Source organism: Oncorhynchus mykiss, chromosome 19, assembly GCF_057628025.1.
Source record: "Oncorhynchus mykiss isolate SJ-2025 chromosome 19, ASM5762802v1, whole genome shotgun sequence".
Taxonomy (NCBI): Eukaryota; Metazoa; Chordata; class Actinopteri; order Salmoniformes; family Salmonidae; genus Oncorhynchus; species Oncorhynchus mykiss.
This window is the reverse complement of record NC_143040.1, coordinates 17,989,631-18,110,670: the sequence shown is the minus strand read 5'-3', so window position 1 is coordinate 18,110,670 and position 121,040 is coordinate 17,989,631. Positions and strand designations below refer to the sequence as shown.

General features: G+C 42.7%; 7 protein-coding genes across 32 annotated transcripts in view; 5 read left to right on the top strand and 2 right to left on the bottom strand.

The window, feature by feature from the left end:
* Positions 1–11,811: 11,811 nt before the first annotated feature.
* On the bottom strand, positions 11,812–24,397 carry LOC110498631 (putative E3 ubiquitin-protein ligase HERC3). Its single transcript, XM_090210345.1, has 23 exons — positions 24,066–24,397; positions 21,679–21,835; positions 21,446–21,528; positions 20,775–21,002; positions 20,527–20,618; positions 19,449–19,576; positions 19,171–19,328; positions 18,946–18,995; positions 18,733–18,824; positions 18,479–18,538; positions 18,269–18,371; positions 17,953–18,136; positions 17,614–17,765; positions 17,322–17,444; positions 17,046–17,144; positions 16,523–16,702; positions 16,283–16,423; positions 15,704–15,870; positions 15,533–15,602; positions 15,376–15,446; positions 14,799–14,982; positions 12,821–12,923; positions 11,812–12,447 (listed from the first exon to the last, which is right to left on the bottom strand). Exons 1-23 carry the CDS (start codon positions 24,283–24,285, stop codon positions 12,236–12,238), a joined length of 3,057 nt encoding a protein of 1,018 aa, XP_090066471.1. The 5' UTR covers positions 24,286–24,397; the 3' UTR covers positions 11,812–12,235.
* Positions 24,398–24,620: 223 nt separating this feature from the next.
* LOC110497358 (protein phosphatase Mn(2+)-dependent 1K) lies at positions 24,621–34,586 on the top strand. 2 transcript variants are annotated; one of them, XM_090210336.1, is made up of 7 exons: positions 24,621–24,776; positions 27,079–27,642; positions 27,867–27,967; positions 29,570–29,729; positions 29,961–30,105; positions 31,211–31,345; positions 31,799–34,586. In XM_090210336.1, exons 2-7 carry the CDS (start codon positions 27,185–27,187, stop codon positions 31,928–31,930), a joined length of 1,131 nt encoding a protein of 376 aa, XP_090066462.1. In that variant the 5' UTR covers positions 24,621–24,776; positions 27,079–27,184; the 3' UTR covers positions 31,931–34,586. The 2 variants fall into 2 exon arrangements, with proteins under 2 accessions (XP_090066462.1, XP_090066463.1); XM_090210337.1 differs by lacking the exons at positions 29,570–29,729; positions 29,961–30,105; positions 31,211–31,345; positions 31,799–34,586 and adding an exon at positions 28,661–28,843 and having other exon boundaries at positions 24,625–24,776.
* Positions 34,587–40,880: 6,294 nt separating this feature from the next.
* Positions 40,881–58,420, top strand: LOC110534550 (broad substrate specificity ATP-binding cassette transporter ABCG2). Of its 3 annotated transcripts, none has more exons than XM_090210333.1 (16): positions 40,881–41,018; positions 45,188–45,435; positions 48,324–48,383; positions 48,496–48,610; positions 48,809–48,961; positions 49,784–49,941; positions 50,170–50,321; positions 50,487–50,585; positions 51,237–51,487; positions 53,014–53,096; positions 54,564–54,653; positions 55,151–55,275; positions 55,602–55,756; positions 56,682–56,771; positions 56,972–57,099; positions 57,655–58,420. In XM_090210333.1, exons 2-16 carry the CDS (start codon positions 45,206–45,208, stop codon positions 57,800–57,802), a joined length of 2,037 nt encoding a protein of 678 aa, XP_090066459.1. In that variant the 5' UTR covers positions 40,881–41,018; positions 45,188–45,205; the 3' UTR covers positions 57,803–58,420. The 3 variants fall into 3 exon arrangements, with proteins under 3 accessions (XP_090066459.1, XP_090066461.1, XP_090066458.1); XM_090210335.1 differs by having other exon boundaries at positions 40,923–41,018; positions 45,203–45,435; XM_090210332.1 differs by lacking the exon at positions 40,881–41,018 and having other exon boundaries at positions 45,037–45,435.
* A 413-nt stretch (positions 58,421–58,833) lies between these two features.
* On the bottom strand, positions 58,834–75,448 carry LOC110534552 (polycystin-2). 2 transcript variants are annotated; one of them, XM_090210331.1, is made up of 15 exons: positions 74,398–75,448; positions 74,012–74,125; positions 65,938–66,071; positions 64,228–64,478; positions 63,722–63,946; positions 63,197–63,425; positions 62,791–62,961; positions 62,336–62,517; positions 62,012–62,132; positions 61,787–61,885; positions 61,351–61,472; positions 61,077–61,194; positions 60,821–60,984; positions 60,498–60,645; positions 58,834–60,203 (listed from the first exon to the last, which is right to left on the bottom strand). In XM_090210331.1, exons 1-15 carry the CDS (start codon positions 74,843–74,845, stop codon positions 59,982–59,984), a joined length of 2,748 nt encoding a protein of 915 aa, XP_090066457.1. In that variant the 5' UTR covers positions 74,846–75,448; the 3' UTR covers positions 58,834–59,981. The 2 variants fall into 2 exon arrangements, with proteins under 2 accessions (XP_090066457.1, XP_036810101.2); XM_036954206.2 differs by having other exon boundaries at positions 60,821–60,981.
* Positions 75,449–83,671: 8,223 nt separating this feature from the next.
* On the top strand, positions 83,672–93,643 carry LOC110534549 (ras GTPase-activating protein-binding protein 2). 4 transcript variants are annotated; one of them, XM_036954196.2, is made up of 13 exons: positions 83,672–83,934; positions 85,644–85,762; positions 85,874–85,955; positions 86,193–86,378; positions 86,715–86,805; positions 86,915–87,020; positions 88,174–88,354; positions 88,605–88,706; positions 88,802–88,907; positions 89,079–89,138; positions 89,234–89,362; positions 89,586–89,713; positions 90,370–93,643. In XM_036954196.2, the coding sequence occupies exons 2-13, from the start codon at positions 85,668–85,670 to the stop codon at positions 90,652–90,654; spliced, it is 1,551 nt and encodes a 516-aa protein (XP_036810091.1). In that variant the 5' UTR covers positions 83,672–83,934; positions 85,644–85,667; the 3' UTR covers positions 90,655–93,643. The 4 variants fall into 4 exon arrangements, with proteins under 4 accessions (XP_036810091.1, XP_036810098.1, XP_036810092.1 ...); XM_036954203.2 differs by having other exon boundaries at positions 83,675–83,934; positions 86,193–86,366; positions 89,586–89,704; XM_036954197.2 differs by having other exon boundaries at positions 83,694–83,934; positions 89,586–89,704.
* Positions 93,644–97,196: 3,553 nt separating this feature from the next.
* Positions 97,197–115,444, top strand: LOC110534546 (general vesicular transport factor p115). 18 transcript variants are annotated; one of them, XM_090210326.1, is made up of 28 exons: positions 97,197–97,470; positions 99,579–99,665; positions 100,917–100,981; positions 101,197–101,273; positions 101,626–101,637; positions 101,892–101,951; positions 102,570–102,670; positions 103,174–103,276; positions 103,569–103,624; positions 103,892–104,012; positions 104,277–104,455; positions 104,935–105,075; positions 105,221–105,309; positions 105,400–105,554; positions 105,783–105,988; positions 107,260–107,280; positions 107,807–107,821; positions 109,457–109,567; positions 109,909–110,027; positions 110,340–110,521; positions 110,761–110,882; positions 111,761–111,899; positions 112,159–112,325; positions 112,608–112,682; positions 112,777–112,875; positions 113,051–113,155; positions 113,942–114,157; positions 114,492–115,444. In XM_090210326.1, exons 1-28 carry the CDS (start codon positions 97,399–97,401, stop codon positions 114,582–114,584), a joined length of 2,988 nt encoding a protein of 995 aa, XP_090066452.1. In that variant the 5' UTR covers positions 97,197–97,398; the 3' UTR covers positions 114,585–115,444. The 18 variants fall into 18 exon arrangements, 15 of the variants coding, with proteins under 15 accessions (XP_090066452.1, XP_090066440.1, XP_090066447.1 ...); XR_016488805.1 differs by lacking the exon at positions 107,807–107,821 and having other exon boundaries at positions 97,198–97,470; positions 109,457–109,807; XM_090210314.1 differs by lacking the exon at positions 101,626–101,637 and having other exon boundaries at positions 97,198–97,470.
* Positions 115,445–119,782: 4,338 nt separating this feature from the next.
* The window catches only part of LOC110497355 (coronin-2A), a 71,484-nt gene continuing 70,226 nt past the window's right edge, over positions 119,783–121,040 (top strand). For both annotated transcript variants that reach the window (XM_090210312.1, XM_090210308.1), the window contains exon 1: positions 119,783–121,040. This exon is cut by the window's right edge and continues 169 nt beyond it. The gene's annotated coding sequence lies outside the window, so the exon portion shown is untranslated.

The window sequence follows — 121,040 nt, the reverse complement described above, 5'->3', positions numbered from 1 at the left end:
CCAATGACGTCACCAAACCCGGGCTTTGATTTTATCTCAGCCCAGAGTCTTTTGACCTGCTGCAATGAATACTCCAAACATGAGCCCTGGCCAGCCCTGCCTTTTTAGTGTTGCCTAAAACCAGCAGTTATGTGTACGGTGGCACTTTTAGGAGGCGGAGTCAAAGTGGTTAGCCAAAGTCATTTTGGAGTCGTACCTAAAAAGTATATTTCGGCGCGCTGGCGACTGTTCCTTCTCCGAGGGAGAGAGCGCAAACAAAGATTTGTCTAACTAAACCAAGATAGACCACAGCCTGCCGTTTCCAATGGTAACAAATGACCCAGAACAAGCAATGAGGGGGCCAAGCACGAGCTAGCGAGATCCTATTAGCGCGTTCTAGCATCATCTGCATATTTCCGTTAGAGAACAACTACTCTAAAGTGCGCGTGTGCAAATAACTCAATTCGCCTTTGCACTCCTAAACAACGCGATTTTTAAAATCTTTGGAAAGGTTCAAGTCTACAAACCTTAGTCCACTCGGTTCATAACATACTCTAATTTTGGAAACAGAAAACTGTATTGAGATCAAATGTTTCATCGATGAAATAATGTGCAGAATGTAGGCCAAAATCCATCTTGTTCCTTCTTCTCCCAATGCTCGCCAGTGGGCTTCCTCTCACTACCATATTTGATAGAGTAAAAACGCCAAGCGGATTCTTCACATTTAAAAATCCAGTGAAATATCTGTCTAATTTTTCTATCTGTGGTGCAAAGATTAGAAAAAACTTTGTTAGCTTGCTATTGCACATTTTGTTAGCCCATGATGATGTTGTTCAGAGTTATTGACCTCACAGTAAGCCAGATTTAAGTAAGGTATATTTCAACATGTTGACTCAAAAGCTGCATTGACAGATATGGGGGGTGATGTGTGCCAGAATTAAGCCTAGGCACCCGTACCACTGTTTGGCTGTTGACTGCTATTGAACGTCTGACTGACATGACCAGATACCAACCTCTGCATGACGCCTGCGTGTTAATGAAAGTCATAGGGTGCATAGTTTATATTTATATTGATTCAATCTCAACCATAACTGTTAGAAATTTACAGTTTTTCCCGTGCAAGCCGACATTCCGATATAGCCACCTTGTTATCAATAATGGCCTAGAAAAGATTACGTCCAATCTATAGGTAATCTGTCTTTGCCTCAACACCTGTTATCTTATCTCACTGTATACAGATCTAAATGTTGTTAGCCAATCACAGACAGTGTTTTTTATTTATTTATTTTTATTTCCCCTTTATTTAACCAGGTAGGCTAGTTGAGAACCAGTTCTCATTTGCAACTGTGACCTGGCCAAAATAATGCAAAGCAGTTTGACACATACAACAACATAGAGTTACACATGGAATAAACAAACATACAATCAATAATACAGTAGAAAAATATATATACAGCATGTGCAAATGAGGTAGGATAAGAGAGGTAAAGCAAAAAATAGGCTATGGTGACAAATTAATTACAATATAGTAATTAAACACTGGAATGGTAGGATGTGCAGAAGATGAATGTGCAAATTGAGATACTGGGGTACAAAGGAGCAAGATAAATAAATAAATACAGTGTGGGGATGAGGTAGATTGGATGGGCTATTTACAGTTGAGCTATGTACAGGTGCAGTGATTTGTGCTTAAAGCTAGTGAGGGAGGTAATAGTCTTGGCAGCAGAGAACTGGAAGGAGAGGCAGCCAAAGGAAGAATTGGCTTTGGGGGTGACCAGTGAGATATACCTGCTGGAGCCCGTGCTACTGGTGGGTGCTGCTATGGTGACCAGTAAGCTGAGATAAGGCGGGGCTTTACCTAGCAGAGACTTGTAGATGTTACCAGTTCCCAGCATCAAACAACCAATAGGAGTTGAGTCCATGGCTTTCAATCGAATAGAGGAGTTAATAAGCTTTCCCAGAGGGTCCGTGCTATTCAGATTCCTTGGGATGTCCCTCCCTCAATCAAGTATAAAAGTAAAATGGTTCAGTTTAGTGTTAGTTAAGGGTTATAGTTTAGGGTTCAGGGTAGTGACATCCCAAGGAATCCAGATAGCAGTGACTGTTCATAAAGTGAGAGACGGGCACGGTATTTGAGAGCTTGGTGGCGACACAGACATTCATTTGTTTGTTTTTCTACAAGCAGCAGAAGTGATTTTCCAGAGTGTATACCCTAGATAGTTTTCTTAGAGACGATGAAAATAATTACCAAGATGTCTTTGATCCGATTGTAAGTAGGCTATATTTAAGTTGTGATATTGTTGGCAAATATTTAGGTCTACTGTGTGAAAAAGGCAAATTGGGTTTATTTGAAAATAATGTATTTTTGTTGATAACGAGTTGAAAGCACATAGGCAATATTATTTACTGTGTCGAGTAGGCTAGTGTACAATTGTCACGCCCTGGTCAAAGTATTTTGTGTTTATCTTCATTTATTTGGTCAGGCCAGGGTGTGGCATGGGTTTTTGTATGTGGTGTGTTGGGATTGTAGCTTAGTGGGGTGTTCTTGTTAAGTCTATGGCTGTCTGAAGTGGTTCTTAATCAGAGGCAGGTGTTTATCGTTGTCTCTGATTGGGAACCATATTTAGGCAGCCATATTCTTTGAGTGTTTCGTGGGTGATTGTCCTTAGTGTCCTGATGTCCTTGTTCTGTGTTTATGTGCACCAGTATTAGGCTGTTTTGGTTTTCGTTACGTTTATTATTTTGTAGTGTTTGTATTTAGATTCGTGTTGCTTGTGTTTAATAAACATGGATCGCAATCTACACACCGCATTTTGGTCCGACTCTACTTCACACCTAGAAAACCGTTACAACAATAATGTAATTTGATGTGTTAGTATTATTTATCTAATTGATAAATTACATTGTAAATGGGGATGGGTAGGCTACTTCATTCAGTGAATACTGAATGTCTTGCTATCTCTGGGAGTATGTTAATGAAGGCTTTTCAGCTGTTGAACTATGGCAATGTCAACCTTATTTCTAAGTCTTTCTTTCTTTTAGTCAAGAAGTGATGAGCCAGAGAAACCAATCAGCGTCACTGCAGCTGTTCTACCCACCACCCACACTGCTCTCCCTCCACAAGCAACCACATCCTCCTGCTCAACTAATTTGCCACCACACTGAAAATGACTTTACATACATACCTCTGTGCCCATCTCATTGCAACCTGATCCATCCAAAGCCTCTGCTGGACACCTAAAATGTGAGAAATTTAAACAAGACGGTACAGTTGTGTGTATGGATGGAGTTCCAAGAAAATACATGAGAATATGGCAAAGGAGATAGTGATGAGAGAGATCATACAGTATGAAAATAAAGACACTTTGGGATCTAAAATGTGCGTGGGGTGCCCTCTTGTGTCTCCTTTTTGTCCGTTTGAGGACACTACAGTCACCTCTGGTGGAGGTTCTTGGAACACTGCTATTTAGTCTGAGCAGAGGTTGACGAAAACCTCCAAGGTGGTGCTATGTTGCATGTTATCATGATCCTTTTAGGTTGTAGATAGCACCTTTTTTTCTGAGTGTAGGCCAATATTGCAGTGGTGGTTTGTGGTTTTCTGTAAAAATGAATGCAACAGGCCCTGTGCTTCTCTGGAGGATCTAACAAGATAGTGAATCATTGCATCAATGACAGTACGACGATAATGAACATGTCTAACTTGCACTGTTATGCAATTATTAAGAGACTAGATACAAATAGCTAATCCTGGCGACCACTGTTCTAGCATTAATTAATTGAGGCAAGCAGGTCAGAGATGCCAAGGTGGTACCCAACAATATGCTACAGTACTGTAAGTGTATAGTGTAAATAACAACTACCAATAAACCTTCTAAATTATAAACATTTAGTCAATCAAATAATTACTCTGTAAAACGAGGATTGCATTTACTCTATTTAACTAATAGGATGAAATAATTGACACTCAAACAATTAGTGTACATGAAACATTATACATTACAGAATAACACAGAGTATTTGACTATCACCAAATAGGCTAAAACAACATGGTAACATGTGTCTTCAGTTCAGAATAGTCTCTATGAGAAAACACAATGTGTGTCTGATACACGGTAGCAAGTTCTCAAAGTATGAACACTGTCCTTTTAACCAAATTCAAGCAGAAACTCACGCCCAACCCGAATCAACATTTCTTTGCTAGTTAAAACAAGACAGGAAAACACAGCCAGATTCAAATCTTATCAACTCAATGTAAATGATAGGGGCGCATCCTTGTGTTGCTCCCTTTTTGAACTATACGCTGCCCGACCAACAAAATAACACTCCCTGTAACAATAAATCCACAGCACTTACAGCACAAAAAAAATATATACCAATTCGTAGCTCTGTGAATTCTTGAAAAATTCAAACATGACAATTTCATTCACACAGTAACATTCATTTCGCTGATTCACCTTTTCATCTGTCGTCACACCTCTCCTGCCATCAGTGACCCAAGGACTTCAATGAGAACGTCTCTTCTTAAAGATCGCCACACTCTTATCTACTGGGTGAAATACTGTGCCATCACAGCAGCAAGATTTGTGACCTGTTGCCACAAGAAAAGGGCAACCAGTGAAGAACAAACACCAATGTAAATACAACCTATATTTCTGTTTATTTATTTTCCCTTTTGTACTTGAACTATTTGCACATCATTACAACACTGTATATATACATAATATGACATTTGAAATGTCTTTATTCTTCTGGAACTTTTGTGAGTGAATGTTTACTGTTAACTTTTGATCGTTTATGGAAAACAAATGAAAAATCAAAGGGCCTATGCAGAGCATCGAAACCTTTTGTTGTGGTTGTTTTTTACCGATGCCTGTTTATTCATAAAAAGCAGAAGATAGTAAATATCATTAATCACAATGGTTAACTTATGCAAATTAAATAGGACAACATTTCAAGCTTATCAATAGGATTACATTTAGCTGAATTGGGTACACATATGGCTCAGGGAGAAATGATTACATTTAGCTGAATTGGGTACACATATGGCTCAGGGGGAAATGATTGCATTTAGCTGAATTGGGTACACATATGGCTCAGGGGAAAATGATTACATTTAGCTGAATTGGGTACACATATGGCTCAGGGGAAAATGATTACATTTAGCTGAATTGGGTACACATATGGCTCAGGGGAAAATGATTACATTTAGCTGAATTGGGTACACATATGGCTCAGGGGGAAATGATTACATTTAGCTGAATTGGGTACACATATGGCTCAGGGGGAAATGATTACATTTAGCTGAATTGGGTACACATATGGCTCAGGGGAAAATGTAAGATAGGAAAACACAGCCAGATTCTAATCTAATCAACTATATTTAAATGATAGGAGCGCACCCGTGTGTTGCTTCCTCTGAACTATCCACAGTTTCCCTGTAACTATAAATCCATAGCATCTGCAGTACAATTAAATATATCCAAATTCATAGCTCTTTACGAACTCTTGAACAATCCAAACATGACAATTTCATTCACACAGTAACATTCATTTTGTTGATTTACGTTTTCATCCGTCTTCACACTTCTCCTGGCATCAGTGACCCTCCATGGGGTCACTAACCTGTACCTCCACTCGGTACCGGTACCTCCTCTATATAGCCTCGTTATTGTTATTGTGTTACTTTTTATTTGACTATTTTTACTTTAGTTTATTTAGTAAACATTTTCTTAACTGTTTCTTGAACTGCATTGTTGGTTAAGGGCTTTGTAAGTAAGCATTTTACAGAAAGGTCTACCTGTTGGATTTGGAGCATGTGACAAATACAATTTGATTTGACATAATCTGACATTACAATATCTTCCATTGTCAATAGATATCCCTTTCCTACCTCCTCCTCCAGGTTTGGATGAACGAACCAACCACACCCTCAAGACTGCCATGGGCAAGTCCCTTGACGGGTTCCGGGAATGGTGGGAGGACAACCTGAAGGTCATTCTCTTTGCACACAACAACAGTGTCCAGGCCTCCAGAGGACTCACCCTATAGCCTGCTGTATGGACTGGAGCTGCTGCTGTATGGACTGGAGCTGCTGCTGTATGGACTGGAGCTACTGCTGTATGGACTGGAGCTGCTGCTGTATGGACTGGAGCTGCTGCTGTATGGACTGGAGCTGCAGCTGTATGGACTGGAGCTGCAGCTGTATGGACTGGAGCTGCAGCTGTATGGACTGGAGCTGCAGCTGTTGACTGTGGTAAACAATGCAATTGTATATACAATTATTGGATATACTGTAGTATTTCAAATTTGTGATAGACTAACACTAAGTCAATTGCTATTTTTGTATAACATATTTTCAGATCACTGAAACTCCACCTGATCTGGTGGAAGTTGTCGAACCAGATCAGAAGGCCTTCGAGGACCACCTCCAGGCACGGACTGAGAAGGATGTGGAGGTTTTTGACCAGGTAAAAATGTATTGTCCGCTGTTAATTTATTTTCTGTCCCTCCAAGAGATATGTAAGTGTATTTGGAATAATATGAAATATACATTTCATTTATTTATATTATCAATCAAGGTGACATTGAACATTGACAAGGCACAGCAGTAACAGAAGGAGAGCTACTGGAGGATAATCAAGGATGGGACCAAGAGCTTCTACATCCGGGTGAATGACTTGGTTTGGAAGAAGGACGAAAGGAAGGCGAGACCTGGAAAACCTTGCTGCTCTTTCTCTCCTAGCTGGGTTCACCATCCGTTAAGGTGAATATAAAAATCTCAGATGATACCTATTTGCATTTGCATCCTCATAGTGGGCTGCGTCACCATGCTGTCTGCAGTACCAACACTGGCCCAGAGGTTTTTCCAAATAGTCAATCTTAAGGCTAACCACTGGGACACAGTAAGTAACCTCCGCTGCCAGGTAGGTACTGTTAAGGTGTATGACTCCAGTGGTTATGACACCACCCCAGAGTTTCTCTGACAACTCACCTCTCTCATCTTTTCCAGGGACCATCCCTTACCTCCCTCATCAACCCCACTGACATAACAAATTACAGACGGGTATCCTTTCTTTCTGTCTGCAGTTAACAATATTGGATGTCTAATCAAACATTTAAATTAAACTATTAATTAACTGTATTTTTGCATACCTGATCAGCCTGTAACCTGTGTGTTTGCTTGTTTATGTCTCTGTCTCCTACCCTGTTCCCTGTTCTCCGGGACCTAGGGGCTCTGCCCAACACCCAGACATGGATCCACCTGATGTCGTCAATTACCAACCACCCTCCAACTTTTCATCACATCATCTACAGCTACTGTTATTGTCATGTTGTCATTATCTGCTAAGAAATGTTCTTGCTCTGTCATACTGGGCACATAGTGTTTTTAGTTCATCTGTGTATCTCACATTAACATTGCAAACACTAATTGCTCCGGTAAGTCACTCTGGATAAGGCAATCTGCTAAATTACTAAATTGTGTAAATGTAATAATCAAATGTATTTGCATATGAGTGAAGTAGAAATGAGCTGACTGTGATCTAAGGTAAGTAACATTCATGTGTGGGGAGGACATCGAAATTATGTATTTTTTGTTTTACCCCGATGCCTGTTTATTCATAAAAAAGCAGATGATAGTAAATATCATTAATCGCAATGGTTCGTCTATGCAAATTAATAGGAAAACATTCCAAGCAAATTAATAGGACTACATTTAGCCTAATTGGGAACAAATATAACGCGGGGGAAAGTCAAACGATCCTAGTCAATCTATTGTTGTGTTTATCTGTTAGGTGTATGGATAGACCCACACCGATTTTAAGATTTTGGTATTTTTCTGTAAGTATAGCCTACCACTAATATTCTACATTGCGGAGCATTTAATAAAACAACCATATTGTCCTGTGATTGTCCTTTCATTTAAAAGTGAATGTTTTCATAAGCCTCTAGGTCTACCAAGAAATTATGTTGAGGCTGTTCAAGACCTTCGATAGCCTACTAGCCTATGTGGAAATAATCGTGGAGTTATACCCTAGATCACTTTACATAATCTGGACGGTTGTTTTTCTAAGGCTAATTAAACAAGGGGTAGCATATGCTTTTTACCTGTCTCTATAACAAGGGTTAGGCCTATATCCTCACATACCCCCTCAATTCGAGCCCTGCTTTTAACCATAAGACATCTCCACAGAAATGTATAGCCTAAGGATTGCATGGTGTCAGTGATTGTGTTTATTAAACCGTTAAACTGGGAACTCTGGTGAAAAAGCGAGGTCAAATCATGACACCAGTGATTTTCAGGTCAGAGAAAGATGCCTGAATTGGAATTCCGAGTTGGATGACCGTTCAAAACTATTTTTCCCAGTCTGAGCTCATTTTTTTCAGAGTTCCCAGTTGTCTTGAATGCACTGAAGTCGGAAGAGGTGATATGCCTATTTTAGCTAAATCGACAAATTAAGTTGATTAGATTACTCTGGCAATGAAAAATGTTTTTTACAAAATCATGTAGATGTAGACGTTTGTAAGGTGTTCATGTTGAGATCTTTAATAATAAACTAGTCACTTAAACTGACGCTTGACACATGTAGACATTAATAAAGGCATTCGTGGTAAGATCGTTCATAATAAACTTACAAGCAAACTGACACGTGACGTGTCAGCGCCACATTGCACGACGTGAACACTACGTATACATGACGTGTACGTGTCACGTGGCGTGAACGTGCTGGCAGTTTGACACCTTAGGAAAAAAGTGGTCTCCGTTGACAGTCCATGTTAATTCATGCTGGTATTTTATGGCACTAGGAAGACGTTAGGTGATTTCCTGAGAGGTATCAGTAGCTTCACGAGGCTTAATTCCGGCACTTATCACCCCCCCATAGCCTACCCCATTCTCCCACCTGAAACCCTCTTCCCCAAAGCTAAAGTGTGTGTGTTTTTTTGTCTTACAGCCTGCTATGGTATTTAAGGGTCACAGTGAGGTCTGAAGTTGAAGCTCATTTACTGCATTTCGATACAATTTAAAACCTCAAAAATGGTTCTGAAATATTGTTGTGTAAAAAATGTCAGAACGGCAGTATGCTCCACTCCACAGGAAACAACAATGGTCTTCTTTAGATTCAGGCAATCAATAGGAGCAGGTCTGTCTGTAGAAAATAGATTTAACTGATTTTATTTTTAAAATCTTTTTGACTAAATAATGATTTGACATTAAATAATTAGATCTACTCATACTGTCTGCTTCAAACATATCAAATGTACTACTTTTCTTTAAAAGAAACTATTAACGACATAGATAACCAAACACATTAACATGAAAATCTTTGTGTATACAGAATTGGACCATTTTCCTGTCCTGCTAAGCATTCAAAACGTAACAAGTACTTTGGGTGCTAGGGTAAATGTATAAAGTACATTATTTTCTTGAGGAATGTAGTGAAGTAAAAGTCAAAAATATAAATAGTAAAGTACAGATAACCCCCCCAAAAAATACTTAAGTAGTACTTCAAAGTATTTTTATTTAAGTACTTTATGCCATTGGACACAACTGTAAAAGCAACACAGTATGATACGAAAACGAAACTTCAGTTGACATTTTCCTCCAAACAGAAACTTATGCCACAACGGGCATAGCCTGAGTAAACAAAAATATCAGGCTGACACATATGCAGAGGGAGAGGGGCCAGGTAAATAAAGTATTTTAAACAAACAAACACACCAGCTAGCACATTTGGTTCCTTGGCAGTTGAGGGAACGTACATTTTTGCTTACCCATTTTGAGCCTGTAATTGAAATCACAAATGCTGATTCTCCAGATACTCAACTAGTCTAAAGAAGGCCTCTTTTATTGCCTCTTTAATTAGGACAACAGTTTTCAGCTGTGCTAACATAATTGCAAAAGGGTTTTCTAATAATCAATTAGCCTTTTAAAATGATAAAAACTTGGATTAGCTAACACAATGTGCCATTTGAACACAGGAGTGATGGTTGCTGATAATGGGCCTCTGTACGCCTATGTAGATACTCCATTAAAACATCTGCCGTTTCCAGCTACAATAGTAATTTACAACATTAACAATGTCTACACTGTATTTCTGATCAATTTGATGTTATTTTAATGGACAAAAAAATGGGCATTTCTAAGTGACCCCAAACTTTTTGAACGGTAGTGTATATATAAAAAATAAAAAATATGAGCTCACTCAGTCTCAACTTACTGTAAGGAGTTAGAATAATAAAATACACAAAGTGCAACTTTAAAATTTGGTTTCGCATCAGCAGTCATGCACTTAGCCCATGTCAGCAACATCTCCTAGAGATGAACGTACTTTGGTGTGAAAAGTGCAAATCAATCCCAGAACAACAGCAAAGGACCTTGTGAAGATGCTGGAGGAAACAGGTACAAAAGTATCTATATCCACAGTAAAACGAGTCCTATATTGACATAACCTGAAAGGCCACTCAGCAAGGAAGAAGCCACTGCTCCAAAACCGCCATAAAAAAAGCCAGACTGCAACTGCACATGGGGACAAAGATCGTACTTTTTGGAGAAATATCCTCTGGTCTGATGAATCAAAAATATAACTGTTTGGCCATAATGACCATCATTATGTTTGGAGGAAAAAGGGGGAGGCTTGCAAGCCGAAGAACAACATTCCAACCGTGAAGCACGGGGGTGGCAGCATCATGTTGTGGGGGTGCTTTGCTGCAGGAAGGACTGGTGCACTTCACAAAATAGATGGCATCATGAGGAAAGAAAATTATGTGGATATATTGAAGCAACATCTCAAGACATCAGTCAGGAAGTTAAAGCTTGGTCGCAAATGGGTCTTCAAAATGGACAATGACCCCAAGCATACTTCCAAAGTTGTGGCAAAATGGCTGAAGGACAACAAAGTCAAGGTATTGGAGTGGCCATCACAAAGCCCTGACCTCAATCCTATAGAAAATGTGTGGGCAGAACTGAAAAAGCATGTGAGAGCAAGGAGGCCTGACTCAGTTACACCAGCTCTGTCAGGAGGAATGGGCCAAAATTCACCCAACTTATTGCGGGAAGCTTGTGGAAGGCTACCCGAAACGTTTGACCCAAGTTAAACAATTTAAAGGCAATTCTGCCAAATACTAATTGAGTGTATGTAAACTTCTGACCCACTGGGAATGTGATGAAAGAAATAAAAGCTGAAATAAATCATTCTCTCTACTATTATTCTGACATTTCACATTCTTAAAATAAAGTGGTGATCCTAACTGACCTACGACAGGGAATTTTTACTAGGATTAAATGTCAGGAATTGTGGAAAACTGAGTTTAAATGTATTTTGCTAAGGTGTATGTAAACTTCTGACTTCAACTGTATGGTCGAATTACCGACCGGGATGGGGCCCATTGATCAAAAAATGTATCTTCTCTCTGCCCCATGTCAAACTGTGTAGGATTGCAATAAATGTGCGTTAAAACGGCAACATTTTCTGTATGCCCAATGGCAAAATGTGCAGAATTGCCACCCCTCATGATGAGTTCTGTTTTTTTGAGGCCCCCACCCCATCAAAGTTGCCCATCCCTGATTTAAATAGAACCATGAGGAAAGCTGCAGAAAACATTATGCTGAAGTATGGAAATTCCCATAGAAGAACATTGTTTCTTAACGATCTCTGAACAATTTACTTTAAATAGAACCACAAGGAAATGTTAAGGGAAGGTTGTATGCAAAACGAAGAAGAAACATATAGTTCTCAGAACGTTATGTGCTAGCTGGGAAGGTTATGCAGGTTGTTGGAGAAACCACACCACTGCTCAGCATTTGAGGGAATACTCAATTATGAAAGAAAATACTTTAAGGTGAAACTAATATCTGTATTATTTAGATACATAAATAATTATTATGTTAAAAGAACACAAGATACAGACACGAATGTCAAAATATAATGCAGTCCAGAAAAAAGGATGTTCCCATACAGAATTACATAAAAAACGTTTTTTCATAACTCACATTCAAAATTAGTGGACTTTAAGTCAAGGATAGTTTTTTCCAATAACACGGTAAGCCTATACATAGCCTAAACATTTGCAAATTTAAAATGTTCACTTGAAAAAGCCAAGGTTTAAAAGTTGTTGTTTTTTAGTGTAAAATCTGAACCTAGATGAAGGCTATATCAACACAAAGAAAATCCTATGCTAAACTGAAGAGATATATTGACATGTAAGAAACACATTGAATGAAATGATGAACACAGCAGTAGCCTATATATAGTGTCCATTACTCCTTCCAGAAGCCTCTGTTGTGGGCCACCGCCTCTTTGAGCCTGGCCAGCAGCATCTCCTTGGAGGGGTAGATGGGCAGAAAGAGTAGGAAGTAGCAGGTATGGGATTCTGGGAAATGTAGTTCAGTAGAGTTCTGCAGGACTGCCACAGTAATCTGGATCTTGTCCATGCCCAGGATAGGAACGCGCTCACAGCCCGTCAGGAACACTGAGAAGGAGGGGATAGATCGTGAAAGGAAGACTGAATGGGAAGAAACATAGTGAATTTCTTTGTGTTGCAGGTAGCCTAGCCATTAAGAGTGTTGTGCCAGTAATCGAAAGGTAGCTGGTTTGAATCCCTGAACCGACTAGATGAAAAATATGTTGTTGTGCTTTTGAGTAATTGCTCCTGTAAGTCGCTCTGGATAAGAGCGTCTGCTAAATTACTAAAATGTCAAATGTGTTCAGACACATTTTTTTTGTAAAAGCTCTTGTGGAACAGGAAGTTCAAATATGCAGACAAAACCCTGAACCAGCATTATGAAAGACTGTATGGTTTCTCCAGTTTTACTCAACCGAGAGCAATTTAGTGCCATACTTACGGAGGAAAGCTTTCTTTTGGTCGTCTGTCAGTTCCTCAAAAGCCTCCCAGAATGTGATGATGTTGGGATGTCTGGCATGGTACTCTCCATCATACACAGTGTTCTGGATATACAAATCAAACAAATGGCAGCAATAATTAAACAATATTAAACTTGTACGCCATTTAAACGATTCACCACTCAAAGTCACACAGTATGTCACAAAGCACCATGTATAGCACATTATCTCCTAGCCCCAGTCCTAACTTGAGAAACGTACCCATAACTTGACATCAAAGCAAATCCCCCATTGATATACAGTGCCTTGCGAAAGTATTCGGCCCCCTTGAACTTTGCGACCTTTTGCCACATTTCAGGCTTCAAACATAAAGATATAAAACTGTATTTTTTTGTGAAGAATCAACAACAAGTGGGACACAATCATGAAGTGGAACGACATTTATTGGATATTTCAAACTTTTTTAACAAATCAAAAACTGAAAAATTGGCCGTGCAAAATTATTCAGCCCCTTTACTTTCAGTGCAGCAAACTCTCTCCAGAAGTTCAGTGAGGATCTCTGAATGATCCAATGTTGACCTAAATGACTAATGATGATAAATACAATCCACCTGTGTGTAATCAAGTCTCCGTATAAATGCACCTGCACTGTGATAGTCTCAGAGGTCCGTTAAAAGCGCAGAGAGCATCATGAAGAACAAGGAACACACCAGGCAGGTCCGAGATACTGTTGTGAAGAAGTTTAAAGCCGGATTTGGATACAAAAAGATTTCCCAAGCTTTAAACATCCCAAGGAGCACTGTGCCAGCGATAATATTGAAACTTTCAGCTCATACAAGGAGAAGACTGATCAGAGATGCAGCCAAGAGGCCCATGATCACTCTGGATGAACTGCAGAGATCTACAGCTGAGGTGGGAGACTCTGTCCATAGGACAACAATCAGTCGTATATTGCACAAATCTGGCCTTTATGGAAGAGTGGCAAGAAGAAAGCCATTTCTTAAAGATATCCATAAAAAGTGTCGGTTAAAGTTTGCCACAAGCCACCTGGGAGACACACCAAACATGTGGAAGAAGGTGCTGGAAGAAGGTCAGATGAAACCAAAATTGAACTTTTTGGCAACAATGCAAAACGTTATGTTTGGCGTAAAAGCAACACAGCTCATCACCCTGAACACACCATCCCCACTCTCAAACATGGTGGTGGCAGCATCATGGTTTGGGCCTGCTTTTCTTCAGCAGGGACAGGGAAGATGGTTAAAATTGATGGGAAGATGGATGGAGCCAAATACAGGACCATTCTGGAAGAAAACCTGATGGAGTCTGCAAAAGACCTGAGACTGGGACGGAGATTTGTCTTCCAACAAGACAATGATCCAAAACATAAAGCAAAATCTACAATGGAATGGTTCAAAAATAAACATATCCAGGTGTTAGAATGGCCAAGTCAAAGTCCAGACCTGAATCCAATCGAGAATCTGTGGAAAGAACTGAAAACTGCTGTTCACAAATGCTCTCCATCCAACCTCACTGAGCTCGAGCTGTTTTGCAAGGAGGAATGGGAAAAAAATTCAGTCTCTCGCTGTGCAAAACTGATAGAGACATACCCCAAGCAACTTACAGCTGTAATCGCAGGAAAAGGTGGCGCTACAAAGTATTAACTTAAGGGGGGAAGAAACTGAATAATTTTGCACGCCCAATATTTCCGTTTTTGATTTGTTAAACATTTTTGAAATATCCAAAAAAAGTTGTTCCACTTCATGATTATGTCCCACTTGTTGTTGATTCTTCATAAAAAAATACAGTTTTATATCTTTATGTTTGAAGCCTGAAATGTGGCAAAAGGTCGCAAAGTTCAAGGGGGCCGAATACTTTCGCAAGGCACTGTAAATGCATCAACACTGACTAATTTATGCCCTAATTTCTCAAATCAGCACCCAGACCCACACTGAGTAATGAATGATGGTTGTATATAGAGACCTGTTTGAGCGTGTCCCAGTCGTAGTCCTCTTTCCCCACCATGACTCCCCTGAGCTCCTCAGGCTGGAACAACTCCACCACGTCCCTGTCACACACCTTGAAGAAGCCTCTCCTGAACTCTTCAAACACCTTCTCCGCTGATTGGTTGAAGGCAAGGTTGACGTAGGCATCAACAAACTGCTTCCTGTAAAAATGGTATTTAATGGTATTTTAATATTTTCAAAAACAGAAAACAGAACAAGCAGAAAGCATGCTTGTTGTAACTTCTAACTTCTAAAATTGAAACCTTGTATTATGCATTACAGACAATAGAATGTAATGTGAGCCAGTTTGCTACAGCAGGAAAATAATCCTGCAGCAACAGGAAATGTGAATTATTATGTGGATTATAATTAATGGACATTTTTGTAGGGGTTGATACATTTTTTTGTAAGGGAAAATCAAGTCTGAAGCCTTTTTAAACCTCAAATATATTCTACACTTTTAAAATGTCCTGCATTGCAGGAAGGTTCTCCTGCAACAGAGTGATCAAATTAAGATCTTACATCTGTAGGAGTAAAAGTTGCTGAAGCCTTACTTGTTAAAACTTGTGACTGGTTTTCCTGTTTCTTTGGGATCCAACTCCACCTTCTGGTCATCCCAGATCACCTGATGAAAATAAACAGTTTTACCACTATGCACATACTGTATCTAGGGATATTTCATTGCTCAATCAGTTTCAATATTATACATACGGTGAAGGTCATGTCCAGGTTTTCTTCAACATCATCATCAGTGTAGTCCTCCAAGAGGTACCGCAAACTCCTTCAATTACAGCGAAAATAAATGTATGTTGAAACATTTTCATCTGTTTCTAAGGGACACTAATTCAATGCTAAAATGTACATTCTAAAATACAAACGTACCCTCCCACAACAGGGTCAAACTCTCTCAGGTCCTCCAGTGAGGGCTTGACCCCCACCATCTTCTTGAACAGGGCCAGAGGGAAGGGCAGGTGTACAATGTTGTGGTTGTACAGGGCCATGCCACACAAGACACCAAACAGGAAGTAGCTCTTCTCCTCCACTCTGGGCTGGTAGTAAGGGTAGGTGGCACATGAGCCAAGGCAGAGATCAAGAATAAACATGAACAGGCACCATTCTTCTTCAAATAACTTTTATCTCCTTTGTTGTATTATGTTGTTGTCTGTATACTGCAATTCAGCTTTTAGTTGTGAATGTGTACAACTATAAAACCTTGGTACATCAGGAGGAGAGTAGGGAGTGATGGTGATTATACTTGTAAACAATTCTGTATTGATTAATACAGTGTAGATAGTGGCACTGCTGTAATGGTTGAATCTCTTTATGTTGCTATTAACTGACTAAATGTATTTAGATTATTTTTAGAATATTATTCCATTACTCACCCATTTTAATTTGCTTGAGAGTGCAGTGATTTATTATACAGTAATGACATCATAATTCCCTAATTCTAATTCTTACCTTGGCAGGGAACCAGACCAGTGTCTTGGTGTCGTTGTACATGAACATCTCAGACTCTGGTGCCAACAGCTCTTCAAACACATGGAGGAAAAAGTCCCTTATGTTGACGAGCGACAGCTTGATGTCCTCCATAAACCGCACCTGAGGGATAAAGCATCAGAGGAACGTTTAGGTTGAGTTCTGACATTGTCTTGTAGTCTTACGAAAAGCATTTCTTAATTCAGGTTGTCATAATTTTACCACAAGTTCTCTCTGGAAGTAGTCATGATCTGCAGCACCCAGTTGTCTGAAGGTGTCTTCGATGAGTGACGGGCGCCTTAAGGTCAACTGGAAGACTGGAGCAGGGGGAGATTCTGGGTTGTCTCGGAACGTTCCAGAAGGATACATCACTGTTAGCCGGTGGGTGAGATGGTGAACCACCTGCAATATATAAATATACACTCGTTAAATTTTTTTTTATGTCACTTGCACAAGTTCCCGTGAAATTACTTTCCTGCTTGCATTTTCCCAACAATGCAGTATTCAATATCAGTAGTACTATATATACACATATATATATTTTTACTGTTAAGTAGAACATAAACACAAGAAATAGAAATAAGAACACGAGAAAGTAAGTAAGCTATATACAGGGTCAGCTCCAGGGTCTATTTAGAGTGATATACAGACTGGTCTTTGGAAACCACTGGGTAGGCTATGGTATACTTGAAAACAAAGATTCATTAAAAGGATTTAAAACAGCCAGTGGAATAACACAGTATACCTTAGTAAAAAGTGCATTGTTGTTGAAAATCGCCATCTTGTAGATCAGACTCAACACAAATGGGTAACGGCAAAAGATGACTGGTGTCACCTCTGTGTCCTAGAAGTGACACAAAAGAAAAATGAAAGTGCATCTCAATAGTCTACATGGGTTCCATCTCTGTCTCATTCCATCAATCTGCACTGAAACAACTGGACAAGTGAAACCAGATTGGCATCCACCACATTATAATTCTAACATTTGAGTAATTTAGAGATGATTTGGTTATTTTATTACCTCCCTTGTTGACCAAAAGCGCCAAAGCTTCACATCATCCATAGGAATTACCCTATCAATGATCTCTTCCACATAAAAGGTACTGGCGGGAACTTCCTGGGTTCTTCCGGCCCTTTTGTTTGCCTTTGAAATAACATAATGTCAGCATCAAAATACATTTGCACATGTCCCTTGCACATGAGGAAGTGAACAGTTCACAATATGAAGTATGTTAGGGCATGATCAACAATAATGACAGAGACGGCAGAAAATGGTCAGGAGGATTATAAAAATGATTGACACAAACACGGACTCTGTGGAGGTACTTGAGGGCTTCCAGCAGGAATTTGACTCCGGGGTTGTGGGTAGCCAGAAGACCGTTCCTCAGCATGAATGACAGGGCATTCTTCCATATCAGAATGTGCTTAGTCATGATGGAAGGCTCCAGTGACGACCACCAGTCTTCTATAACATATGATACATGAATACAAGTCCAAAATATGTTAATTATATTGCCTGTGCAAAAAAATATTATCTTATAATATATGGTCATGTGTCACAGTGTCAGCTATGCTTCTATTATAATGCAATTCTTCAAAATGATACTGATGCCAAATTTGCTGATAAACTGAAAAGGTCAGATGTTATTTACTTAAAATTTTCATGGCCGTTTCATTCAGATCCTCAGCGATAACTATTGCTAAAGCCATGACCATGTTCATGACATTCTGGTCATCGTGGAGAAGAGGGATTGTGGGTAGTAGCATAAAGATCTCTGGTGACTTGATGACAGCTGCTGAACTGCAAAGAGTGTCCACCAGTGGCAATATATTTACCTATATGGAGAATATATATAGACATAAAGAGAGTTACATTATGCTATCATGATCCTCCATTCAAAATATATATTGATATTTAATAGATTGTTGATATTTGTTTAAGTCTTTGAAGAGTGAGTTAGTCTTAGCTGATTTCCTGATCCATGGGATGTTGAAGAGCTGATCAAAAGCCTGGCTAGCAGCCTCTAGGTCCACTCTTAACGCTCCTGCAGCTTTAGTTGATGGAGACTCACTGGTAGAGGGTATAGCATGGGTATAGTATTACCATTGACACAACATACTGTACACACACAGTGTTCATTATAAACTATCCAAACATTCCATTTTAAAATAGCTTACCTGGCTTTGGTGAAACTGGCCACAAGACTTGAACTTGTTGAGAACATCAAGGATATTTCTCTGTTGGAACAAATGTGGACATATTTGATGTTTCAGTACAATTATACTACAAGAAATACAACTTTAAAATAAATGTTTTTTTATTTCATTTTGAGTTTGCTAGTTTTTTTTTTTTTTAACTAGCAAAGAACCTTTGTCTATGGTGGATTGTATGTTTTAATATTCAACGTAAATAAATATAATAATAAATTAACCTTTGCGCCTCTGAATTTCCTTGCTCCATCGACAGCCATTTTTGCAGCTTGGCTTTATCTAACCTCCCGATTGGCTGTTCTCTTTCAGAACTCTACAAAGGAAGATAAAGCAATATAAGAAATTCAAATATCTCAAACATGAATTAGCTGCTTGAGACATTTAGAATGTTCCAGTCTCCCTTTTACTGAGGTATACAAGGTCAGAAACATTACCTCAGTGGTGTAAATGAAGTTTGAATTCCATCCCACTGATATCTTCATGTCTGGTAAAAAAAAGAAAAGAAGAGGTTGTAGGGACGTCAAGTCTCGTTAAACAGTATGTGTTCTAATTCAGTCACCCAAAAACGTCATAGTCAGTACGTAGCTGCATTATATAATTGAATAGAATCAAATACAAAAGAGAATAAAAGACAATAAAATAGACATTGTATCTGGTACCGTTATGTATGACTGTTGCTGCCCCACCAGAAGCCCTTTCCAGCAGCACTGAGGTGGGTCGCAAGCAGCCCTCCGTAATGCCAGTCCCTAGCTGACCTTTGACCCCACTGCCAAAGGCCCAGAGTTGACCTGAGGACCCCAGCACCAGGGTGTGATGGCTGGCAGAGTTACAGTAAGACAAAAACACAGTCAGACTGAGAATGTTCAAGATTGGTTTCCTATCTGTTTATTATATGTGTATGTATGTGTATAAGTAGCATTATGGTATTGGTCATTACCTGCCACATGCTATCTGCGAGGCCAGTCCATCCATACCCTCTACCAGTTTGGGTAGGAGTTCGTTAGCTGATGCGTTGTGCCCAAGCTGGCCTCGGCTTCCCTCTCCAAAGGTGAACACCTGTCCACCCTAAAGACCACAAAGAACCAGAACCAGTTGTTGACATGTCAAGGCCCAGAGTTGTTCCTGGTCTGGCCAGGTCAGGGCCCTAATCACTTCTTAAAGAGACAGTATAATAGTATTGAAGGGTCGACCTTTACTCTGGTAGCCCTGAGGCTTGATCTGTAATAACAGCCATAATCAGGACATATTCTGTATAACCTGTGACTTTCTATTCTGTAATAAACTGTAACTTCTCATTTAGTGTGAGACTGTATTCATGCACTCAGATAACAACTTGTATGGTTCATTGTGTATCCAGGCGCTTGATCATTTGTTTTTCACCTCTGTTCAAGGTAATTTCATATAACTGGCTTTATTTACCAATATGTGATGAATTGTATCTTCGAGGCTGCTGACTTTGTGTTTAGAACTATCTCCCAGTGGGCCCACTGTTTAGGACATTAAATACTTTTATGAACGAATGAACTGCCGTAGTATTTGTTTCCTTTCACACCAACATCTCCCTTGGGGCCTTCAGTAAAAATACAGTAATAGTATAATACCTTGGTGAGAACAACAGTGTCCCTCTCCATAGTAATAGTATGATACCTTGGTGAGAACAGCAGTGTCCCTCTCCACATTAATAGTGACACCTTGGTGAGAACAACAGTGTCCCTCTCCACAGTAATAGTGTGATACCTTGGTGAGAACAGCAGTGTCCCTCTCCACAGTAATAGTATGATACCTTGGTGAGAACAACAGTGTCCCTCTCCACAGTAATAGTGTGATACCTTGGTGAGAACAACAGTGTCCCTCTCCACAGTAATAGTATAATACCTTGGTGAGAACAACAGTGTCCCTCTCCACAGTAATAGTGTGATACCTTGGTGAGAACAACAGTGTCCCTCTCCACAGTAATCGTATGATACCTTGGTGAGAACAACAGAATGTGCCTCTCCACAGTAATAGTATGATACCTTGGTGAGAACAGCAGAATGTGCCTCTCCACAGCTGATGAAGAAAACCTGCAAGACTCTGAGAGCAGGCACAGCACAGATGTTGAACCGGCCTGGCAGGGGGAACAAGCATCATACAAGCATCATGCAATATTCCCACTCTATATAATACATCTGTAAAACAACTTAGTGGTTATAACAAAGGAATCCAAGTTCAAATGAACTTTTTATACAAGTAGCGTACAAAGAGAGGTAGAGTGTCGTAGTACCTTTCTCATCCACACGGTTGAGTCCCAGCTGCCCAGCCCTGTTCGCCCCACAGCAGTAGACCAGGCCTGGGAGGGTGAGGGCCAGAGTGTGGGTTCCTCCGGCTGCTACCTGGGTCACTGGGACCCCTATGAGGGAGCACACCAGGGCAGGAATGGGCTGCAGAGGGACTCCCTTCCCCAGGCCCAGCTGTCCATGGCTGTTCAGACCCCATGAGAACACCTGTCCTCCTGTAGAAGACAAAGAATTGACATATTACATTACAATTACATTACAACAATTCCAGAGTTACATTCTTTCCTAATAAATATCATCTCACTGTCCTTTTGATGTTCACTCTTAGAAAAAATTGTTCCAAAAGAGTTATTTGGCTGTCCTCATAGGATAACCCTTTTAGGCTCCAGGTAGAGCCCTTTTTGGCTCCAGGTAGAATCCTTCTGGTTTTCATTTAGAACCCTCTGAAAAAAGGGTTCTACATGGAACACAAAAGGGTTCTACCTGGAACCAAAAAGGGTTCTCCAACGGGTTCTCGTATGGGGACTGCTGAATAACCCTTTTAGGTTTAAGACAGCACCTTTTTTTCTAAGTGTAGTCTAACTGATGCATGTGGTTGTCATAGTTTAGATGGAATGCAGCCTGTGTGAGAGACATCAGTAGGTACAGTATGTTATACCTTTAGTCAGGGCCAAAGAATGGGAATTTCCACAAGCAACCTGTATCACTGTTATCGGCAAGGGCGAAGGTATTGGAACTGGTCTGTGAAAAAAAAAAGGAGACATCTAGTACATTTTGTCTTTGTTAATGATCAGTGGAATCCAAGAGGGCTCTCATTACTTGACAATGTAAATCATGGATGATATTTAACTATCAATATCTATTTCATGTTTAAGTTAAAGGTTTCCTTGCCTTGGCCTGGGGGCTTTGGAGACAGTAGTAAGGGTGATGCCCAGCTGTCCCTCACCCCCTGCCCCCCAGGAGTACACCTGTCCTGACGCGCACACAGCAACAGAGTGGTCCTGACCACAAGCCACAGAGACCACTACCCCCAGACCCTCCACTGGGGCTGAAACGGGTAGAACACATGCAGTTTAATTTGGATGTTCAATGTCTTAGAAAGGGTTAAATGCCAGAAATGCCATGGAATTTAATGCATGAAGGAGTTAATCAACAATTTATCTGAGTCCAGTCACTTCATTGTTCCCTTTTTGTTAATAAATCCCTACTACACAAGCTTCTGACTTACTTAATTTCGTTGTTAAAGTATAAAAACATGAGATCCCAAACCCTTTCACAGGGTTGGTTGAGTTTCCTCGGGTCCCCACCAAACTAGGTACGGTTGAAGTCGGAAGTTTACATACACTTAGGTTGGAGTCATTAAAACTTGTTTTTCAACCACTCCACAAATTTCTTGTTGACAAACTATAGTTTATGCAAGTCGGTTAAGACATCAACTTTGTGCATGACACAAGTCATGTTTCCAACAATTGTTTAAAGACAGATTATTTCACTTACAATTCACTGTTTCACAATTCCAGTGGGTCAGAAGTGTACATACACTAAGTTGACTGTGCCTATAAACAGCTTGGAAAATTCCAGAAAATGTACATAATTTGAGTCAATTGGAGGTGTAACTGTGGATGTATTTCAAGGCCTATCTTCAAACTCAGTGCATCTTTGTTTGACATCATGGGAAAATCAAAAGAAATCAGCCAAGACCTCAGACAAAAAATTGTAGACCTCCACAATTCTGTATCATCCTTGGGAGCAATTTCCAAACGCCTGAAAGGTACCATGTTCATTCTGTCTCCTAGAGATGAACGTACCTTGGTGTGAAAAGTGCAAATCAGTCCCAGAACAACAGCAAAGGACCTTGTGAAGATGCTAGTATAAACCGGTACAAAAGTGTCTATATCCACAGTAAAACGAGTCCTATATTGACATAACCTGAAAGGCCATTCAGCAAGGAAGAAGCCACTGCTCCAAAACCGCAATAAAAAAGCCAGACTACGGTTTGCAACTGCACATGGGGACAAAGATCGTACTTTTGGAGAAATGTCCTCTGGTCTGATGAAACAAAAATAGAACTGTTTGCCCATAATGACCATCGTTATGTTTGGAGGAAAAAAGGGGGAGGCTTGCAAGCCGAAGAACAACATCCAAACCGTGAAGCACGGGGGTGGCAGAATCATGTTGTAGGGTTGCTTTGCTGCAGGAGGGACTGGTGCACTTAACAAAATAGATGGCATCATGAGGAAAGAAAATTATGTGGATATATTGAAGCACTATCTCAAGACATCAGTCAGAAAGTTAAAGCTTGGTTGCAAATGGGTCTTCCAAATGGACAATGACCCCAAACATACTTCCAAAGTTGTGGCAATCCTATAGAAAATTTGTGGGCAGAACTGAAAAAGCATGTGAGAGCAAGGAGGCCTAAAAACCTGACTCAGTTACACCAGCTCTGTCAGGAGGAATGGGCCAAAATTCACCCAACTTATTGTGGGAAGCTTGTGGAAGGCTACCTGAAACGTTTGACCCAAGTTAAACAATTTAAAGGAAATGCTACCAAATACTAATTGAGTGTATGTAAAGTTCTGACCCACTGGGAATGAGAGGAAATAAATACAAGCTGAAATAAATAATTCTCTCTACTATTATTCTGACATTTCACATTCTTAAAATAATTGGTGATCCTAACTGACCTAAAACAGGGATTTTTTACTAGGATTAAATGTCAGGAATTGTGAAAAACTGAGTTTAAATGTATTTGGCTAAGGTGTATGTAAACTTCCGACTTCATCTGTAAATCCGCTTGTATTTTTTTTAACGCTTCACATTTTTAAAATCACCTACAGAATTCCTTACATTTGGATTCCCTGGTGCCACTAGGGCAATTTAACACCCTGATGATAAATGAGTTCACCGAGGTGTGCAATTGTTTTGATTGACTTTAATAATTTGTTTATGATGTCTGTGAACATAGCAACAGTTCACCTTCGTTCTTCTGATTTGGATGGAGAAACGAAACTGAAACTGAGCCGATGTTGTAGTTTTATTGAGGGATAGTGTTCCAATTTCTGAAAGTTGTGGTAAAGTTCACTAAGCTAAATATCGGCTACTACACATTTTAATATCATCTGTAATTATGAAAAATAAAGTGAACAGAAATGTTAGCATAATTATAAAGAATAAAATAATTCAGAAGCAAGCATCCTTTTAGCAGCGCTTTAATTCGAAATAGCCTACATAGCGATCCTTACACCCAAATAGTCAGATATAATTAAATGATGTATTACCTGGTAGTTTTGAATCTCTTTTCTTCTGTCTACCAAGTTGTCCCTTTGAGTTGCGCCCACATGATAGGATCCTGCCATCTACGGTGAGAAATAAAGTGTGTTGTTCCCCACAAGCAATTTCTGTGACTTTATCAGAGAATATATTCCCTGCTATCGGAAGAGACACATTCTCAAAGTTTAGACCAAACTGTCCACTCGAACCGTCTCCCCAGCAGAACATGATGATGTGATGATTGACTGATGACTAAAGTGTGGTCCACATAGGTTGGCTATATTGGGCTCTACGTGTGTGTGTGTGTGTGTGTGAGAGAGAGAGAGCTACTAGTTACCACATCCATAAAGTCGTAATTATGTCTAAACCCCAACTATTTCTACAATTTATCTTCTTAAGATCTGACTTTAAATCTTACCCTAACCTTAACCTCACTGCTGACCTCATACCTAACCATAACCTTAAATTAAGACCAAAAAGCTATTTTCTGTTTTCATTCATTTTAGCCAATGATTTTGTGGCTGTGGTAACTAGTGACAACTGGGTGGGAGGGAGGCGTAAATGTTTCCAGCATGCTGATTCGTGCTGCGCGGGTGACAGGCGCAGTTCCTCTTCTTGTTTGATAGCGTTCCGCACTAAACACACGGACACTTTTGATGAATTTAACTGTACGCTGTGCAGCTTTTCACCATATACGAAGCCGTTGTAAAGAGTTAAAGGTAAAAATACGTTTTCTGCTGAGAGATACCGAAGAAATGTGATTGTTGTCCAAGTGCGGGAGATAGGCTGCACAAATCATTGATTATTTTGCTAGCTACTGTTAGCATAGCTCTACCTAGCAAATGAGCTAAAAATAGTGTCAAATTAGGAATACTTTGTCCTTACTATTTAACGTTAGTGTGATTAAATAAACAAGGGTCGTTGGCGAAACCATTAGTTAACATTATGCACAGCACTGCAGCTATCTAACTAGCCAAGCGGTAGCTTGTTTGGTTGCTAGTTAGCAAGCTAGCTTGTTGATTATGGGATATGGTGTTGCGTCATGCGGGTTTGTCAAGTTTGTGTTTACATTAGAAAAATACGCTTCAGTAATGGGCTAACGTTAACATTGTCAATCATTATTTTTTTTTAAAATCAGTCTATTTATACTTTTGTGCATGCCTGTTAAAGAGCCTAATGAAATATTTTGAATAATTAGATATTTATTCAGCTGTAGTAAAATAACAAGTGCTGTTGACTCCTGTCTAGTGTTCATGCTCTTTAGCTGCTCCAGTTAAAATAATGCAGTTATCACTTATCGTTATCAACTGATTCTGACAAAATGTTCAGAACGCTTCAGGACAGGTGTGACAAAGAAGAAATGTAGGCAACACAGCAAGTGACACTTACAGCTTGTCATGTTTTTTTATTTATTTTTATTTATTTTATTTAACCAGGTAGGCTAGTTGAGAACAAGTTCTCATTTACAATGCGACCTGGCCAAGATAAAGCATAGCAGTGTGAACAGACAACAACACATGGAGTAAACAATAAACAAGTCAATAACACAGTAGAAAAAAAATAGTCTATATACATTGTGTGCAAAAGGCACGAGGAGGTAGGCAATAAATAGGCCGTAGGAGTGAATAATTACAATTTAACAGATTAACACTGGAGTGATAAATTATCAGATGCTCATGTGCAGGTAGAGATACGGGTGTGCAAAAGAGCAGAAAAGTAAATCAATAAAAACAGTATGGGGACGAGGTAGGGCTATTGGTTGGGCTATTTACCGGGCTATTTACCGATGGACTATGTACAGCTGCAGCGATCGGTTAGCTGCTCAGATAGCAGATGTTTAAAGTTGGTGAGGGAGATAAGTCTCCAACTTCAATGATTTTTGCAATTCGTTCCAGTCATAGGCAGCAGAGAACTGGAAGGAAAGGCGGCCAAATGTGGTGTTGGCTTTAGGGATGATCAGTGAGATACACCTGCTGGAGCGCGTGCTACGGGTGGGTGTTGCCATCGTGACCAGTGAACTGAGATAAGGCGGAGCTTTACGTAGCATGGACTTGTAGATGACCTGGAGCCAGTGGGTCTGGCGACGAATATGTAGCGAGGGCTAGCCGACTAGAGCATACAGGTCGCAATGGTGGGTGGTATAAGGTGCTTTAGTAACAAAACGAATGGCACTGTGATAAACTGCATCCAGTTTGCTGAGTAGAGTATTGGAAGCTATTTTGTAGATGACATCGCCGAAGTCGAGGATCAGTAGGATAGTCAGTTTTACTAGGGTAAGTTTGGTGGCGTGAGTGAAGGAGGCTTTGTTGCGAAATAGAAAGCCGACTCTAGATTTGATTTTAGATTGGAGATGTTTGATATGAGTCTGGAAGGAGAGTTTACAGTCTAGCCAGACACCTAGGTACTTATAGATGTCCACATATTCTAGGTCGGAACCATCCAGGGTGGTGATGCTAGTCGGGCGTGCGGGTGCAGGCAGCGAACGGTTGAAAAGCATGCATTTGGTTTTACTAGCGTTTAAGAGCAGTTGGAGGCCACGGAAGGAGTGTTGTATGGCATTGAAGCTCGTTTGGAGGTTAGATAGCAGTGTCCAGTGAAGGACCATCATGTTAGACCAATGATGACCGAGGCATTAAAACTGCACTTTAAAGTTCCACATAACCTATCTTAAGATGTGGCTAGGCCTACATATGGAATAGAGAAGAACACTTGATTTAATTAAGTAGGCAATTTCACATGCATTTTCTGTTATATGGAGTCGAGAGACACAGAAAGACAGAGAGAGAGTGAGTATCCTGCATCAACAAACACAGAAATATCAATCCAGCCACCATCCATTCCTGTGACATCTATTGGAACTCAGCCGCTCTGCAGCTGGCAGAACACACCAGGCCTTAAGCTGGCTGACATTTCCAAGGCCTAGTCCAACTCTTCTATTGAATTTACAGCACCTATCTAGGAGCTCTTGTTGACTTGACATTCAATCTAATAGCTATCTTATCATTCTTCCCCAATTGTTAGCCTATTTGCTATCCAGAAGACTCTGCTCTAGGGTAACCTGTGTTGTTGGCCAGAGGATCTCTCTCCCCGCGAGGAGTCGTCTGCTGCTGTTGCTGGGTTGGTGATCATGTCAGCCTCCGCTCTCATCCACCTGGCCCGGTCGGGGGGGACTCAGGCCATGCGACAGAGGGGTTTCCTCCAGACAGCCCTAGTGAGTGTCCTACCCCTGCAGGATGACCTCCCCCTCCAACGGCCTCTCCACCTGGGCCTGCTGCGGGCCAGCAACACACGCTTCGACCCGGACAGCAGCGGCAAGCCCACCACCTGGGACTCGTTCGGCATCTGGGACAACCGCATAGATGAGCCCATCAACCTGTCGCCCTCCATCAAGTACGGCAAGCCCATCCCCAAGGTCAGCCTGTCCAAGGTGGGCTGCGCCTCGCTCATCGGCCACCGGCGGGAGAATGAGGACCGCTTCCAGGTCTCCCAGATGACAGACAATATCCTCTACTTTGCCGTGTTTGACGGCCACGGAGGGCCTGAGGCGGCAGACTTCTGCGACAAGTACATGGAGAAGTACATTAAGTAAGTCATCTGGCTGGGTTGTATTATCTGTGTTTAGTCAGGGCATTGGCCTGCAGGATCAGTTTATGGCCTAATGTGTATTGAATGGACTGGAGAAAAAAATGCACTTCAATTTAGTTTTTATCCTTTTTATACTTGCAAAATCTCTTAAGAGGTCAGGCTGAGACCATTGAGATGGCAGGAAATGAATCTGATTGATTTAATGTGTTTTGGTGTTATTTCAGGGATCTTGTAACAGAGGAGGACAATCTGGAAGTTGTTCTTACTAAAGCATTCCTTGAACTGGACAAAGCCTTGGCAAGACACCTCCACTTCTTCCCTCATGGTAGGTTCCGTCTGTGATGTTGCACGTCAGGGATTGTAGATAGACTGTCTCTGTACTGACAATGTATATAGACTGTCTCTGTACTGACAATGTATATAGACCGCACTGAGTTTTTGTTTTTATGTTAAACTTAACCTAGTTTTGAAGCTAAAGTCTTTAGATTAGCTTGTGTTGAAATATGAACGAATAGCCTAACTTATCAATGTGACTGCTCTGCCAAGAGCTATGATGACTTAACCGATCCTAAATGGAGCTAACGTGTATTTTCAGTCGCTGCCTCCAGTGCTGTGAAAGCTAAACATTAATACCCAGGGTCACCATTCTCAGACTGCAAAGCACAGGTTAGGACATGTATGTGGCAGACAAGCATTCTAAACAAATCCCTCCACTGGATGCCCTGCAGATAAGAATCAGGGTTGTCCTCTTGTAGTGCATGCACCCTTCCAAGCTACTGGATCAAGTTTACCTTCAGTTCCTTTGGCAGCCATTTTCTTTTGTGAAGGTCGCCTGGAGACCCAGATGTTAGCAATCATAGAATGTTGCCCGTTTTCTCTGAGAAAGACCTAGTTTAATTGCCAAGATGGTGACAGTCAATCAGTTTAGCTTGAGTGTGTGGCCAAAATGTCGGCCACAGACGGCGTGAAATGTCCCAATATGCCCTGTGTGTGTGTGTGTGCATGTTATTTACGACAGCAGCGGAGCCAGCTAAGAGCTGGAGGCACCAGGCACCTTTTTGGAAGGAGAAGGGGGGCTAGATAATGGAGAGTCCAGCGGGTCCTATCCTGGACTACTGGAAGGTTCCTCATCTTTCTCTCTCCTCTCTCCTTTTCTATTTCTCTCACACAAGTTGATTTGAACAGCTGTATAAGGGTCATTGTAAAGTCAGAAACTGTAGGATGTTACCATGCAAATGGTTGCTAAGGACACCCAAGAGGGAACAAAACACAAATCACCGTGTGTACAAAACATGACACATAGAAACTTAGTCGTGAAATTTGAGGTGTTATACACTTAATTATTGAAAGAGGCATTAGCTAGAGCTCTCACCTATAGATTTGATCACCATGATGATAGTCCTGAGAAGCGCTATCTGTCACTGCTGCTTCCTGTATTCTGCCATGGGCCAGTACACTGTATATAGGACTCTATATTAGTTCACTCATTGTAACTCTGACATTTTTGTATGACACCACTGGTCAGAGATCCAAAGTTCCACTGACTGTATTGTAGTTGCTCTCATTCTGTTTCTGTAACCCTAAAACAGTGTGACATGCATGTCTGTCTGACTCTCTGTCTCTCTTCAGCCATCCCTTTTGTTAGACTAGTAACCTCCCCCTCCATTATGTTCTCATGTTGTGGAGTATGACTCGTGAGTGTGTGTGAGTATGACACGTGCCACCTATGCTGTGAATGTGTGAGAATACATTTTGAGCATGTATCTGAATAATTCATTGTGTGTTTTGAGAAACAAGTTGACCATAATCAGCTCTGTGTGTTTCTTGTTATCTGTGTGTGTCTGGCCTTACAGTTGTGTAGAGTGTGTGTGGTCTTCAGATGTGTTTACCCCCCTGACTTGTTTCCCTCTACTTCCTGGTTTTGTAGTGGTGAGCGCTGGCTCCACGGCCACGGTGGCCCTGCTGAGGGACGGTATAGAGCTGGTGGTGGGCAGCGTGGGGGACAGCCGCGCCATGCTCTGCCGCAAGGCCAAGGCCCTCAAACTCACCTCGGACCACACCCCCGAGAGGAAAGACGAGAAGGAGAGGTACGGCAGATATCCAGGCTTGAGAAAGACTTGATCTGATATTCATTTGTTGGTAGCTGTAAGGTTGGGAGTCACAGGAGGCATGTTTTATCCATCACATTAGACACTAATAGAAATGTGTTAACTACTATGGATTAAGATTTTACTGTAAGTTTTAACAATTCTATGTAAGTCATTTAAGAGCCCTCTCCCGTGCTTTAAAACCACTTGTCTGTCTGTCTCTACCTCCAGAATAAAGAAGAGCGGTGGCTGGGTGACCTGGAACAGTCTGGGGCAGCCCCATGTCAACGGCAGGTTAGCCATGACACGCGCCATCGGGGACTTTGACCTCAAGAGCACCGGGGTGATTGCCGAGCCAGAGACCAAGAGAATATCAGTGAGTGTCTGCTGTCACCACCTCAGAGAAATGATCTACTGTGCAGTATCAGAGTGTATACATCTCAAATTACACTCTATTCCCTATGAAGTGCACTACTTTTGACCTGGACCTAGAGCTGGGAAGAAAAACGGACAATTATCGATACCGACCATTTCTGACATGTTACTGATATTGATAATAACGATAAGTAGCCGTTACTAGAGGAATATGACGTTTGAAATAAAATAACTCTGCTAATATGGGCTATTGCTAACGGGACAGTGATGGCCACAACATTGAAAGTAGTAGTTTTAAGGGTAATGTAAAAAAAAAAATAAATAACTGGTGCACATTGTTATAAACTTATCATCCAATTTATTGTTATTGTGAAAATTCGGTGCATTCATATGGATTTTTGTCCATATCGCCCAGCTCTACCAGAACCTAATTTAGTGCATTCATTTTGACCAGATCCACACAGGGCTGGACAAAAGTAGTCCACTGTATGAGGAATAGGTTGGAATTAGCCAGTGTCTGTCACTCAGTTTGGGTCATTTTTGCCCCTGAGGTGTTTGGGTCATTTTTGCCCCTGAGGTGTTTGGGTCATTTTTGCCCCTGAGGTGTTTGGGTCATTTTTGCCCCAGAGGTGTTTGGGTCATTTTTGCCCCTGAGGTGTTTGGGTCATTTTTGCCCCTGAGGTGTTTGGGTCATTTTTGCCCCTGAGGTGTTTGGGTCATTTTTGCCCCTGAGGTGTTTGGGTCATTTTTGCCCCTGAGGTGTTTGGGTCATTTTTGCCCCTGAGGTGTTTGGGTCATTTTTGCCCCTGAGGTGTTTGGGTCATTTTTGCCCCTGAGGTGTTTGGGTCATTTTTGCCCCTGAGGTGTTTGGGTCATTTTTGCCCCTGAGGTGTTTGGGTCATTTTTGCCCCTGAGGTGTTTGGGTCATCTTGTCAGGGTTGATCACGTCTTTAGCCTGCGGGTGCTCAGAACAGTGACATATTAAGCTCCGAAGGGCAAATGTGTTTCCTCTTTATCACTGGAGACTGTCTGGCTTAGTCTCTGGCTTGTGTCATGGTCTGTTTGTAGATGTCTGGCAATAAGGTATTAACTTAATTTGTTTCTAGCTGCATCACGTCCACGACTCGTTCCTGGCGCTGACCACAGATGGCATAAACTTCATCATGAACAGCCAGGAGATCTGTGATGTCATCAACCAGTGCCACGACCCCAAAGAGGCCGCCCAGAGGATCTCAGAGCAGGTAGAGTGGTCACTTTGAGCCACCACAGCCCCTAGGGCAGCTTTTCCCAAACTCAGTCCTCCGGATCCCAAGGGGTGCACGTTTTGTTTTTTTCCCACAGCTAATTGAAATGATCAAAACTTGATGATTAGTTGGTTATTTGAATCAGCTGTGTAGTGCTAGGGCAGAAACCAAAACGTGCACCCCTTTGCTGTCCCAAGGACTGAGTTTAGGAAACACTGACTTAGGGTGCAGGGGTAACATCTATCCCAAAGAGCAGCAGTGATTTTTGAAATTGTTGAAGCAGAGATATGTAATGTAAATTTAGCAAATGAATGAGTTCAAAGGAGCTATATGGAACTGTATAATAACCTCAATGGATTGTCAAATAAATATGTCCCCTGGTTATTTAAAGAAGCAGTTAAACATTGAGACAAATGTTCATTATTGGTGGCGGTGTCTCTTCTCTCCTAGGCGCTTCAGTATGGCTCAGAGGACAACAGCACCATTATCGTGGTTCCCTTCGGAGCCTGGGGGAAACAGAAGAACTCAGAGACCAGCTACTCCTTCAGCCGCAGCTTCGTGTCCAGCGGCCGCTGGGCCTAAACAGGTGGACCCGGGTAGTCATTAGTACGAAGTTACCCCTAGACACTAATCTAGTGTCAGTTTATGTTTTCCACCCCTACTGGTGAAGGTTAGGGCTGGGGGGGGCGTAATCTGATCTGAGCTCTGTGGTTATGGATAACTTTGATCGAAGCAGACTTAAAGGGAAAGGGGAGGGAGATTCCTGTGGACCTTATCGATGTGCAATAGTCTCCACACAGGGCGGGCCAGTTCAAGACATACAGGGGAAAAGCACAGCTAACCAAGAACCGATGCCTTAGGAACAATGACATGCCATTTTACAGATAATAATCCCGTAGTTTTGAGCCTGTTCTACAGAAAGGCTTTTGACTCATTATGTGCACTTCACAAGGAACACGTCCTTTTCACTTCCTCCAAAATCGCTGCCTATTCCCTATGTAGTGCACTACTTTTGACCGCCAAACGTAGTGCCCTACATAGGGAATTAGGTGCCATTTTGGACGCAAACAAGGTTGCAGTAGAAAGCCAACGACTTGGTGGGAGCTTGAAGCCTAAGAACTTACCTTATTCTTCATTGTGTGTAAGTGAGTTTGCATTGTGCCAAGTAAGGCAAACCAGACGTTAATTAGCTTTGTCTGTGAAAACTTGGGGGAAAGTGCTTCTTACTTGCATGTCATGGAGAATGTTTTTGGTAGGAAGTTATTCTGAGAAATCAACAACGCACTTTTTTTTAATTTCCTGGTGATGTTGAACTAATTTGTTTCAATGCGTCTAGTTCATCCGCTGTACTTGTTAGTGGATATCACTGTGCTGTGGTGCTGCTTTGTTTTGTTCTGAGCAACAGTTTTAGTCTGTCGTCTCTTCGCGTGAAGCACTTGTCAGTATTGAGTTCAGGACAAACTTCTCAGAATGGGGATTTTGGGTACAGTAAGGCGCTGCTTATAGTACAGGGTTATGATTGACCAATATGTACAAATTCATATCCGTCTAATAGGAAAACACTCACACGCACTGCAGTCAAGACGTGTTAAAGGACCACTATTTGAATCTCTGCGTTTCTATAATTTCAGCATGGTAGAAGGAAAAGCTGTGTGTAGATACTGTAATACACAGAAAGAGAGCCAGCCAAATGATGGCAAAAGCCCAAAGTCTTGTAATAGATGGGCACATGCAGTATGGAATGTAATGTGTTAGTTCTCCCTGTTCTACAATCATATTGGGCCCTCGGGAGCCACAGAATGCATTGATGCCCCAGTTGCACAAGCCTTAAAGATGCAGTCCTAGATCTTAAAGCACTTAGAAATTTGTAACATATTGTATGATGACTTTGTTCACAATTGTGAACAATCTTCAGTGATCCGTTTTGGCTCGTGATCACTTCTTTCAAAACTACTGGGTGAAATTATGCGAAGGCTTTGGAGCATCACTTTGAGGTAAAGCTATAGAGAATATATATTGAGCTGTGTTCTAATGGTACTTAGTAGTTTAGTGTAAACACAGTTCATGGTCGTTAGGCTCGAAAACGACTTCAACCCATAGCATTCCAAAAGAGTATCTTTATTGACAACAAACAGGTCGAACAACTTAACGCGGGAGAGCCTTTGTTTATTTTGGTGATAGGGACTTGGAACAACAGAAAAAAGTGTAAAATGGTGTATATCTGATAACCATACAGTCATTTAAGATGTTCTCAACTTGGGTACAGAAGTCATTTGTATTTTGTGAGTTTTGTACATAGTTATATTTATGTATATGTTTTGATTGCAGGAAAACCGTCAGTGTACTATTTTTAAGTGTTACAGTTGAAATATATTACATTTTTTAGAAGGAAATCTAAAATTGCTCACTTACTATTTTATAGTTTGTCCCTCTAGTTGTTGAAATGATTTGGCTAAAATATCACTTGTATTGCACTTGTAATCAAATATGCTTTTTCATAGGGAACCTTTATATGCAACAATGAACAAAGGAGACAGCTAACCAACAAATATGTGAAATGTGAATGTCTGTATTAAAATGCCGTCAGTGACTCAAATGCAAGAATTTGTAGAACAACTTGATGTAAAAATAGAGCACAAACAGGGATCCAAGCTAACCACAACTTGACTGTAATTCGCATGGATATCTCACTTATGGTGCTTCCAGGTTGTTATAAATAATGTAACGCTGCGTTGATGTACATTAAAGCCACAGTTGTATTTTGTTGCTGTCTATCCAAGTCAGGAATACTTATGTCCATGTAACAGCTATACTGTTAAATATTACCGTTAATGTGATCATCTACAATCCATGAATGTACCTATCCACCATTAGCTTTTCCTCGTAGACAGTTTATGTTTGTCCATTCTCTCACGATGTGAACATTTATTTATCCTCTGTTTGTAATGAGTATTAGTTTCCTCTGAGTTCTCATAACTAAAATCTTGAATACTAAGTATCTCACCAGCCTTCCTACATGTTTGTTGGTTTTATTAAGTCTGTATTTTACTTCAGATTGTTCATGTTGTATACTGTAGTGCAGGGATCATCAACTAGATTCAGCTGGGGGCTGATTGTTAACGTGGGGGGGGTGGAACATAATTACAAATAATTCATAGTCTGCAAATTGACCGCAAGAATATGTTTGACTAAAACATGATTGCAAACCTTTCTTAAATTAAAATCACTTGGAGCTGTTTTCATGTTGTTTGTACAGTCTATGTTCAACAATGACAATAACCCTGCTGTAGTGTATGAAACCATATTCAGCTGAACCTGTGTGTGCCTATTCCTATCAACTCTTCTGTCTAGCTCTAGTACATGTTGTACTGTCAACACTGACTTAATGGACTGTCACTCCTATTCTCGCATGCCGTTGATGTCCAGGTGGTCGACAGTTGAATATTTATCCAAATAAATAATGAAATAAAAAAATGTAATCTTCATTTGTGTACATTTTCCAACGTTATTGTCCAGTAGATGGCACTATTGTAGCAAGTGACATGAGTGTCGATTGGAACCATTGGAGGTAGGAATCTCTTGACGAGAAACTATGGGCGGTAGGAGAAACGAGCAGGTTGAAATCTATAGTCAAGAGCAGCTGCTGTACCTGGAAAAAGGAATCGGACAACCTCAACCATCAGTTTCTCAGAAGTTGTCTGAAATTGTATTACGTAATCTCATCCTACAAGTGTATCTTAATTTGATCACTTTTGTTGCTGAGAATTTTCCTACACCTTAGGAAATGCAGATGAACTTAGTGTGTATTTTCAGGGAATTTATGTAAATCACTAACACACTGTTATATTAACAGTATTGCACTTTTCATGTAGCCTACTTTTGGCCAGCTAATATCTACAGATATTTTTTTGCTCTGACCAATATAGTTCACATTAAGATCCTACATCTGTAGGTTATGGAAGTTCACATTCACCTGTGCCCTCATGCAGTCTTCAGATGTGTATCAAAGTTGATGTGGGTGGTAACGCTTCTAGCTATGGTGTACATTGGCGTGCGGGCTCGCCTCATGTATGCACGCATGCATCAGTCAGTCTCACGAATGCTCATGGAAATTCTGGTTTGTTTTGTCAGGGAGTGCCTCTTGCATATCCCTTGCACTTTGGACCAAATATAGAATATCTCCACTAAACAACTGTTTTCTACACCTGCTGTATCCTTTTGTCAATTAAATAGATTGTATCACCCCTCTTGCTATTTGTTGTGTTACCTTGCATTATTATTATTATCATTATAACTTTATGTAAACTACTTTTTTCTTTTTTTCACCTTTATTTAACCAGGTAAGCCAGTTGAGAACAAGTTCTAATTTACAACTGCGACCTGGCCAAGATAGAGCAAAGCAGTGTGACACAAACAACACAGAGTTACACATGGGATAAACAAACATACAGTCAATAACACAATAGACAAGTCTATACAGTGTGTGCAAATGTAGTAAGATTAGGGAGGTAATAGTGGTGAAATAATTACAATTTAGCAATTAAACACTGGAGTGATAGATGTGCAGAAGATGAATGTGCAAGTAGAGACACTGGGGTGCAAAGGAGCAACAACAACTAAAAATAACATGGGGATGAGATAGTTGGGTGGGCTATTTACAGATGGGTTATGTACAGGTATAGTGATCGGTAAGCTGCTCTGACAGCTGATGCTTAAAGTTAGTGAGGGAGATATGTCTCCAGCTTCAGTGATTTTTGCAATTAATTCCAGTCATTGGTAGCAGAGAACTGGCTTTGTTGCGAAATAGGAAGCCGATTCTAGATATCATTTTGGATTGTAGATGCTTAATGTGAGTCTGGAAGGAGAGTTTACAGTCTAACCAGACACCTAGGTATTTGTAGTTGTCCACATATTCTAAGTCAGAACCGTCCAGAGTAGTGATGCTGGACGGGCGGGCAGGTGCGGGCAGCGATCGATTGAAAGGCATGAATTTAGTTTTGCTTGCATTTAAGAGCAGTTGGAGGCCACGGAAGGAGAGTTGTATGGTATTGAAGCTCGTCTGCAGGTTAGTTAACACAGTGTCCAAAGAGGGGCCAGAAGTATACAGAATGGTGTCGTCTGCATAGAGGTGGATCAGAGAATCACCAGCAGCAAGAGCAACATCATTGATGTATACAGAGAAACCCAAGTCATGTCTCACTTTACTCTTGTATAACAGTCATCATAATTTGACATAGAATATTTTATAAATCCTACTGTATATAAAACATCTCAGAGTTTTTAACTGCTTTTTTCACCTTCAACTTTATTTACTACTTGTTATTTTTGACTTTTTATTTGGCATTTGATTCTTGATTGATATTGATATTGTACTTAATTGTCGAGGAGAGTTAGCGAGTAAGCGTTTCACTACTGTTTACACCTGTATCCAATAAATTTTGATACAATCATCAGAGTCTCTAGTAAAATATATATATTTTTACTTGATGAATTTGTTCCGAATTTAAATATCAACAACAATTTGATGGGGAAACAGATTTATTTTATTTTATTTGTCTTTTTTCAAAATGTTATGAAATGCTGATGGACTGTTTCATCATTTTCATAATCTGGCGTTATGAAACCAATTATGACTTGATTGATGATTTCCGACTGTAACTGGGAAGTATTTACTTTCTGATACCTTACCCTCCCTTTTCTCTTATCAGTTAAGCCCATGTTTACACAACCACATAAAAAGCAAACCAGAAATAAGTCACAAACACACACACACTACGGGTACAAATACGCACCCTGGGTCCCCCCTGGTCTTGGCTACTGAGATACGTGATGTCGTGAGAGAGCTGTCTGTTGAATCTGACAATTAATCTTAATGGTTGTATAGTCGTCTCAAATAAAACTGTGAAGGACCTTGACGTTACTCTGGTACCCTGATCTCTCTTTTGACGAACATATCAAGACTGTTTCAAGGACAGCTTTTTTCCATCTACATAACATTGCAAAAATCAGAAACGAGCTGTCCAAAAATTATGCAGAAATATTAATCCATGCTTTTGTTACTTCTAGGTTAGACTACTGCAATGCTCTACTTTCCGGCTACCCGGATAAAGCACTAAATAAACTTCAGTTAGTGCTAAATACGGCTGCTAGAATCATGACTAGAACCAAAATATTTGATCATATTACTCCAGTGCTAGCCTCCCTACACTGGCTTCCTGTCAAGGCAAGGGCTGATTTCAAGGTTTTACTGCTAACCTACAAAGCATTACATGGGCTTGCTCCTACCTATCCCTCTGATTTGGTCCTGCCGTACATACCTACACGTACGCTACGGTCACAAGACGCAGGCCTCCTAATTGTCCCTAGAATTTCTAAGCAAACAGCTGGAGGCAGAGCTTTCTCCTATAGAGCTCAATTTTTTTGGAACAGTCTGCCTACCCATGTAAGAGACGCAGACTCGGTCTCAACCTTTAAGTCTTTACTGAAGACTCATCTCTTCAGTGGGTCATATGATTGAGTGTAGTCTGGCCCAGGGGTGTGAAGGTGAACGGAAAGGCTCTGGAGCAACGAACCGCCCTTGCTGTCTCTGCCTGGCCGGTTCCCCTCTTTCCACTGGGATTATCTGCCTCTAACCCTATTACAAGGGTTGAGTCACTGGCTTACTGGTGCTCTTTCATGCCGTCCCTAGGAGGGGTGCGTCACTTGAGTGGGTTGAGTCACTGATGTGATCTTCCTGTCTGGGTTGGTGCCCCCCCTTGGGTTGTGCCGTGGCGGAGATCTTTGTGGACTATACTCGGCCTTGTCTCAGGATGGTAAGTTGGTGATTGAAGATGTCCCTCTAGTGATGTGGGGGCTGTGCTTTGGCAAAGTGAGTGGAGTTATATCCTTCCTGTTTGGCCCTGTCCGGGGGTATCATCGGATGGGGCCACAGTGTCTTCTGACCCCTCCTGTCTCAGCCTCCAGTATTTATGCTGCAGTAGTTTATGTGTCAGGGGGCTAGGGTCAGTTTGTTATATCTGGAGTACTTCTGTCTTGTCCTGTGTGAATTTATGTATGCTCTCTCTAATCCTCTCTTTTTTTCTCTCTCTCTCTCGGAGGACCTGAGCCCTAGGACCATGCCTCAGGTCTACCTGGCATGATGACTCCTTGCTGTCTCCAGTCCACCTGGCCGTGCTGCTGCTCCAATTTCAACTGTTCTGCCTGCGGCTATGGAATCCTGACCTGTTCACCGGACGTCCTACCTGTCCCAGACCTGCTGTTTTCAACTCTCTAGAGACAGCAGGAGTGGTAGAGATACTCTTAATGATCGGCTATGAAAAGCCAACTGACATTTACTCCTTTTCCTAGCCACCGTGCTTCTACACCTGCATTGCTTGCTGTTTGACGTTTTAGGCTGGGTTTCTGTACAGCACTTTGAGATATCAGCTGATGTACGAAGGGCTATATAAATACATTTGATTTGATTCATAATGCCGACAAACTGGTGACTCCAGCTCTCTCTGCTTGTTTTCTCAATGTGTATTAGCATGAATTGTCATCCGTCACCTTTCCTCTTCTCTAAAGAGACAGCTGTGGTCTGTCCTGAGCAAAGTATGAGGTGTTACCCTGAGTCAACATAGTTGGGCCTTTGCCATTACTAGTTTATGGTGTTGACTGTGAAGGACTGCGTTCCAGACATATTTTACGTATATTGGTATGTGATACTCTGGGTGTGTTTGTTTAGGAAGTGTAGAATAGAAATATGTTGTTTTGTTTTTATGAAAGATATAATTGAGTATGTGTGTGATTACTGAAATGTTTTGAAGTGATTGCTTCCCAGCAGCAAATGTTAGAGGGTGCAGGGAAATGCTTGTGTTACTATAGCGCCTAACAATGCAGCAAAAATGTCTAACAAGTAGGTCAACATAAATAATCATAAAAACAAGAAATCACGACCGTCAGAACGAATCCAGTTGACAACCCAAATAACACTGTATAAGTAATCCAAATGCAATCTTTGCCTATATACACCAACAATATATAGACTACTTAGAATGATATGTAGAGACCTACAGCAGTCAGGGGGACAGGAAAACTTGTGGCGAGGGGGAGGCGGTATTTATCACAGCATTTTTTAATCAAGTGTAGAAGCAACTGATTTAGTTTAATAAAATATATCGACGCTTAGCATTCAAACGATTTGTCAACTCACACACCATTTTTATGTCCTTCATATCGGAGTGCTGCTGCAGCGCTTTGCGTGTCTTGATTCACGAAAATCGCAGGTCGCGCGATAGCTCAAGGCGCGCTCTCTACTTTCCTCTGGTATTTAGCAAGCTTGATAACACATCACTCCCCCTACACAAGCAGAAACTGTTACATAAATGTCGACACAAGAAAAAACGGTTACAAAAATGTAGAATTCTTAATACCTAAACATTAGCGATCTGACATGACGTATTGCATGGAAACGATACTATTTTTCGGTCTGATCAACTCTAGATTGGGCTAACAGCAGCATCTGTTAGCCTACTATGCGCCCTGTCCCTCTTGGCCAGGGTAAACGAAGCAGTTTTAAACGTTGTATATGTATAGCCCATTTGTTTGTGAGAACGTGAATGGGATTACATTTGGTTTATATTAAAACCTGGGCTGACTAGGCTATCTATACTTTCTCGATCCAAAATGATTAACGGGAATGAATAAACACAATAGCTGTTATATAGACTGTTTATACATTTTTAATTAGGCCTGCAATTGGGCAGTACAACACGATGCAAACCTGCACAAAGCAAGCTCAGCCATGTGCGTTTTATTGTCCAATCATGTTGCTTTCTCTGTGTCTGGGAACCCCCCTAGTCCTTTAAAACGTAATTCATGTATAATTCATATGAACAAATACAAGATTGCTGTAGTTTGACAGGGTTTCCATCCTCGTCAAGGCCAGGAGTTAAAAAAACAACATTTGACATGATTAGGAAAACTCTGGTCCCATCATAGCCCATATGAAACCTTTTTACAACAGATTAATTACGTCATACCATTTAAGGTCCGGAGTTTTACCTGATTAGGTTAGGTTAGGAATTGTGTTATATTTTTATACAGTCCTTTCAATTTATTTAATTTTCTATTGAAATCCACTTAAATTAAATGTAATTCATAGTCCTGAAATATCAGTTTGGAGATGATCTCAATCATTGGGGTTGTGCTCTAGATACGAATGAGAGCAATTGAAAGATAGTTTTTTTATTTTTTTAAATGAGGCAATAATTAAGAATTGCTTATTTGCCCATGCTTATTTGCCAATGTCCTGGTTGAACCATTCATGCACACGCTTTGCACAATTTAACTGCATGGCTCGGTTTGGGAGGCGCCCATACTGTCATAGGAAAGATCTCAAGTATATATCCTCGCGTCCTCTCTCCTCGCCTCCTTCTTAAAACCCATTGGATGAGAAAGCCAGAGGTCCCGCCCCTCTGACCTTCTCCTCCAATGGGTTTTGAGAAGGAGACCGAGGAGAGATGACGCGAAGAGTATGTATTGAGATTTCTCCATAGCCGCTTCTCTTATTCAACACCGGTAGTATAAATTCATTGGCCAAAGCGGATCGTTGGTCACACGCGTGGTTTGGTTCGGTCTTTTCTAGTACAAGACTGGAGAGGACTGTAGAAATTTCAAAGTTTACAGGCGGGTATGTATCCGTTTTGCATGATATTTTCAGATGGGATATATTTTATTTTCGGCTAAATTTGCTACATCATTTGGAGGCTAAATGCCATGCATAACGGTGACGTGATCCTCCTGGTGAATTCTTTAGTAACATCCTGCTTATACATGCTAGTATTATATAAAAAATAGCGGGCGCCGATGATATTTTAGTTCCAGACAATGATTCAATTTTGTTCAAGTTTTTGTAAATGACGCACTCCAGTGCATGCGTGTTTGGTAAAATAAAACATTGAGTTATTTTAGCATTTTTGTACAATAAAATATTGTTGTTTACTTTACGTCTATGAAATGAAGGCTACATACTTTTTTTTCACGCAGAAACAACCTAACGTTACTTAGTCATCCATGCATTGCATTCCCAGTTGAACCGTTAGGGTCACCCATTCAAACCATTCAGAAATCATATTTCCAAGAAGGCCTACGATTATTCGTCTTCATGGGACTAATGTGTCCTGTCCTGCTTAATCTTTTTGTGACAGAAAAGTCAATAAAAAAGACTTGGCTTATAAATGTGCATGGCTATCTTCAGTCATGGTAAAACATGAATATATCATTTTTAATTAGTCTAGGCTATGATATACATTTGTAACAATTATGCTGAGAGTGTGGTAAAAAAGAAAAGAAAAGCACAATGAATGTACATGTGGAAAGTGGTTCAACTAACTAAATGTCAACGCAGGTCTGCTCACTGGACGAGTATACTGTTTTCCAGTGTCTATACATTCCTATAGGATTAAATAGATTCAATTATTCGGGTTAATTTGTCTTCAACAAGCCTATCCCAGAGCAGAGGTATTTAGAGTGGAATAATGTATTAATAACTGCATTTGAAAGCGATTGGGTGTCTCTCCTCACTCTAGCTTCTCTATTGCTTCTCTCTGGAGCGCTTCTCTCTCTTTCTCTCTCTTGAGCTTCTCTCTCCGTCTCTCGAGCCTCTCTCTCCTTCTCTCGAGCTTCTCTCTCCATCTCTCAAGCTTCTCTCTCCGTCTCTCGAGCTTCTCTCTCCGTCTCTCAAGCTTCTTTCTCTCTATGTACCAGTCCACCGCAAAGGTCGCATGACATTCATTTAGACGGATCCTAATTAAATGTGCTCAGATATGCAGACAATGTGTCCAATGTTTCCACTTCTCCACATCTAAATGTATTGCGTAATGATAAATGCACATCACTCTTCCTAGAAGTCTGAAGTTTGTCTCTACAGTATATCCCTCCCTTACTTGAAGCTCTCAGATTCATACACCAAAGTATGTCCTAAATGCATCAATAAAACACATTAAAAGTCCTTCTATTTATCCACTAAATCTCAAATTAAGTGACACCCTATTTATTCTCCATACAGTAGTGCACTTCTTTTGACCAGAATCACTTTGCTCAGAAGTAACTCAATCATCAAGTTTGCAGATGCCACAACAGTGGTGTGCCTGATTTACCAACAACGATGAGACAACCTACAGGGAGGAGGTGAGGGGAGTGGTGCCAGGGAAATAACCCCTCCCTCAACGTCAACAAAACGAAGGAGCTGATCGTGGACTTCAGGAGACAGCAGAGAGAGCACACCCCCATCCACCCCGACAGGGCAGCAGTGGAGAGGGTGGAAGGCATCAAGTTCCTCGGTGTGCACATCACTGACAACCTGAAATGGTTCATCCACACAGAGAGTGTGGGGAAGAAGACGCAACAGCCCCTAAGACCCAACGGCTTGGACCTTAAGACCCTCACAAACTTCTACAGATGCACCATTGAGAGCATCCTGTCAGGCTGTATCACCTCCTGGTACAGCAATTGCACCGTCCGCAACCGCAGGGCTCTCTACACTGCCTACCCTACAAGACATCTACAGCGCCCGGTGTCACAGGAAGGCCAAGAAGATCATAAAGGACCTCAGCCACCCGAGACAGTACAGGTGCATCAAAGCTGGGACCAAGAGACTGAAAAATAGCTTCTATCTCCATGCCATCAGACTATTAAATAGTCACCACTAGCCGGCCTCTGTCCAGCACCCTGCCCTGAACCTTAGTCACTGTTACTGGCCGACTACCACCTGATACTCAACCCCGCACCTTCGAGACTGCTGCACTATGTACATAGTCATTGAAGACTGGTCACTTTAATAATGTTTACATACTGTTTTACCCATTTCATTTGTATATACTGTATTCTAGTCAAGGCTCATCCTATATACAGTGCCTTGCGAAAGTATTCGGCCCCCTTGAACTTTGCGACCTTTTGCCACATTTCAGGCTTCAAACATAAAGATATAAAACTGTATTTTTTTGTGAAGAATCAACAACAAGTGGGACACAATCATGAAGTGGAACGACATTTATTGGATATTTCAAACTTTTTTAACATATCAAAAACTGAAAAATTGTGCGTGCAAAATTATTCAGCCCCTTTACTTTCAGTGCAGCAAACTCTCCAGAAGTTCAGTGAGGATCTCTGAATGATCCAATGTTGACCTAAATGACTAATGATGATAAATACAATCCACCTGTCTGTAATCAAGTCTCCGTATAAATGCACCTGCACTGTGATAGTCTCAGAGGTCCGTTAAAAACGCAGAGAGCATCATGAAGAACAAGGAACACACCAGGCAGGTCCGAGATACTGTTGTGAAGAAGTTTAAAGCCGGATTTGGATACAAAAAGATTTCCCAAGCTTTAAACATCCCAAGGAGCACTGTGCAAGCGATAATATTGAAATAGAAGGAGTATCAGACCACTGCAAATCTACCAAGACCTGGCCGTCCCTCTAAACTTTCAGCTCATACAAGGAGAAGACTGATCAGAGATGCAGCCAAGAGGTCCATGATCACTCTGGATGAACTGCAGAGATCTACAGCTGAGGTGGGAGACTCTGTCCATAGGACAACAATCAGTCGTATATTGCACAAATCGGGCCTTTATGGAAGAGTGGCAAGAAGAAAGCCATTTCTTAAAGATATCCATAAAAAGTGTTGTTTAAAGTTTGCCACAAGCAACCTGGGAGACACACCAAACATGTGGAAGAAGGTGCTCTGGTCAGATGAAACCAAAATTGAACTTTTTGGCAACAATGCAAAACGTTATGTTTGGCGTAAAAGCAACACAGCTCATCACCCTGAACACACCATCCCCACTGTCAAACATGGTGGTGGCAGCATCATGGTTTGGGCCTGCTTTTCTTCAGCAGGGACAGGGAAGATGGTTAAAATTGATGGGAAGATGGATGGAGCCAAATACAGGACCATTCTGGAAGAAAACCTGATGGAGTCTGCAAAAGACCTGAGACTGGGACGGAGATTTGTCTTCCAACAAGACAATGATCCAAAACATAAAGCAAAATCTACAATGGAATGGTTCAAAAATAAACATATCCAGGTGTTAGAATGGCCAAGTCAAAGTCCAGACCTGAATCCAATCGAGAATCTGTGGAAAGAACTGAAAACTGCTGTTCACAAATGCTCTCCATCCAACCTCACTGAGCTCGAGCTGTTTTGCAAGGAGGAATGGGAAAAAATGTCAGTCTCTCGATGTGCAAAACTGATAGAGACATACCCCAAGCGACTTACAGCTGTAATCGCAGCAAAAGGTGGCGCTACAAAGTATTAACTTAAGGGGGCTGAATAATTTTGCACGCCCAATTTTTCAGTTTTTGATTTGTTAAAAAAGTTTGAAATATCCAATAAATGTCGTTCCACTTCATGATTGTGTCCCACTTGTTGTTGATTCTTCACAAAAAAATACAGTTTTATATCTTTATGTTTGAAGCCTGAAATGTGGCAAAAGGTCGCAAAGTTCAAGGGGGCCGAATACTTTCGCAAGACACTGTAATTACTGCTGTACACACCTTTTCTATTCATATATTGTCCATAATGTATATACACACCATCATATACATAGATATTTATATTCCGGACTCTGACTTGCTCGTCATGATATTTCTTAATACATTTATTTTTATTTTGAGGGATTTGTGTGTATTATTAGGTATTTCTGCACTGTCTGAGCTAGAAATACAAGCATTTCCCTGCACCTGTGATAACATCTGCAAAGTATGTGCACGCAATCAATAACATTTGATTTGAGTAGTGCACTACACGAGGAAAATAGTGTATCAATTTCAGACCCATCCCTTGACCAATCCCCACAGGTCTCACCCCTGCAGATAATGACCGATCGAGCCAATCACATCAGCGTCGCCATGACTGAAGACGTCACGTCCACCAACGGGACGCCCAGGACCAAGGTCATAACCAGCAGCACCATGGTGGAGCTGAACAAGCTGCAGCCCCGGGGCTCCACGGTCAGCTTCCACAGCATCCAGTACAAGGTGAAGCTGAAGACTGGACCGCTCTGCAAGAGGAAGAACACTGCCAGGGAGATACTGGTGGACCTCAAGTGAGTGGAGTTAGTGGATCCTTTGGTCTCATGTACACACAGACACAAGCAGACAAACACACACTTTCAAAGATGCACACACACTCTCATGTATTCTACACACAGGCTTCCACCTTGAAACATGCCCAAACGCACAAGTTGTAGTGATACTAATTGACTATTGGATGATTAAAGTGAGTTTGATCACATGCGTGCACACACACACACACACAGTCCTGTGTGGCTCAGTTGGTAGAGCATGGAGCTTGCAACGCTAAGGATAAAGGTTTGATTCCCACTGGGGCCACCCATATGAAAAATGTATGCACACATGACTGTAGGTCCCTTTGGATAAAAGCGTCAACCACAGCGCCCATGTTATTTTTTTGGAAGCATATTTGATTCTGAGTTGGGACATATAAAGTTTGTATGTGAAAACTACTTCTAAGACTCATACATTCAGTTGTTCCAAACTCACTTCACTCGCGCTAAAGAGGGAGGCTCACTCGGCTGGTGCTGGCACATGCGCAGATCAAATACACCGCTGGAACGCAGATTAAGGTGTTTACATGTCCTAATAATTCAAACGATTGCTCAGAAAACCTGTTTTTTTTATTGGCATATGCTTACTTTGATTTTGACCGTACGCCGATTTAAGATAAGCAGAGTAAGGTGTTTACATGGCTATTGCATAATCTGCCTACTGCCATTCATCAGTTTAATATCAAATTATTACTGTGCTTGTAAAAATACTCAATAACTAGCTACAATAACACACACACACGCTGAAATGCTAGTGGACCTGAAGTTAATATACACTTTGACCACCCAATTACATTTGGTGATCATGAAGCTAATTCGATGTGGACTTATTGGCAGATTCCCCTCTTTCTCGCTCTGTGCCTGTTTGCTTGTCTTTTTTGGTACAGCCTCAGTGTATTCCTGCCCACCACCACACCCCTTTACAGTGGTGTAAAGTACTTAAGTAAAAATACTTTAAAGTACTACTTAAGTCATTTTTGAGGGTATCTTTACTTTACATATTTTTGCCAACTTTTACTTTTACTTCACTACATTCCTAAATAAAATAATGTACCTTTTACTCCATGCCTTTTTCCTGACACCCAAAAGTACTCGTTATATTTTGACAAGAAAATGGTCCAATTCATACACTTATCAAGAGAACATCCCTGGTCATCCCTACTGCCTCTGATCTGGCAGACTCACTAAACATAGATGCGTTGTTTGTAAATTATGTCTGAGTGTTGGAGTGTGCCCCTGCTGTCCGTCAACAACAAACAAATGAGAAAATTGTGCCGTCTGGTTTGCTTAATATAAGGAATTTGAAATTATTTATACTTTTGATACGTATGTACATTTGAGCAATTCCATTTACTTTCGACACTAAAGTATATTTAAAATCAAATACCTTTAGCCTTTTACTCAAGTAGTATTTTACTGGGTGACTTTCACTTTTACTTGAGTCATTTTCTACTAGGGTATCTTTACTTTTACTCAAGTATGACAATTGGCTACTTTTGTCTACCACTGCCCCTTTACTAGTGAATTAAGGGAGTGTTAACAAATTAGGAATGCTTGTGAGTGTCATTGATGGATCTAACTCAATTATAGGAATTAAGTTTGCTGCCTCTCCAATGCTCATGAAGAGGTTTTAGGTGTGTGTGTGTGTGTGTGTCAGAGAGAGCGTGAAAGTGAAGTGAAACCAAAAGAGGGAGAGAGATCATTAACACAAGTTGACAAAACATACAGGCCTCTCCATTTGAGATTAGGGCTCGCATACTCAGACCACAATGAACAATAGTGCAGTGGAACATTCAAATGTCTTTTTTTTCTGATGGCATTAAATGTACTGGACATTTCCCAGGGAGGAATGCATAATTTCACACAAGTTTTGGTCCGTTTCCCCTAGTGTTAATTATATGATATTAAGCATGGTTTCTTGCGTGTAATCTCTTTGATGCACTGCGGAGCAAGCTGCCAAGGAACCAAATGAAATGCTGTCACGTGATTCCACACTACAAGCCTTTATAATTCAGCTTTTTAATTCTGTTTTTATATGACAGATACTTTTTTTTTATACCAATTGTGCAAATGTTCTTTGTGGAATCACAACATTTGATTATGTATTCTTGTTTTGGACCATTATACAATGGTATAGATAGAACTCATTCTCAGATTGTTGGAGGTCTTTGGGGTCAGCGTATTCTTTGTGCTGTTTGAATCGGTTAATTGGAGAACCAAACCTCCTCCTTTTCATTCTGTCACTCTTGTGATTCTTCCGTGTGTATGACTATGCTATAGAGACAATGTTTACACGTTAAAACCACAAGCCCTTGACACTTGATAAACTTGCTGGACTGGCGTGATAACTTTAGCCGCCGTATGTAATGGTTTGATAAGACATTTGTGTAACATTGCGCGTATAGAAAGTAGATGACAAAAATGCTTTGCCCATGACTTGAATGGGTGCTATAAACCTGTCGTAAAGCATGTCATAAGGTGCTATAAATCTAGCATTTCGCTTGATGATAAAAGTTCTGTCCTATAATTCTTGGTCCTTAATCGGCTTTTTTATTGGTATTGATTCAATGTTAGGTTCATCTAGCTTTGATTTTACCAAATTAGTCCAACAGTTTGAAATGCTTATGAATGACTCAGTTGTTGGTACACATATCCAAATCCATTTACTGATTTGCAACTGAACTGTAGGCCTATACTCTTATTGATTTTTGTAAGTCTTTCATAATTTAGAATACAGTGCTACACTTCTCATTGGTGTAAAACATGACGTAACACAGTGTGTGTTGATTACATGTTTATTATGGTAAATATGTGGAATGTTTCAGTGCAACTTAAAATATCTTCTGCGTTTTGTCGTTGTCTTGCAGTGGCATCATGAGACCGGGTCTAAATGCTATTCTAGGACCCACTGGAAGTGGAAAGTCCTCGTGAGTATTTTGTTGATGACAACGGTTTATCTTGAAGGCATTACATTGCTTGTTACAAAAAGAAAGGTCCCACAGGTTGCCATAGTGATTATTGATCTAACGTTATGGTTAGGTTCCTGGACGTTCTAGCAGCCAGGAAGGACCCCTCTGGTCTCTCAGGGGAAGTGCTGATCGACGGGGCGCCACAACCACCCAACTTCAAGTGCCTCTCCGGCTATGTTGTCCAGGTAAGTCTATTGGCTACCTGTTGTAAATATTGTCGGAGACCATGACGCAGTTAGAAGAGCATATTCAAAGGAGACATGTACAACACAACTCTAGGGTCCAACAGCAGGAAAAAACAGTATAGCTACAGTACTTTTTTCAAAGCTGACCATATTACCCCAGTCAGTGACCTCTGACCTTTGTCTCTGTGACCTCACCAGGACGACGTGGTGATGGGGACTCTGACAGTGAGGGAGAACCTGCGATTCTCTGCAGCGCTGCGTCTGCCCCGCTCCGTGCCCCAGAAAGAAAAGGACGCCAGGGTCAACGACCTCATCACCGAGCTAGGCCTGACCAAGGTGGCTGACGCTAAGGTACGTTGTAACATAGAATGGAAATGTTGAGACGACTGTTCAGGACTGAATTCATGGTAGTTTTATGAGCCTGTGAGAGTCAAATCCATAGAATTAGGAATTTGAATTTGAGTAGGACTAAATGCAGTTTAATAGGATCTCTATGATCAAACCGTCCACAGTATTTTCTCTCCACTATATACACTGAGTATACAAAACACCTTCCTAATATTGAGTTGCACCCCCCCCCCCCCCCACACACACACAGGGATGCTGGCCCATGTTGACTCCAATGCTTCCCACAGTTGTGTCAAGTTGGCTGGATGTCTTTTGGGTGGTGGACCATTCTTGATACACACAGGAAACTGTTGAGCGTGAAAAACCCAGCAGGGTTGCAATTCATGACAAACTCAAACTGGTGCGCCTACAACCATACCCCATTCAAAGGCATCTTTTGTCTTTCCTATTCACCCTCTGAATGGCACATATACACAATCCATCTCTCAATTGTCTCTAGTTCTAGAAATCCTTAATTAACCTGTCTCCTCCCCTTCATCTACACTGATTCAAGTGGCTTTAACAAGTGACATCAATAAGGGATCAAAGCTTTCACCTGGATTTACCTGGTCAGTCTGTGTCATGGAAAGAGCAGGTGTTCTTAATGTTTTGTATACCCATTGTAGATATGCAGTAAAATTGCTTCCTTCTCACCAATGTCTTCCAATGTCATTTTGAAGGTGTCGGGCCATATGAGGGCTATCATGTCATAGAAGGCTGTGGTACCATACAGCATTTGATAGATGTCCAAGGGCTATCATGTGATGTGATTGTGTTCTTCCCCAGGTTGGTACCCAGATGATCCGGGGGATTTCTGGAGGGGAGAGGAAGAGGACCAACATCGGCATGGAGCTCATCATCGACCCCTCTGTTCTCTTCTTGGATGAACCCACCACGGGCCTGGACGCTAGCACCGCTAACTCTGTCCTGCTGCTGCTCAAAAGGTATAGCACTACTATTCCAAGAAGGAAAGACATTTAATTTAATTTCGATTGATTCCTAATGGGTGGGGTTAGTGGTAGGTATCCTACATTTCATATTTGATGCTTTTCTTATTCCCTTCCCTGTTTAATTTGTACCACATTTGTCCTCTAAATGTCCTACCTTTCTTATTGGCTACCCTGTTAAATGTAGACCTCCAGGCCTTTTTTCATTGTCTTATCTCCTTTTAGAATGGCCAATCAGGGACGCACCATCATCATGTCCATCCACCAACCGCGTTACTCCATCTACCGGCTGTTCGACTCCCTGACCCTGCTAGTTAGCGGCAAACAGGTGTACCATGGGCCGGCCCAGAATGCACTGGACTATTTCGCCGACATAGGTAACCTTCAATACCAATACTACACACAAAGAATAAGGAGATACCGTTGATGTGTTGTTTAAAAGCTAAAGGAAGTTAGATTGATGTAAAAGTCCTGAATGGGACAAAGCAGAATAGAGATTGATATAGGGGAGACTAATGTTCACATGTGTTGTTGTATCCTAGGTTACGCCTGCGAGGCCCACAACAACCCAGCCGACTTCTTCCTAGACGTCATCAACGGAGACTCTACTGCCACTGCTATGAACAAGATTCAGGGAGAAGGTCATTTTCACACACACACACACACACACACACACACACACACACACACACACACACACACACACACACACACACACACACACTAACAAACAGTGTGCAGTGTATGAGTCCAAGTCTCGCAAGTACCTGAAAGGTGCCTTAGAGCCCTGGCAGCATAGTAAAAGAACAAGGGACCCAGCGCTCTAACACAAACAACATCTGCCCCTGGGTCAGTAAGATTAGGGGTGCAGGAGGCTTGGCGTTGCCCAGACAGGGACAGGGGTTGGAGGGAGCGGGCGGCTGATGCTGCAGCCAGGGCCTGAGGCTGGAGGCCAGGCAGTTGGATAACCCCCGTTAATCCTATCAGCTCAATGTGAAAAACCCTCTGATCTGTACTGGTACAGTAGGATTTGTAGGCCTTTGAGAGGCTACGGCTAATGCTAATAGCGACAGGAATACACTATCGGTGTGGATTGTGGAAGGAACCGTTTTGGTACAATGGGAGTAGTCAGCCGAATCTCGGACTGGACTTCAATGAATTTGTATCTGGGTCTTTTGCACTTAGGATAAGGGGATGGATTGAAAAATGGGTTGTTGTCATGGGTGAATTAAGGGGTGATGGTCTCCAACCTTTAACAGTGTGTATTGACTCTCGGTTCTCTCCCCTTCTAGACATTGACTTTGAGGAGCTGAGTGGCTCCAGGCAGACCATCGAGGAGCGTCTAGTGGAGGAGTACAGGAACTGCTCCAACTTCAGAGACACCCAGGTCGAGCTGGAGAGGATCACCCAGGGAAAGCAGTACACCACCAAGCCCACGTCCCGTACTATCACCTACAACAGCTCCTTCTTCACCCAGCTCCACTGGGTCCTAGGCAGAACCTTCCGGAACCTAGCGCTGAACCCCCAGACCTCCGTCGCACAGGTTAGAACACACATCGATACAGATGCACACACACACCGATACAGATGCACACACACACCGATACAGATGCACACACACACCGATACAGATGCACACACACACCGATACAGATGCACACACACACCGATACAGATGCACACACACACCAATACAGATGCACACACACACCAATACTCACCGGATTTCTATTTGTGGGTTTAAAGTTTAAGAGGTGCTGTACCAATGTCCCCTAAACTAATTTCAAACACACACAACTGGGGAGAGGATTCTCAGAATAAAAGGGTAATGGATTTAGCTCCGCTCCTATCACCAACAACCTTATGACCGGACTTACCCTCCGAGCAAGACTTGAGAATAGTATGATTTTTAATTGCAGCCCGCGTACTTTTCTCTACTTCACAACAAGCTCTTTTGCGCTTAAAGGGTGACAGAGATGGCGGGAGGAGGGAGTTCTGACGACTTAGTGCCCTCATTAGTCATCCAAGGCAACAACATGCCATCAGAAGTATCTCACTTCAAGAATTATTAACAGCTAATTGGCCTCATAGTAAATCGACAATAATCCCAGACTGGGGTCTGGATCTTAAAGGCTAGAGGGCCGGAGACCTAGCTAATCAGCTTTGCTGACTGTTGTGACCCAGCTGTTGCCTCTCCAGGCCTAGAACTGAAGTGATATCATATCTGGCCACAGCCCCCCCCCCCTTCCCCCCCCAGTGGCCAGGGCCCAGACCTTTGTCACATGATCACGCCATGACCCACACTGGGCTTCTACATGAGGGGCTTGGGGAATGAGGTGAAAAAGGCTCAACCTTATTAGCTTATCCTCTCACCCTGGGAACCGCGCTGGGGCCGGTTAGGCCTGTCATAAGATGTAAATCGTCAGGATTAAAACAAATGTCGCTCTGGAGATTTCACCCTTTCTCTCTTTGTTTTCTCTTTTTCTTACCCGACATGGACTACCGGTCTGTGGATGAGAATGAATGAGGGAGAGTGTGGAGAGCGCTGATTCGGTGTAGTTTGTGTGGGAATATACCTAGTTTTAAGAATGTCCACATTCTTAATGGACTAATCATGTTCTATCAGGGTTCTTAATAAACTAATAATCAGGTTCTATCAGGGTTCTTAATAGACTAATCAGGTTCTATCAGGGTTAGACCCTTTACCTCTGCAAGGCCAGGATAAGTAGTGATACTTCTCCTGACCTTTGTATTCATCATAGTATCTTACCTAACTGTATTTCAAGAATATAATATTGTTTTCTTCTCTGAGAGAGAGCTAAACCCTTTTTTCTATAGACCTAAAGAGATGTGTTTACATTAAAATGTGCCTGGACCTTTGATCAAAATGGGCTCCTTCGTGCAACTGAAGTCTCAGTTGTGTCTGGCATATTGCCAGACATATAAGATTGTTTACTCCCCAATGCCACGGCACATTGCGGGTCATGATGTAAAATATGACGTTATGCTTGTTTGATTTGCTGACCTTTGACCTGGCTACTAAACTTACGATGTTTCTCTTTTGGGCAGCTGGGAATCACAATTTTTCTGGCTCTTATTGTGGGCGCCATTTTCTTCGGGGTGAAGGACAACCAGAGTGGAATACAGAACAGGTGGGGGAACCATTTTTATCACAACACCTTAAATCCATCTCAGAATGGGATGTAAAGGTGATCTGATTTCGATTAATCTGTAGACTGAAATTGATGGTATCCCATGGGGCAGAACAACGGCAGTGTCTGCCTGTAAAGGTTAGGTTAGTAAATGACTCTGCTTTGGGAGAGAGATGTTATAACAGGATAATGCACACATATACACTACCGTTCAAAAGTTTGGGGTCACTTAGAAATGTCTTTGTTTTTGAAAGAAAAGCACATTTTTTTGTCCATTAAAATAACATCAAATTGATCAGAAATACAGTGTAGACATTGTTAATGTTGTAAATGAGCTTTGTAGCTAGAAACAGCTGATTTGTAATGGAATATCTACATATGCGTACAGAGGTCCATTATCAGCAACCATCACTCCTGTGTTCCAATGACACGTTGTGTTAGCTAATCCAAGTTTATCATTTTAAAAGGCTAATTGATAATTAGAAAACCCTTTTGCAATTATGTTAGCACAGCTGAAAACTGTTGTTCTGTTTAAAGAAGCAATAAAACTGCCCTTCTCTAGACTACTTTAGTATTTTCTTTAGCATCAGCATTTGTGGGTTCAATTACAGGCTCAAAATGGCCAGAAACAAAGAACTTTCTTCTGAAACTCGTCAGTCTATTCTTGTTCTGAGAAATTAAGGCTATTTCATTCGAGAAATTGCCAAGAAACTGAAGATCTCGTACAATGCTGTGTACTACTCCCTTCATATAACAGCGCAAACTGGCTCTAACCAGAATAGAAAGAGGAGTGGGAGGCCCCGGTGCACAACTGAGCTTGAGGACAAGTACATTAGGGTGTCTTCAACTAGTGTATTATTCTGCTTACAATAATCAGGATTTTGCTCATTTATTTTATTGGTACAATCACATCTGGGTTCAAATAAATGTGTATTGAGTTATGTAGTATTTAGAAATGTATTTTTATGTGTATTTTGAGTATTTTCAAATACATAGCCCAAACAATTACTTTTAATTGAGTATTTGAATGGTTATTTGTAAAAAATATATAAAAAATAGTCTGCCAAATTGTATTTCAAATACTCAAATACACTCCCATTTATTTAACCCGGGTATTTGAAAATAGTATTTGAAAATACTGACAAATACTTTCCAAGTGTATTTCCAAATACATTAAAATATTCAGCTACCTGTCTTTTCAAATAAACTGTATCTGAATACTTACTTTGAATGTATGTGAAAGTAATTGAGATATTTAAAATAGTATTTGAACCCAGGCCTGGGTCCAAAATCGACCTACAGTACGACTCCGCTCCCTTGGTCCCTTTAGTCTGAAGGCCGATGGAGTACACACACAGCAAAACATCTAGCATTCATTTCAATAGGGGTTTACCCCCTTTCATTTCATGCATGACTGGGCAGAACATAAGGATTTCATGTCATGACTTGATGTTTCCCCTCTTGTAGGATTGGTGCTCTTTTCTTCATCACCACCAACCAATGTTTCAGCACGCTGTCCGCTGCAGAACTCTTCATCACAGAGAGGAAGCTGTTTGTGTACGTACTGTAGTAGACCAGTGGCACCACTATAACCTGGAATATGGGGGTGTGAGCATGCGGGTCTAGCCAGATTAGATGTAGACATGGTTTGTGTGTGTCTGTAAGTTGTTGTTCGTATGTATAAGGTTGGATCTGGAGTGGAGGAAAAATGAAGAAAAAAAATATTATAAAACAACAAGTCTCGCACTCTCTATTATATATATATATATATATATATATACACATGTGATTATGAAGACACTGTCTCTGCCTAAATAATTATCAGTATGAAATGGACCAACAAGCATTTGTTTACAGCTACATTAGGTTCACTGTTTGACCTTTGTACTTCTAATTATTCTGTAAATGAGCATTTTCAGTATGAAATACCCCGGCAAGAATTAGTTCCAAATGGCCCTAGCCAAGGAAGTTAAAAAATAAACCACTCAGTATGAGTTAATGTAGACTTCTTGTCTGAGTTAATGTAGACTTCTTGTCTTTGTTGTCCCCAACAGCCATGAGTACATCAGCGGGTACTACAGAGTCTCAGTCTACTTCCTGTCCAAGATCCTGTCTGACATCATCACCCTGCGCACCATCCCCGCCATCGTCTTCAGCTGCGTGGTCTACTTCATGATAGGTGGGTTGGATGCACAACATGGGAATGAGACATTTGCATTTATGAAGATTACATTTGATTTGTCAAGATGGAAGGAAAGTAGAGGGACATAGAGTAGACGTTGAGGTAGCTAGCACACAAGCATTTCCCTGCACCTTTTATACCTGCTGTATAAACTGTGCGTGACAAATACAATTAGATTTGAGATGGTAATGGCACAGACAGTAAAAGGTCAAGAAATGTCAAGACGGCTCTCAAACCCTCTTTGCAGAGGGGCATGTACCCTACCACTCAAAACCAGACTCTGAAATGATCTTAAAATTCAAGTGTGTGTGTCTCTCCTGCAGGTTTTAAAACCACTCCAGCAGCCTTTTTCATCTTCATGTTCACCGTAACCATGGTGGCCTACACAGCCACCGCCATGACCATGGCCATCTCTGCCGACCAGAGTGTGGTGGCAATGGCCAACATCTTCATGACCATTAGCTTCGTCTTCATGATGGTGAGTGTAGGGACGAGGGTGTAATGCGGAGGCCACATTCGCGCGGTGGGGTACTCAGGGACGTGCAGGGTGCATCTGAGTTGTATTGCAATGCCAGTTATGGTTCAAGTTCAGCGCTGTCCCACTAGTATTATTTTTTTATTTTTTTATTATACTGATAAGAACACATCCAAACACAAACAATCAAACATTACATCCACTTAAAGGGATTATTTGAGATTTTGGGAATGAGACATAAATATAAACTAGCGTTGCATACCAAGGTTACACATGGATATTACAGTGGGGAATGGCCGTCATCTTTTCTAGCCTTGGATTAAAGTGATGTAGGATCTGTGGTGTTATTGTCTGTCTTTCTGTTTGATCTTTAGATAGGTTCTGTGGTGTTAAGACTAAGATCAGATTAACATCACTTTATTGGTCAATTGCACACGAGGTCCAACCGAAATTGGACTTTTAACCTCACCCCTCTGAAAGACCCATATGCATACACGCCAGGTTTTGTAGATATGCTGGGGGCTGCCACACTGGGCGCCCGGGGAGCTGTTGTTGTGGGGGGTTAAGTGCCTTGCTCAAGGGTAAAACGGCAGGCAACAGCATCTAGGATTTGATACCAGCAACCCTCCGGTTGCCAGCTCGGTTGCCAGATTACTTCCTGTCAGACCCGGGATCCGGACTGGCAACCCTCCAGGTGCTGGTTTGCCTTTTTAACGCTCCTGTTGCCGGTTGCTGGCTCGCCGCCGCTCAACTCTCTCTTTGTGGCTGTGTTGGATCCGATAACATTATTGTATCTTGTTCTGCTTGTTGGGCTCCTTCCATTTTACCAGGTCTGTCTTGTAAAAAGGCAATTTCCTGGTCAAATTGTAATGTAGGGGTTGGAACCTCAATGTCATTGGTGAATTAATATTTATTGATGTGTTGTCAGATCTTCTCAGGTCTGCTGGTGAACCTGCCCAGTATCATGAACTGGCTGGCCTGGTTGAAGTACCTCAGTATCCCTCGCTACGGTCTAACAGTAAGTACCTCAGACAGCCACAACTTCTTAATTGATCTAGTGAAATGTTGCCATACTGTATTAATAAGTTTCATGTATTCAACTTTTATAGCGCTATTCATTACATATAGAATTGTTTTAAATATTAATATATACCGTATGTTATTATATACTATAATAAAACTGTATTATTAAGTATTGTAACGTTTCTTAATGACTAGGCCCTGGAGATCAACGAGTTTGTGGGGCTGAAGTTCTGTGAGGACCCTGCCGTTGGCACCACCATGTCTCCTGGCTCTGGCATGATGACCAACTGCAGTATGAACACTAATCACACTCTCGGGATAACGTGAGTAACGTAATCCACACACACACACACACACTGTGGAATTTATCTTTATAATTTTTGCTTAGAAATAGTGAATAGTTGGTTGACTTAAATACGGTTTATACGGTATATAACTAGTATTATCAGTAGGCTACAAACATGCTGTCATTAAGTGCAGTGCCTGTGATCACTGTAGTACCTCTAGCACCATCTACTGAGGAAGTCATTGTAGATGGAGCAGCAGTTGTGTTAGCTAGATCCTCTACCGTACATTAGAGAATGGATCATTTCAATAAGGCATCATTACTGGGTATCAATAGCAGCGAAGGCTGAATTATTTGATACAATTAAAAAATACATATTAGAGAATAAACACAATAATTATCCTACGACGCAATAAAATTTGACCCACCTGAGTCCTTTTCAGCTGAAAACTCAAATTAGTTCAGGTTCAGGATTCAGTCTGTTTCTAAACACTTTCTTCCTATTTAACGTGACCCAGCCTTGCTTGTCCACGGGATCCCATAGATACACCGTGGTGAACGTTTGTTTGGTCTTCTCTCCTTCTCATTCCAGGTGCACAGGGGAACAATACCTGGACTACCTAGGAATAGAATACACTACATGGGGCCTATGGGAAAACCACGTTGCCTTGGCAATAATGACACTAATTTTCCTGGTCATCGCCTATCTGAAGCTGCGGTTTATTAAGAAGTTCACATAAGAAGTGTCTTACTTTGCCTTACAATTGACTCCTCTGTGGTTATATCAATGACAAACTGCCCGTAGTTTCTCTCTCCATACATATGTTATAACATGAAGCAGTGTGCCTATGGTTTGCACTGAGACAGGTTAAATGGGTAGTTCAGCCAAATTACATATTCACATATTCATTTCCTGGACAAGTGGAGACTGCAATCCACGCTTTGGCTTTGCTGAACTAGCTACACTAGCACTGTAAATGAGTCATTTGGCTGAACTGTCACTCTAACGTTCAATATCTATGCATGAATGTACATTTTCACCACATGAATATTAATGTGGAATCTTTGCCCTCCAGTAGTCATTGTTCTCATGTTGACTGCTGTGTTTATTTGGTAGCATTTGTTTCAGTCTAGTACGAGACTGTCTTGGTATTTAGTTAATCGTTTCTATTTATAGAGGAACTGAACTCATTTATTTGAAAAAATTCTGATGTTGAATTATGTAAAAAATGATGAATGACTTTTATTAGTGCTTTTTTTGTGTGTATTCATTGAATTGTTTGTTTCTATTGTGTTTATTACCTTTTTATCTATACTAGTGTTTTGGAAACAATGCTTTTATAAAAATGTTCATGTAACTTTGCGAGTGGTAATTATGTACCTACCAACAATGTATAGCCAAAATCAACGATACCAACCGTTACCGTGGCTCCAATGGACCATATGCAAGAAATGCCTGACTCCTAGAACACATACAGAGGCCTAAATGGTCACCTTTGTGAGACCTTTTAGTAACAGAGAGACCTTTTTGGTGACAGAGCAGGCGTCTCGTCTCCAGAACAGGCATTTAGGTCAATAGGGGGTATAATCCCATTTAATCTCACCTAATCCCCCAACATATATCAACTCCAATCAAACTGGTTCAATGTACATGACAGGTCCATTCCTGACACCTTATATTCAAGGTTTAGAGTCACTGTCGGTGTGTTCAAACGTATCAAACAACGACCCGGATTAAATTTACGATTTTTTAACACACACCACTTCATCGTTTTAGCATCACAACACACTTTATTTATTTTTCACACCTTTGATATACAGTATGTAACCACAAAAAAAATTACTAAACAATACGACTACAAAATACTGCAAGGCACCGTACATAATAATACACACGAGGATCACATGACCCTAGATGCACTTCGAATCGAAGTTTGTTTCAAGTTACAATATGTATCATATTATGCATTTATAAGAAGGGTGTTTTGTAAGTCATTACAAAGTGATATAGGTTAGTAATTATGACAGGATGAGCCACACTTGTTACGATATTAAAATGACAAAAAAGGAAAGCAGCAAATGAACGATCGATGAGACCATTTCCTGTGGAATATCAAGATGTGCGTGCGTGCATATATACGGTGTAACCAAAAACCAAAAGCCCTTGAGCTACATACCTGCACAGGAAAAGCAATGATATACCGTGTATTCTTAGAATATAAACCAAATGGAAATAGCTTAAGAGGCTAGTTCATTTACATCACATGTAATATCTCCAATATAATCAAAACCTTCATTGTGTCCAGCATCTTCATGTACCCGAATTCTTCATTTTAAACGCTACAATCATGTGCTTGCACTGTAAGCTTTGTAAATGTATCAGGTCATATTTTGCTTGCCTTAAAGCATGTACCATCTTATAGATGGAGGACGTAAGACTGTTTTCAGACCATATGAGTCTATTGGGTGGGTTTCACTCACACTCTTGGATAGCTGAGGTGCCGTGCACGTGATTTGCCATTGTGGTATCATGTGTAAAGATTTCAAACAAACACAGAGGGATGATGATGGGACTATGTACTGGTATATAATGTAGAACACAACCAGAAAGGACATTTACACAAGGATATCTTCATTTGTGTGACAACCTATTCTGCCACAACCGATGAATACAATCTCGAACCTCACTAAAATGTCTCTTAAAGTTACACTTAGCCTCCGATAGGTCCAAATCCTTACTTAAAATTTGATTGCGTAACTCGGACTTCCACGATAATCTTCCATTGAGGTCAATGGGAACATTTTCAGAACATTCAAATTGCATGCACACATCTCAAGTAAGGAGTTGGCGCTTAGAAACCTGTAAAAAAGACTAATGTCTCTTTCTCATTACCGTGTAACTTTCTGGTGGGCGGAATTTTACACGTGGCCACTCCCATTACCCCCAGCGTCCACCCCATCAGTAGAAAGGGAGGAGGAGGGGCGGGGGCGTGGTTGGGCTCCTGGACCAATGGCAGTGGCGGGCTGGTGATGGCTGACCTGTGAGACAGTGTCGTCAGACTCCCAGCGCTCTAGCTCCTCCCTTACCAGCCGCTCCATTTGCTCTCTCTGGACGTCCATGTCACGACCCTGCCTCTCATCCTGGGGGAGGAGGAGAGATTTGATTTGATTAGTATCTTTTAGTCATCATTTGGACTAATCTTCCAAGAGTCCTTAAACATATAACACACTGTTACAAACAGACATAATACCCTAACATATTGACCAGATAAATAGTCTAACAGTCAGAGAGAGGGGGGACAAAAGGGAGAAGGGAGATGTTGGAACGAGAGAGATGGACAGAAAGAGAGGGGAAGGAAAGATTTTTTTAAAAGTGTTTGGTGTGGGCGAGATGGGCATGTGTGTGTGTGTCCCCCCATGTACATTCCGTCTCACCTCCAGCACCCCCTCCAGCAGTTTTCCCAGCACGTCTCTCCTCTTGAGCTTAGCTCTCTCCATGGCCTCCAGCTTCACAATCACTGCATCGATCTTAGACACTATACTACCTATGGAGTGCTCCATCCGGTCAACACGACGCACCAGCCTGGAATAGAACAGAACAATAATGTCAATAACACGTTTATATAACATGCTATATCCATAGTTACGACACATGGTTTAAAACATTTAAATATCAGGTACATCCTCTGTCGGAAACACACAGAGGACCTTTCAAAAGCCCAATACTTCAACTTGGCTGGTAATAGAACTCGACCTACACTTGAAACTCTTCGTAGGGCACGCCTCCTGAGCTGCTGCCGCGGCGACGGGAGCTGTGACCGCTGTCCTCGTCGTCATCCTCCTCCGAGTCGTCATGGCTACGGGGGAAGCTCCGCCCACTGGTGGGTCTGGGCAACGAGCTGCGCTCCAGATCCAGGTCCTCCTGGCCATATGTGCAGAGACACACTGAACATCTGCAAAAGTGTGTGTGTAGCTCGTTGCCCTGTGTGTGTGTGTGTGTGTGTGTCCACTCACTCTCTCTTTCTCCAGGTCGTCCCTCATCTGCTGGTGTTCGTGCTCAGTCAGCTCCTGGTCCCCACCGTGGTCATATTTGGCAAAGATGGCCTCAATCTCCTCATCCGTGTGGCCCTTTCTAAATACACAAACAACAACACATTTAGTTGTACTATTACATGTCACGTGTGTCTTGATGTCTTTCTTCGTATGTATGTATAAATGAATGAAATAGTGTATGTTTATGAATTAGTCAGTGAAACCCCAGTTTGGTTTCAGACGCTGCAGCGGTCACCCTTTGAGGTCCTGGCGGAGCTCGCCGAAGTTGAGTTTCCCACCGGCCTGGCGCAGACTGTCTGATATGTCATCCACAGTGGTCTTCTTCAGTCTCAGCTTCATCAAGGCTTTGTTACAGCCCTGCAGGGAGAGAAACAGCACTCGGACAAACTCAAGGACACCTATCAACACTGAGGTGAATGTTGTTGCCATTTTCATTCTGCATTATGCAGTTATTCAGTATTCATGTTGATAATATTCAACAGTAACGTAAAATTACATTAACTTGAGTCTCCTTTTCAATTGAACTCTTTACTTCATAGAATCTTAAATATGAAGTTGCTATGATACAAGTCAGCTTGCAGTTGTTTGAAATACTCAGCTACAATGACGCGTTAAGGGATCACATACACCTACTAGAACAAATAACCCCACATACCATTTGGGTCCCATACCTTTTTAATGAGGTCCGTCATCTCCATCTCAGACCTCTGCTGGGACATGTCTGCCTTCACCTCTGAGTAGGTGTCATTGATGATGGCCAGGAACATATTCTACAGGGAGACAAAAAACAGTCAGAGCAAACGTTAATCTCTCTAGATAATGTAGATCAAATAGTACAATATGAATATATATCAATATAACCACACATTTATCAATGGTAGTATATCAAAACTCACCATGAGGATGAAGAAGATGAAGAAGACGAAGGTGATGAAGTAGATGGGTCCCAGGACTGGGTTAGCCTCCTCTATCTCTGAGAACTCAAAGTCTCCCAGGATGATGCGGAACTGGGTAAAACTACATGGAAAAGAAGAGAAGAAGAAGAAGCTATGAAGAGGCTAAGATGAAGCTATAGGGGTGCGTTACCATTATAGTTCCAATGGGTCAAATTCCAAACAAAATTCCAATCAATCAATGGGAGCCCTGGTTGTCTATGGAGAACCTAAAGAACTGAGAATCTTGGAACCTGGGTTGATTCCAATCAAACCAATGTTACTTACATGCAGGCTTGGAAGGTACTGAAGTCGTTGACCTGGGTGCCAAACACCAGGTAGGCCAGCTGAGCGTAGGCCAGGAAGATGATGAAGAACATGATGGCGAAACCGATGAGGTCCTTGGCACAGCGAGACATGGTGGTGGACAGCTGGCTCATGGTCTTGTTGAAGTTGATGAACTTGAAGAGCTGAAGAGGAGAGATGAGCAGAAACCAGGTTAGAATTCAAGTGTCTTTGAAAAGCGTTATATCAATTCTGTCTTTTTTTATTTGTATTAAAATCATGCTAATATAGTCTCGCTTTATGGGAGCATACTTTGGCTTCTGCCAACAGGTCTGGACCTTTATGGCACAGGTAGTAGTACTCTCATCCTGTAACCAACTGTAGAGTGTCTGGTTCAAGCTCTGCTCCTGGTCAATTCCCACTCAATTGCTACAGTCAGCGTGTCAAGCCATTCTTACCTTCACCCAGGAGAAAAGGACGATGACTGCGGCCATGTTGTTGAACGTAACCTGGAGGTGTGCCAGAGGCTCGAAGCTGGGGTGGGCGCTGTGGTTCTCCAGAAGGTCTTTGAGACGATTGCTCACCACTGATGTTCTGGTGATGTTGATGATTATGGCAGAAACACTCAACTGGAAAAAGAGGAGGGGGATATTTGGAATCTCAACACAACAATATTTGGATCCCTTTGTTCCAATGTCTATACTAGCCTACCACTTAGAATGCATGTTCATTGCACTAACTCATTCTAAGTAGTATGCTAGTGGGGATACTGGAACAGAGCCCTTCTTTACTTGTTTCAGGGTGTTTCAGGGGGACTCCATCCCTTCCTACTCCTTGCTAGGGCGGCCATCTTGAATTACGTACCACAACGATGAGGACGTCCAGGCAGTTCCACACACTCTTGAAGTAGCGCAGGCGGTGGATGCGGATCTCCAGGGCCTCCTCCACCACGTAGTACAGGATGAAGAGGCAGAAGGCCACCTCACACACCCCGACAAAGTAGTCCCAGCTGGACACGTAGCGAATCAGACGCACCGTCTGAAACTGCCAGGAAGTGACTACGCCTCCTGTAGCAGGGAACTCCACCACCAACCTGAAACATTCAATTCAATTCAACTGTATTTATCCCCGCAGTTAAGCCGACAGGTTAAACTGAATGAACAAGAGATATTCCGTATTCAGCCTCTCTAGGGTGAAAATCGAGGTTCAATGACACCAGATTGTGGATGAGGATGGTAACTAGAGAACTCCTATTGGATTGCATGAGTCATTGATCCCAACCATGGATGTCTTGAGAGCCTGAATTGAACCTATGTATCACCTATATAACCAGTGTGAAACAGTCCTAAGTAACATGTAATACGTATGTAATAACTCTGGGCTCTGTACCTGGCAATACAGAAGAGGTTGATGTTGCCGTTGTAGACGGAGAAGTCCAGGAAGACGGCTCTGGTTCCTCTGTCCAGCCACAGCTGGTGTTTTAGGGAGCGTAGCAAGCCAGCTGACTCATCTCTGGAACGGGCCAGGTCCTGGTAGTACCCCCCTCCACCGTAGGTAGCCACCTGGCCCCAGTAACTACTCCCATTCAGGCTGTTCTCCTCTGTGTACATCCACCTGGTGGGAAGACAGACAGTCAGACTCATCATAGAGCCACAGTGAAACAGTTTGGCCTGGTATTCACTGGTGGCTATTGGTGAGTGACCTTATACGCCATCATCTGGTGGACATCATCCATAATGTGCTTTCAGTTAACACTAGAGCACATGTTGTAACTATTGCTTTGGTTTAGTCTCTAGCATTACAACCAATTGTAGCTTTATGGTTGCTTTCTTATACGTTACCATTTAACTATACTGTACATCTAACAGTAGTGCATAGTAGTTTAGTAGACGTACGCAGTTCCGTTCATGGGGCCAAAGGGGGCGCTGTCCTCGTTGCTCGGGGTGTACATGTTGTAGCAGTCCTGTACCTCATCCCTAAGGTCCTCGTGCACGGAGCAGGATTCGTTGCGAACTTTGACCTGGCGGAGGCGGGGCACCCCCAGTAGCAGGTTCTCATAGTAGATCATACTGTGGTTCTCAGGGAGACTCTTGTTGTTGTACCACACTTCCCAATACATCCCGTTCAGGAAGGGACCCTCTGTGAACTGCATGGTGGAGAGACACGCACTGGTTACAGAGAGAATTTCATCTGAAAGCTCTGCTGGTCTGTTAGGTTCTAACTAGATTCATGGAAATGCTCCATTGTTCTATTTGGTGTTAATTAATGTGATTTGAACTAAATACTTTTAAGTGCTGCTTTGGTTTTACGCTTCATATACACTACACAACAAAAAGTATGTGGACACCTACTCGTCGAATATCTCATTCCAATATCCTGGGCATTAATACAGAGTTGTAGAGGAAAAGCTTCTGGGAAGGCTTTCCTCTACATGTTGGAACTGCTGCAGGGACTTGCTTCTATTCAGCCACAAGAGCATTAGTGAGGTTGGGCAATTATGCCTGGCTCGCAGTCGGTGTTCCAATTCATCCCAAAGGTGTTCGAAGGGGTTGAGGCCAGTCAAGTTCCTCCACACCGATCTCGACAAACCATTTCTGTCTGGACCTTGCTTTGTGCATGCAATTATTGTCATGCTGAAACAGGAAAGGGCCTTCCCTAAACCGTTACCACAAAGTTGGAAGCACAGAAACGTCTAGAATGTCATTATATGCTGTAGCGTTAAGATTTCCCTTCATTGGAACTAAGGGGCCTAGTCCGAACCATGAAAAACAGCCCCAGACCATTATTCCTCCTCCAACAAACTTGACAGTTGGCACTATGCATTGGGGCAGGTAGCGTTCTCCTGGCATCCGCCAAACCCCAATTCATCCGTCGGACTGCCAGATGGTGAAGCATGATTCATCACTCCAGAGAAAGCGTTTCCACTGCTCCAGAATCCAATTAAGGTGAGCTTTACACCACTTGTGTGCGGCTGCTCGGGCATGGGAACCCATTTCATGAAGCCCTGGCGAACAGTTGTTGTGCTGACGTTGCTTCCAGAGGCAGTTTGGAACTCAGTAGTGAGACGATTTTTAAGCAATACGCGCTTCAGCACTTGGGGGTCCCGTTCTGTGAGCTTGTGTGGCCTACCACTTTGCGGCTGAGCCGTTGTTGCTGCTAGACGTTTCCACTTCACAATAACTGCAGTTACAGTTGACCGGGGCAGCTCTAGCAGGGCAGAAATGTGATAAACTGGCTTGTTGGAAAGGTGGCATCCTATGACGGTGCCACTGAGCTCTTCAGTAAGGCCAATCTACTGCCAATGTTTTTTTAATGGAGAATGCATGGCTGTGTGCTCGATATTTTACACCTGTCATCACCGGATGTGGCTGAAATAGACAGATCCACTAATTTGAAGGGATGTCCACATACTTTTGTATATATAGTGTAACTGAGCATGGGCCAAAGTAAATGCATTGGCATCTTTGTTATACCATAACTAAGCACCAAGCTCTATTTTCCAATCAGACAAAAAGCACAAAGCAGGAGATTAAACCACTGCATAGCAAACCGGGGAATTGACTCATTTAATTGACTCATTGAATTGACTCATTGAATTGACTCACCTTCCAGAATTCACCCATAGTTGAGAGGCTTCTGAATGTGGCTGTGTCCCCCGGGGACAGTGGTGTATCCAGGAAGAGCTGGGACATCACCTTGGTGTAGTAGTACATGTTGGAGCCCACCATCCCATAGGTCACTACACAACACAACAGAAGAGACTGTAAGAGTTTCTCTGCATGAGATTATGGTGCATTTTCCTTCGTGTTTTTAGTTACACAGCATACCTATTCAGCATTTTCTAATAACTGTTTATTTCATACATGCTTGTATACATAACCAATGTTTAAAATAATGAATAACGGCATTAATGTTATCCTATCGTTATACTATATATTACTGTCGTGCTACAGTTGTATTAGCCTATATTGTGTTTACCCCCATAGTCCATTGACACATCGGTGCATCAATCTAAGTAACATAATTTAAAAAATCCCCATCAAAATCCATCAGTTTAAAAGAAAACTACCCAGAAACTATCTTTTGGTATTTGTTTCATTTGTCCATTGTTGACATAGTCCTGAAATATTTTGCTTGTCAGCAATAAAGTTTTCAAGATATGTAACTTTCAAAGTACAGAAATCATCCCCATATAATGCATTTTGCATCATATGATGCTGTATTTTAAGTCATATGATGGGATGATTTTTGTATTTTGAAAGTTACATATCTTGAAAACTTGATTTCTGACAAGCAAAACAAATGTCAACAATCGACTAATCAAACAAATACCAAAGAATACCAAAAGTTTTGGGGTGGAATTTTCCTTTAAGCTCAAGATATGTTTTTTTGCATGGGCTATGTATCAATCCACCGCATCCGCCTGTGGCGGTCTTCCTCATCTGAGGTGGAAAGTGGCAGAGCTAGAGCTCTGTTTGTCTGACCAGGAGACATCCCTAAAAAAGATACTCTCAAGAAAACGTCTATAGCGTCTGAACGGTTTGGCCTACAAACTAATATGACCACTCTATAGAAAGGTAAGGATCTCACGAACATGATGGCTCTATGACAAGTGTCGTGGGACTTGTCTAAAGGTAACCCATACAAATGAAAGTATGGAGGTAGTTTTGTTCCAACAAGGGGTTAAATATGTGTAAAAAAAAACTAAAACATTGCCTGAGCTTTCGTATATGTCCTGGATATAGAAGAGACACTTCCAAACCTCTTTTTTGCGTTATTCAATGCGTTTCTATGGGCTATAGTAGTAAAGGACAAATTCAATATTTTTTAAAAATTATATATATATATATATATATATATACCTAAAGGGGTCCTACATTTTTTTAATAAAATAGCTAAATGGTCCATGGTATGACTTTCTTAAAACAATCCCCAACCCCCAACGGCTTACACTTCTAAGAAATGTATACAGCAATATTGTGAACTACATCTTTGTGTTGATCATGTGTTTCTCTCTCTGAATGGTCCAACAGGTACAGTGCTGAACCTCAACATGGGGACCCCTCTGGGGTGCGTGCTCAGTCCCCTCCTGTACTCTCTGTTCACTCATGACTGCATGGCCAGGCACGACTCTCTGAATGGTCCAACAGTTACAGTTAGCACCAGCTACCAAATCCTGGCCTACTGCACTGAGGCCAAGACCTGTTTAAGATGCCACTGAAAACAGAAATGTATAGGGGAAAGGGAATAGCTAGTCAGTTACACAACTGAATGCATTCAACCGAAATGTGTCTTAAGCATTTAACCCAACACCTCTGAATAGGGCTGCCTTAATTGACATCCATGTCATTGGTGCCAGGAGAGCAGTTGTAACCCCAAACATCTGTGTATACTTGAATCTGGTCAACCAGCTCCCATGCACAGGGAATAGGCTTACACTTCCACAAGCAGCAAAGTCACAGGGATAAAACGTATTCAGCGTTCCATAGTCAATACAGGACTAAGAATGAATCGTACTACACCGGGCTCTGATGCTCGTCGGATGTGGCAGGGCTTGCAAACTATCACAGACTACAAAGGGAAGCACAGCCGCGAGCTGCCCAGTGACACGAGCCTACCAGATGAGTTAAATTACTTCTATGCTCGCTTCGAGGCAAGTAACACTGAAATATTCATGAGCATCAGCTGTTCCGGACGACTGTGTGATCTCACTCTCCATAGCCGATGTGAGTAAGATCTTTAAACAGGTCAACATTCACAAGGCCCAGGACCAGACGGATTACCACGATGTGTACTCCGAGCATGCGCTGACCAACTGGCAAGTGTCTTCACTGACATTTTAACCTGTCCCTGACTGAGTCTGTAATACCAACATGTTTCAAGCAGACCACCATAGTCGTTGTGCCCAAGAACACTAAGGTAACCTGCCCGAATGACTACCGACCCATAGCACCCACGTCTGTAGCCATGAAGTGCTTTGAAAGGCTGGTCATGGCTCACATCAATACCATTATCCCAGAAACCCTATACCCACTCCAATTTGCATACTGCCCCAACAAATCCACATATGATGCAATCTCTATTGCACTCCACACTGTCTTTTCCCACCTGGGCAAAAGGAACACCTAGGTGAGAATGCTATTCATTGACTACAGCTCAGCGTTCAACACCATGGTGCCTTCAAAGCTCATCACTAAGCTAAGGACCCTGGGACTAAACACCTCCCTCTGCAACTGGATCCTGAACATCCTGACGGACCGCCCACAGGTGGTAAGGGTCGGTAACAACACATCCGCCACGCTGATCCTCAACACGGGGACCCCTCAGGGGTGCGTGCTCAGTCCCCTCCTGTGCTATCTGTTCACTCATGACTGCATGGCCAGGCACGACTCTAACACCATCATTAAGTTTGCGGATGACACAACCATGGTAGGCCTGATCACCGACAACGATGAGACAGCCTATAGGGAGGTCAGTGACCTGGCCGTGTTATGCCAGGACAACAACCTCTCCCTCAATGTGATCAAGACAAAGGAGATGATTGTGGACTATGGGAAAGGAGGACCGAGCACGCCCCTATTCTCATCGACGGAGCTAGAGTGGAGCAGTTTGAGAGCTTCAAGTTCCTTGGTGTCTACATCACCAACAAACTATCTTGGTCCAAACACACCAAGACAGTCAAGACAAAACCTATTCCCACTCAGGAGACTAAAAAGACTTGGCATGGGTCCTCAGATCCTCAAAAAGTTCTACAGCTGCACCATCGAGAGCATCCTCACTGGTTGCATCACTGCCTGGTATGGCAACTGCTCGGCCTCCGACCACAAACCACTACAGAGGGTAATGCGTACGGCCCAGTAGATCACTGGATCCGAGCTCCCTGCCATCCAGGACCTCTATACCAGATGATGTCAGAGGAAGGCCCTAAAAATTGTCAAAGACTCTAGCCACCCTAGTCATAGACTGTTCTATCTGCCACCGCACGGCAAGCGGTACCGGAGTGCCAAGTCTAGGTCCAAAAGGCTTCTTAACAGCTTCTACCACCAAGCAATAAGACTCCTGAACATCTAATCAAATGGCTACCCAAACTATTTGCATTGCCCCCCGCTCCCCCCTCCCCCTTACGCTGCTGCTACTCTCTGTTTATTATCTATACATAGTCACTTTAATTAACTCTACCTACATGTACATATTACCACAATTACCTCGACTAACCGGTGCCCCCGCAACATTAACTCTTTACCGATACCCCCTGTATATAGCCTCGCTATTGTTATTTTACTGCTGCTCTTTAATTATTTGTTACTTTGAAAAAAAAGTTTATATTTTTTTACATAACAATTATTTTTCTTAAATTGCATTGTTGGTTAAGGGCTTGTAAGTAAGCATTTCACTGTAAGGTCTACTACACCTGTTGTATTTGGCGCATGTGACAAATCAAATTTGATTTGATTGTGGTATTTTAACAATGGAGGATTGGTTGATTTCAATGTTTTTCATGATGATTGATAAGAAAAGTATCGTCCAACCCGACTTATTCAGCATTCCATTGTAGTATTTGCTTATATGATCTGTTGGACTGCATCCAGGTCCATATTTAAGCTATATCTAAATAAATATACATAAACAGTCCAACATACACACATATATGGCTCATATATATGCTATTTTCCAAGCCTCTATTTCATTGACTCCCACCTGGCTGAGAAACTGGCTGATCTAGCTCCATCTATCCAGCCAGGAAATGACTTCCTGATCCACCCAAAACCCCATTCTGGCACGGGAACACTTTTCCTCTCAGCAGCCGTGGTATAAGGAGTGGTGAAACTAGATTAATAGCATTCTGACTCTCGGTTGTGCTGTATTCTGGAACTTTCATCATCTTCCCACAATCCTTTTCCCAAACGTACAATAATAGTGACTAAACTCTAATGGAAGTTCCTGGCTTGAGGAAGCTTTCCTGATACGCTGCCAGAGTTGTTTATCAGACCTAAGGAGTTTGGAAAATGACTTTTCTGCTAGGAAAGCTGGTCAGCGGGAAAAAGTATCCTCACGGACTTAGTATTAGTCCTAGCTAAGAGCAGCAGTTACATAGTAATACCACTTCAATATGTTTTCAAGAAAATACAAATGCGAGTACACAAAAGTGCTATACTTGATAGGTGTATGTACTTTTACTACTACCTTATTACAATGTCATTATATTGGTTTGCCTATCCTATAGTTATTCTGGTTCATAAACTGGGTGGTTTAAGCCCTGAATGCTGATTGGCTGACAGACGTGGTATATCAGACCGTATACCACAGGTATGACAAAAAATTATTTATACTGCTCTAATTACGTTGGTAACCAGTTTATAATAGCAATAAGGCACCTCGGGGGTGTGATATATGGCCAATATACCACGGCTAAGGGCTGCATCCAGGCACTCCTTATCCGTGGTATATTGGTCATATACCACACCCCCTCGGGCCTGACTGTTTAAATAATGCATGTCTACGAAGTGGGGCCAACATTTTTAATGCAAAAAGACTCTTATGATGCCCAACATGCATCCTCTGTGGGTGTGTTTTTTTGTTTGTTTTTTTTCACCTTTGTTTAACCAGAGAAAAGAGTCTCCAGCTTCAGAGATTTTTGCAGTTCGTTCCAGTCATTGGCAGCAGAGAACTGGAAGGAAAGGCGGCCAAAGGAGGAATTGGCTTTGGGGTGACCAGTGAAATATACCTGCTGGTAGGCTATTTTGTAAATGACATCACCGAAGTCGAGGATCGGTAGGAAGGATCGGTAGGATAGTCAGTTTTACGAGGGTATGTTTGGCAGCATGAGTGAAGGATGCTTTGTTGCGAAATAGGAAGCAGATTCTAGATTTTAGAGATGCTTAATGTGGGTCTGGAAGGAGAGTTTACAGTCTAACCAGACACCTAGGTATTTGTAGTTGTCCACATATTCTGGGTCAGAACCGTCCAGAGTAGTGATGCTGGACGGGCGGGCAGGTGCGGGCAGCAAACGGTTGAAGAGCATGCATTTAGTTTATTTAAGAGCAGTTGGAGGCCACGGGAGAGTTGTATGGCATTGAAGCTCGTCTGGAGGTTAGTTAGCACAGTGTCCAAAGAAGGGCCAGAAGTATACAGAATGGTGTCGTCTGCGTAGAGGTGGATCAGAGAATCCCCAGCAGCAAGAGAGACATCATTGATGTATACAGAGAAGAGAGTCGGCCCTAGAATTGAACCCTGTGGCACCCCCATAGAGACTGCCAGAGGTCCGGACAACAGGCCCTCCGATTTGACACACTGAACTCTATCAGAGAAGTAGTTGGTGAACCAGGCGAGGCAGTCATTTGAGAAACCAAGGCTGTTGAGTCTGCCGATAAGAATGTGGTAATTGACAGAGTCAAAAGCCTTGGCCAGGTCGATGAATACGGCTGCACAGTATTGTCTCTTATCGATGGCAGTTATGATATTGTTTAGTACCTTGAGCGTGGATGAGGTGCACCCATGACCAGCTCGGAAGCCAGATTGCATAGCGGAGTAGTTACAGTGGGATTCGAAATGTTAAGTAATCTGTTTGTTAACTTGGCTTTCGAAGACCTTAGAAAGGCAGGGTAGGATAGATTTAGGTCTGTAACATTTTGAGTCTAGAGTGTCTCCCCCTTTGAAGAGGGGGATGACCACGGCAGCTTTCCAATCTTTGGGGATCTCAGACGATACGAAAGAGAGGTTGAACAGGCTAGTAATAGGGGTTGCAACAATTTCGGCTGATAATTTTAGATAGAGGGTATAGATTGTCTAGCCCGGCTGATTTGTAGGGGTCCAGATTTTGCAGCTCTTTCAGAACATCAGCTATCTGGATTTGGGTGAAGGAGAAATGGAGGAGGCTTGGGCGAGTTGCTGTGAGGGGTACAGGGCAGTTGACCGGGGTAGGGGTAGCCAGGTTGAAAGCATGGCCAGCCGTAGAAAAATGCTTATTGAAATTCTCAATTATCGTGGATTTATCGGTGGTGACAGTGTTTCCTAGCCTCAGTACAGTGGGAGGAGGTGCTCTTATTCTCCATGGACTTTACAGTGTCCCAGAACATTTTTGAGTTTGGGGTACAGGATGCAAATTTCTGCTTGAAAAAGCTAGCCTTGGCTTTCCTAACTGCTTGTGTATATTGGTTCCTAACTTCCCTGAAAGGTTGCATATCACGGGGGCTATTTGATGCTAATGCAGTACGCCACAGGATGTTTTTGTGCTGGTCAAGGGCAGTCAGGTCTGGAGGGAACCACGGGCTATATCTGTTCCTAGTTCTACATTTTTTGAATGGGGCATGCTTATTTACGATGATGAGGAAGGCACTTTGAAAGAATAACCAGGCATCCTCTACTGACAGGATGAGGTCAATATCCTTCCAGGATACCCGGGCCAGGTCGATTAGAAAGGCCTACTCGCTGAAGTGTTTTAGGGAGTGTTTGACAGTGATGAGGGGTGGTCGTTTGACTGCAGACCCATTACGGATGCAGGCAATGAGGCAGTTATCGCTGAGATCTTGGTTGAAAAGAGCAGAGGTGTATTTGGAGGGCAAGTTAGTTAGGATGATATCTATGAGGGTGCCCGTGTTTACGGATTTGGGGTTGTACCTGGTAGGTTCATTGATAATTTGTGTGAGATTGAGGGAATCAAGCTTAGATTGTAGGATGGCCGATGGTGTCCATGGCACAGCTGGGGGCAGAGGGTGGTCTATAGCAAGCGGCAACGGTGAGAGACTTATTTCTGGAAAGGTGGATTTTTAGAAGTAGAAGCTCTAATTGTTTGGGCACAGACCTGGATAGTATGACAGAACTCTGCAGGCTACCACTCTGCCCCCTTTGGCAGTTCTATCTTGTTGGAAAATGGTATAGGGTTTTTTTCAGGGTTTTTGGTGATCTACCTAAGCCAGGATTCAGACATGGCTAGGACACCCGGGTTGGCAGAGTGTGCTAAGGCAGTGAATAAAACAAACTTGGGGAGGAGGCTTCTAATGTTAACATGCATGAAACCAAGGCTACGGTTACAGAAGTCAACAAATGAGTGCGCCTGGGGAATGGGAGTGGGGCTAGGCACTGCTGGGCCTGGATTCACCTCTACATCACCAGAGGAACAGAGGAGGAGTAGGATAAGGTTACGGCCAAAGGCTATAAGAACTGGTCATCTAGTACGTTCGGAACAGAGAGTAAAAGGCGCAGGTATCTGGGCGCGATAGATTAGATTCATGGCATAATGTACAGACAAAGGTATGGTAGGATGTGAATACAGTGGAGGTAAACCTAGGCATAGAGTGACGATGAGAGAGATATTGTCTCTAGAAGCATCATTTAAACCAGGTGATGTCACCGCATGTGTGGGAGGTGGAACTAGGGTTAGCTAAGGCATATTAAGCAAGGCTAGAGGCTCTACAGTGAAATAAGACAATAATCATTAACCAGAACTGCAATGGACAAGGCATATTAACATTAGGGAGAGGCATGCGTAGCCAAGTGATCATAGGGGTCCAGTGAGTAGTTAAGCTGGCTGGAGACACGGCGATTCAGACAGTTAGCGGGCCGGGGCTAGCAAACTAGCAGAAGGGCTTTAGAGGTACGTTGTGACGGAAGAAGTCTGTTGTAGCCTCCTCATGCTGAGCCTCCGCGTGTGTGTGTGTGTCCCGTGTGTGTGGTACTTACAGATACACAGTGTGATGAGGAAGATGACGTAGGTGACCATTTCTCTCAGGACGTTCCTCAGGTACCTCTCTCTGCTGCTGTCACTGTCCTCCATCAGCTGAGTACCCCATAGAACTGGGGGGAAAAAAACATTTCAACACACACATTAGTATCCTTCCTTAACCATCAATGCTCGGCTTGAGATGCCAGTGCATTACCAATGAGGGCATCTACAGGTGTGTGTTGACCTAAGTGGTGTATGGAACAGTGAGGAAGAACGGCCAGAGAGGTGTCTGAGCCAATGACACAGGTCAAGTTAAAGGGCAAGTGCACTACCTCCTGTGTCATAAAGGTCCAGACCTCTTGGCAGCTGTAGTGTTCTTCGAGGAAACGTAAGTGACACTAACTTCTTATTTTCTCCAGTATCCTCTTCCCACAGCTTTTGATGTCATGTCTGTCTTGCTGCAGGGCATCCACTGTCGGCGTCGGGTATAATCCACGGTGGATGCGGGTGCTGCTCCCTCCAGCGGTGTAACTTCCCAACCCGCTGCTGCAGCTACTGCTGGAGCCCGTGGACACTGATCTTCTCCCAGGGCTAGCCGGAGGCCAATCGGCCCCCATCATCTCATCCTCCGGTTCAAACCCCGGGTTGTCCCGACTCCAGGCTTGTCTTGAGGGGGGTGATGGTGTGCCTATGGCGCCCCCGAGCCCCAAATCCTGGTGCTGTATGTTCTCCATCTCAATCCCCTCGCTTGTGTCCAATCTGTGCGGCAAGGACGCACCCGCTGCGCCCGTGGCGGACCTGCCAGCCTGATTCTGCTGCGGTTGTTGTGATCTCACCCGAGTCGAGCTCATTGTTAGTCCAATTCACTGAAAAGCTTTTAAAGGCCAGACTAACTACATTTACAAAACGTTAAAATCAATTATGTCTCTAGCCACTAACAAGTGCTATGTTTATGTCACGCTTGACGCGCATATCAGAAAGGAAATGTTTACGCACACATTAAAATATGTAAGAAAGTTGCCCAAATTCAAACTCTGCAAATCAATTTCGGGAAACAGATGAACTAATTTTGATTATTTGTATATGTTCCTGTTCACAGCAAATATACTTCGAAACGTAAATTGCTTACTAAGAAAGAAAAATAACAGAACTAAAGTTTCTGTCTTCAAGAAAGTGAGCGTCTGCGTAGTTTTAGATCAAACTATTGCAAAAGTAGGTATATCAACAACAACAAATATATATAGTTACAAAACTAATTTGTAGCCTAAACATGTACTAATGAAACTGAAAACTATCAACGAAATGCCTCGTTTATGGAAAAGAAGCCAAACACTTTCCTTGTCCCGGGCCAGCCATCTTGTTCTTGCTGTTCCCCCAAAATCTCACATTCTCATTTGTTGGAGACTCAGATTACATTAGAAGTCATGGCGTCACAGACACTGGCATGCACCTCTGGAAAATACAGCACAGTCGAATGTGTAGGGGTGAATCACTTTTGGTAAAACACAATTTCACGTCTTAGAATTGTACAATATAGAATACAATATAATATAATCAAGTTGCTGTGCATTCCATCATTATTAAACGAGTGAAAAAAAAAACATTTCAATATTTATTTCTACAGCAGTAAACTATAATTGCCTTATATGGCTCAGCAAAACACTTTTTTCTCCAAAGGTTTATATTAGTTTTTGTTCGTTTTCTGAGCAATTTCTATTCAGGATGAGTGTTTGCAGTGCTGTGTATGGAATGCGAATGAATAGCCTACTATTTAGAATGAATAAAATCACAATTTGTCATGAGGACATTATTTTAGGGCTAAATGCATGTGCCTTTAGAAACAAAAAACTATACTTTGTACTACCACGTATGTTTGGGTCTTGGGCTGCTAAGCAACAAGACAGTCCTGCAAAACCCCTGGCCAGGATTGGATGTGATTTGGACCCAATAATTGAGTGATATTTCTAAAGGCCAATCATATTTCTTTACATGGAACAACAGTATTTCTACTAGTACTTCCATAGTTATTCGGTCACTTGGTGTGTTCTTTTCTAGCAACATTGTTACTGTATTACCTTTACTCACTGTTGCGTTATTCATGTCCATTAGATGGCGCTCATTCTCCAATTTTGATTCAAATCACCCACCGGCTCAATTCACAAGGGAGTTAGCTCAAGGTAGTTACGTCAAGGTAACAATCACTGTTCAATAAAGTACTCTTTTTTTTATATATATAACTTATAACAAACGCACAGTATACCTTCGTTGTTCTTCACCCTTTACATTTTTTGCTCAAGGACTGAGAACTATACACCCACTGCTGTTAACAACATTGCTGTACTTTACAATATCTGAATTGGATTGATAGTTCCTTGACTGAGTGAATCATCATGACTGATAAGATGTTGCGTTCTTCTCTCAGAACAAGTCTCTACAGTTCAGATAAGGAGAGAACAGCTGTGGGGGAACTGCCAGCCTGATACAGTAATGTAGCCTGTATAGATGGTATGCTGTTGGAATTCAGGGTTGGTTAGGTTACTTTCTAAATGTAATCCTTTACAGTTACTGGTTACCTGTCCACAATTGTAATCAGTAACGTAACTTTTGGATGACCCAAATTCAGTATAATCTGATTACTTTCAGTTACTTAGGGGTAATTAGAGGAAGACAAGAAATATCCATCAAATGCATTTGGTGTGTCATCAGAGTGGTCTCTGGCGTGTGGTCAGACTCGTTCAGGTGGAACAAACTTAACTTCGCAAACATCCTATCTGAATTTGAAAGTTATCTGATTATAATACTTTTTGCTGGTAATTTAACTGATTACACTTACAGTTTTGTTGTAATAAAAGTACTCCCTAACCCTGTGTGTGTGTGACGATAACTAAGCAATATGTTATCCTTTGTTGGGTACTTGAATCATATTCAGTAGCAAGTAACAACATCAATAGGATATGGTTAGTAGTGGTATATCTGATCAAGGTTTTTGGTGAAATCACTTCATCAATTACAACTTTATTTTTTTTAAATGGCGGCGAAACAACCAAAGTCCTGGTAAACATTTTACTTTTCTAACACTATCCCGCTTCAAAACAAACAAAAGAATTAAGAATATTATGTAATATTTCCATATTATAGCTATTTGTCAAAACAAGGCCTCTGGCACACTCTAAATTTCACAATAGGCTCTGTGCTGTATCACAAAGCACTGGCATGAGAGGGTTGTTTAATTAGCATGTATCAGCCTTCATGATAGATTTCCATGGGAAAGAGACTTCAGATAATGTTGCAGGCATGGGATGTCAACAGTGCTGTCCGTGTTCTATCTGCAGTGACTATCCTCGTGATGTTATCTGATGACAAAGAAGGTAGGTATCATCAATATAGAGTTGGCTGTAACTATTTACAAATTGTGTTTTTTTTCTCAGAGACTTTGTAACGTGTTCTAAAGTAAACCTTTGTATGGGTTATTTTTGCCTTTATCAAGCTTTGTGATGTCATGATGTATTCTTCATAGAATCAACTCTTTCTTTCTACAATCTATCCCTAATGGTGATGTGATCTAATTAGAAACAAGCATACCATGTTACATAACTGCCTCTTGCAACACTGTATAAGTCCCAAAAGTCACCCTATTCCCTTGTGCACTGTTTTAGACCAGGGCCAATAGGGCACTGGTCAAAAGTAGTGGACTATATACGGAATAGAATGTCTATTGGGACGCACACATTGTGTGTAATGTCAAGAGATCTTTTCATATGATGTCATGCCATTAGGTTATCAAAAACATTATAGGTGAGTTGTTCATTGCCTTCAGTCAGAACGAAAAAAGAACAAGCATTCCTTTCCTTGGATCAAAACATGATCATTTTTAACCTCGATAGGCAAAGGTGTTACAAACAGCCGCAAATACACTTCACGACCAAAAGTATGCTTGTCGAAAATCTCATTACAAAATCATGGGCATTAATATGGAGTTGGACCCCCTTTGGTGCTATAACAGCCTCCACTCTTCTGGGAAGGCTTTCCACTAGATGTTGGAACATTGCTGTGGGGACTTTTCTATTCCATTCAGCCACAAGAGCATTAGTGAGATTGGACAATGATATTGGGTGATTAGGTCTGGCTTGCAGTCGACGCTCCAATTCATCCCAAAGGTGTTCGATGGGGTTGAGGTCAGGGCTCTGTGCAGGCCAGTCAAATTCTTCCACATCGATCTCGACAAACCATTTCTGTATGGAACTTGGGGGGCATTGTCATGCTGAAACAGGAAAGGGCCTCCCCCAAACTGTTGCCACAATGTTGGAAGCACAGAATCGTCTAAAATGTTATTGTATGCTGTAGCGTTAAGATTTCCCTTCACTGGAACTAAGGGGCCTAGCACGAACCATGAAAAACCTCCACCAAACTTTCAAATCAAATTGTATTGGTCACATACACGCATTTGGCAGATGTTATTGCGGGTGTAGCGATGCCTGTGCTTCTAGTTCCGATAGTGCAGAAATATCTAACAAGTAATATCTAACAATTTCACAACATATACCCAATACACACAAATCTAAGTAAAGGAATGGAATTAAGAATATATAACTACATGGACGAGCAATGTCAGAGCGGCATAGACTAAGATGCAGTAGAATAGTATAGAATAAAGTATATACATATGAGATTGGTAATGCAAAATATGTAAACATTATTAAAGTGACATTATTAGAGTGACTAGTGTTCCATTTATTAAAGTGGCCAATGATTTTAAATCTGTGTATATAGGCAGCAGCCTCTCTGTGCTAGTGATGGCTATGTAACAGCCTGAAGGCCTTGAGATAGAAGCTGTTTTTCAGTCTCTCGGTCCCAGCATTGATGCACCTGTACTGACCTCGCCTTCTGGATGATAACGGGGTCTACAGGCAGTGGCTCGGGTGGTTGTTGTCTTTTAAATTGTCACTATGCATTCGGGCAGGTAGCATTCTCCTGGCATCCGCCAAACCCATATTAGTTTGTCGGACTGCCAGATGGTAACGAGTGATTCATTACACCAGAGAACGCGTTTCCACTGCTCCAGAGTCCAGTGGTCGTCGAGCTTTACACTTCTCCAGCCAACTTTTGGCTTTGCGCATGGTGATCTTAGGCTTGTGCTCGGCTGCTTGGCCGTGGAAAACCATTTCATGAAGCTCCCAACAAACAGTTATTGTGCTGTTGCTTCCAGAGGCAATTTGGAACTTGGTAGTGAGTGTTGCAACCGAGGACAGATGATTTTTACAAGCTACACACTTCAACACTCGGCTGTTCCGTACTGTGAGCTTGTGTAGCCTATCACTTCACTGCTGAGCCGTTGTTGCATCTAGACTTTTCCACTTCACAATAACTGCACTTACCGCTGACCGGGGCAGCTCTAGCAGTGCAGAAAGTTTACAAAATGACTTGTTGGAAACGTAGCAATAGCATCCTATGACGTTGCCACGTTGAAAGTCTCTGAGCTCTTCAGTAAGGCCGTTTTATTGCCAATGTTTGTCTATGGAAATTGCATGTCTGGGTGCTCGATTTTATACACCTGTCAGCAATAGGTGTAGTTGAAATAGCTAAATCCACTAATTTTAAGGGATGTCCACATACTTTTGTATATAATGTGTATTTTCACGTATCTTCATTATTATCATCATCGTAAATGTTCATCCATTTCTTATCCTTAACAGGTAAAGGTGTTACAAACTGTCACAAATATTTCCGCAGTGAGTATTTTCATTATCATCATCATAAATGGCCATTCATTTATTGTTGACTGTACAGTTTGTGTTTCAATAATAATGTAATAAACATTGTACTTTTAGTGGGCAATTCTGAACATGAACAATTGATCCATTCCATTCTATTTTGGTTCCTAGGGCTCCAGAAGCGATCTGAGGACGTCTGGTTCCTTGAAGGCTATCAGGTCACCCCGAGGGACGAGGAGAGGGGAGATGGGTGTAAGGAGTTCCAGCTAACCCCTCCACTCCCCCTCCCAGACCACCACAGCCTTCCCCCCTGGTGTAGCTCTCTCTTCCACTGGGGCATATTTTGTGTACCCCATGGTGGTCGATGTGGCTGGGAAGAAAATCTATTCGCCTGCCAAGGTATAGCAGGGCACACAGGTACAAGTCGTGCCCATGCCTGCTGGGAGCAATGTGCAGCAGTCTGGTAACCTGGGTCCAACCAGTCCTGGTCATCCCTCAGTACTCTTCACTCCCTCCTGAGAGAGGGGAAGGGGAGCTATGCCCCACCTGTAGTGGTGGTGATCTAGGGTGTGTATACAATACTAAAAGCTGTTAACTCTGCCAATGATGTCAAAGTGATGCTCAGTCTGTACGCTGTACCCCCCGCCTGACCACTCTGCCTGCCCCTGAGCCTGCCTGCCATCCTGTAACTTTTCCCCATCTCTGGATTACCGACCTCTGCCTGACCTGACCCTGCCGTCCTGTACCTTTGCCCCTGTTGCTGTATAAACATTGTTACTTCTGAGGGCTTTCACCTGGGCTACTGCCGTGTGGGAACAACAGCCGGCCATATGCGCTGGTCTGGAGGGGGAAGTGGGGGAAGTGAGGAAGGTCTTTGATGCCCCGTTCTCCTTTTGGACGCTACGCTGGTGTCCGAGCTGAACATCCCCACTCAGCCCCTCTCCATTCCCATGGACGTTAGAGCACTGGACGGTCGCTCTATAGGCAGAGTCACCCAAAACACCACTCCCATCAACCTACGGGTGTCAGGAAATCACAGCGAGACTATCCAGTTCCTGCTCATCAAGTCGCCTCTGATTCCAGTAGTATTGGGATTCTCCTGGCTCGAACAACACAATCCCTTCATTAACTGGTCTACTGGTGCCATCATGGGCTGGAGCCCGTTCTGCCACGGCCATTTCCTGAAGTCAGCACAACCTGCCCCGGGACGTCTTCCTGGGGGCTCGGAGGTACCCTGGATCTCTCCGCCATTCCAGCGGAGTACCAGGACTTCCGGGAGGTGTTCAGCAAGGCCCGGGCCATGTCGCTTCCACTTCACCGACCCTATGACTGTGGGATTGACCTTCCCCCTACCACCACGCTGTCCCGGGAACGTCTGTGCTCTCTGTCGGGACCGGAGACCAAGGCTATGGATACCTACATTGGGGACTCCCTAGCTGCTGGATTTATTAGTCCCTCTTCCTCTCCTGTCGGCGCGGGGTTCTTCTTCGTGGAGAAAAAGGATAAGACCCTGCCCGTGCATTGACTACTGGGGACTCAATGACATTATGGTTAAGGACCGCTATCACTCATCTCCTCGGCCCTCGAGCCGCTCCAGGGGGCCATTGTATTTTCCAGGATCCAGGATTTTACCTGGATCGACAGAACGCCTACCATCTGGTGAGGATACGAGAGGGGGACGAGTGGAAGACCGCCCTCAACACGGCCAGTGGCCACTACGAGTATCTGGTCATGTCCTTTGGCCTCACCAACGCCCCTGCAGTGTTCCAGGCTCTGGTGAATGATGTTCTCCGTGACATGTTTAAACGGTTTGTCTTCGTCTACATTGATGACATCCTCGTCTTCTCCCGCTCCCCTCAAGAACACATGCTCCACGTCCGGCAGGTCCTTCAACTTCTTCTGGCGAATCAGCTGTTTGTGAAGGCGGAGAAGTGCGAGTTCCATCGCTCCACCATCCCTTTTGTGGATGACATCATGTCTGCTGGGAGTGTCAAGATGAATCCTGGGAAGGTGAGAGCAGTGATGGATTGGCCTCAGCCTACGTCCAGGGTGCAGTTGCAACGTTTTCTGGGGTTCTCCAACTTGTACTGTCGCTTTATCCGGGGTTACAGCACCCTGGCTTCCCCCCTGTCAGCACTCACCTCGCCCAAGGTTCTGTTCACGTAGTCTCCAGCTGCTGACCAGGTGTTCTGGGACCTCAAACATCGCTTCACCACAGCCCCCATCCTGGTTCATCCCACCACCCATCCCCCATCCCGTCATGCCCTTGACCTCAAGCTACATCCCTGCACCTTCTTCTCCCATAGCCTCAACGCCACGGAAAGGAACTACGATGTGGGGAATCGTGAGCTTCTCGTGGTGAAGATGGCGTTGGAGGGGGCGGAACAATTGTGTGGACTGACCACAAGAACCTGGAGTATCTCCGCACCGCCAAGCGCCTCAACTCCAAGCAAGCCAGATGGGCCCTGCTGTTCACATGGTTCAACTTTTCCCTCTCAAACCAGCCAGGATCCAAGAATGTCAAGCCAGATGCACTGTCCCACCGCTATAGCCCCATGACTACTACCCCGGAACCCGAGACCATCCTTCCCACTTTGTGCCTGGCGAGGGCACTCGGCAGCGGGTCAATAGGGAAGCAGGTCTGTGAGGTGCAGCGTTCCCAGCCTAACCCCGGGGGAGCCCTGATAACTGGATGTTTGTTCCTGATGCCGTCTGCTCCGCAGTCCTGGAGTGGGCCCACTCTCCAGGCTTGCCTGCCCCCCGGGCACCCGTCAGGCCCTGGCCTTTGTGTGACAGCTCTTATGGTCCCTGACGTGTCCGCATTTGTCGCCGCTTGCACGGTGTGTGCACAGAACAAGACTCCTCGGCATGCTCCGACTGGCCTCCTCCAACCTCTGCCTGTCCCCTAAAAGGCACCTAAATGATTCTCAGACCATGAGAAACAAGATTATCTGATCTGATGAAACAAAGATTGAACTCTTTGGCCTGAATGCCAAGTATCACATCTGGAGGAAACCTGGCACCATCTCTACGGTGAAGCATGGTGGTGGCACTCGGAGACCAGGGATTGATGAACAGAGAGATCCTTGATGAAAACCTACTCCAGAGCGCTCAGGACCTCAGACTATGGCGAAGGTTCACCTTCCAACAGGACAACAATCTCAAACACACAGCCAAGGCAATGCAGGAGTGGCTTCGGGACAAGTTTCTGAATGTCCTTGAGTGGCCCAACCAGACCCCGGACTTGAACCCGATCAAAAGTCTCTGGAGAGACCTGAAAATAGCTCCCCATCCAAACTGACAGAACTTGAGAGGATCTGCAGAGGAGAATGGGAGAAGCTCCCCAAATACAGGTGTGCCAAGCTTGAAGCATCATACCCAAGAAGACTTAAGACTGTAATCACTGCCAAAGGAGCTTCAACAAAGTACTGGGTAAAGGGTCTGAATACTTATGTAAATAGACATTTCAGTAAAAACCTGTTTTTGCTTTGTCATTATGGGGTATTGTGCGTAGATTGATGAGAAGAAGAAAAAAACAATTTAATACATTTTTGAATAAGGCTGTAACGTAACAAAATGTGGAAAAAGTCAAGAGGTCTGAATACTCTCCGAATGCACTGTAGGTGTGTCTCCTGATACTGGCAGGCATATGATAGACTTGTTTCTGTGGCTCTAGGTTTCCTCCAGTTTCTGTATTCAAAAGTATTAATTGTAGCCTTCAAGTTATCTGCTGTCTGTCAGGAATAAAACATATAACAGCCTCATGCATTACAGATTGCTCAATTTTGTAGTGTATAGAACATACTATATGAACATTATTTTCTTGGTAAATATGTTTTAAGTCACAATGAATCTCTTTTTAACTGTTGGCTGATAATGAATATTATATTATGAGTTATGACAAAATAAACCCTTGTGACGTCATAACGTCTGGATTTTTAGGCAGGAAGGCAGGCGGGAAAATACACCAAACCACGTCACAATTGATGTTGTCCAGTGTAAAAATATCATTGGCTACTCCACTGTCACGGGGGTTCCCTGCCTAGATTGCAGGGGTTAGACAATAAATTTGAAGTCTATCGCTTTAAATTCCAATCTCTGATACAGCAGAGATCATAAAGTCTGTCAGTAGAGGGAGAGAAATATTATAAATTGCACCTGAAATATTCTTCATATTTCAGAGTATAGTCATTTAATCACTGTGTTCAATTAGATAGGTATTTCAAAAGGTAAGTTACCTTTTTTTTTATTTTTATAGATAATCTGACTAAGGATAACATTTTATTAATGGCTCGCTACTGTAGTTGTTCTCGGGAAAAAGTTAACATTTGAGTTAGTGAAGATCTTTGTTGGCTCACTGTACAGTATGTGTCTTCAATTAATTTCATGTCGACAATTTGAGTTAAAATGGAATAAACAGGCATGGTATCATGTGATGCTAAACCCCGAATTTGACCGTGTTCAATTTTATTTTTCTCATTGACTAACTAGCTATAGCTAAAAATACCTAGCCAGTCGGCCTTTGTATTATGTGCAATGCTAACACGAGCACTGGTGTCGACACTATTGCTTGCTAACCAGCTCTGTTCAAGAAAAACTTGCCTGCCGGTGCCAGGATTTAGGCACTTGCACGAACGTGTTAACCGGTCAGAATAGACCAATGTGTATTGGCTAGTTACAAAGTGATTGTTGCTAGCTGTTCAACGTTTCTAATTCATGAAATTGAGCCACATGACTTTGCATCATTAAAGTGTTGATGCATGTTAATACACGAAGGAAAACTGATAGGGGTAAACAAAGTTGTCAAGACAAGGTAGCTTGAGAAAAAGCAACGACGCCACAAATCTAGCTTAGCGCCATTAGCTGCCTAACGTTAGCAAATGTACTAGTTTCACTATCATTTAATTAGCAACCGGTACGGACTTTTCTGTGCATTTTGTTGATTTAAAATGTATACTTAAATTACATTAGAATATTGGGGGTAATGCTATTTATCAATGCACGCAGTGTTAACGTGTTGGCTAACTAGGAGCTAGCTAACGAGTTTTCCCAAATTAGCCTAGCACCAATCTAGTAGGAAGCCAGCGTTAGCTAGCTAATCCTCGTTTACCTTACAAGTATGCTGCCCTAACTAGTTTGCTAAATACACTTCCAAATAAGACGATGCCTCTTTCAAAGCATTTGGAGTTGGTCTACTATTTCTAGCAACATGTGTTATGTCTGGTATCAAGGCCAGGGAAATGATTCGACGATGCCACACAAATAGACATCCAGCTACGACGGAGGCTGTACCAGGTCGTGGGAGGCCTTCCGCAGTTTCCGTCACAATAGGCCTGGCTACTATCAAACAAATTAATTTAACATTAACCTCATTTGTTCATTTGATTAGTAACATATGTTCAGACAATCTCTCAACTCTTCTGAGAACGTCTCGTTGAAGTCGACCTATGCTTTGTACCCCTCTTTTGTGTCCGGGTGGATAAACGTGATGGCGCAGTTGCACGCTAGTGTGTGCTATCAAAGTAGGTAGTTAGCTAGCAACGATAAATATGTATCATTTTAAAATGTGAACACGAACAACATGGTGCATTGTCGTTTTAAAAATCAGTTGAACGCATCGACTTTGCCTTCATATTCTCAACTAATTTCAAAACTAGAAAGCAACGTCTTAATAACCCGTTTCTGTACATAATTTTTTTATTAGCTCAAATTTGCATGCAAATATCATTCATGAACGATTCATAAGTTGCTCAGTTTTCCATTGGTCTCATTCGGGTATTAACGGTTGATATTGTACATGTTGCCTCAATTATGTCCAATAAGAATGAGTTGTCATGGCTTTATTTTCCTTCTGCAATGCTGACCTGCATGTTCTTAGGTCACTTCAAAGTATTACTTCATATCAAGATTTAAATGTTTTGTTAATGTTCTGTTTCAGCACTTGATATTGATTACCAAAGAAATGGTGATGGAGAAGCCAAGTCCCCTGCTTGTAGGGCGGGAGTTTGTGAGGCAGTATTACACACTCTTAAACAAAGCACCCGATTTCCTGCACAGGTACTGACCGATTTGTCTAGATTGAATAGCCCACAGTATGTGATAACCTTCCATTGCTTTATGTAGACCTGTGCCAGCAGGACTTTAAATGTCTCTGCTTTGTCATGACAGGTTCTATGGAAGGAACTCCTCCTATGTTCATGGCGGACTTGACTCCAATGGGAAGCTTGCAGAAGCAGTGTATGGCCAAGCAGTAAGTGTCAATAACCTAAATCAAAGATCCAGATGACAACTACCTGTTTTGAAAAATATAACACAGTCAAGAGTCTTCACTCGGGATGCTTTTCATGCAAATCTCAAACAATTTAGATGTTCAAATATTTTTTAATAACCTTCCAAGTGATGTAATAATGCAGGAAATGTGATTCTATTATAAACCACTCCTGGCCTTGTGATTTACTTCTAACTGTACTTCCTTCACCCTACCCAGGAAATCCACAAGAAGGTCCTGTCCCTGCAGTTCCAAGAATGCCACACGAAGATCAGACACGTGGACGCCCATGCCACGCTGACTGACGGCGTTGTGGTCCAGGTGCTGGGTGAGCTCTCCAACAACGGCCAGCCGATGAGGAAGTTCATGCAGACCTTTGTGCTCGCTCCAGAGGTGCGTAGTACGGTAGGCTAAAGGGCGGGGCTCACTGCACACACTTTACTAAGCATAGGGTAGTTGTCATATTTTAATTGTCACTCACTGGGAATTTTGGATTGTGTTCAGCAGTCATGAAATGGTAGAATGAATTGAAGTGGAGTGACTACCTGCGTTGTGTTCAGTAGGGCTCAATGTTCAGGAAGTACCTCCCTGATTCACTCTGTTTCAAAACATTTCATGCCCACTGAAAACAACTCTGCACTTTTTCTTAGATTATGAAGCACCTCAACTATGAGGGGGAAAGCACATTTTTGTCAGATGGTGCAGCACAAATAATAATAGCTTGTCTGGCTATTTCCACAGGGCTCCGTGGCAAACAAGTTCTACGTACACAACGACATTTTCCGCTATGAGGATGAGGTTTTTGGCGACTCTGAGGCTGAACTTGATGAGGGTAAGAAATTCTGCACTTTGTCCAGTTAAATTATCTTCAATGTTGACTTTGGATGTCAATTTGTTTATATGGTCTGTATACTTTGTTTTGTTAATCAATGATACCTCAGAATCTGAAGAGGAGGTTGAGGAGGAGCAGGAGGAGAGACAGCCGTCCCCAGAGCCACTCCAGGACAGTCCTAACAGCACTACCTACTACGAGCCTCACCCTGTCATGTAAGTCTATGCCATGGAGACCACCATGCCAGTTTGACAATGATGGTTAGATCAATGGTGACTAGATGTACTTAATGTTCTGTTTTATAGAAATTACATTTATGTACAGGACGTGCACTGCATTAAAAAACAACAATAAGTAAACATGGCATACAGTTGGTATGTACACTCACCGGACAGTTTATTTGGTACACCCATCTAGTACTGGGTCGAACCTGCTCTTTGCCTTCAGAACAGACATAATTGTTTGGGGCGTTCTACACGGTATCGGAAACGTTCCACAGGGATGTTGGTACATGCTGATGGCGACGGCATCACGCAGTTGCTGTGGATTGTTCGCAGCATGAATGTACTGCCATCTAGCCCATTCCAGATGGTCTGTTGGGTTGAGGCCTGGGGACTGCGCAGGCCACTCGAGTAAATTAAACTTGATGTCATGCTCCAGGTGCTGTTTTTCCACTCCTTGATTGTCCAATCTTGGTGACCATGTGCCCACGAGCCGCATTTAGTTTTTACCTGAATGGTGTGGAACCCGGTGTGGAACCCGGTGTGGTTGTCTGCTGCAATAGCCCGTCTATGACAAGGATCAACGAGATGCTGTTCTGCACACCACTGTTGTACTACGCTGTTATTGATCTATTTGTGGCCCGCCTGTAAGCTTGCACGATTCTTTCCATTCTCATTCTACCTCTCATCAACTAGCTGTTTTCGCCCACACGACTGCCGCTGACTGGATGTTTTTTTTATTTTCTGTTTGTCGCACCATTCTTGGTTTACTCCAGACATTGTCGTGTGGGAAAATCCGGCGGCCAGTTTCTGAGATACTGGATCTGGCGTGCCTGGCATCAGTGATCATACCACGCGCAGCCCTAAGTCACTCGTTTTGTCCATTCAATTGAATAGTAACTGGATGCCTGTCTGCCTGCTTTATCTAGCAGGCCACATGACTCACTGTCTGTCTGTAGGAGCGGTCCATTTTCATGAACGGTGTGGGGTGCCAAATAAACTGGCCAGTGAGTGTACAGTTGCATCATATTTGTGTCAAGAAGAAATGTGACCGAATCCAATCATATTGAGCTTGTATCTGAGTTTATAAAAAGGTACATCTAGGCAAACGGCTGTAGAAAACTTGACTGATTTCTGCTTCATTTAGCAATGGTGTTGAGGAGCCTATGGAGGAGCCGGCTCCAGAGCCTGAGCCCGAGCCTGAACCGGAGCCCGAGGTAGAGGAGCTGAAGCCTGACGTGGAGGAGAAGGTGATGGAGGAGCTGGAGGAGAAGGCCCCCTCCCCGGTCCCAGTAGAGTCCCCACCCAGCACGCAGGAGGCCCCCAAGGTTGGTCCACTCTCCTGGTACAACAGTGCTATGACCATTTATAAAATCACAATAACATGCAGGTTGCATCTGAAATCACACTGCTGTTCTATATAGATCGCTGGTCAAAAGTTAATTATAGAAGGAATAGGGTACCATTTCAGAAGTAGCACTATTGCACGGATTTCTGTCAAGATATCTGCCTTTCAAAATCATATTGTACTGTGTTCTACTGATTGGCACGGTTGAATTCTGACTGAATTCCTGGCAGACCTTCTCCTGGGCCTCGGTGACCAGTAAAAACCTGCCTCCTAGCGGTACAGGACCCTCCTCTGGAATTCCCCCCCATGTTGTTAAAGCACCAAGCTCACAGGTAACCCCTCCACCTGTGTCTTGTGTGTGTGTCTGGGCTGAGTGTTGTCTGTGGTCAAGTAGGTCTCATCTCCTGTGTGTCGCGCTCCTTTACAGCCCAGAGCGGAGACCAAACTTGAGAGCCAGATGGCCCCTCTCCGGGGACCCCGGGACCAGCGCCCCCGCGACAGACCAGCCTTCGTACAGCGAGCCTCCAGACCTGGTAAGCCCGGTGGGACCTAATGGCAATGTTTTTCTATAGACGCACTGTCTATACACGCAATATGCTCTTGGTTTTAGGTCTGCTTAGTTCTCAACACGTCACGGGTGCTCACACTTCTGTAGTCTTTAGTATTTACACATGGGTCAATGTGTGCACGTCTCTGTCACTTAGATGGTGTTGCACCTTCAGAATCACAAACTGGGAAACCCCACTTCAGTTTTGTCAACAAAGGTAATAAAGCTGTGACTTTGTACTAAATGTGCTCTCTTCAGTGTTGGTACAGAGTGACGGTGCAGATGGTAGCTAATGACTTCTCCTGACTGCAGGTCGGGGCGAGGCGGACCCCGGTGAGATGGACAGCAGGAGGATCATCCGGTACCCAGACAGCCACCAGCTCTTTGTGGGCAACCTCCCTCATGACATTGACGAGGCAGAGCTCAAGGACTTCTTCATGAGTAAGCACTCGTACACATGAATGGTTATTTAGCCATGCCATTTTCTGGTTGTTCAAAGTATCAATGGCATTTAAATCAATAGAATTGTGTGCGTTTGGAACAGTTTACATCTTCCAACCTTTTGTTAAGGTGTGACTAACGAGGTAAACTCCAGATGACGTAGCAGGAGAAGTGTGTATGATTTTCGGTATTTGGAATTGAAAACTAAAATGTCTTCCTTCAGCTTTCGGCAATGTAGTGGAGCTGAGGATCAACACCAAGGGAGTCGGAGGAAAGCTGCCCAACTTTGGCTTTGTGGTCTTTGACGACTCTGACCCTGTCCAGAGAATCCTGGGGGCGAAGGTAGGGGGGGCAAGTACTGACTTCATCATTATCCCCCTCATTCACACGGGTGTTTTGGTGGCACACGACTTGGTGTTGTAAATCACTACCTATGGGTTTTATGCACAGTATCCTAATCCCCAAATCTCTAGCCCATTTTCCCTTTGTTTGAATCTCAGCTATAGGAGACTGAGTATTCAAGGTTTTACTGGAGCAAAATGGTGCTGGGGGGGTGCTGACTGGAAATTTGAAGCCCTCCCGTTGTCCGCAGAGACAACATTCAGCTTGGCTTATGCTATCTGAGTCTCAAACATTCTAACAAAATCAATGGGGTTCCCATTCTCTGACAAAAATACTCCTGAATGTATCATTTTTGGAATTTGATTCTCCCTGACTCTTGTTTTTGGTGATTTGTTGGTTCTCAAGGATCGTAATTAAAAAAATAATATTGGGGGCTCTTGTTTTAGCTTTCTGGACATTGGTGGCCCGAAAACACTTAGGCAGGTCTTCTCCTAAGACTTTTCTATGCAGGAAAACTACAAACACAATCGATACAACCAAAGATTCAACCAATAGGGTTTTATGAAGTGCAAACCAGTGAATGAGAAGGATCGTGAAAATTGTATTTTCTTAAGGTCCCCTAATCACCTGCCAGTCCTGTATTAACGGTCCCCTCTGTCCTGTAGCCCATCATGTTCCGTGGCGAGGTGCGTCTGAACGTAGAGGAGAAGAAGACCAGGGCGGTGCGTGAGCGGGAGGTCCGTGGCGGAGACGACCGCAGAGACATGGGGAGACGTGGCGACAGGGGGCCCGGCGGCCCGCGAGGAGGCATGGTAGCCGGCAGCGGGATGATGCGTGACGGCAGGGGCCCACCACCCAGGGGCGGCATGGGTGCTCCCAAGCCCGGTCTGGGCTCTGGAAGAGGAGCAGGAGGATCCGCCGAGGGCCGCTTCACCACCCAGCGCCGCTGATAGTGCCACCTGCAGTTCGGAAGTAGTACCACGTTCTTCATCTTCTACCGTTCTCGTTAACGAAAAAATCTACATGTATAAACGTATATACTTTTGTTTGTTTATTTTCGTTTCGGTAAAAAAGTATTTTTGGCTTTGGAATGTGACAGACTGTCAACTATTTCTTCTTTGATGTGACAGACAAAAATGAGCAAACGTCAAATTTGCATTTTCGCTTTACTTAGCTGTGAGCTGAGCGTACTTTTCCAGTGTTGTCAAGAATTCACAAACATTAATTTGTAAATTTGAGGAAAAGCAACCAGGAGTAATCTGCATCGTTATAGGAGGAGGGACTGATAGACTTTTACCTACGATAATACAGCCCATCATTTGGAATAGAGATTATTACGCCTCGACTTACCAGGGCGCTACGTCACGAAACCCCTCTTAATGCACATTTTATATGTGGGAGTTCTCTGCCCGTTACTGTTGGAAAAGCATGAGGTGAATTTCCTGCTGTGGGGGGGCTTGCATTTAGTTTTTTCCTTTTCAAAGGACACTGCTTAAAACAAATTGCATAATGCACTCATCAATATGCACTAATGGGTACTTTTGTCATGTTACATTGACATCCTGGGATCGCAGCTGGTTGAGACATCTACTGTTGTCTCAAAGCTAAACGACGTGACAAGGCAGGCCTCCACTTCAGGCCTGTTTACTGTGACCAATATATTTCTCACATCTTTCATCTGCGAACCTATAACTATGCTTCAATTACTGCTGGAATACAACATACCAATCTACAGAATGATTATTTTCCTAAATGAATTTAATAAAAAGCTCAAAGTTCCTGGACTTCACCGACTGGGGAAATAAAAGGATGGTCCACAGACACAAGCCAAGCTGACCAATAGGAGAGTGGTGGTGATAATGTTTGGAGACTCGCTCCCTATTGTTTTTTCTTTTATTTTCATGCATTTTTTTTCTTTTTTTTCTCCCCTACCCTTGCCAGAACCGTGAAACTGGGGTTCCTCTTCTCCCTCCATTCCCCGTCAAGTGTACGGAGGAACATAATAAATGTACAGCAAAAATCATAGTTCACTGTATGATTTAATTCTCTTTTTTTTTTCAACTTGACTATAAAAGCATGATGGTGCCTTCTATTTCATCTTTCCAGTCTTACTAGTGAGTTGAGTTTGGGGTGTCCGGTGTTGCTCCCAGCTCCAGTTGAACTACTCTACCTACTGAGGCCAGGAGAATTTGCAGTGTTCTTCACAGGATTATAACGTTTTTCTGGTGCACATTTCACTCTCCCATAAGTACTGTTGAACTACCTAAGATGATGTGCTGCAAGTTGTGCATTTGTTTATAGTATCTGCTCTGGGGTTTGAAGAGACTAGAGAGACAACGGGTGCCTGAAGTTTTAATGTTAAATGTCCCAGAGATGCGTTATGTTAAAGAAATGACTCATTGGAACATACTAGTCATGTGATTCTTGGTTAGTCAAGCAAATGGGATCAGTTGAAGAGTTTGGATCTGCAGTATTGACGAGCTGTTTGCTTAGTAACTGTAACGGACAGTGAAAATGAAATGCCCTCTTAAAGGTAAACGTTGTATTGCACGGCTCAGACATGGGCTACTAGACAGTTCTCAATCGGTACGGTCAATTGGAGCAGCATGGTCTTTGTCTCGAACGGTGGCATAAGCCCTGGATCCAAGGGCATCCGACTGTTTCATCAACAACAAACATTTTTCGTTGGCAGCAATTTTTGTAAAATGTTAATCTTAGGTGTGGTTTAGCCTTAGTGCAAACTTTATCTGGGATGACACTCACTTTTTTAAATCCATTTATGCGTTCATATTTTTTTAAATGCTGATAATATTCAATGTGCTGTGTACCGATTTTTCTATTATTTTTTTCCCCACTAAGGCAAAATAAGAAAAATAAGATTTCTATACCAGTACTCTGCCAGTGAAATGGGAAGTTTTATTTTTGTGACTGTGAAAGGGAAGACCTCGGTTTCAACCTGGAATAGAATCGGGGAGGAGAAATGACAAATATTTTGCACTTCTTTTTTCTTATACTGGTCTTCTTGCACTGAAACGGAAAGTTAAATCTGATGTAGCGCCTTTTCCAAAATGTCGTACTGAGGTCTTCCTTGTCAGGTGGTATTCTGGGACAATCTGTCACAGTAAAAACACTTTTCCCATCCTACCCCCTTTTCTGACATTGCTCTCATAATTAATTTTCTCGTGGCGTGGGCCAGCTTAAAAAGCCAGTCACACTGGTGGAAATGCATGTACCTTTTGGTTGGATTGGAGCGACGTGCCGAACACTGGTGTGTGTGTGTTATGGGAAGAGGCCATTTTGAAATTGAGCCCCTTTCTCCAGGAACCCATTGTTGGTCACTGCAGAACTACATCCCTCCCCATGTTTCCACATATGGACAAGTTTCACAGTTGCCTATATACTCATAATGTGAGTTTCATATTATGGCTAAGAAAAGGGCACTTACTGCGATTTTACTTTTGCAATGGGCAACAAGGGCGAGGAGAGTCAGCCGAGTGGAATGCCATCATGCTTTCTGGCTAGTTTTCTGAAGTCAGTGCTTTAAAACTCAGTGGTGTTAAAACGTTTATTGGGAGCAGATTTGTACTTTTATTTTTTTTGCTCTGAAATTTCAGTGAAACCCCCATCTCTACCCCCAAGTTTCAAAGGACCCCCTAAAGCAAAGGCTGTAAACTTTTTCCACTGTTGAAAAATGCTGTAGAGTGGATTTAAATGTATATCATTCCAGTCCTCTTTTCAGTGGAATAGGATTTCCTTCCTGGCTTTAGCAAGTGTGGTACGCTAAGCAGTCAGTTGGTTGCCATCTTAATTTACTGTGTTTACCTTCTACTTGTTTGCTAGTAGAAACAAAAAAATGTGTTGCAGATGGAGCAAATTTGTTTTAGTTTTCCATTTTGAATGTGTTTGGACTTAACATACAATAAACTACTGATATCTGCACCAGTCATCACGGTTGTCATGTTTTAAGGGGCACAGCAGTCAACCAAATGTCGTAAAAGACAAAGAAGTTGGAAATGCCCCAAGATGTTGGATCCTACTTGAGAATATTAACAAAGCCAGAAGTAACGTGGGTCTCGACTATAAAGAACAAAAATATAAACTCAACATGTAAAGTGTTGGTTTCATGAGCTGAAATAAAAGATCCCAGAAATGTTCCATGTGCACAAAAAGCTTATTTCTCTCAAATGTTGTGCACACATTTCTTTACATTCCTGTCAGTGCGCATTTCTCCATCCACCTGACAGGTGTGTCATATCAAGAAGCTGATTAAACAGCATGGTCATTACACAGGTGCACCTTTTGCTGGGGACAATAAAAGGCCACTCTAAAATGTGCAGTTTTTTTACTGAACATAATACCACAGGTGTCTCAAGTTTTGAGGGAGTGTCATCAACTGGCATTCTGACTGCAGGAATGTCCACCAGAGCTGTTGCCAGATAATTGAATGTAAAATTTATTTACCATAAACTGCCTCCAACGTTTCAGAGAATTTGGCAGTATGTCCAACCGGTCTCACAACCACAGACCATGTGTATCCACGCCAGCCCAGAAACTCCACATCCAGCTTCGTCACCTGGCTCCCCAGTGGGTGGGCCTATGTCCTCCCCACCCATGGCTGTGCCCCTGCCCAGTCGTGAAATCTTACATGAACTGTAACTTTGAAATTGTTGCATTTATACTTTTTGTTCAATGTAGTTACCACAGCCACAGTCATAATTCTTGCTAAACCCTTCCTGTTTCTACAATTTCTCTTCTTAAAATGTTATTTCAAACCTAACCTTAACCACACTTCTAATTTCTAATGAAAGGAACGTTTCTTATTGGCAGTCCCCTTTTCTTTTTTACCTTCAGTTTGGTGCATAATGAACACCACCTAGTTCCAGCTCCTGTGGTAACTGCCTTGTGTTGATTGCAAAGGCAGCCGAGGTTGATCACAGGTCTGCGTATTTGTGACACAGGCATGATACTCTCCGATAATGAATCCATGAATCATTGTTCATTCTGGCTTGATTAAAAGTTGCACTTGTCAAACCTGGCTTTCTTTGCAATGCAGGGTGTAATTTGTATTGTGCAAGCATCGTGATTCTGAAGGTAACATGTTAAACGTATTCATTTAGTGTAATTAAATGGTTGAGCACTGCAGTCCAAAACAACTCAAAGACTGTTTATGAAAAGGAAATGGTTTATTTTTGTCATGTAAGCATATACGCATGATGCTGTGAGTGATTAAAAAATAAAAACATGATGCTTATCAACACTTCCACATAGCAGATTCAGCGCACAATGACACTGATCATATCAGCCTCTGCCGATCTCTTGTCTGGGACAGTAATGGAGACTTAGCACCAGAAACTCTTAGCCATAGAAATAGAATCTATAGAACGGACACCCCCCATTCTATTTATAAATGGTCTTAGGAACCCGATACTTCAGTCACTCAGAGAATTCTCTTCAGATGAACCTCCATGCAAAGCCCGGACAAAGGCTGAGAATACAGAGGGGGGCATGAGGTAGTTGGGCATATTTCCATAACCTCTGGGAAACCAGCTCATGGGGTGGGGATGGCGTGCTGCAGCTCTCTGAGGGACAAAGAACATTGCAGGAGGGAAGCCATTTATGTTGGGGGCACCAGGCCTGATGGGTAGGTATGGGACAACTAGGCCCTGATGTTGAGGAGCTCCCTTTGCCTTTCTCTTGTTTTTGTTATTGTCCAGGTGTGGGCTACTGGTGGTAACTGCGGTCGGGGTCGGTTGAGTGAACCTGAGGGGTTGGGAGGTCGTCCATGACTGATATGACGTTACATGGAAACTCGTCACGGTTGATGATGTCTATCTCAGTTGCATCGTTTGTGCTCAGCAGTGTGTGAATAACATCATGTTCAGATTTCCCAGAATGCTGCTCTGTGAAAAAAAACACGAGAGAAAGTTTTTTGTTGTTGTCAATTATATAAATGCCACCGAAGATCGATATAAGAGATCAATCGTGTTTACTCAGTAGTCTTTAGCCTGGGATGCAAGCTGAATATCACACCATGTCACTGAAACAATAGTAATACTGATCAATATTCAGTTTGGATTCCAGGCTAGTCTGAATGTATTGTTTTTTTTGACTCACCTTGTCTGTCATATCTGTGCACCTCTCCTCTCCCCTTCTCCAGGTAGTCTCCCGTGGAAATTGCCCCTTGATCAGGCCAGGAAGTGGGAGTCTCATTGTTCCTCTCTGGATGACATTCAATACATTGTGAAAGTGATGCTAACACAGATTAATTTTAGTTCTCCATAGAAAGTGCTTTTTAGTCCAGTACTAGGCTTAATCTGAAATCGCCCCTGAATGTCCTGATCATCACTATCATTTCAAATGGCAAAAACTCTTCATATTTTAAAACATATATATTTTCACTCCATTTCCTCCAAAAATATATGACACTACGTCATCATAGCCTTTTGAAGAGAAGATCTCTGATATTTCATGTTAGATATTTAAATCCCCAGCAATTAGATGATTTGTAAAAAAATAAATACTTACCTGCAGAAAATACCTGGAGATTAAGAAGGAGAGAGAAAATCCCTGCTTCTGTTAGTTTGACTTCCATTGTGAAAGGAACACGCTGAGATCTGTACAGAGGCCTTTTAAGACAAGGAGTGGATCTGTCTGTCTCAGCACCCTCTATAATTACTTTGATATTTCTGCACATTTAGATTTTTTATCCAGGTGTCTGGCTGGAACAGATGTGTATTAACATGTTATAATTACCCTCAGAGTACAATAACACCTGACTCAAACTCATAGCTACCAGACAGTTCCATCATTATATTGTGCAAAAGAGATTGTGATAAGTAAGCTCAAATGATAAGTAGTGTCTGGTCTGGGGCAATTTGTCTAAATAAAAAGGTAAGCTCTATCTCACTCTCTCTCTCTGACATGTGTGTGTGTGTATGTGATTTTGGACAGTTCCATCATTATATTGTGCAAAAGAGATTGTGATAAGTAAGCTCAAATGATAAGTAGGATCTGGTTTGGGGAAATGTATCAAAATTTAAAGGTCAACTCTATCTCCCTCTCTCTCTCTGATGTGTGTGAGAGAGAAAGAGAGAGTGTCTGAGAGAAAGGCCATCAGATGCAACATGGGTTGCATACCAAACAGGTCAAAGTGTTCAGCGGGTGCCTATTGTGGACAGCATCTAGGTTAAATGGAAATTATATAAGCAGATAATATAAGCAGGCTACACTCGTTATATAAGCAGACTATTGTGTTCAAAAATGAACATGGAGAAGAAAAAAATACAGATGCATATGAATCTTCTATTTTCTTGATTTGTGAATTATTTTGCATGGAAAGAAGGGCATGTTTGATACCTTATTTGTTTCTTTACGTATCTCTCTTTTAATTAATGTGAATGTTTTGAAAATAATCGTGTATAGAATACACACATTTTACAAACAAGTGGCGGTGTGGTAGAATCTCATTTCCCTTTAAAAAATTAGGCAGTTGTCCTCTGATCAGCCACGTAGCGCCACGTCTCGGCGCTTGCGCATTGGCTAAATGTCACTCAAGTTCCGGGGTCGGTCCAGGAGGTTGTGTACAGTGTAAAAATCAACATTTAGACTCGTTTACATTATTACACAAGGCCCATACCCTTTCAAAGTTTATTTTAGACCGTTGGAATTGCGAACAAATTTCCAAGAGGACGTCGATGACAATGAATTTTTTCAGGGGAGTGATGGGTGGACAACCCGCGGGGCCACAGCCGACTGGAGCAGAGACGGTGAGAAACGAAACTCGTCTAGCATGTTAGGCTAACAAGTTAGCTAATGTCACACACACAACCTGGTGGACCGAATCTTAGGATAAGTGTGTGTAGTTAATAGTTGCTAGACAGGCAAATTAGTTCACTTTCACGTTTTCCAGGCTGAAAGACCGGTGTAGGCCTTGTAACAGTGCACTATACAACCAGCCTCACGAGCACAGACATAATGTGTCAATCAATACAGTGATTGACGCAAACATTTCTGCAGAGTTTGCTAGCTAAGCTGGTTAGCCCAATTGGCACAGGACAACAATTGAACGTGTGTAGCCTGCTCATATTCTTGAGCTATCAGCGTTTTTTGGAAAGAAAAAGATTGACATGACCTGCTGCCACTAAATGAGCAGATGTCTTCGTATGTGATAGTTTACATACTTTGCATACATCCAACTGTTTACTGTCATCTGGGTGAGACTATATGGCTACTTGGATTGCAGTTCACAAACCAAAAACACAGCCAAATTCCACGTGAATCCATTGTTTGTGAATGGATCTCTGCTGGCATTCCTTTTGTGATGACAGAATGGGAGGGGCTGCTTGACCTTGATATATTTAAGTCCCTTCACCAAACAAGAGAATGTGTGTGACATATCTCAGGCTGCTATCAAAAGAACACACGCCCAGTTCACATCAACAGGGCTGAGGTGGAGTGGGTCGAGAGCTTCAAGTTCGTCGGAGTCCACATCAGTAAGGATCTATCATGGTCCAAACACACCAACAGTCATGATGGAACAACAATGCCTCTTCGCCCTCAGGAAGCTGATAAGATTTGGCATGGGCCCTCATGCTCAAAGTTGCACCATTGAGAGCATCTTGACTGGCTGCCTCACCGCCTGGTATGGCAACTGCTTGGCATCTGACCGCAAAGCGCTACAGAGGGTAGTGCGTACAGCCCAGTAAATCACTAGGGCCGAGCTCCCTGCCATCCAGGACCTCTATACCAGGCGGTGTCACAGGAAGGCCCTAGAAATTGTCAGACTCCACTCCAGCCACCTAAGTCATAGACTGTTCTACCGCACGGCAAGCGGTGCCGATGCATCAAGTCTGGAACCAACAGGACCCTGACCAGCTTCTACCCTCAAGCCATAAGACTTCTAAATAGTTAACCCAATAGCTTCCCAGACTATCTGCATTGACCCTTTTTGCACTAACTTTTTTGACTCCTCACACACATTGCTATCCTATTACCTAGTCTCTATATTCCTAGGTATGTGTACATATCTACCTTAATTACCTCGTACCCCTGCACATCAACTCGATACTGGTACCCCGTGTGTAGAGCCAAGTTATCGCTACTCATTGTGTATTTATTATTACTTGTTATTGCTTTTCTATTTTCTTTCTCTCTACATTGTTGGGAAGGGCCCGTAAGTAAGCACTTCACTGTTAGTCTACACCTGATGTTTACGAAACATGTGACGTATAACATTTGATTTGGCTGAACTTAGATTGAACACATTGTCCTGAATCTGCAGTGGATGTAAGTCTATGTATCAGTACGTGGTTACAGGGGATGGTAGGTAGCCTAGTGGTTAAGAGCGTTGGGCCAGTAAGCAAAAGGTCGCTGTTTTTTTTGCCGGCAAGGTGGAAAAATCTGCAGTTCTAACCTGGCAGTTAACTCCCAACAACTGCTACTCTGCTGCCGATGATGTGGATGTCGACTATGCCAGCCCCCCGCACCTCTCTGATTCAGAGTAGTCGGGTTAAATGAACGGATTCACTTGTGCAACTGACTAGGTATCCCCTATCAATTTGTATCAGTCACATGCGCCAAATACAACAGGTGTAGTAGACCTTAGAGTGAAATGCTTACTTATGAGCCCCTAACCAACAATGCAGTTGTTGGTTAGTGGCTCATGAAATCAGGATTAGAATAAGAGATTAAAGTAACAAGTAATTAAAGAGCAGCAGTAAAATAACAATAGCGAGACTATATACAGAGGGATACCGATACACAGTTGCCATACCAAGCGGTGATGCAACCAGTCAGGATGCTCTCCATGGTGCAGCTGTAGATCCTTTCCCTTAACATGTTGTATTAACCATTCATTATTTTGATTGAACCACAGATCCATAAGCTGTGTGACCGTGTGGCCTCCTCCACACTCCTGGAGGATCGCAGGGACGCTGTCCGAGCCCTTAAATCGCTCTCAAAGGTAGGAGACAATTGCATTAGGCTAATCTCTATAGTTACACTGATGCACTATTGTTGTGTCATGATTGTACCATTGTTACACTGATAATTGTTACTCATTATTGATAAATATGTGTTAAAGCATTGAGGCTGCAGAGACCGTTTATGATGAGCCTAGGCCTTATCTAAATATGAGCTTTTCTCTTGTGCATTGTTTTAAGTGAACATCGCTAGAGTTCTCTTTTGATGTTCGTTATCTTGTGAGCAGGGACACATCCCCTTATCACCCCCACTCTGTGTACTCATCCTCAGGCTCTATCTAAACAGTCTGGGATGGGCCCTGTCTCAATCCTCTTAAATCACCTCATTATTTTGCCACCTTTCCTCCATACACTGATCAGGAAAGAAAGACTGGGGAATGTAATGTAGGAATTCATGGGTTGCACCTCTGTCACTTGGTCGCATCGTTGCCATTGTTATCAACATTCTACAGATGCCGCAGCATATTGATGCCTGACAGATGGTAGTCTTTCTGAACGGGGGCTAATGACTATTTCATCAAATTTAAAATTAACGTTCCAAACAGTATTGTGACGAAATGTGCAACCAATGAATAAGGAGGGTACCTATTGGTTGGCTCCTTGCGTTCACTGGTCCAGTTCTCTTAAAAAAAATAAAAAGCAATGTTGAGGAAAAGAAGGCAATTATTGACATGCAGCCTTGCTGAAAACCTGACTCATTCCCTCAGTCCCTACTCTCTACTGTATTAAAGGTCTAGAGACCTCTCGGCCATAACTGACTGACTGGCCACTAGCTGCCTCGTCAACCATGAATAAGGGGTTTAGGGGTATGGGGTCACACACAGACCAGGGAAAAACAACGCTAGCCAGAGAAACAGACCAGCTAGAGCTGGGAGTTGTTGAATTGCATTAGCTCTGTTTGGCCCCAGTAGGTTCTACTCAACGTTGAGGGGTAACTAATCACACAGGTTTGTCTTATCAGATCAGAGATGTCACAAAGCAAACCACTGTTCTGTTATTTAACTCTGCTTTCAGAATGTATTATACTTATGCCTAAGGTCATGTGTGGAGCCAAAACGTGTATTGTTCATGCAGACACGGGCGGCATATCAACAGTTAGGGGGAGCACGGGGGCAAAACAGGCATAGCTTCGAGTTAAAGCAAAAAGTCACATCCTCTCTGATCCAAGGGCTGCCCAGGGGGAAACAATCACTTAATGTTCTCCTGACTTGACTGTTGGTTTTGATTTGTAGAAATATCGCTTGGAAGTTGGCACTCAGGCTATGGACCACCTGGTTCACATACTGCAAACTGACAGGTATGTTTTTTGTGTGTGTGTGTGTGGTTTTATGATTAAGAGCTTTATACTGATCCCTTGCCCTCCGCTGCTCTCTAGCACATTGTAATAGTGTGGTGGGGTGATTTAAGGCCAGCGTTTTGCATGGTGCTCGGTCGTTGCTAAGAGTACTTAATATTTCAGGGACGAAAGCAGTGCTTGTTGTGTTGATATCCTACCTCTCCCATTTTCTGCAGGTCGGACTCTGAAATCCTTGGCTACGCTTTGGACACACTCTATAATATCATCTGCAACGATGAAGAGGAGGAACAAGGTGTTTAGGTGTTAAAAACCTAGTCCTCTTCCACAGAGGGTTGTGAACAGGCCCCAGAACTGTCAATAATTTAGTATTTTGTTATAGAGCGGAGCCTCTGTTTTTGAACATGCAGTTAAAAATTATCTTCCTTTTTGGGAAAAATGCTTTTGAATGACAACAAGCAAGCCCTGTCCTAGTAACAATAGCATGTGTAATTGAGTTCAATTACTGCCAATTAATTGGACTTCAAATCAAAATGGACCCTGTCGCCCTCTTCCACACTCGCCCCATTTCTCTCTCTCTCGATGTTAATTGCTATGTATGTAAAGATTGTCATCTCTCTCTTCTCTTTCATGTTATAACTCTACAGACGAATCTGAAGGTAAAACTCTTGTTTGTGCATGACGTCCCCCCCTAACCACTAGCGACGCTTCTTGTAAATGATATGCATCGTTCTTCTCCGCGGGTTGTTTTGATTTCTAGCTCTCCTGTGGTGCACAGTAGGTTGTAGTCTGAAATGCAGTGCTTTGGCAGAACCCATTAACAAACACTAGGGATATATTTATGTATTGTGTACGAGTCGAATCATCTGACTTGGATGGGGCTTCAATCTCTTGCACTCCCCCCTTCTTACAGACATGGCGGCCGCACCCCCTATCCCAGTCTCAGGGAAGCATAAGAACGTGCCTGTGTCTGGTCAGTACTAGCTCTGTAGACTAACTAGCCCCCATGGTGTGGTGACTCTTACTAGTCAACTGAACTAACCTCACTAAAATGTGTTGGACTGGGAAGTATGGTTTAATATAGTAATGACTGGGTGGTAATAACATGTCACTAATACCACTCCTACCTCAGCCTCTCTCCTGTCCTGCAGTGTTTCTCTTCCCATTGCTCTTCTTGTTTTCCTCGCAATTAGCATATCTAGTCAAACGCAAATCACTCTGCACGGGATGTTGGGACGAAGAAGTTTTGATTCCAAAAGAGGAATGTTAGATTCCCAAAGCATCCTCTTCCTCACAGTTGTACATTTGAAACCATGTTCACTGTGGTGAGGTTATTCTAGTATTGCAGAACGTCTCATCTGGTTGTTGTTGATGTGAAATATTATATTTAGCCTAGAACCCTAGATAATTGAGTGTGTTGTCTATAATACGATGCTCCAGTACTTTTGTGTGCTTTTAGACTGGATGTGAACCAATTCACCGTGCCCTAACACCTCCCCTCTCGCTAATAGTAGCCATGTCTCGGGGCAACTACCTGCCTAACATGGCACACCCAGAGGTCTTTAAACCTTGTGACCTTTGACCTTTTCAGATGAGAACGCCCAGAAGCAGGAGGAAGACCTGGGAGTCCTGTTCACTGACAAGTTCCTCGGTGACTCTGAGAACGTGACACTACTACTGACTCTGTTAGAGGTAAACAGACCAGAGACCCAAACATCTACATTGTGTCTTTTATGAAAGCTAGTAGTCTCTAACCCATGGTCTCAGTGTTAACCAGACCTGGAGACCCATTGTGCATGGTGGTTTTCAGACCAGCTGGTTTCAGATTTAAGAATATAAGCATAAGCCTCAAATCTGTACTGTTTATATACAGGATTACAAGGGTGTAGTTTATTTCCCACCATGCCTGTGACACTGATTCCCTGCCTGTGACACTGATTCCCAGCCTGTGACCCTGATTCCCTGCCTGTGACCCTGATTCCCTGCCTGTGACCCTGATTCCCTGCCTGTGACCCTGATTCCCTGCATGTGACCCTGATTCCCTGCCTGTGACACTGATTCCCTGCATGTGACACTGATTCCCTGCCTGTGACACTGATTCCCTGCCTGTGACACTGATTCCCTGCCTGTGACACTGATTCCCTGCCTGTGACACTGATTCCCTGCCTGTGACACTGACTTCCTGCCTGTTTCAGGAGTTTGACTTCCACGTGCGGTGGCCAGGAGTGAAGCTGCTCACCGCTCTGTTGAAGAACCAGTGTAACCAGGTCCAGGGCGTCATCCTGGTCAGCCCTATGGGTGAGTCCTTTAACAAATGACCTGGAATCAGCTGCTGCTAAATTGTCTGACATCAGCCCACACCAACAACTGACCCAAAATCAGCTGTTGTGGTTTGATTTATCCTCTCAACATTTGTTTCTCTCTCACTGGTGAAGTAGTATGACAAGAAGTGTTAGTCTTGTCTATTTTCTTCCCTAGAGCATATGACTACTAATGGTCAAGTATGCTAATTTAGAGTTATTTTCTGACTGATTTGCCTGGCTGGTCTCTGAGTTGTATTTTGTTAATGGTCCGTCTCTCTCCCCTGCAGGTGTTTCTAGACTGATGGACCTATTAGCTGACTCCAGAGAAGTCATCCGTAATGATGTGAGTACTACTCCTATTGACTGCTGCTTCAGATGGACTTTAGTAGTAATACCGTAAAGCCACAGGAACAAGCTACAATCTGCTATCTTATCTTTCTGCTGATACAAGACTTTGGTCCGGTTTCCCAGACACGGATGAAGTCTTCGACTAAAAAAGCGCGTCTTGTTTCTGGGAAACCGTCCCAAAATCATACTAGCTGGTCTTATACCTTGGCTTGTTGTTTCTGTTTTTCTGGATATATGAGCTACTTTGATCGTATTCCCTCAGGGTCTCCTGTTGCTGCAGCAGCTGACCAAAGGCAATGCGGCCATCCAGAAGATCGTGGCGTTTGAGAACGCTTTCGAGCGTCTCCTAGATATCATAACAGAGGAGGGCAGCAGTGATGGAGGTAAAGTCGAATGGAGGAGTAGTGCCATATATACACTCAAGCTAATTGGCAATCAATGAATCCATTTCCAAATAAATTACATTTGATTTGATTTTAAAATGACATTTCAGTTCACTCACACTGGCCAACATCCACTCTCCATACTTGCACTCTAGAAAATTGGCAATGAATCCATTTCTTAATAAACACAATTTTAAGCGATAAAATAAAAAATCTTCACCCATTTCTTGACAGAAGTCCACCCTCCATCTTGTCTCTGTCCAGGTATCGTAGTGGAGGACTGTCTCCTGCTGCTCGTCAACCTGCTGAAGAACAACAGCTCCAACCAGAACTTCTTCAAGGAGGGCTCCTACATCCAGAGGATGAAGCCCTGGTTCGAGGTGGGAGACGACAACTCTGGCTGGTCCGCCCAGAAGGTCACCAACCTCCACCTCATGCTGCAGGTAGGACACACCACAGTCCTGGTGTTACATGTAATTCAGGGAGAATGGGAGTTTTGAGCCCTGGTTCGAGGTGGGAGACGACAACTCTGGCTGGTCCGCCCAGAAGGTCACCAACCTCCACCTCATGCTGCAGGTAGGACACACCACAGTCCTGGTGTTACATGTGATTCAGGGAGAATGGGAGTTTTGAGCCCTGGTTCGAGGTGGGAGACGACAACTCTGGCTGGTCCGCCCAGAAGGTCACCAACCTCCACCTCATGCTGCAGGTAGGACACACCACAGTCCTGGTGTTACATTTAATTCAGGGAGAATGGGAGTTTTGAGCCCTGAGCAGTTGACAGAGCAGTGTGATGGTCCGTTATGCTCAACTATTAGGGTCTGTGCAGTACATTGTGCCACGCATGGCCAGGATTGGTTGTGGTGTAGAGTATGTTCACCGTAGCACTGCGTCTCATCTCTCCATCTCTTCTCTGGTCCAGTTGGTGCGAGTCATGGTCTCCCCGGTCAACTCTCCTGGAGCCACCAGTAGTTGTCAGAAGTCAATGTACCAGTGTGGCCTGCTGCAGCAGCTCTGCACCATCCTCATGGCCACTGGCGTGCCTGCTGACATACTCACTGAGGTAACGTAGAAGACTGTTGGAGTGGACCAAAAAGCCTTTCTTTTCTTTCTTTCTACTTATTGTGTTAGATCAGTGGTTACTGTTGTTCATACTGATGCGTGCTTTGTGTTTGTACCACGATGTCACTCTTTCTTTCTCCTCTCAGACCATCAACACTGTATCGGAGGTGATCCGCGGCTCACAGATCAACCAGGACTACTTTGCATCTGTCAACGCTCCCTCCAACCCCCCAAGGTGAGTTCCCCCAGACAGAGGACTGTAATCAGTTGTAGCACAGCCACCGAGTGAAGGTAATCTCTAAAAACCCTTATCCCCTGATTCCAGACCTGCCATAGTGGTGCTGCTGATGTCCATGGTCAACGAGAGGCAGCCGTTCGTGCTGCGCTGTGCCGTTCTCTACTGCTTCCAGTGTTTTCTCTACAAGAACCAGAAGGGCCAGGGGGAGATCGTAGCCACCCTCCTGCCCTCCACCATTGACGGTCAGTTCAGTTACACTGAACCTCCATACTGAATGTGTTGTTATTACAAGGTTATGACCACACTGTACAACTGTAGATTGCATGTAATAAAATGTTACTTCTGACTAATATACTGTAGGTTATTTGCTTATTATACTCTAGTGGAAAAATATAATGGAACTGAGGCATAAATGATCTACATATATCTATTGCTTTATTCCCCCTCCCTCCGGCTCTCTCCCTCCTCAGCCAACTCCATCTCGGCGGGCCAGCTGCTGTGTGGGGGCCTGTTCTCGGCTGACTCCCTGTCTAACTGGTGTGCTGCAGTGGCCCTGGCCCACGCCCTGCAGGACAACCTGACCCAGAAAGAGCAGCTCCTCCGGGTGCAGCTGGCCACCAGCCTGGGCAAGCCCCCCGTTTCCCTGCTGCAGCAGTGCACCAACATCCTCTCACAGGTACACCACACAGACAGACAGGCTAACATGCTACGCAGGGGGAGCGGTCAGACTGGACCAAAGGGTTAGCATCATAGCGGGAGAGTTGTAGCTGAAATATTAGTTTGAAAACTAAAAGTGCCATTTTGAAAGTCTCATTAGTGAAACATAAGCAACAGAGAGGGTGGTTTGATAGGTGTCTCTGTCTGGTTGAAAGGTGTCTCTGTCTGGTTTGAAAGGTGTCTCTGTCTGGTTGAAAGGTGTCTCTGTCTGGTTTGAAAGGTGTCTCTGTCTGGTTGAAAGGTGTCTCTGTCTGGTTTGAAAGGTGTCTCTGTCTGGTTGAAAGGTGTCTCTGTCTGGTTGAAAGGTGTCTCTGTCTGGTTTGAAAGGTGTCTCTGTCTGGTTGAAAGGTGTGTCTGTCTGGTTGAAAGGTGTGTCTGTCTGGTTTGAAAGGTGTCTCTGTCTGGTATTGAAAGGTGTCTCTGTCTGGTTTGAAAGGTGTCTCTGTCTGGTTTGAAAGGTGTCTCTGTCTGGTTTGAAAGGTGTCTCTGTCTGGTTGAAAGGTGTCTCTGTCTGGTTGAAAGGTGTCTCTGTCTGGTTGAAAGGTGTCTCTGTCTGGTTTGAAAGGTGTCTCTGTCTGGTTTGAAAGGTGTCTATGTCTGGTTTGAAAGGTGTCTCTGTCTGGTTGAAAGGTGTCTCTGTCTGGTATTGAAAGGTGTCTCTGTCTGGTTGAAAGGTGTCTCTGTCTGGTATTGAAAGGTGTCTCTGTCTGGTTGAAAGGTGTCTCTGTATGGTATTGAAAGGTGTCTCTGTCTGGTATTGAAAGGTGTCTCTGTCTGGTTTGAAAGGTGTCTCTGTCTGGTTTGAAAGGTGTCTCTGTCTGGTTTGAAAGGTGTGTCTGTCTGGTATTGAAAGGTGTCTCTGTCTGGTATTGAAAGGTGTCTCTGTCTGGTATTGAAAGGTGTCTCTGTCTGGTATTGAAAGGTGTCTCTGTCTGGTATTGAAAGGTGTCTCTGTCTGGTTTGAAAGGTGTCTCTGTCTGGTTTGAAAGTTTTGCCTTAGATTCAAATAGTTGATCATTTGTCACTCCAGGTTTTCAGGTCACCTTTGTCATGTTATGGCTCCCAAATGGCACCCTATTCCCTTTACAGTACACTACCTTTGAATAGGCTGTCATTTGACCACAGTAGTGGGGAGTAGTGGGGAGTAGTGGGGAGTGGTTCTCAGACAGTCAACCTGTTGCTTGTGTTTGAAGTTGCCAAGTGTCACGTAAGGTTGTTGTGGTTTTGCAGGGGGATAAGATCAACCGGAGGGTGAGTATCTGGGGTGTGGGCAGCACCTGTCTGTCATGGTTTTGCTTTGGCATCAGCAGGATCCTCCTATATGCTCCTTACGTTGGGGGTTACGTTTTGGCTTCCCTGTTTTGTTTTCGTGCCTAAAGCCCTCTGCCTATCTCACCCGTGTTTGTCGAGTTCTATACTGGTACTGACCCCCCCCCCCCAACTCCCATAATCCCATGCTTTGACCCTTGACCCCCTTGCTGTGTCCGTTCTATGGGGACTTGACTGTCCTGGAAGGATGCAGCAACCACTGGTACTCTGTCTGTTCTGCTATTGATCTCTTGTGAGAGGGGTTACTGGCATTATTATTTTCACCACTGCTATTTCTCCTCCTGTACTCTAGGTGGCAGCACTATCCGTTATAAAACGTACCGTTTCACCCGGGGCCAAAGATTCTCCAATTAACTATTGTGATCATTTATGTTCCCCCTTTTTTTTCTCCTCCCGCCCCCCCCTTTCTCAAACATTTTGTGTTTTTTGCATTACGTCCCCATTGGAGGCGAAATCTGAAAAGGTGATTTTCCTTATGGTTTGATTTTCCATGTCAGCTTTACTATTTATTGTCACTTACTGACCTCCATTTGGAATGAACCCTCTTTCCTTTCTCACACCCTTCATCGCCCTCACAACAGGAGAGGTCTGCATTGCCTCCCAAATGGCACGCTTTTCCTTTTATAGTACACAGCCCAGGGCTCTGGTCAAAAGTAGTGCACTGTATAGGGAATATGGTGCCTTTTGGCACACAAACATGCCTGAACTATGCAGTTTACGTCTGGTAACTCAATAGTGCCCATCACTCACTGCATATCATTACGCCAGCAGCCTTTCTTCTTATTCCCATGACCATGCATGGGGACTGTAAAGCCACTTTATTATCATCCGTTTCTCTTTGTGGTCGCCACTCCTAAAGACTCACTACACAGAGGCTTTAGCTTTGCATGTGTTGTCAGCTACATTTAGCAGCCGTGCCTCAGCTTGATATCTTAGTTATTTTTGTATGTGAATGCCTAAATAGTTAGATTTGGGCTCTTGTGGATTGTGTAGAGGATGACGAATGTGCCAATATGCTATTATATTCCTTCCATGCAGTAACATTTTCATCAGTCCTGTTGTATCACCTGCTTAGCTAAGCTGCAGAGGAGTTTCATCATCCTTTTGTGGTGCAGGTAGTGATGGTAACCAAGGCCGTTGCTACAGTAACAGCATATTGTTGAACACTTAAGGCTCCTGAAAATGTTGTTTTTAACAGGATCTGAACTAACTCTGGTCATCCTATAAAATTCACTGCATGTTTGACCTAAGCTAACCCTGGTTTATAAATAATGTTCATATTTAGATGTAGTTCCTTTTGTTGTATCTGAATAACTTTATTAATTACTAACGGTCTGCATTGAAGTCACTAACGTGGTACTCTTGAAACATTTATACCATGGTATTTCCTGTGTAACTGCTAGATACAATGTTGTTTTTCCCAACAGAACTCAAAAGGGAAAAATGCAATTCAAAAGTTCACCATGTGCCAACAAAATAGCATTTTTATTGTAGCTACCAGCACACAGTATTCCTAATGTCAGTCTTCATGACATCAAGTTATATTATAAAGTTCCTATTCAACCTTAAATGTCCCAGTTGGGAATAGTTTAGAAATATCAATTCATTTTGTTCGCCCTTAAAATGCTGTTTATTTGGTTGGTTTAAATCAAACGTGTCGTCCGGAGATATTCAGGAGACTGATTTAATTGGACAGAAGGAGATGCAATGACACGTTGTCTTAAACAGGAAAAATAAGACATCCCTCGTTATAATGTGGGGGGACAGGCGTTTGAATTGAACCCAGCTAAATGAACTTACTCTCCATGTTGAGGAGGAGTTCTGTTCTGACACAGAGACCAGGATGTGGTCCAGCACTAGACTAAACCTTACATCAGTCTTGTTTTGCTGAGGGGTTGAAGTCCTGGATCCCAGGCCATCATCAGTCTCTGTACACAATGTTCATGTTCAATACCTTTTACTCACCCCTATGCTGATGTGACGGTGCTATATTTGTGAGTGTGTTTCTTAAGAGTGTGTGTGTGTGTGTGTGTGTGTGTGTGTGTGTGTGTGTGTGTGTGTGTGTGTGTGTGTGCGCGCGCGTGCGTCTCATCCACAGGGCAGTAAAGTGCAGACACGGGTCGGTCTCCTCATGCTGCTGTGTACCTGGATCAGTAACTGTCCCATCGCTGTCACACACTTCCTGCACAACCAGGAGAACGTCCCCTTCGTATCCTCCTTCAACAAACCAACTAGCTCCACATCACTGTTCTATTGCACTTCCTTTTACTCAGATGGCTGTTAGCCTGTTAGTGCAGTCTGTCCTATAACCAACTCCTCTCTGTGTTCGTTCCCCACATACAGGATAGTGTTGGATATTGCATACATTATTGCATGGAAGTTCCTGAGGCCCTATGTCTTGTGTTGCTAAGAGAATAAGAGAGATCAACGCTACACAGTGGATGCCAATGTATTCACCAGTGCATTGTGTAATTGAAAATTGTCTTGAAAGGCCTTGTTGCCATTAAATCCCCAATTTTGCTGTGACCCTTGACCCCTGATGCCCTGTAGCTGACAGGTCAGATCTCCGAGAACCTGGGGGAGGATGAGAGGCTGGTGCAGGGCCTTTGTGCCCTCCTACTGGGTATCTGCATCTACTACAACGACAACTCTCTGGAGAACTACACCAAGTAGGACATCTAACTACAACCCTCATAATAACTACACCAAGTAGGACATCTAACTGCGACCCTTGTACTACTTGGTATAGTTATATCTAACTACAACCCTCATAATAACTACACCAAGTAGAACGTACTAACCCTCATACTAATGCATCCTCTCACTCTCATACCTCTCATAACCGCAGTTAAAACTACATAAAGTATGACATCTTCTACCCAAATATTAACACCTGTTGAATGCGTTCAGTATTGCAACTGACTAGGTTTCCCCCTTTTCCTTCCCTTAATGCTAACCCTGCCTGTCTTGTCCTCCCCCAGAGAGAAGCTGAAGCAGCTGATCGAGAAGCGCATTGGGAAGGAGAACTTTGTGGAGAAGCTGGGCTTCGTCACTAAACACGAGCTGTACTCCCGCGCTGCACAGAAGCCCCAGCCCGTCTTCCCCTCCCCTGAACAGATGCTGTTTGACCACGAGTTCACCAAGCTGGTCAAAGAACTGGAAGGTTGGCATAAGTAACCTCCATTATACCATAACCTAACCAAAATACAACCACAACCTCAAGCATTTCGATGCACCTGCGATAACATCTTCAAATCTGTGTACCCAACCAATAAACTTTGATTTGACTCTAAGCCAAGTACAACCAGAACCACAAATCAAAACTCTGTGTTGGTGTCTTCTTTGCTCTTCTCTTGGCTGGTTTTACCCCTGTTAATTTTGTGTGTGTGTGTCCGTCCACAGGCGTGATAACGAAAGCGGTCCACAAGACCAGCGAGGAGGAGAAGAAGGAGGAGGAGGTGAAGAAGACTCTGGAGCAACACGACAGCATCGTCATCCAGTACAAAGATCTCATCAGAGATCAGGTAACTGGCCTCACACTATTAAGCATTAGGCTGAAACGTGTGCCCTGTTTTTTACATCTTCATTAGCGCTTTAACTTTTTGTATTATTTTGAGCATGGATTAAATGAATCCTACTATAAACCCTCCTTGGGTTATTCCTTGTCATGGTTTTAAGTACTTTTTGAACCCTACATATATTTTCTGTCCCACACACCGGCCGCCTTTCATTCTAGCCTGTCCGCAAACCCTCATACTGACTTTCTACACACACACACACACACATCAGAAACCATCTCTCCATGCTTTCAAGCATCACAAGTTTATATACACCCTCTACACTCAGTTAAAAGGCTGCTTGCATTCAAAAGGCATTTTTTCCCCTGTGTTTTATATCATATTTTACAACATCTGATGAAACTAACACTGTAAAAGTGTGTGAACATTTGATCAGTGTTATTTCCTGATAGTTTCCGGTTGAAAAATACACTCTGCACAGGACCTTCTAATCAGCAGCTTTGCATGGGCGGTAGTTTTGGCTTGCCTGGTGACATCACCAGGCGGTAACTTATATTGTTTAATAGACCAATAACAGAGTTCCAAACCTCTCTGCCAATAACAGCTAGTTTTCAGTTTTCCAAACCACATTCGGACTACTCCCAGACAGTCCTCGCTAAATTCTTGCTTGAGAAATCTTTTCTTTTTTTTTTTTGCTAAAAAGCTATTTTTGTCCATTTTTAATGGAAAACTATTACAGTAAGGTACACTCGCCGGGCCACAACCACACAACCCATTTCATACAATATTCAACCGACCGATCCCGTTACCCTAAAAGGTCTACTTGTGTGTTTTGGCCAATGTCTCTATAGTCATTAAAGAAGTGTCTGTCATCTCTCAACCAGGACACCCAGATCCAGGAGCTGAGGGAGCAGGTTTCCACCCTGTCTCTGAACAGTGAACAGATGCAGAATCAGATCACACAGCAGCAGTCCCAGATCCAGCAACACAAAGACCAGTACAACATCCTCAAGCTGAAACTAGGTACTGTAGGATAACCTGGTATTACACAGCAAAAAAAAGTGTGCCTCGATCCACTGGGAAACAAGAGAGCAACATCGTGCTTGGCTAAATTGCTAATGATTTGGGGGGGTTAGGCACATGGAATTGTTCATATGGAATTGACAGTCTATAATGGTAGTGGAAATTGAGACGTATTACTGATGCAGACTTGTTGCGACTGCACTTGTTGATTTATAAATAGGATTGTAGATGTGATAATGACTGACTGTGTTGTGTCCAGGTAAAGACAGCCAGGGTCTGTCCTCCAGCCAGGGAGAGGGAGCTCACGTTAACGGGCTCCACTCAGAGGAGCTGAGCCAGCTCAGAGAGGAGGTGGAGGAGCTCCGCAGACAACACGCACTACAACACACACAGCTCAGCGACAAGGACTCACTCATCAACACACTGGTGTGTGTTTGGGGGGGGTGAATCACATATCAGAAAAATGTCTTTAGTTTATCCCTCCCTGTGTTGATAAGAGTTCTGTGTAAATGTCATGTATCATGGATGTTACTGGAATCGGACAAGCTGGACCTGAAGAATGACAGACTGATTCATTATCTTTTGTGTGTTAGTAGATCTGAATGGTGGTTGATGATACCCGAGTGCTGCTTTATCATTTCAGATGGGACGTCTCAGCCGTTGACCACTTCCTGTTCTAATAGTTGTAATGGTTGTGATGTCTTGTAGAGGTGTGGGGCGGCAGCAGCAGCACTGACAGCAGAAGGTGGAGCAGGAGGGTCCGACAACACAGAGCTTCTCGGGGTAAGACCCAACCACAGACAGAACATGTGTAGAACAGACATGAGTATAGAGATATTATACTGATGATGGAGTTACTGCTGGTTGTTCCCACCAGGAGGTGGAGTCGTTGAGGAGTCGTGTCCAGGCTCAGTGTGCAGAAATCAGCCAGCTGCAGACAGAGAGACTGGAGCTCATCAGGAGAGCTGAGGCAGTGGTGAGTACTCAGAACCAGCCATCACCGTGTCTTGAGACGTCTTAAGGCTGTTACATACAAACATGGCCTGTCACACTTTACTCCAACTTTTGTAGACCCCCACATGTATATGTTGTGACCAGTCTCTATATATATATATATATATCTCTCTCTCTCTCTCTTTCCCCTCTCTCAGTCCTCGGACCCGGCCTCCAGCAGTGAGAGCTCGGCAGACACAGTTACAGTATCTGAACTGGAGAGCAGGCTGGCTGCTCAGACCACAGAGGCAGAGAGACTTAAGGTACTGCACTGTCACAACCTCACATCTCTGTAGGTAGCTGTTGTCTGTTCAGAAGTGAGCAGCGTTCAGATACAAATGTATTGAACAGGGGTACTAGACTCTTACCCTACAAGATCCTGAACCTGCTGGTTTTCTGTTCTACCTCATAATTAATTGGTGTCCCAGGTCTAAATCAGCCCCTGATTAGAGGGGAACAATGAAACAAATGCAGTGGAACTGGCTTCAAGGTCCAGAGTTGAGTTTGAGGGGTATAGAACAACCTGATTGTCTGTTTTGTAGACTAGAGGGTCTAGTCGGCTCTATACTTACATTGCATTTCTATCTGTAACATTCTGCAAGTTTCACCTCGCTGAATATACTTCTCATGTTAGCCTGACTCCAGGGCTGCTTTACACCCATTCTGATTTTTTTTCCACTAATTGGTCTTTTGACCAATCACATCAGATCTTCTTCAGAGCTGATCTGATTGGTCAAAAGATCAATTAGTGCGACAAAGATCAGAATTGGGCTGCCTGTGATATCAGCCCATTAGTAACTGCCTCCTGACTGTTACCAGCTAAATGTGGGCTGAGACGTTGTGAAATCGCTCAATTATTCAACATCTTAAGTATGACCTTCGTGTATGTGGCATTCTCTTCCTCTCTCTAATGCTAGTGAAGAAAAAAAAAACATAATCTGATGCAGTTGAATTATTAATGTTTTTGGTCAGACAGCCATGCTGAAGCCATGCCCTTCCTTGTTAGCTGTCCTACCTCTCTCTCACCTCGCTCTCTTCTCCCCCTCCAGGAGGAGTGTCGGGGCCTGAGGGAGGGCCATGCGGGGCTGGAGCAGCAGTTGGCGTCGGCCCAGAGCACGGTGGCCATCGAGCAGACGGAGAAGACCAAGCTGCAGCAGGAGGTGCAGGAGTCCAAGAAGGAACAGGACGACCTCCTCATGCTGCTGGCCGACCAGGACCAGAAGATCCTCAACCTCAAGCAACGTCTCAGAGACCTGGGAGAGACGGTAAGAGAAACCATCTGTTCCTATTGTAGATCTAGACCGTGTTCTTAAACTACGGAGGAAGATCCTCCACCTCAGAGGTTCAAAGGTTTATGTTATTATTATTGTTTTAGTGGAGGTAGATGGTCATGTTAGGTTAGTTGGATGCTGAGGTTTTAGATGACGCTAATATTTAATATTTCATTGTTACATGTAGGGCTGGTTTCCTAGAGAGCTGTGATGAGTCATTCTACCTGTGTAGTAGTTGAATGAGGACATAACTTGTCGTCCTAACCAGCTAGCCCTACTGTCCCTGTACTCCCTGTGCCCTAGTTAGAATGTGACCCTCTCCTCACAGATTGATGAAGACGAAGATGAGCTAGACGCCCGGGACCAATTCGGTGAAGATGACGACGACGATGATGATGAGGATGAAGATAACAATGACTAGAGAGTTCTAGAGGGATGGAAATGTGGCAGACTCAAGGCAGACTCTGTTCTAATACACTATTAGAAAAATGGAAGATTGGACCGAGATGGATTGCGCTCTATCGCTCCAACCCACCATGCTACCTTCTTCTTTACTCCACCCCTCCCTTCATCCCTCGATCGCGTCATCCATTTTAATGTTTAGTTAATTTTATTACAAGATGGTGACAAAGATCCCCCTCCCCAAAGAAATTTGCAGTGTGTTCATCTCTGCCATCTTCTACCACATAAACAGCAGAGAGACACTTCTTCATGCATTTCAGGCCTTTTTGTTTCTGCTACAGTAGCGCCATGTTAGGCCTATGCAGTTATTGATTCAATAACCAGGCTTAGTCTCGACTCTACCACACAGTGTCGCCACTCAGAGGAACGAGCAGAATTAGAGAAAATAACGGGTGGCGAAGACGGACGAATGTACGGACACCACGCAGTCGGACGAACGGATGCCCTCTTTGACCGCCTCTTTCGGTACCATGGTAACTGCACTGTAGACCACCAGTTGAAGACCTGTAAGGGTCCTTGAGGCTCAGCGTACTCGATGACCCCCCCCCCCCCCCCCAAATGTATCTGTGTATACACTCTCCCTCTTGGCACCAGTTCAGTCAGTGTTCTATCATAACTGTTTCCAATATGAGCTTGACCCCTCAGCTACAGTACTGCTCTGCAATATGCTGCAACGTTCGCTGATGATAGAAAAAGATTGAAAAGAGATATTTTTGCAACTTTTGGCAAGTGACCTGACGCCCAGCTTCTCTGTGTGATTGTTGTAACTTATCAATTTATGAGCCACATTGAAATAAATAAAATATAAATCTGTACAGCTTGTAGGAATACTTGTGAATACTTACTATACACTTTGACTAAATCTGTTTTATAGATGAAAACGAGGAATTTTTCATTTCACTTCAACAGTATTTTATGTAATTTCAATAGTGGTGTTAACTTAAGAAGTAGCTGAACTTTTTAAACCAACATTTAAACCAACTAAACTACTAAAGTAGCTCTATAAACCCACAGGGCTGGTTTCTGCCTGTTATTTTAAAGACTTAAGTTTCCTCATATTTTTGCCTATTGATTCTATACATATTACATTAGCCTTATGCCAAAGTGAATACATACTGATTCTGAATAGAGACATTTGACCATAATTGTTGATATAAGAAATATTGACCATCCATCTGGGTTCCGCTTTCAAACTTTTTGTGTTTGAAGAATGAGATGTAAAAATGTATTTCACTTTATAGCTCTAATGAATTTCACAGTTTTGGTGTGAAGCGCTTTAGTAACATTATAAGCTAGGAGAAAATAGCCTGAAATCCAAATTCAGGTGCTCTGTTTTCCTATTGAGCATATCAGTTAGGATGGCTGGCTAAAGAGAAATACTACAGTACTTCAAAATTTGCAATATGGAGTTTCTATCGCATTTACTAGGGAAAGAATTAAAAATATTTAGCTTTTGCAATATTGAATTTAAGTTGCATTTTTTTTTTGTTCCTTTTCGGACAAGTCACAATGACATCCAGATCTAGACCCCTAATTTGAACAGTGCCATTGTTTGTGTCTGGCCTCTGCATAAAGTTTCAGTTTTTTGATTAACTGCACCATTGTTTCCTTGTTTCTTCCTTGTTTGGTAAGATACTAGACCCTCACATTTTATTTATTTATATATATATATATATATATATACACACATACACACACACACACACACACACTGGGGAAAACAAGTATTTGATACCCTGCCAATTTTGCAGGTTTTCCTACTTACAAAGCATGTAGAGGTCTGTAATATATCATAGGTACACTTCAACTGTGAGACAAAAATCCAGAAAATCACTATGATTTTTAAGTAATTCATTTGCATTTTATTGCATGACATAAGAATTTGATACATCAAAAGCAGAACTTAATATTTGGTACAGAAACGTTTGTTTGCAATTACAGAGATCATACGTTTCCTGTAGTCCTTGACCAGGTTTTCACATACTGCAGCAGGGATTTTGGCCCACTCCTCCATACAGACCTTCTCCAGATCCTTCAGGTTTCTGGGCTGTCGCTGGGAAATACGGACCTCCAGCTCCCTTCAAAGATTTTCTATTTAGGTTCAGGTCTGGAGACTGGCTAGGCCACTCTAGGACCTTGAGATGCTTCTTACGGAGCCACTCCTTAGTTGCCCTGGCTGTGTGTTTCGGGTCGTTGTCATGCTGGAAGACCCAGCCACGACCCATCTTCAATGCTCTTACTGAGGGAAGGAGGTTGTTGGCCAAGATCTCGCAATACATGGCCCCATCCATCCTCCCCTCAATACGGTGCAGTCGTCCTGTCCCCTTTGCAGAAAAGCATCCCCAAAGAATGATGTTTCCACCTCCATGCTTCACGGTTGGGATGGTGTTCTTGGGGTTGTACTCATCCTTCTTCTTCCTCCAAACATGGCAAGTGGAGTTTAGACCAAAAAGCTCTATTTTTGTCTCATCAGACCACATGACCTTCTCCCATTCCTCCTCTGGATCATCCAGATGGTCATTGGCAAACTTCAGATGGGCCTGGACATGTGCTGGCTTGAGCAGGGGGACCTTGCGTGCGCTGCAGGATTTTAATCCATGACGGCGTAGTGTGTTACTAATGGTTTTCTTTGAGACTGTGGTCCCAGCTCTCTTCAGGTCATTGACCAGGTCCTACAGGTAACGAGTTCAAACAGATACAGGTAATGAGTGGAGAACAGGAGGGCTTCTTAAAGAAAAATGAACAGGTCTGTGAGAGATGGAAATCTAACTGGTTGGTAGATTATCAAATACTTGTCATGCAATAAAATGCAAATTAATTACTTAAAAATCATACAATGTGATTTTATTTTTTGTTTTAGATTCCGTCTCACAGTTGAAGTGTACCTATGATAAAAATTAACGACCTCTACATGCTTTGTAAGTAGGAAACACTGCCGATTTTGCAAGTTATCAAATACTTGTTCTCCCCACTGTATATATTATTGTTTAGTTTACAGTATTGGCCTGCACAGATTCTTTAGAATACCACACCCTTCATGCCTCACATATTTTCAGTTGATTGGCACATAATTAGGTTAATTTCATATAGGAACACCTCATCCGTCCTTAACCCATTAGTATTCAGTTGATTGGCACATCCTATATGAAATTAATCTACTGAAGACCTCATCCGTCCTTAACCCATTAGTATTTCAGTTGATTGGAACATCTCATCCGGCCTTAACCCATTAGTATTTCAGTTGATTGGAACATCTCATCCGGCCTTAACCCATTAGTATTTCAGTTGATTGGAACATCTCATTAGGTTAATTTTATATAGGAAGACCTCATCCGGCCTTAACCCATTAGTATTTCAGTTGATTGGCACCTCATTAGGTTAATTTTATATAGGAAGACCTCATCCGGCCTTAACCCATTAGTATTTCAGTTGATTGGCACATCATTAGGTTAATTTCATATAGGAACACCTCATCCAGCCTTAACCCATTAGTATTTCAGTTGATTGGCACATCATTAGGTTCATTTCATATGGGAAGACCTCATCCGGCCTTAACCCATTAGTATTCAGTTGATTGGCACATCATTAGGTTCATTTCATATGGGAAGACCTCATCCGGCCTTAACCCATTAGTATTCAGTTGATTGGCACATCATTAGGTTCATTTCATATGGGAAAACTTAATCCAGCCTATCAGTATTTTAAATATTGTCCCACAAAGTGAGGGGAATGCTTCCTGGAAGACAGGTAATACGATCCACACCTGGTTCTGGTGAAGCACATGCTGCAGTGCTGTCTACTCTGCTCCTCCTGTGCTGTAAACACCTTGCCTGCCATGTTTCCACAGTGCTGGGCCCAGTTGCCAAGGTAGACAGCAGGCACACTCCCTGACTTTCCAGCCCATTGACTCTGAGGGCTGGGTGAATGTAGCAGAGACACACACACATATTTTACAATATACACAGGCTGAGGTTGTGACAGTAGTACTGTATCTTCTGCAGAATTATTTTTATTATGGCGGGAGAGCAGTAGGTAACAAGATGACATAAAGGATTCAGGTCTGCACAGTGAGTGGTGTGCTACATTTACACAGCGTTTTCATAATATCCAAGAAAAATGTATAGTCAGATCTGTGTAGTCATAAAACAGTCATGTAGGAGGGAACAAGTTGATGTGGAACACATTTTAGAATGGAAACTGGGTTCAAGGACAGAGGTGATATTATACAGGTTCATATGTTTGCGAGGAACTTTCTTGCCCTCTCAAGCTGTACTGTATCAGTTTTTGGTTTCCTTGACAAATGGTCTGAGTCCTGGTTCAACCCTTCAAATGATAGTGTTGACTAGGGGAAGGTAATGCCAACTAAATCATATTCAAGAAATACAAAAATGTAAATTAAGTTAGAAATAACACCCCTGGTTTTTGTGAAAGTGTGAAAAAGCACACCTATCATTTTCAAATGTTCTATCAGCGAATTATGACATTCGCTACACTGGATATTCCATACCTTAGGCTGTCGGTAAATCGTTTTTTATGCCCTACGTATCATAGCACTTGGGTATATTTTTATGACAAAAAACATTACTCTCTCGACAGTAGAGAGACTAAGTTCAGCCGTGATGCTACAGAGAGACCTTTTAAATCAAAACATTTATTGTGCAGTATGAACCCAACAACACACATGACGTCATTATGAATGTGTTCCTATGAGGTAGGTGTTCCATGTTGAGTTATTGGCTGTTACTGAGCATGACACTACCATTCAAGATTTGTACAGCCCATAATGTGATCCACTTGGAAAAACATGCATGGCTGTTGAGAATTAAATGTTCATGCACAGTAACACACAATGAACAGTTGTTCCATGATAAATTCCATATTTGAGCAAGTGTGTGTACAACCCCCTGTGGCCCCACTGACAACAACATACAAGTAATGAGCACTTCTCCTACCGACATGAGATGTTCCCAGACACATGGAAAAAGATAATGATAACCCATACATGTGTTCTAGGTCTAGTCTGTGAGAGTCTACAGCAGGGAACAACCATCTCCCTATTATCACCCTATTCTTTGAACTGTCCCCTTCAGTGTTCTCTCCCTCTGTTCATAAATCATCATGCCGTTACAGTGTACCTCCACTTGGGGGAGACAAAGCTTCTCCAGCGCGTCACTTCTTTGTATAACATGGATTAGGATGACGGATGAAAACAATACAGTATGAATGACTGTTACATCAAATGAGATTGACGATTATTTATTTGTAAGAGACGCTTGAGTAACTAGGTCTGTAATTCTATCAATTCTATCGTTGCAGATGTTTAATTATTTTTAAATGCATTGGCCTTATTACAAAGGAACATCAACGGCAGCATAATATTTCTCACCTTGTTACAATTACATTGAAAGTCATATTTTATTGCACATTTTCTAGTGGCTAAATGTGTATTTGTATTTATTAGAATCTCCATTGGCAGCAGCTACTCGTCCTGGGGTCCAGCAAAATTAAGGCAGTTATACAATTTTAAAAACATTACAATACATTCACAACAGATTTCACAACACATTAAGTGTGTGCCCTCAGGCCACTACTACCACAAATCTACAACACAAAATCCATATGTACGTGTGTGTTTAGTGCGTATGTTAAATAACTCCAATAATTGCCGTATAGGACCCAGGCACATATGTTGTGGGTTGGAAGACATCACTGTAACTGGTGCCAGTATCCAGCCAGCATTGACCCATATAAGGGAATTTACCTTACAGTAAATACTTTTTACAGGCTTCAATGGATTATATGCACCATGATCATCCTGTAGCGCGTGTATGCCATTTATAGGCTACAAAACGCGTTCCAAGGAAATTACGCATATGTTAATAGATTTAATGGTGTTATTGTAGTGGGGCTCTTTACTTGAGTGTGACCATATTGCTTAGCAGCCTGTCATTGTTTTAAATATCAATGGCACTGTGAGGTCACAGCTACGTCGCATCCATAGGGACCGTCCACGATTGTTCCCGGGGTTACTTTATAGCACGTTCTCTATGCGTCAATAAAGGGGTCCTTTTTAGTCACGGTGGACGGAAGGCGAGCGGTCTGTTGCAAGGCAAAGCCTGACCACGACTTTGGGACTGTTTTCCAGAGGACCAGACGACTGGGAGAACTACAATAGCAACCCCACTCTTTGTGGGAGAGAGCCCCCCTCCTCTCCCTTCCCTCCGCGGCTCTGAACATCGCTCTTTCCACCGCTCTTTCCACTCCACCCCTCTTAGGTTGGGTCCCGCAGAGCTTTACCTCGCTTGTCGATTTTTTTTCATCACTGCGGTGAGTGTGTGTGTGTGTGTGTGTGAAGTCTGTGAGCTGACACAGAAATACCCTTATGGTAACCGCCTCAGTCATACAGCTGACATGT

Excerpts from the sequence above, each read along its gene's own strand:
- LOC110498631 (XM_090210345.1), bottom strand. The coding sequence starts at position 24,285 with ATGTTCTGCTGGGGAGACGGTTCGAGTGGACAGTTTGGTCTAAACTTT. Across the intron at positions 17,445-17,613 it reads CCCTCAAGTACCTCCACAGA|GCAAACAAAAGGGCCGGAAG; the intron begins GTCCGTGTTTGT and ends GTTATTTCAAAG. Across the intron at positions 12,924-14,798 it reads ACTGGGACACGCTCAAACAG|AACACTGTGTATGATGGAGA; the intron begins GTCTCTATATAC and ends TTGTATATCCAG.
- LOC110497358 (XM_090210336.1), top strand. The coding sequence starts at position 27,185 with ATGTCAGCCTCCGCTCTCATCCACCTGGCCCGGTCGGGGGGGACTCAG. Across the intron at positions 29,730-29,960 it reads AGGAAAGACGAGAAGGAGAG|AATAAAGAAGAGCGGTGGCT; the intron begins GTACGGCAGATA and ends CTCTACCTCCAG. Across the intron at positions 30,106-31,210 it reads CAGAGACCAAGAGAATATCA|CTGCATCACGTCCACGACTC; the intron begins GTGAGTGTCTGC and ends ATTTGTTTCTAG.
- LOC110534550 (XM_090210332.1), top strand. The coding sequence starts at position 45,092 with ATGTGCACGCAATCAATAACATTTGATTTGAGTAGTGCACTACACGAG. Across the intron at positions 50,322-50,486 it reads GGACTATTTCGCCGACATAG|GTTACGCCTGCGAGGCCCAC; the intron begins GTAACCTTCAAT and ends GTTGTATCCTAG. Across the intron at positions 57,100-57,654 it reads AATCACACTCTCGGGATAAC|GTGCACAGGGGAACAATACC; the intron begins GTGAGTAACGTA and ends TTCTCATTCCAG.
- LOC110534552 (XM_090210331.1), bottom strand. The coding sequence starts at position 74,845 with ATGAGCTCGACTCGGGTGAGATCACAACAACCGCAGCAGAATCAGGCT. Across the intron at positions 62,518-62,790 it reads TCCTTTTCTCCTGGGTGAAG|CTCTTCAAGTTCATCAACTT; the intron begins GTAAGAATGGCT and ends TCTCCTCTTCAG. Across the intron at positions 61,473-61,786 it reads TGACGGACCTCATTAAAAAG|GGCTGTAACAAAGCCTTGAT; the intron begins GTATGGGACCCA and ends CTCTCCCTGCAG.
- LOC110534549 (XM_036954196.2), top strand. The coding sequence starts at position 85,668 with ATGGTGATGGAGAAGCCAAGTCCCCTGCTTGTAGGGCGGGAGTTTGTG. Across the intron at positions 88,707-88,801 it reads TTAAAGCACCAAGCTCACAG|CCCAGAGCGGAGACCAAACT; the intron begins GTAACCCCTCCA and ends GCTCCTTTACAG. Across the intron at positions 89,363-89,585 it reads GCTCAAGGACTTCTTCATGA|CTTTCGGCAATGTAGTGGAG; the intron begins GTAAGCACTCGT and ends GTCTTCCTTCAG.
- LOC110534546 (XM_090210326.1), top strand. The coding sequence starts at position 97,399 with ATGACAATGAATTTTTTCAGGGGAGTGATGGGTGGACAACCCGCGGGG. Across the intron at positions 105,310-105,399 it reads GCTCCCTCCAACCCCCCAAG|ACCTGCCATAGTGGTGCTGC; the intron begins GTGAGTTCCCCC and ends CCCTGATTCCAG. Across the intron at positions 112,683-112,776 it reads ACAACACAGAGCTTCTCGGG|GAGGTGGAGTCGTTGAGGAG; the intron begins GTAAGACCCAAC and ends TGTTCCCACCAG.